The 144,179-nt window shown below is 36.9% G+C and overlaps 1 protein-coding gene and 1 long non-coding RNA gene across 4 annotated transcripts; both read right to left on the minus strand.

Annotated features, from left to right (window-relative positions):
* Window positions 1-3,937: 3,937 nt before the first annotated feature.
* Window positions 3,938-50,966, minus strand: runx2b (RUNX family transcription factor 2b). 3 transcript variants are annotated; one of them, XM_007229717.3, is made up of 7 exons: window positions 50,099-50,964; window positions 30,008-30,264; window positions 27,537-27,693; window positions 25,051-25,155; window positions 11,787-11,960; window positions 10,765-10,926; window positions 3,938-7,064 (listed from the first exon to the last, which is right to left on the minus strand). In XM_007229717.3, exons 1-7 carry the CDS (start codon window positions 50,154-50,156, stop codon window positions 6,577-6,579), a joined length of 1,401 nt encoding a protein of 466 aa, XP_007229779.2. In that variant the 5' UTR covers window positions 50,157-50,964; the 3' UTR covers window positions 3,938-6,576. The 3 variants fall into 3 exon arrangements, with proteins under 3 accessions (XP_007229779.2, XP_022542358.2, XP_022542357.2); XM_022686637.2 differs by having other exon boundaries at window positions 3,938-7,090; window positions 10,737-10,926; window positions 50,099-50,171; XM_022686636.2 differs by lacking the exon at window positions 10,765-10,926 and having other exon boundaries at window positions 50,099-50,966.
* A 38,368-nt stretch (window positions 50,967-89,334) lies between these two features.
* Window positions 89,335-91,445, minus strand: LOC111197214 (uncharacterized). Its single transcript, XR_007440361.1, has 2 exons — window positions 91,279-91,445; window positions 89,335-89,784 (listed from the first exon to the last, which is right to left on the minus strand). It is a non-coding gene; the product is annotated as an uncharacterized LOC111197214 (long non-coding RNA).
* Between the last annotated feature and the right edge of the window lie 52,734 nt (window positions 91,446-144,179).

Below are 144,179 nucleotides of genomic sequence, written 5' to 3' on the forward strand. Positions count from 1 at the left end.
TTTACCAGCCTATAATCAATGAACATCTACATCTATCAAACAAGTGCTGTATGTAAATCTATACAGATTTCTTTTTTGGAAACTGTTTATTTGGGTGAGTAAATTGCTTCCATTTATTTACAGTAAGCTTAGCTTTCCAGATTTGCAGTAAGGCTGGGTGCAGCAGCATTAGCATGTAACCGCTAGTGCTAGTCATTCTTCATGCTAGTAAATGCCACCCAACAGCGCTACATTGAGGAACCCTGAGTGTTAGGGAGATATTAGCTAGCAGTTAGTCCCATGTAGCTTGTTTTAACACTGTAAACACACAGGCTACAGGCTGATAATACTCACCTCTGAACGGCAAAAGAGCTAGCGCTGCAGCTAATGCTAATACTGCTTCAGTCTTGGCGCTTGAGAAACTTTATAGAAACTTCTTTATAACAATGCACTTTAGCAAATTGTCTTTACTGCTCCTTACAACCTGACTGGTAAAATTCATACATAAGACGCACTGATGATTTTGGGGAAAATTACAGGATTTTTAGTGCACCTTATAATACGTACATTACAGCAACTATTTATTATTTAGTAATTATAAAACACATCAAGGAATTTCTCTGATCACAGGATAACCCGTTTCCTTTAAGAAAGCAACCACTGACATCAGTAACATCACAACCTTCATACTGTTTAATTTTCAAGGAAATAAAGACACTATATTTCTTAATATTTCTACTCTGCCATGATAAATTAAACATAATTAAAATATCTTTATACATTTAAAATGTATCTGTTAAACAGAACAAGGTCACCATGAACAATTCAAAAAGTTAACTAAAGTGCCAATTTTCACAGAATTTGTTCCAAGTCATTGTCCACCATGTCGCACAGCTTGCTATAACAAGGTGGTCACAAACATGCAAGTGAAAATAAAATGTAATTAAGCTGGAAAATATAATGTCTGTGTAGTCTGAAGTCTCATAAATATGATGAATAGTAAAAAAAAAAGATCTTAAATCTAAAAGACCCAGTATTTTGGTAATGACCCTGATAATGACCCTATTATATTCATCTTAAAATGATCCACATTGAAATCAAGTCAAATCCAAGCGCTACTAATAGCAGCTCTCCTGCTCTGCACTTTTAGCACTGCTGTTTTGCAAAGGCATCTGCAGTTTACTTTTCCAATATCATATAACTGTCTCTTGTTTCTCCACCCTAGCTCATTATCCTAATTGCTAGATGCGGACTGGAACGTGAGGAATGCAAAACCTAAGACCCGCTCCACTTTCCCTGCTCACTTCTTATTCAGGGAAATCCCTGGAATGTTCCCAGTTCGTCTCAGAAAGCACTCGAGCCGGAGCACTCTCTGATTATGCCTGTTATGTCTTGAAATAACGTAGAACAGCCCCGGTCTCTCAGGCCTGCTTTTCCAGTGAAAGCAGCACTGCAGAGACAAAGGCGCGGCTGTGGCCAGCAGCACAGCGCCAGATCAGACTCTCCAAAGCAAATGTTGATCCACATCACACTCCAAGCCCGTCTGTAACTACAGTAGTGCCCAGACCCTGCACAGGACCTCCGCTTTGATCCATAGCCAGCCAGCCCTTTCCAGCCAGTTTTGGTGATAAGCTAATGAAACTGTGCAGATTTCTAGGTGATCTGATTTCGGATGTGTGGACGCAGGCCTCTGTCTTCCCCCAGGCCAACGCTCTGCTTACTCTGGAGAGCCCAAGAGAACAGACAGAGAGAGAGGTGGCTGTTTAACAAATGAGTCAGTGTCAAACAGTATCAGATAAAACTTTCTGAATGATAACACCGGAACCCACAGGATATCATTTCTATTATAAATGCAGCTTTCATATCCAAATTAATTAGTAAAGAAATAAATAAGGAAAAATGTATGCAACTGGAAGGTGACAGGGCCCATGGCAGGATGCCTCCAGGTCTAGGGTTAAAAAAAAAAAACATTGTGCTAAAAATGCAAATCAGACACCCTGTTTAATTACAGAAGGTCTTCAGGAACATTTAACAGATTCTTATATGGTGGTAAACTGTTCTACTGTACAGCACAGATATGACCTGTATATCCTTATCAAAAGAAAACATGCTGCAAATTGACAACTGGAAGTAGATTAAATAATTGTAAATGAGTAACACTATGTTTAAAAGCAAAATGTAGCAGAATTTCAGAAAAAGGACACCTTTTTAACAAAGTCATTCATGTTTCGAGGTTGTGTTGCAGCCAGTTGCACAGGAAACATTTTACTGGTCAGGGCACAAATTGATAAAATGAAATACCAGCAAATTCTGGAAGCAAACATTCGGTGAGAGGTATAGATGGAAAGAGGGAGGCCTCTACAGCAGGATAATGATCCAAAAAACAGAGGATCAAGCTGAAGTTTTTCTGTGGCCCTCAGTCTGAACATCAAAATCTGTGAATGGATCTCATGAGCAGAGCATTACAGCAACAGAGATGAAGAATCTCACAGAGTAAAAATCCTCCACAAAAACAAACAAACAAACTGTCCCCTGATTAGTGTAAAAACAAAGAGTTATCTTTTTACATGATGCAGTTTCTGAGAAAAATGATGTCCACAAATGAGGACTTTAATTTTATATTTCGATAGAACACAATGAAGTTGCAATTAGTAATGATGTGCAAAACATTTATCTCGTGTCTCAACAATATGGCTCATTTGAAGTGCTGTTTCAACATGAAAAAATAACAAAGTAAAAAACATAAACATTTGCTGTATTTACCTATCATTTAAATTTCTGAACAGACTTTTAACTGTAACTGAAACTGTAATGTGTTATTTTTTTCTGCCTTCACTGGGTGACAGTATAATGACCTCATAAGAGGACACCAGGCCCTTGTAGAGCAAAATCTAGTGTTGTGGTCAACCCAAAATGTAATGTCCACATATGTGGACGCCAGGTCCTAGGAGGTTAAAGTGATATTATTTGAATCTATATAAAATGTAAATACATATTACAAATATAACATAACTCTTCATCTTTAACTTTAAGTCTCTTTGAAAGTATATCTTTAATGGCCATTTAAACCATCAAAACATGTAAAACTAACTTAATTCTGTGAAACAGGGAAATGTTACAGAGCAGCCATTGCATTAAGCCAGTGGTTCTTAAACTTTTTCTATCACCTGTCCCATATTGCCTATGTCTCAGCCAGCATAATTGACACCATGTCAACAGCAGCGGGGAGAATAAGTTGCACAGCTATTGTGTGTGTTTTTTTTGCACTGGGCTACTCTGTATGCAACTCTGTATGCTGCCATTTGCGCTTTACTATTAACTGACGCAGCTTTCACCATTCGCTTTTCCTGCTGATGATATTTTGAGTTTTCGTTGAAAAAAACTGGTGGTCTTATCAACGTGAGTTGGATGTGAGGACTGCCAGTGTCTGCAGAGTTTGTTATGTCTCATACTGTCTGCTTCCAGTTGTCTAAAACACAGAACACACATGGGTCGCTCCTCATCCCCCACCTCAGCTACAGTGAATCCAAAAGCTAGATATGCTTAACAATACTTTCTTTTTTTTTTTATTGACTTGGCAGTCTGTCTTTTGTTTGTTGGTGCGGAGTCGCCAACTTTTGTGGTAATTGTAACAAATTTGTCCATTTTGTAACCTTAACATTATACATACCTCTGTTCTCTGTTAGCGCGGAATCGCCCTGTTGTACTGGTTACATTGTTCCGCCAGCATTTTAAACATCCCAAGCTTATGCCTGCTGCCCTCTCACCCATTTCACTGGCAAAACAGACATGCATTAAAAAGACAGGCTTAAAAAATGTTTCTTCCGATTTCTTGCGACCCACCTGCAATACCCACACTTTGAGAAACACTGCAATAAGCAATAGTGTATCAACAAAGCCTTTTTTTGAGCCTGTGCATTAGTGCTGAAAGTGACAGTGACCCAAATAACCAAGAAACCTCATTGCAAAATGTCTTTTATTGCCCTTATAAAAGTAAACAATTACAACAATGTACAACCATACCAAATGCCAATTTCTTTCACTGTTGTCATGACGACTGTTCCCTTAAGCCATCGTTCAATAATGATATAAGAGAAAAGACCTCAGAGGTCAGAAACACGATAAATAAAACACATTTGTGCAAGTGAAGCAAAAGCATGCAAGCTCCAGAGAAAAAAAATGCTACAAAACGGCCCCCATCAATCTGCTTCTTTCACCAAAGAAGATAAAATAGTTTATAAATCAGGAAAATTAATAAGCACGAGCACGACGGGGGAATATTTACCTCATACATTAACAACCTACACTCACAACACTGTAAACATTTTGTAAACAAATGTAAAGCTTTGCTCACTAACAGTTCACTGGGTCCATACACTGATAATGTAATCATCATTATGTGTGAACTGATCTGAACCGAAAACAAGCCGCCAGAGATGATGGTAAAAAAGATAAATTGTGCATTTCGAAGCTACTGGAATAATCCTTTAAGACAGGAAGACTTTAACTCAAAATACATATTCATGTATAAGTGAAATTAGGCTGTAATTCCGGCGGACTTCCAGTATAGTTAATTTCATTAAGATGAGTGGTGTGATGATGGTGCATATGAACTGTAATAATGGCTAAGTGCTTGTCTTATCTGACTGTGGAAATGAATGCATTATCTATTTTTCTGAGAACAGTCTGTTCTAAAATGCTGGAAAATTGATTTGGTTTGCGTCATCCAAGGCCTCAAGTCATTGCAATTGATACACTTACACTCTGTATTCTAAATGCTCTCTCATCCTTTTATTTATTTATTTATTTATTTTTTGCATTTTCTGTAGTGTGTTATAAGGCACTGCGGTTAGGGAGGCAAATCAAAAGAGGATGATAACTCCTGCTGTCCTGACAGACAGTACCATTGAATGGGTTGAGTAACAACCCCTAATTAATGAAAAAAAGAAAATCATGCAGAAACCAAGTCTGGAACAACTCATACCACAGCCATACAAACTGTGTTAAATTTAACACAACTTTTAAACCTGTGAATAATTACTGACCAAAAGTATTAAAGGTGTACATGCCATTTTCTCTAGTACCATAGTCCCAACTAATAATGAAGAAGGCATGCAGTTCCTGTAAACTAGTGGATTCCTTTGGCGTTAGCATATTAGCTTGCCAGGTCTAGTCAACTGAAACCATTCAAATTCAAATCCTGAGTTTTTTAATTGTTTGGTTTTAAACCAATTACTGTATGGGTCAAACATTTCCATTACAAATGTTACTATCATAACTGAAAAAATAAACAAAAACAAATCCATAAAGAACATAACAACCATATGTGCAACCATAATGTCCAGGATTGTACCAAAACTAACAAACCAGCAGAAAAAGCTGTATTCCAAACACACATATGAAAAATCATGACATTATCTTTGGGAATTCTTTTAGCTGCCAATACACTGAGTAATACCATACCAAAGGCAAACGCAGCATTCTCTGTGCATTACTGTGTGTGGCATTCATTAGGTACATTCTAGGTTCCAGTACACTGATTCAGCCTTCAGGTGGGTGCACAGCAGACCCCCTGCAGAATCTTTGGTATTCCGGTTATAGCCCTTTGATCATCATCATTTTCTCATGAAGCATAGTTAACACTGACTGAAACATCTGAGCACACTGCATACACACAAAAAGAAGAAGAATATAATTCAGCAAACATTTTTTAAGGTTACATTTTTATGTAACCATCTCTTTGGTTTGAAGACAGACATTACAAGGCAACCAGAGCTTTAAGTACCGAGCAATGAAGCAATAATTCAGACTAGCTTGCCTACCTGCTACCTATGAACAGAGCTTCTCTATAATGAAGTGTACGTAGATGAAGAAAAAAAAAAACATATATCAGATTCTAGTTCTGCTAAACCACTAAGCTTAAGGCACAGAAAATCAAACTATCCTTAAATTACATATTCATTTCATCATCAACTTGAACATAGATGCATTACAAAAATATTCCCTCTATGAATCAAGTTCCAAATACATTAGTTAATTTATGGCTTTATAACTTACAACTCAATATTCTCTCTCCAAATATGCATAATTTAAATTACTTAAGTTAAAGAAAAGAAAACGTATCCTAGCAAACAAACTTTGTCATATTCAATTGAAACCCACTGCTTCTCAGTGCTTTATACTGTACGCAAAAACTCAATTCATGCTACGGCTAACAGCCTTGACTGAGAGCTAACAGAGCAGTCGAACCATATCTAGGTTAGTTGTTTAGCCGTGAATATGCTGACGGCTATTAGCTTTAGACTAACGGCCCTTATATTACAGTTATACAAAACAACTGTCCCGAGAGTTTGCTTTAAAATACTTTTTTTTTTAAACACTTGTTTCATAAATACGAAAAAAATCCAAAATTATTTGAACATTTAACTCTAAAAATAAACATAGCAAAAAGTGAATAGCTCAGCAAAGGTAGGACGGGAATCCTGGTAAGGTTTGTGCTTTAAAACCATGTCTTTGGTTTGGAGTTCTCCTGTGAGAGACGCACAGGATCCTTTAGCTCCTGCTCCCCACGTCGCACTAATACAGTTCAGTTCTCGGTCAGTAAGGCCGCCAAACGCCTTCGTCCATCCTCCCCCCTGCATTTAGCACAGTGGGGGAGTTGCTATGGCTGCCGTCATCCTCCACGCCTCCCCCACCATCCGCTTGGACGGGGAGACTGGGGTTGACCAAGGTGGTCCCTGTGGAGGCGCTAGTGCAGGTGGGGAGCATCCTGGATGGCGAGCGATCTCCTCCCGGGACCATAGAGAACTGGTAGGAGCCAGAGGAGGCGCCGTAGTAGAGATAAGGAGTGCTGCTGCTCTGGAAGGGTCCACTCTGGCTCTGAGTGGAGCCTGGGTAGGGTGGGGGCAGGTAGGTGTGGTAGTGGGCACTACCCAGGGACATGCCTGTGGTGACCGGGGTGGGCGTGTAGGTGAAAGTAGCCGGGTAGTGCATCCGCGGACTAGAGAAGCGGCTCTCAGTGAGGGAGGAGAAACCGGGGAACTGGCGCTCAAACTGCCCAGGGAAAGGGCTCAGGTCTGTAGAACCTGCAGGTAAACATAGGAGATGCAGTCTTAGTCAGATGCACTGTTATAGATCATTACATTCTTTATTTAAACTGTGTGCAAAGATAATACAAATACAGTAGCAAGAAAATAAGTGTAAGTGAACCTTCCTGAATTTCTGAATTTATTACTAATAAAATATGGTCTGATCATTATCACAATTACTTTGAAACAAAATCTAACTAAACGAATAAATCAAACAGTTCATGTATGTAATTGAGTAGATTGAGTAAACATCCAAAGTGTAGGCTAGAAAAAAGTAAGCAAAAGCTTGAAAAGTAGATTTCACTTCAGCAGATTTCACCTCCAGCAAATGTCCCCTGTAGACTTCATCAATATTTCAGGAATGCCTTGCCTCTACAGCCTTCCCAAAGTTGTTTACATCAAATATATGGTTCACATTAGTGTGTTGTATTGAGAATAACAGATTTATAAGTAACCATGCTTTTTATGTCCCAATTGTATAAGCAAAGCAGCAGTGAAACCTACACTTCCAATCTCAACTCCTCATTTAAAACACTTCATTAGCAGGGGTTTTGATCCTTTTTCTAGCCTGTACTTTGAATGTTTACTCAATGTGTTAAACAAAGACATTAACAGAACAGATACGCTGTGTGTAATTAACACTAACATTTAACAATCGGACCACATTTTGGTTAATAAAAAAATACAGGTGTTGCCAATGAGACTACTTACTTTTTCTTGCAACTGTACAATATTTCTTCCCAAAACAGTAGTTCATTAGTAAGTTAGCCTCTTGAATTTTGCACTTGAGCTTAGAGAATAATGTAGCTAAAAGGTATTTGAAGCTTATGATCAATTTAACATGTTATGATCAACATAATATGTAACAATCCATGTAATAACAGTGCAACCACTTGCGAAGTACAGACTGATACATATATTTTTTAAATTGTACAAGTTAAGTAATTCCACACATCAATGTCAGTTTTTACTTGTGTGTAATAGGGCAAGTGTAGTTAGTTGTATAGAAATATCAGTTTCTGATACAGCCCTTGTCTGGTATGTACTTAGGTTTGTTATCATTTTCAAATACTCACAGACTTATTCATAATTCACATTTTACTACACAGGAAATTTGGCAGTGTTAAATCAACACTATTAGTGTTAAATCAACACTATTAGTGTTAAATTAACACTGAGAGTGTAAAGTTTAACACTAATAAGTGTTGATTTAACACTAACAGTGTTGATTTAACACTGCCAAATTTCCTGTGTATGGGAAGATGGATAAAATATTGTACTAGGTCTAACTTACACTACACATGTAATTACATAACTACAAAACTGTAATCAGTCTGTAACAATGCATACTTCACTAGTAGCTACACTGTTATCACATAAATTGTGGACATAAAACTACACAGTTATTTGAGACACTTATTATAAAGTGGGACACGAATGTATTTTTGTTAAACTACTGGTTCAAAATTATTGTATTTTGTTTTGTTTATTTAATCCCATTCAGTAAAGTCTACTTCTTAGTATTCAAATAATGTTTGCTACAGCTTTAGCCGGAATCTCAGCATTGCACAACAAAAACGCGTAAACAGCGAGATTGGCTGAATTTGTTTAAAGCCTCTCTGATTCATTTTCTTTGACAAGCTCGTGTGTATGTGTATTCATGTGTATGCTTATGTGCCTCTCTTCATCTGGGTCCGCATCTCCAGGCTTATTTATATGCTTGTTTATATGTGTCTGCACATGTCTAAATTGGTCTGTGTATACTTAAGTATGCATATCACTTGTATAAATTGTGTGCGTATCCACGTTAACTTGGCTACAGAGCGCACCTAAAATGCAGTCGCGTTGCATAAGCGGTCACACATTTGGAAACACTTTTGAGGGGTGCGCTAAGCATCGCGGAGAGACAGACTCTGTGTCAGATGTGGGCTCCTGCTATCTCCCTGGTTCTGGGCCTGGGCTAGAACTTTGTCCATTCGGATCCCTGTCCTTCACGCGCTCTACCGTTCGCCTCAGAAATCATAAACCACTAATGGGCCATTCTTAACACCAGCGTTGTGCCAAAAAGTGAGCGAGAGGGGGGGGGGGGGGAAAGCACCCCCGCCCCCATTTCCCAGGCCAAGCACCCTTATCATAAATCACAAGGCGTCTTTCCTGTCACCATGTCTACGCTCAGGGGGACTGTGATTATGTGTGGGCGCGTTGCGTTGAGGCATGGATTGTCACTAGAGCCTCGAAGTTCTGAACGTTAAATGTAACCCACACACTCCCCCCTGCCCCTGACTCTCATTCTCTTTTATAATAAACTTCTTTGATTTCAATCCTCACAGAATAATGGTTCTCTAGCCCCAGGCAACAGAGAGAGGGTGTGCTCGGGAATAATAGGCAGAACTGCTAAAAGCATACCCCCCTCCTTCTCCTTCTTTTTACACACGCACACACACACACACACACGTACACACATGTACACATAAAGGCTATGTTTAGGCTGCATTTAAACAGTCGCTGATGTTAGACGCCACAATACTTGAGAAGAGACAGCTCTGGACTCAAAACCAGATGCTAGTTCTGTACATCCTAGTTGGCTCACCCTGCTTAAGAAGCAATAGGTTCACAGTTTGCCCAGTAAGGCAAATATACTTTTATTAAGTACTGTATTGTCAGCGTCAGTCAACTGCAGCATGTAATAACGTTTGACAACAATGTCTACATTAACAGGAGCATTTTTTTCTCTCCTGTTGTTTGCTTGGCTGGCAGCAGGATGTGTCAAACAACGCTGGCCTTATCTTAGATAATGGCTGTTATTAGCAGCAAAGGCTTTGAGTGTGCGGTGCTACACGCTACGGGCTGACATAACCAAACTAATCGAACCTGACAGGGCAGGTGGCAGGCGTCCAAAAGCTGCCAAGCAGCACTCGCACCAGGGAGCTGCTCATTTAATCACTTGCAGTCACTTTGCGCTCTCATGGAAGAAAGAGACCAGGAGCAGGAAGAAGAAGAAGAAAAAAAAAGTGCATGAAAAATAGTCACCTGGCACAAGCTCAAACAGGTGTTTGGAAGGAGAAACTCATCGGCCCACATTTAGGACTTTAAGCATGTGTGTTTGGGTAGGAGCAGGGCAAAAGAGGACAAATTAGCATATTAGCTCCCGCACCAACTAGACTTGGGTTCCCTGGCAGACTGTTTTGGAAGCATATCGCTATAAAGCCACTTTATTTGCCCGCCTCTGGCCTGTTATTATGTCTTAGTCTGTTATTAACCATATTCGGCACAAGATCAAAGGCTCCGGTTGAGGAAAAAGGAAACAATCTCTTTTTTTCTTCTAGTTCAGAAAAAAAGACCTTTCCATCCTTATGGAAGCTGTAGTTTTAGGAATATCTCGCTTTTCACATCAACAGCAGATTGAGCCAAATAAAACGTAGCTAATGTCAGATTACATTTGCCATCAATTAAGGCCTGAATGCTGAGCTGAAACGAAATGCTTTAACATGACAATGACCAACCATAAGATAAGAAAGTCATTTCAGAGTTTCAAACTACAGGAAACTGAATGAGCTACTGGCCTCAAAAAAGCAAAAGAAAAATCCCAGCTTAATGGCTAACAGTATGTGTTCCCCCCCGTGGTCCCCAAGCCAAGGTAATGTAGGGCGAGAGGGGAAGGGGCCGCACCTGCAGGGGGGCTGAGGCTGGAGGTTACCTGGGAGGCGGCGGGGCACATCGCTGATGGAAGGCAGGCCAGTGGCACGGCTGGAGGACAGAGGGGCGGTGGAGTGCACTGAGGGGGACGCCATGGGGCTCAGATACGATGGGTACGCTTGCTCATTAAACCATGGAGGGGAGGACTGCGACTGGCGGGGGTCTGACCAAGTGTGACCAAAAAAAAGAGAAGCAGGGTTATTTTTTTTTTGCAGACGAACACTTAAAATAACCTTTTTTTAAATATTCTATTATATCCCACTCTTATTCACTTTAAGTAACAAAACAAAACATTAAGATAAAGTGTAAAAGTTACTGAAAAAGTAAATGTCTATTGCTTTCATAAAAATAAAATACATAACACACACAACTAATGCCAAAGTCACTGTAGATGTTCTGGATTTCAAGTAATCATGAATATTCAACACAAGCAGCAGATGTGCAAAGGTAAAAAAATGTCAAAAACTATAAATATAAGAAATATAAGAATTTTGCATGAAAGCAGCTATTTACGGAACAGTCCAGTAACAATACCCAGGTCCAGGATATGTGATTTCGGAGCAGTAGTTAAGGACAAACGATATGCCTTCTTCTCTACAGATACAGAGCACTGCATACACTGTTTCCACTTCTCCGTCACCTCACAGTGTGACATTTCAGCTCCCAATATCCTCTGTGTGCTAGATTTCACCATTACATCTGAGTGAGTGACACCGGAGAGGCTAAAACTTTGATGTGGGAACATTGTTTCATTGACAGGATTTATCACTGAGTAACTACGATCAACTATTTAGTAACTCTGGATGTTATGAGGCTGAAATCTGGAGTTTAACTACTATAAATGGCAACAAATATATATAAAGATAGATATTCACACGAGTTAGTCAAGAAATAGAGAGGGGTTAACTTAACTTGAAATACAAATCAAGACAGAATACAGAAAACTATACAGCGTCTGTACCACAAGAAGCCTGAAAAAATGAAGGTAAAGTGAATAGCTCTAAAGCTTCAACTTGCCCATACCTGAAATCTGGCTCTGGCCCTGAGGAGAGAAGGAGTTGGGGGTGTTGAGGGAAGGTCGTGGGGTTTGTGTTGGCACAGCGACCCTCATGGTGGTCTGCCGGAGACGCTCGATCTCGCTCAGGCGGTCGGAGAACAGGCCCGGCTTAGGAGAGTCGTCCAACTTCGGCCGGTGCCCTGAAATCACGACAAGACCTTATATGAGCCGCTGCTACCGGGACCACCGCAGGACTGTTTCATCATCACTAAGTTCACCACAAACAGCATCACATCGATCATCTAATGCACACAGCAACCGCTTAAAGATTTGAACTAATTACAACAGGCAGCAGAAGAGCGTCGTCTACACTCCTCCTAGATTGTAGATATTTCTGTGGTGTCTGCACAAGTAGATAAATTACTAGTTAGAGCTTTAGCTTTGTCTGAATTATTCATTGCACAAACACAGTAATTCCTCACTGTGGCAACAATGTGACAGAAATATGGTGTTTTGCTGTAGCACGAGGACCTTTTGGAACTTCAGATGACAGAACTGTAATTTATTAACAGTTCAATGAAACCGGTTCTCTGTGTTTAATATAATCTGCCATCTGTATTAATAGGTACAGCCCGAGCAAACTGCCATTGTGGACGGTGCCAGCGTCTCAGATGGCTACTGATGGATAAAAATGAGACAGGTGTTCCATTTCCGTCTGAATGAGCATTTCATTCAGTCGTTTGGCATGTTCAGCTTCACTTATTCAAATACAATGTTTGAGATTAATAAGCCATACACAGTCAAAAGAGCTTTCACAAAGTAGCTGCTCAATGTATTTGCTTCAGATCTTCCATATTCCTTACTCAGCACTTCTTTCTATTCCTTAACATTTATAAACTATACTGTACAAAGTTATAAAAGCTATGCTTTAAACAATTTATCTCACCAATTTTGACCTACATAAGAATTTAACTTTAGAGTTAATACTAATAAACATAGATACAGTAAGACTATTCACTTGTTTTTATAAAATATTGGTCAGAATAATTAGCAAGAACAAAGGTTCGGTTTGAGATTTTCTGTGAACACCAGCACTGATTATATAAACTGAGTTTTAAATGGTAACTGTAAACACTTGCCCTAATCAGAGACAAATTACACACGCATTCATCAAAGGTATATAGCTTATTTGCTAATTACAACTGTTACAAACTCAACAAATACACATTTACTAGGCACGGGTGCATTTTCTAAAAACATTTGCAACATTAAGCACTTTGAAATCGTATAATTAAGAACCCAGAACTATTTGTGATTAATTTACAACTTAAACTCCTTTGTAAGTTAAAGAATATTCTGATCCATTCGTAACTTTATAAGTACTTATTACTAATAAACACCACAATTAAACTGTGTAGTTATGTGTAGAATGTGACATTACAGCCTCTCACTACAAAGGAACTTTGTTCAGTTCAGAACATAAATACAGCTCTGTAAAAAAAAATTAGGCCACTTAAAAATGATGAGTTTCTTTGATTTTATCAAATTGAATATCTTATTTTTGTCTTTCTTTCTTCAAGCATTTTATTTAGACTGCTTGAAGCATGAATAGGCCTGTCACAATTATTTAATTGTCAACTTATCATACAATAAATGGTTTGATTATTGTGATATTGTCTATTGTGTTCATTTAAATGTTTATTCACATATATAACAGTAAACAGTATTTTAGCCAGTTATGCTAAATGACCAATGCTTCAACTGTGACTCCTCTCAAACAGTGTGGACTGCAGTCGGTGAAGAAAAAAATATGTATTTTCCAAACTATGATTATTTAAAATGTTGTATTTAAAAAAGTATAATTGCTCTGTTATGCTATAGTGTTATCATATTGACATTTAAATGGTTTAAAAATGACAATAATGTTGTTTATTACAATCATTTCTGAAAAAGAAATATTGTGACAGGTCTAAGCATTAATGATTAATTTTATGTAATGTTGTTAATGTTTTTATACCAGCATTTCTTATTTGATTATTAGTTTTATTAATAATGATTTGCTTAATGATTTTTTGTGGTGTTGTAATAAAATTAAATGTATATAAATTGCTGGTGGTAAATTGGACTGGCAGTGATTGCCAATGCATGACGCAGAGGTGGAGGTTCTGTGTAGCTTCAGATGCCGTGTGCCTTTATTTACTGTATTTATGGCCAATCTGATTTGAACTGCTTATATTAGATTTGGATCACCTCCTATGTTAACTTCACTGAGATAACATAACATATTTTCTTACAGGGAAATTTCAATAGGAACATCTGTGTGGGGAGGCGACAGAAACAGCTATGAGGCATGCAGGCAAGCTAGCATAAAAATCAAGCACCTCGTGTTGTCAAGTGAGCTGGAACTTTTACAGTGTAATCACAGACTCTCATCCTTCCTTCAGTGCCCCATCAGTGGGACCTGTGGGCACAATGGACCCTTACTGCCAAATGCTTTACAGGAGAGCCATAACAAGCCTTTTTAACCCTGTGCCTGCTCTAGCCATATCAAGAGGAAAGAGCAGGAGGCCCTAGGCAGAACTACCCCCACCTCCCTCACCCATTAAAACGGCCCTGTTTGTCTGTCTAGGCCCGCACCAGTTTCCCTGCGAAGGCAGTAAAGTAAATATCAAACAGGAGAGAGAGAGAAAAACTCCTGCTGAAGCTGGAACATGTCCAGTTGGCACAGAAAGGGCTGGCTAACACAGGATCTGGGCTAATCTAACAGCGCTCAGAGAACAAAGAGGCAACACGCAATCTAAAGAGAAAGAGGGAGAGATAGAGAGTGATAGAATTTCTTTCTAACACTACATGTACTGCAGAAAAAAGTAGACGGCAGATAGTAGATAGCAGATTAGATTAGATATTTTATGCAACACAGATCCACCACTGCACACCACTGCTTTTGTATCTGACTTAAAAAAAAAAAATTCTTATTGCAGCAGCGTCTGTTTGTGAAAGCAATTAAAGCCAGTAGGCCCAGCAATGTAAATGGACCTCAAACTCATAGAGTGCAAATCATGCTCTTATGCACAAGGCCAATTTGTATGTCTCACTGTAATTTTTTTCGCCACAAGCTGTGCCCAGGCACTGATACTAAAATAAATTGAAGTTTGGAAAAAAAAACATGGACAAAGATGTGCTTTGTGCTGACTTCTTTCCTGGAGCTTCATATAAAAAGCGTTGTTCTGTGCCGGGAGACGGAGCGGACCCTCATCAACAGTAAATTAGGAGCGCTGGATGTGTCGGCGAGCCGACGGCTCCTCGAGCAGCGAGCAGCGGAAGACTCCCTCAAGCACTGCACATGTTATTGCAGTTAGGGAGGGAAGGCAATATTTACATTTCACTAGGGGGTTCGAGACACGCAACATCACCCCAAACCCACAGAACTCTACCCTTTGGCCACAGAGCCAGACTGTGGTGGAAGTGAACTTGTCATTTAAGACAATACTGGCTGAAGACTGTTTAATACAAAGAGGTACATTTAAAGCTCTCCTATTATAAGAAAAACATTCTTGCAGTTTTATGCTTCATAAATTTCCAACAAAGGCAATTAGTTTCAACTACACATCCAATCTGTTGAGATGTGCTCTACTAAAGCTGTTTCATTAGAATTACATATGGGTGTGCAATATATATTGTTGATTGATATTATTTAAGACAGTATTTATTTTTGTAACTTGTTGTTTGCTCTGAGCCAACATGGACCATCTATTTATTTTCCATTTACAATTTTTTTTCCCCATTTTCTTCCCAATTTACTCAGCCAATTATCCAACCCACTCAGTAGGACTCCCCCTATCACTAGTGATGTTCTGACATCAGGAGGGGGAGGACTAGCACATGCCTCCTGCGATACATGTAGTCAGCCACTGCCTTTTTTCGAATTGCTGCTGATGTAGCATTGCCGAGTAGCCAGCGCGGCGGTACTTGGTTCTGATACAGCAGCACACAGACGCCTAGTGCGGCGGACATCACCCTTTGGAGTGATGTGGGGACAGAGTGCCATTTACTCACCCAGAGAGAGCAAAGCCAATCGTGCTCCCTCAGGGCTCCGGCAGCCAATGGTGCATTTACCATTTTTTGACAACAAATGATAAAAAAGTAAACTTAAAAAACACGTCAGAAAAATATTTTTATTTGTTAAATTAGTTAATTAGTCCTTATTCATTGACATACAGCGTAAAAACGATGACTGTTAAAAATTTTCTTTGTGCTCCTAAATGTGTGGTGGAACAGGGATTTCATCTTTACATTGCTGTAAAGATGACTCTGTAGACTAAGGATAATCTTTCAATTTTGCTTGTTTTAATGCTCCTAATCTCTATAGCCAACATCATCTAAATATTCTTTGAAAAAACTGTAGATATTGGAAAAAGAATGTAAGAAATATCATAATTGTGCATAACTGGCTTATAAAATGCAAGTGATAGAAGTTAAAGAAAAAAATACTGTCCAAAATTTAAATATAAAATGACATTGAGCTGTCTCCACTAAAACACATCTGAAACTTTACTCTATTACTCGTTTATTTGCTTCATATTCTGCTATGTAAAACTGTTGTATAAAAGAAACTGAGCTTTTTATAGCATTCCTGAAACATGATGCTATTTGGAATAACACACTCCCTCTCAATAGCTACTGCAAAACAGTTGCAAATTTAGAGAAAAAGGCCCCCCTCCCCCCCTGCACACCTTTAGACACCACGTGGAGGTTAGAGCAGCACTGTGTGATGTGCAGGGGAATTAACACAGGGAGTGAGTCTGAATGAGTAGAGTTCTTTAAAAGAGTCAGGAAACCAGATGATATCTCTGCTGGAGGGAAAGTCCCAAACATTCCCATCATCTTCCAGACAACAGGGTGAGATTTTTGATAGCCAACACTTCCCTGTCCAATCATGGAGCGGAAGCAGAGACACACTCATTCCAGATGCTGGACTGGCCCAATGGGACTTAGGCCAAATGTTACCAGTAGAGATATGTAATCTACAGCTGACACAGGCCTTATTTCAGGGTTTAGGCCACAGTCGGTCAAGGTATACACATCTCTATAACATCTCTAGTCATGTAGTCATATCTTCTGTGATAGCCACAGACCCTGAATAAGCAGACAAGCTGCTCCTAAAACAATGCAAGAAATGAAATAAGTAAGATATATTATCTGAGGTTGCCTTACTGCTCTCAAATCACCATGTGGGGCCCTTTTGACTAACTAGTATAAACAAACACGCTCTAACGGAGGAAGAGTGAAATTAGGGGAACAGCTGTGTGCTTCTGAAGAATGAATGGACAGATGACATGGAGTGATATGACTTGATAGCCTACCGCAAAAACAACCAAACCATGAACAAAGACAAAAAGAAATGGGAAAAAATAATAATTTTGCCTGGCTTAAGCAGGTTTTTTGGCTATTAGGCAATAGGGTGTTTTATTCCTGCATTCCTGATTCTCCTACAGTCAGGAAGTGAATTTTGTGCTTTAAGCCACAAGCTTTATACATACATTTCTGGAAAAGCTGAGAGATACAGAACCCTCATCTGAAGTGAAAGAAGTATGTATGGACATGTAGGTGATAGAGTAATATAACAAGACTTCACACAAATGTTACTTGGGTTCATAACATTTACATATTTTTACATAGTCAAGCTTTGTGAATCTTTTAGTTTAAGGTAAAGGTGTTACTTTACATGATCTTCAAGTGGTGATAAGATCCCCCCAGAAATTCCATACATACAAACATTCAAACATACATGACATTGTATGTTTTCACATACAAGTTTGTGACCAAATGCTGCTGGGTACAATCATTACCACCCACTGTGCTGTCCCCTGTGAGTGGTAATGCCTTCTGTGATGTATTTCCAGTACACTGTGGATTGAGGAGTGTTGAATGCATGCACAAACAGAAATTGGCTATATTGGCTTACTTAAACTCGTATAAATGAAAAAAAAAATGATTCGTATAGTCTTGCCATGAGCATGCTGGCCAGTCTTTTACCTCACTCACAAGACAACACCTCACAACTAATACAAATGTGGGTGTTACCAATCTGTTCCCTGAGGTAACACTTCATGAACAATTTACATATGGCTATTCCATGACTTTTGTAAGATTTTACCTTGAAATCAAGAGCAGGGAAGAACACAACACTCCTTATAAGTATACTATCTCCAATGTAACATATAAACCTTTGTACATTAGTAGGGGTATAACGGTACATGCTTTTTTTTACAAATTGCCTTGGTACGTGGGTCACGGTTCGGTTCACGCAAACGCACGCAGAATACATGGTACAAAGGCAGTCTATAGGAGACTTGTGAAACCAACAAACATAATGCGGAACTAATGTCTGCACTCGTCGCTGCGCTGAAACCGTGCCCTGCCATAGGAAATGAATGGTCGACTGTCGCTTTCTAGTGTGAACGCAGGGTTGGGTGCTTGTACTGTCGCTCTTTCTCTCTCGTGCATGCATGCCCTCTCTCTATCACTCTTTCTCTAGTATTATGCTTAGAAAAAAATATTTGTAGTTTAAGCAGTTAAAGTAATGCTCATTGTATGTTTGTTCCAACAGGATCTAAAAGATGGAGCCTCTCATGATGACAGCAGGAGAGATCCCTTTGTTTCAAGCATTTAATAAAATTTGCACGAGCCCCGTTACAACATTTCATCCCAAAAATAAATAAAACATGGTTATAATGAAGTTTCATTGTTATTATGACGTTAATAAAGGTAAGGTTATACAGAATACTCAGCCACTTTATTTTTTCCACCAACGGTACCGAAAATGTGATTTTTTTTTTGTACCATTACACCCCTATACATTAGTATTAAATGTACTCTTGAGAAATTCAATATTAATGCACCCTGAAAGCAAACTGAGCAAGAGAACTTCTGACCCACACCACAGCAAAAACAATAACTAGGAATGGTGAAGGGACATTTGAGGTAAAGTGAGTAAATGGCCCAACTGGAATAGAGACAGTGAACGAAGACATTTATCTTTTTCTTCATTGTGGAGCGAGCAGGGCTTTCATATGTGCTGCTGGATGCTTCTTTTGCCGTACGAGTGACAGAGCAAGCAGACGAGTGAAAAAGTGCAGAAAGGAGGGGAAAAGAGGGGAAAAAGACAGCATGGGTGACAGCCAGCCGCCTGAACTCAATGAAGTTTTAGGGGAAAACAAGAGAGAGGGAAAGAGACTCAGACTGTTGTGGAGAGCAGCCAGGTGTCTGTGTGGTCTTTGCATTTTAGCCTTTAGGAGGCAAGCCAGGCTGGGAAAGGCTATACACACACACACACACACACACACTCACACACGTGCAGAGACACACACACACAAAAACTACAAGGGCCCCAAGCCCTCTTCAAACCGCAGGCACACTCCTTCATCACCTCTACACCCGTATGAAAGCCGTGTGACTCCTAACAGCACTATCAGTATTTCCTGAGGTGAAAGGATGCAGCCCCGATTTACACACAGGGTATCCAGCATGCACACATGCGTGTATATTTGCATTTACACAATGTCAGGACATACAATCATGCTTCTGAGAAGACATTTCTGGACACTCTAAAGCATAATAACTATTTCACGTATGCTTAGTTTAACAAAAAAATAATAATAATTGATTGATTGCAAGTAAGGCGCCCTTTTGAAATGTACATAAATGTTTTTTTATATAAACTGAACCATATTAATATTTTTCTTTCATTTTAAATTTATATTTTATTTATTAATTCATTTTACATCAGTTTATTTGTTTTATATATTTGCCTTAACTGTGCTCAATATTTTATAATGCATAGACCAACAGAAATGCTCCAAAATGACTATAAATAACTATTTCTTCACGATGATCCTTTGAAATTTGAGATGCTATTTTTCTTCTTTTACAATATTTTCATTTCATCTAAAGAAGCGTATCATTTTTAAGATGAGTTTTTTAGGTGACAGCTGGCCAGTCTTTAACTTCACTGTGAGTGTTCCGTCCCCTGAGGTGACACTTCATGATCAATTTACATACTACTATCCCATGTCAGTTTATAAATGTAAGTTTAACAAATACAGAGTAGACTATGAGAGTCTTAAAACAATTTGCACAGCCACCCAACAATGCATTCATTAGACTGAATCTAACAAAGCATCACCGGTAGTTTTAATACTTATTAGACTGTATAAAGTGTAAAAGATCTGTCAGATTTACCTCACATTCACTCTTTACCTTGAAATCCAGGGCAGGGAAGAAGAGAAGACTTCTTTTAAGCATATTAACTTCAAACATACATAGCAATCCATGTACATTAGTATAAAATGTACTCTTATACTGTTAAAAGAAGTTGAAATTTTACAAACCATTACATGACTAGTAATTACCTTTATGTAATAAGAATCTTCTAAACACGTTAACACTAGTCTGAAGAAAGTCAGTTTGTTTCTCCTGTCTGTTTTTTTTTGGTGGTTTCTAAAAATGTAGAGATTTTTTTTTTTGTATAAAATGTACAAAAAACAACAAACTCGCGCACACACAGACATTCTGCTGGCACCTAATCCTGGAGCCCCAGCATGGCGGCCCTTTGCTGCCTGGCCCAGGCCTGTGCCTGCCTCTGTTTTTCTCCCTTCTCTTCTCTTGTTTGGATTGGTTTTATGTGCGCAGTTCCCATTGTAAATGCAGCCCTAAGTGAGGTCTAAGCTGAGTGAAACTGACACTTTTTTCATTTGCTGTAAGGTTAAATAATGTCTATGGGTCCTGTGTGGTCTACAGTGTGGAGGGTGTTGAACAAAGGCCAGATATATTCATTTTTACTGTCTCAGCAACAATTTTAGCCATTGTTATTGCTGTTAGCCAGTTATTCTTCCCATTCAACATGCTGATGTGTCGAAGTGTCAAAACAATGAGAGTAATATGCAGGATTGTGTTAAACTGTGAGTTAAACCTTTCAGAGCAGCACCTGGCCTCCCCTAATCCCCACACGCTGCAACACTGGACTTCTGTCATTTTTCATGTGGAGACACGTACAACACAGAGATCCTTCTAAACGTGTTACAAAGCATGACAGTCCGACATACGTTCCAATAATTACATGGGGCCTCCAGCGCAAGTGTGTTGGTTTAACCAGCCCCGCCCAATCTATTAGTTCAAATGACTTTTAATGAGTGCTATTAGGAGTTACAGCAAAGTCTGAGTTACCCCCGAATGACTGCACACACACAACGCCAATGAGTGTCGCTGGCCAAGAGGCAAAAGCCATAACCCTTCAGGCATTTTTCAGACTCCTGACAAGACTAAACAGCATGGATATAAATCACTTCACAAAACACAGCCAGACAAAAACACAATTATGCTATCATTGAGGGGAAAAAAAGGGCGGCTGGGGGGGAATTCAAGCTTTTCTTCAGTGTAACCCATATGCTAAATGCCCCAAAAGACATAAAAACTGACACACTGAATTTAGTTGACTCAAATAATCCTTACAATTGCAAGAAATTAATGAAAAAAATTTATTTATTATTTATATAAATTTATTTAAATGTTGCAACTTTGCTTGAAGCTGAACTGAAAATTCACTCTGTTCTCATTTTCTCATTTACCCAACTTATTTAATTTTACTCCAAATATTGGACACATGGAGTGCATTACTAATACTGTGATACATCTCTGGAAAAAATAAGAGACCACTTAAAAATTAAAGTTTCTTTGATTTTACCAAATTTTACATCTGGAATATAATCAAGAGGAAGATGGATGATCAAAAGCCACGACACCAAGCTGAACTGCTTAAATTTTTGCACCAGGAGTGGCATAAAGTTATCCAAAAGCAGTGTGTAAGACTGGTGGAGGAGAACATGCCAAGATGCATAAGTACTGTAATTAAAAACCAAGGTTATTCCACAAAATTTTGATTTATGAACTCTTAAAACTTTATGAATATGAACTTATTTTCTTTGCATTATTTGAGGTCTGAAAGCTCTGCATCTTTTTTGTTATTTTTGCCATTTTTCATTTTCTGAAAATAAATCTCTAAATGACAATATTTTTATTTGAAATTTGGGAGAAATGTTGTCTGTAGTTTATAGAATAAAACAACAATGTTCATTTTCCTGAGGAATATACTTATAAACAGCAACATTAGAGAAACTGATTTTTTTTCCAGAGCTATACGTTGAATCACTTCTGTTAAAAATCCTTGTATTTTTAATATCTGTTTGTTGTTTCCAGTATTGTGCAGCCCTACCTTAAACTCATTTTGTCCTTTAGTCAACATATACTGTACAAACTGAACTGTGTGGCAATACATTGTATCCATATAAAAATCCTGTAACTTTACAGGAAAAACCTTCTTCACTTTTAAGTGAACGCATAAAGATTTTATTGCAAGTAATATTGTAATTTGACAATGTAAAAAAACAACTCAAATTACATCAAAAAGTAAAAAGACAAAATGCAATCAAACCCCTGGCAAAGATATTCAAAGGCATAGAATAAAAAAGTAGTCAAAGTCTTTGACCAAAAGAATGGTGTCAGTGTGCATGGATGTGTTTATGACAGCAGGTTTTCGACACTCACACTGCCTTGCCCTTTCATTCACTCACACACGCTCACACACACACAAGCATACTGCACCGGCGGTCCTCACCCCTGAAGGGTTCATCTGGCACCCATCAGAGTCTATTAAACACATAAACACATTAATAACGCATAGACTGTGCTGAACTAATATCTGCCACATATTCAGCTTGGGTTGAGGCCCCTGTAGACAGACAAGGCCTAGAGAGAAGGCCTAAATGAACAGTGTCAGTATTAGGACATGGTGGCCTGTAACATAATGAGCAAACAATATTTTGACTGAAAATGAATCTTTTTGTAGAAAAACATGCACACGCTGTTTCTAAATCACACATAAATGCTCGAAAGCATAACAGATATAATTGGCAACAAGTGAATCATTAGAAGTGCTCTCTCAGGTGCTTGCTCTGTGCACTTTTTCGGACAGCACACTGTTAGCATTGTCTGGCCCGGTGAGCTGGGCCTCTTCCTTAATTGCCCTCTCATTAACACCAATTGGAGGTTTAATGATGCAGAATCCCAGTGTTAAGGAAGTGCTGAAATACGACATTATAACGAGGGCACATGTGCCTTCCAAACCCAGTGATCACCACCAGTGACCCGCTATAATACAACCTTCTCCTTTCTGACCACTTCTTCATCATCTATGCCTAATTAGTCCTAGTGACTTCATTTGATTAGAGCAACACAGCAGGGTTTGGACATCTGCTGCTTCTGAAAACAGTAGTATGTGGTCGCAACTGATGGCTGCTGAAAACCTGGCTCTTAGAAATGTGGCCATTCTCTGCCAGGAAAATACAATCCAGTGTAAGGGGTGTCTGAAGTGGCTATGAGTGTAAAAAGTTGAAAACTTGAGTTCTGAACGTATGTCAATGTCCTCTGAACTTCTCATCTGTTATCAGTCACAATAACATGGAAGTCGACGGCCTCTCAAAACTACACTTCAAGATGGGGCAGATGCATAGGAAGTCTTCAACATCAAAGAAAAGTTCCTCAATTGCTAGGGGCCTGTTTTAATACGATGAAGAATCAAGACCATACTGCCAGTGCGCCCAAATGCTTTCAAATACCAGTACCATATGTGTTCATTGAGAGTGCAGTAAGAGAGAGGCAAGGGGAGAGAAATGTTGCTTGCGATGTGATAGGGTTGATTCCTAAGCCAAGATGAGAGTATATATTTTTTTCGAGATAAAATAAAACAGCTGCTCTCCAGACCAGTCGGCACTGAGAGCTGCAGTCAAGTCCTTTTTCTCCCACTATATTTTATAAGGCCTGTTAAAACGAGCTGATGTTAGCACAATGGCACCCCAGTGGAGCCTCTGTGCAGTCTACTCCCACACCTACACTGACAACAACATTTTAAAGGTGAATTACACTGATTTTTCTACACTTCTGCATAACTAAATCCTTAAAATGTAAACAAAGTTGTTCAGTATGGACGAATGTAAAACGTGCCACTGCAGAAAATCTTGTAGAGTCAAAAATGTTCACAGTGGTGATAGAAACCAGATGTCCAACACAATTTTGCCTCCAAATGCTTCATTATGGAAAGTTAATATATAAAAAATGTGAATATTCTGCCTGATGCTCAAGACATTGTTTTACAACAGTTTTTTTTACAATAGTAAAGTTTGGGGCCAATATGTCCATGTCTCCATTTTTTATCTGCATGTTCTGGTCAGTGTGGGTTATACTGGATTATCCTGGGCCATCACAGGGTAATGAAAGATGTGTTAAAAAAATAATAATTTGCCTAAAGTACAATATCCGTGTAATGCCAGACATGGGCTAGAGGGCCATGCTTGCATTGACGGCTTCTGAGTGGCCTTATTGGCTTTGTTTACATCTTATTGATTTGAATCATGGACAAAATAAAAAAAGGACAAAATTATTTTTGCAAGGTCACAATGATGGAATGGTCAAATAACTCATGATGAATACTGTTAAAACTTAACTCTAATATTGTGCTTTATTTTGTCCAAATAAATGTGGAATAAGAATCTGTAAAGTAAAGCTGTTATTCTTTCTTCAGCACTCCACTAAAAACTCTTCCGTTAAGGGAGTTCTAACTGCCAGGCAATCATTTCCTGGTACTTGGAAAACAACAACAAACTTCAGCGCCTGATTGAATGAATTTCATAATAGAAATAGTTTATGCTAAGTTCAAGGGAAATTATCATAATAATTGTCAGTGTTAATGGACCGTTTGCTACAGGTGCAGTGTATAGAGATTAGGCTGAAAAATGTCTTGTGTATAAGTGTTCCGCTCAAAGACTTTAAGGACATTTCAGCATGTCCAGACTTCCATTTCTCCTTTCTCTCATTTCTATATTCCCTTTATATTAGTTTATTAGTAGTAGTTAGATAATACATTACTAGATATTAGAACTAAGTAATAAGCCTTCACATTAATGGGTTAATCTTTAGTCATTAAACTTTAAGTCATTAAACAGTATAGTGGGTAGTTATTTATAATACCTTTCAGCCAATGTTAAAGAATTCAATATCTGACAATCTAAACCACCAAGACACAGATGGTGTAGGACTGAAAAGGTATACAAATTTAACTTCCACAAGCATGTAATGAAGCAGAACCACAGTGCAAGAGGAAGGTGTGTGTGTGTGTGAGAGGACAGAACGCAGAGATGTGGTTAGAGGAAGCAGTGTGTAATATTGAGGGTCACTCACTCCTTGGCTCGCGCGGTCCGTCCACGGTCACCTTAATGGCTCTGTGGTAAGTGGCCACTTGCGGTGGATTTGTGAACACTGTAATCGTCAGGGTGAAGCTCTTTCCTGTGCAAACAAAAAACATTTATGAGCCTAGCTGCTGACAGGAAAAGCTACCATACATTTTGCATTGCTAAATTAGCCGCTACCAATGGAAGCAGCGATATAAAGCTGGATTTATGCTCAATTAAAACTCTATTTCTTCATTTGGGAGAACCCCAAGTCTAGACCTTCATACTTCTGATGAGGGAGGCTAGGGAAGAAGGGCAGCCTAACTATGGATTAAACAGCATTACAGAGTGGCTTTCACATCAGCAAGCTTGGCTCATCAGTCAACTTCCCTAAACAAGCACCCCAGACAAACTGTAGTCTTGTGGGGTTTCAGAAGGGAACGCAGAAGATTAACATGCTGGTCTAACGCTTCTTTCTCAGAAGTGGTATTTATTGGTTGGTTGAGGAGAGAGGAAGAAGTGGGTGGAATGCCATGGCAATGCTGAGACACATTTGGCACAGCACCTGCAATCATAACACCAGCTCTGAGCACAGTTACTGCACTGCAATCTCAGACATCTGTCTTCAGATGATGAAAAACACTGTGCCTCTACAGTTGTCAAATTTGAATTAGACAGTATTTTTTTATTTTCACTCTGGCTTAAAGGTCCTGTTTATTACTTAAATCCAATACACTTTTTGTAAAACTAAGTTTCCTCTTGGTTAACATTATTCAAGCCAATCAAAAACCATCGATCAGTACAAGGCGTCCGAGAGCTGATGTATCGGAACCAAGTCACTGCCCTTTTCTCCGAGTGCACTGTGATGCTACTCGGCAATGCTGCATCAGCAGCAGTTTAAAAAAGAGGCGGTGGCTGACTTCACATGTGTCGGAGGAGGCATGTGCTAGTCTTCACCATCCTGGTGTGTTGGGGCATTACTAGTGATAGGGGTAGTCCTAATGAGTGGGTTGGGTAAATGGCCATGTAAACTGGGGAGAAAATGGGGAAAAATTAAGAAAAACAGAGGCATGTGGGCTTGTACACAGTCCATGTGTAACCTACACAAACATGACCTTCATGGAAGAGTCATCAGACGCAAACCCTTCCTGCAGCCTTACCACATAATTTATGGACAGAAGATTTTAAAAGAACAGCTAAACAATCCTGATGCATAATAAAAAGTGCTTCAGTGAGACAGATAACCTGAAGCAAAAAAAGAAGGTCCTACATAATATACAATAACATGCCACGTGGGTGCGGTGACCTATGGGATTTGTGTGTGAGGCATCCTGCACTGAATCTGGATTAAATTAAAAAATTATGCATTGATAATTCTAGCCAGACACTGCCAGCCACGATAATTACCAAGTAATGAGCTCACCACTGTGGGTGGAAATGCCTTCTATTATATTTATAATATACTGCTAGCCCATGACTTTTAGCATGACTGTGTAATTGCAGTAAGAGTGTAGAGCTTTCCAGATTTGTCACTTTTTTTTTTTAATTGATATTTTCATCCTATAACAGAAATTACTATCTTAGCCGTCTAAAAAGATCAATTCATACTAAAGCCTCAGAAGTGAACAGATATCAGAAGTAGACTATTTGGCATTTATAACTTTAAGTAACTTTTTTACATTTTAAATAAAATAATTTTCTTACTATCAAGTCTAGTCCACTGAATCTAAATCACTATATCAGACTGTTGTCTGACAAAACTGTCTCAGCTTGATTGATTTTCATAGGTTATTCTCATTTTAATTCATACTGTGCATTCCTCACTTATTGATGCCCTTTTATTACATTAACGAGACGTAAATCACCAGTATGTGACAGACAGTGCTCTAGCATTCCTCTTGGCCCAGTAAGGAATGCACACAAACCTGCAACTTGTCATTGCCGCTGCTGTGATGTGGTTTTGCAGCAGGGTTGACTCGTAACTGATATGGTAAGTAAACTCACTAGCTTTATTATTCAGAGAATGTCATGTGTCCCCATGTGATAGCACGAGCCCTTTACACATCCTCCCCAGAGAAATGCTTAGATGCAGGATGTGTACTGGCACGGGACAGGTGTAGGCAGTCGCAAAGATATATAAATAGAAATTAAAAACTACAAAAGTACAGTGCACACTTATTCTGTAAACCCCTCTTATCTTGTGTCAACAAAGTATCCATCACATAATCTAATCTACTTACACATCCTCTTGTGTAAACATCAGTAAATACGCATTAAGTGGATCAGACCTGATAATTACCCACAGGAGACAACCTGGCTTTACCCTAGTAAACTCTGATGACAGCTCAATGATAGCTGTGCTGCTGCCAGCACAATGCTGCCAAGAGTCTGACAGTAAAAGACTTTCATGATTGTGAAAATTAATGATCTAAAAAGATTAAACTTAATGTTTGGAATGTTGCCAAATCATGAATGAATGGAAGAAGGTTTACTAACCTCTTCCACTACGGCCCACAAAGCGCAGGTCATTGAAGCGGGCTACCTGGTTCTTCATTACACCTGAGGCATTCCGCAGCTCAGCTGAGTAATTTTCATCATTTCCAGCCATCACTGTGACCACTGTACCATCAGGAACCTCTCCCAGAGCGACTACCTGCAGAGAGACAGCAATAAATGCAGTGATGAACACTTTCAAAGAAAAGTATGTCACAATGCATATTTTGACATGCAGACAAATCAGCTATAGAAGATTCTTAAAAACTACAAATACTTAATTTCATACATAGGAGGTTTTGCTGCATATCAACCAATTTAAACAGGATTTTTACACTCTACACTTTAATGAAATGTACATTTGGATGAGTGTTTAGATTGATGATATCCTTAATATGTTTATTAAAATATATTGTCATTACGACAAATAATTTATTCCAACACAATAAAATATGGATGTATTGACCAGTTCTACATTAGATCATGTAATCTAGTAGGACTCTGTATTTGCACTATGTATCACAATGTATTGCAATACTCATATATATGCAAGATCATCACCTGTGAATATATATGATGTCAATACTGTGAATATATAATGGGGGATTTAGTGACCAAGACCAAGTTTGGGGTTAAACACAACATTAAGTGAACCATTTGTGCCAGCAATATTTATGTTTAAACTAATAATTAAAAACAATAGAAAAAATGTATACAGTATTGCAAAACAAAATATCATACTTATTGATCCTTTAAAATATTGGTATTTTCTTACATCAATACATTATAAAAAATGTAAACTACTTGTGTTATCAGACCATGAATTATGGACATAAGGACTATGGTGTTGCACTGCTCTAGTGTGCAGAGACACCTGCACAAAAATGACGTTAATGTGACGGTCACCTTTCCAGTGTCCTTCCTTCAACTGTTTTTTTTATTTTTTTTATTTCTAATCAGGCCACATACTTTTTTTGGCTGCAGTGGACTTAATAACATTTCAACATATTCTGTAAACTAACATCACATCATCTGTTTTTTTAAAGCTCAAAATCCACAATGGATTACCTTAGCAAGGTACCCCAAACCAAGCAACATTTAAAATCTGTGAAAAGGCCTCATGAGCAAAAATGACCAAGAATATTTTTTTTACTGGAGGCCTTTTGGAAGAATATGTAAAAAAATCCCCCAAACTAGAAGGAAAAGAAGGAAACGCTTGGCTGGCAACAGAAACCTGTAAAACAAACAAGCTAACCAATAAACTAGTAATGCTTTTTATATAGTATACTTAATACTTTTATATAGTTTATATTTTTTCTTATGTGCAAATCAATGTAAAAAAAACAGGAGATTTTCATTATTTACTTTTTTATTTATAATGCTGGAATTTGTGTGCTTCAGCATATGAAAAGATTTGATTTAAATTTGATATAGATTTGATATAAATATATACATAATTATACATCAGTTACTTTTTATGTTATTTTTAAGTAAGATTACTTGCAGACATGCAGTGTACGTTAGGCTAGTCACGTGGAAGATATTTCAGATTTCTGTGCATGTTTAATAAAGATTTAACAGTGCATGCCCAACATTATTAATGTGGAAAATTAAATATGATCTAAATGTATGGCACATGTTACAGCAGAGTAAGTGATGAAATGTCCCATCTCTGATTTGCATTTGTGGTCCTATTTTAATAGCAAAAGCAATTTCTCAAACAGGATTAGAGAGATTAGATGTCACAGATCATGAGGAGAAACATGTGTAGAGCCTGCTTACAGGCTGCTCCTCCAGCACCAGATAGGATCTTTTAAATTCGACAAACAAAAATGCTGCTGTTTTGTGGTAAATAAAACCTCAAATGAAATTTAATAATTATGACTAAAAAAAATAAAAACATTCTCCATAAGAGAAGCTCACATTCACACAAAAAGAAAACACAAATATCTGTTGAATTAGGCGCCGTTTTTGCTTCTTCTCCAGGCGGAAATATTAAGTCATTATTATAAGTCATTAAAGTGCTACAGATTTAGAGAGTAATATGCGGTTATTAATATGCGGTTAATTAGCTAACGCTAGCTGTCTGAAGGTCAGATGACGGAGAGAGCTGCTGAAGGATTTTACCACAGAATTTAAACGCGTCCGAAATCAATCTCAGGTTAGCTGTAATAATATATAAACACTGTAACAAACCTAAAACAGCGTCTATAAAACAGTTAAGCTGATACATTTCTTCAAACAATATGATTTTATATAACTATTAACTAGCGTTATGTAACTTAGCCGTTAATTTTGCTGTAGTTTAAATCAATACGCTAAAGGTAGGTCAGATAGTGTGAGTCCTGTAGTTAAACTACCAGACCGACCGTTAAAAACACTAACCTACATTACTTTAAATGACACACGTTTAAGTCCGTTGCTCTTGGTGTAAATTATTAGTTAAATATTGTTTAAAACGCTGTAAATCTTACCTTAAAGGCGACGGGTAAGGTTTTGTTGCACCTCCAGTGGGAGGGCAGCACGGAGCAGAGGAAGTTGGGGCTGTCAGTGCGGACCAGCTCGGCCGGGTGGTCGGCGATGATCTCCGCCATGGAGCGGTTGTCCGCGGGACGGAGCCTCGGTCCCGACGCGTCCTGCTTCCCCGCGACCGGGGTCCCCTCGTTCATCTTCACCGGCACCGGCTGCAGACTGCTGGACGGGGGGCTGAACCTCCGGCTGGCGCTGGGATCTACGGGAATGCGCATCACAGCAGCCCAGAGTGAGCGGAAAGCAGGTAAGAGACCCGGGGGGGAAATCAGGTAAAGGACCAGGCTAAACCCTGCGCTGCTCTTCCGCGGCGCGGCCGAGGACCGACTGAGAACCGGGCTGTGTGGATAAAGCAGCGGTTCAGCTGCCGCCGCGCCAGTCAGACTCAGTCAGCCTCAAATGAGCTTCGGAAGTGCTGCGGGTGTCGAAACACACACTCACACACACACACACTTAGCTAACTCACTCACTCACCCTCTCTCGCTCACACTCACTTATACACACACTCTCTACACTTAAGACCACGAAGCCTCCACTCTTAACTAATGCTCTTTTTCGTGTATTAACAATACATATCCAAACACTTGTAAAGTTGCTTCTCACAGAATAAAAATGTTTCCTATTTTAAATAATATAAATAAATGTCTGATTTATATGTTTATTCAAATCAGACCTCTCCTTGAGTACAGAATATAATAAGCATATTATTTTAACAGTAGAAAGCTCCTGGTGGATCATGTAGTTAGCTAGGTAACTAGTTAGCCTGCAGTCCTGTTGCTAATGCTAGCTAGGTAAAGGGAGAACTTTGGTTAATGTGAAAAATGATAACAAGTACAAACTTTTGCGAATAGCCCACTTCACTCAAAGCTTTCAGAAATACAGCGTGTTTAGCCAATGCTAGTATTACAATGCTAGCAGTAGGGGCACAACATTGCCTACTCAATGAAATTACTATTTTCATACCAGTAACAAGCGCAAAGTGGAAATGCATACATTCAAGCTGTCAATATCTCTAGTTATGATATTCATGTATTTCATCAGAATTCATTTTGCAATCTGTTCCCACTCAGGACTTCAAGATGGCAGCGCCCGAATAACTAATTGAAGGTGCTGGGTAGATAAACAGTGTTTTTATACACTACCTGTGCACTTCAAGGTTCTCAATTCTCATTGGTGGAATTTTAAGGTCCCTTAAAATTCCACCAATGAGAGGTGTGGCTGGTTAATGGTGTAAAAATAGCTATTTCATTGCATGGGCAATGCTATGCCCCTATTTCTGTTATTGTAAGCACTGTTTTTCTGAATGCTGGAGGCGAACAGTTGGGATATTTGACAAACGTTCATACTTGTTACACTTGCCTTCTCTGTCCTCAGGTCAGGTTAAACAGGTAGCTCACTATAAGCTAGAAGTGGGCAACATGACATTTTTTATATTGCGATATTTTTCCTATCGTATCGATAACATAGTTTTTAAGAAAATTGGGGGACGACATTAGTGCTTAAGGAACACTGACCCAACTGTATGTTTTATTAAAAGTGTAATTAGTCCAGTGAAGGATATAACAGGAAAAATCACATTTTACGGATCTGTTGCATTCTGACTGAGATCAGGTGTATCAAGATAAATATTATATATCGTAAAACTGTTTTAAATGTTGCGATATAATATTTTTACCATATAGCCCAGGCCTTCTATAAACTCACTAGAAAGCAGGAGCCTGCGGTTGGTGAAATAATAATTATAATAAAAAAGCCTACAGAAGGCTTTGGAGAGTTTTTTTTGTTGCCTCCAGTGTGGTTAGGCTTTGAAGGCAGAAGTTTCTGTGCTTTGCTCTTTTTGTGGGTTAGTTAGCTAGCTACAGTTGCACTCCAGGCCCTCATCAACCTGATGGCACTTCAACACTTGGTGCCTGAAGTCACAGGAAGACTAATGCAGAAACGGCAAATATACAATGACAGTCTGACTCGAGGCTAATGTTAGAAGGCAGTGTCACATTTCTGTAAGGATATATCAAATATCCTGCCCCTAATTAGCTGTTGGGTTTATTAATTGCCCGTCCGACTGCTGAGAATGAGCATCACTCAAATTTGAGGTTGCACATACACGGATCAACTATGACATGAAACCACAAGTGTAATATTTTTCTTATCCACTTTGTGTGGTCAAAACAGTAGTAACCTCTTAAGGTGCCATGGACTCAACAAGACCTCTGAAGGTCAAAAATCATAATGCAAGACAGCACAGGACATTTACATTCTACATTTTAAGTAGTGTAAGTTTTGAGGGGGGCATCAATATCACAACAATAAGTCCATGACCTTGTCAGCAGTCAGTGTTGTGGAGTATTTTGTTTTGGATTAATGTACCACTGCAAAATGGGAACTACCTACAAGATTTGCTTTTTTAGAGACACTTTGACTCCGATATACAGCATATTACAGTTTGGCTCTTTCCAAAGGTGCTTAGTTCCAAGCATTTCTTGCTTCCAACACATCAAATTTAAAGGCTGACATTGCTTGCTGCCTGTTGATTAATATACCTGTTTGACAGGTGACACTGTAACAAAATTATTATATTATTATTAAATTATTAAAATTATTATATATCATGTCAGTGGTTTTAATGTTATGGCTGTTAATGTTATTGCTGCAGAGATTACACTTACCACATTTTTTATGCCTGATATATTTACAATATATCTACAAAGCATGATTTAACAAAAAGACAGTTTGGTTATGTTCTTGATATGGGTCCTCGCAAGTAACATTTCATTTATATAAAAAACACAGCACACAGAGAATATACAACAGGTAAGTGGCCTAAAAGCATACAATGTATGAAGTATAAATATAGTGAACACTTTGTAGGCTTGAAAGCTTCAGTCCAAACATTTCTCATAATATTGACTGAAAAAGTGTCTTGAATTTGTCTATCTGCAAGCTCAGTAAAGTTGCATATTCTAATGTGATATTTATGTCTTAATGCAAAAAAATTGCTTAAGTACATAAAATAAATTAAACTAATGATTGGCATTACCTTGTGCAGTTAAACCCAATTCATCACATTTATTTTATCTGCCCGATTTTTAAAGCAGTGTGTATTGTTTTAGCTTCAGGAGTAGACAAAATAAGCTTTATCAGATTGTGTTGAGTGCTTTTAAATTTCAAAAAAATTACTTTTAGAATGTATGAAAAAATAGTGGAAATATTATATGAATTTGTCCGTTTTACAGATGTAATGAGATGAGTTTGACAAAGTTTTAATATTGTAAAATGCTAGCGTTTAATTAGTTAACTTCTCATTTCTACTTCTTACTTTGCAGTTCATGTTAACAAATAATTAAACATTTTTTTCTGTATGGGCTCTATATAGACATATCAGCAAATCCAGACAGACAGTTTAGAACACTCAGTGGGAGTAAAACAGTAAAAGATGATACAGTGACAGGACAACAATAGTGAATTTGGCCTGCTTGATTTATCTCAATGATACTGTAGATGGCAATCTCTCTCCTCCTTAGAATGAAGTCCCCTCATGATCTATTTCACACACCTCAGCTGTTAATTAGACTGACTAGCCCAAATGCAATATGTACATTTAGCATTTAAATTAGGGTGCAAATTCACTTTAGAGCTCCTAACGGAGATTCTTAACATTTACTTAATTTCACATAGACCGTTAGAGAACGCACTGAGCATAATCCCTACAGCCGCAGCCGTCAGGTTAGATTTCCTCAGCAGAGAGCTGAAAGATGACATGGAATTCCAGCCTTTACAGGCACAGGATTTAGGAGGCCACAGTGACTACATTATATGTTTTAACCCCTTTGAACCCTGGTTTATAATCTGGTCGTGAAACATATTATTCAATAACTGTTATGGATTATTTGGTAACTGATGTGAAATTAATTTATTTGTTATGAGCTGTGAGAGTGAATAACTAAAGTATGGGTCATCACACAGAATTTTAAGGGAAATGTTTAAGGGAAATTTACTCTCTGACCCCCTAATCCAGAGCAGTTTGATAGATCAATATATATTTGTATAAATCTGTGTGGACAGATACAGTCTGTTTTATGGCAAAATAATCCCAAAGGAATCCCCAAAAAACAAACAAACTTTTTCAGATAATCCACATTACATATAATAAATAAAATATAATTCAGAAGAGTTGAGTAACTGGTGGTTTTAAATAGTGAATAAAATGTCTATATTTGCAATACAGATCTGCTTTCTATCACAACCACTGTAAAGTTAAAATAATCTCTAAGTATTTTATATAATGGGCAACAGAGAAAATACTTAATGACTCTGTTTACTTCTTAACAAATAATACTAATATATAAAATTCCTCTTTAGAGGACTTGTATTTTTTGTTCCTGTAACATAAGACTAACTCATTGTTTTCCACTAAATTAATGAATAATAAGCATATTATAGTCATAGCAATTCACAGGTTACTGTATAATCCATTTTTAACTAGGAACAGTCGGTCTGTATTGATGAAAGATCCTTACATGTACTGTGTGGTGTGTGTGTGTCTGTCTGTCTTAGGATGTGGGAGGGATAGAAAAAGTCTCGCACACACATATGGCACATCGTTATGATGGAGGGGGAAAAAGAGGCCTATTGAATTACGCCGTCTCTCTTTCTGCCCAGAACATCAAAAATCTGGACCAGTTTGGCCAACATTTAAAAGATGAACTTTAAATTTATGGCGAGATAAATCAGTACACGTGTAATTAAAGTCGTAATGGTATTAAACATATCCATGCTAAAATTGCACTGCATATTATTCAAACAGTCTGGGGGCTCAGGTTTGCCTGCTTATTGCTTTCTCCATCATTTAGTCGTTTGGGGGCAAGAAGAGCAGTCGAATGCCTAGTGGAAAAAGTTGTAGTTTAATGTGGCTGCTTCTAGAATGGTGCAGCTAGCCATCACTCACCGGAATGCTTACTTGCTGCTGAATGTGATTTATCTTTATAAATGTGCTAGTATCGTGACAATCAAAAAAAGCAATGGTGCAAATAAAAGTTAATAGCAGGAACAGAGAGGCTGTCAACATGGCCAAACAGAGCTGTGTGTTAAGTCATACACAAAGAGATATCAAAGAGAATTTGTCACATCTGAATCCACTTTTCTGTACAGTATGGGCGCCATCTGCCAGCAATATCGGTGCGGGGTGTACGCACTTAATTTCAATCATTCACTGTGCCTCGAGACCAGGGGCTCTGCCCACTCCTTTTGGGCTGGCCGTTTGATGTTCTAATGAGCCGCGAGCAGCCCACACAGCTGGCTGGCTAGGATGTGCCACAGAGGCGAGGGGTTGAAGCTGTTGAGCATGAGCAAAGGACACAGGCTTACTGTTCACTGTTCATCACTTGTTTTTTTTTTTTTTGGAGGGGGAGTTTTAAACCCTCACATCTGAGTGAATCTGCCTCAAAAACGGAAACATAAATGGATGATGTGATATGCTTAGTTTGCACGTATAGAGTACAAGAGGCTGGATCCCATTCCGACATGGGAATCTGATGTTGGCGTGATAAAACTCGAGCTGCAGATGACAGTATGATCTAGTGTGGCCAGCTCATCAAACAGGCATGGTCTGAGTGAAACTCATAGTCATCACAGTAGGTTCAGACACAGCCACACTCCCCCCCCCCTCCCCAACAGTGATCCACACCTTATTATAAGCGATGACACGAGACAAAGAAGCCATTGTTGACTGGTAATATAAACAAAAGGAGACACTGAGCTCCAGGGCTGTAATGATATCCAAATGACTCCAATTGAGATTCATAAAGCCTTGGGATTATGTAACGTGCTACATGAGTGTTTTTCTGTGTGTTTCCCTTTTTTTTCTCTCTCTCTCTCGTCCTGCGTTCTTTCGTCGGTCTGGAGGAAAAATACAGCCACTTAAGTCCGTGGATCAAGGCTCCATTTCACAGTGGTGCATTTTTTGAGACACTTAATTATGGCTTTATGTGTGGAGCATTTTGATGGGGCCACAGAACCTTCCAGTTTCAAACAGTTACTTTCCATCCTTGGCAGGCAAAAGAACATAGGGGAAGAGAGAGAGAGAAAGAAAGAGAAATGACATATACCCAGAAATCATATTTCTTACCTCATCAGGAAGACCTCCTCAACTCTTCTCAATCCTGAGATTTAATCTAAGCCCATAATTACTATTTGTTGCTGAATGGTTGGTGACATCATTCAAGGAGACAGCAATGCGGCCTAAAAGCCCAACTTGCCAAGATATGAACGAGTAAGGCAAAAGATCCGTCTACCCAAAAAATTACAACAAGAATGGCAGGGATGGCATTAGGGCACAGAAACGAGGCAGGGCAGGAGGGGGTAAACTCTGAGACGGGTGCGCTCTGTGTGCCTTCCTCTGGCTGTTTTGGATGAGAGTGGCGTGCGGCATGGCAGCCTCGTCTGGAAATCAGAGTGGAGATGGAGGCTTGCTGTGGTGGGCGGGTAAAGGGGGGCGGTGTGGGATGGTGGCGGGGGGATTTGGCTACAAAGGCAATTTCCTTTTTGCTCTTATTGGCATGACTGTCTGCCGCCTCCAGCCTTCGTGGAGGTCCTTAATTGAGATCACTTGTACTTAAAAATAGGAACAGAAAAGGAACTTATGTGGCTTGGGAAGGGGAAAAGAAATAAAGGGCGTTGATATGTGACGAAGGCTGCCATTAAACACCCATAACGACGGACTCCAGCATTAAAGGCTCGCTCTGCTCTCCGTCTGCTGCCGAGCTCACCAGGGTTTCAGATGTTTAGCGCCACCCTCACACGCTCGGAGCCAGTGTCCCTGTAGCTGTGGTAAATGAGTGATTGAAGGTCTTGAATCATTAGTTACTCATTAATGTCTGTGGAAGCTTGCACTGTCAGAACCTGTCATAGATTGTTAAAAACATTCTGGTATTGTTGTGAATGAGCACATTGAGATATTCTGTAAAAGCCTATTGTTTAAAAGCCTCACCTACATAGTACACTCACTCATACAGGGAAGCTGGACTGTTTAGACTTGAATGAATTATACTAGGACATGTCCAATACTGTTAGGATATAATATATAATGAGGATATTCTGATATTTTTTTAGGACAGGATGGACTGTTGTACGGAATGTTTAAATTTAATGTTTTTATATGTGAATTACCATAGATGAGACACTGTTCTTTGCTCAGTGGACAAATAAGAGAGATGCTTTAATGGAACAACTTCAATATATAATTTTATCTATTTATTTGTCAATAATAAAAGAAAAAAATGTAAAAGCTTTCTTTGTTTTTTTGTACAGTGGACTACACAGTGGCCTATTAGGTAGTGTGTGCTGTATAGCTGCAGTGGCAAAGGGTTGTAGGTTTAGTTATCAGTTCAGTCACTTTCCCCGATTAGTGTGGTTCTGGGCCTACAGCAACTCTGACCAGGAAGATTTGGATAAGAAGATGAATGGATGGATGTTTTTCACAATGTATTTGACTTGCGTTGGACGTGTACACTTTGCTGAGATGTACACCATTTGAAAAGTAATTTTTTTCTTGAGTAGGTGTACATTTCTTCGAAAAACTTCAGTTAGTCTAGATCACTGACATTAAAATTTCTTAATAATTCAATTCATTTCTGTTTAGGGCACCGAATGACAACTAAATAACTTTTTTTAATAAATATTTTGTGAAATTTGTTAACTGATTACCAGTATTAAATACCCCCATTATTAAATATAAAAAAAATCTAAAGAGGTACTACCAAAGGAAAAGTATGAATGAGAAATGGACAGCAGGCCCTCCTGAATGAAGACTGGGTGTCACTTTTTCACGAGAGTGTGTTTATTTTGGCCCAGAACAAGGCCCAAATTCCACCTAACACTTTCCCCTTCCTCTGTGGATTGCACCGGGCTACTTCCTCTCCGAAACTGCCTGGTTGGTTGAAAAATATTTATAGTACATGTGCAAGACATGCAGTTCTCATGTATCCACCGCCGTTCAGCTTTCAGGAGGAGAGGGGGAGATTTCACCTTGTCCCGGAGTAGATTGGGGATGATTTATTGGTGGTATAATGTGCCCCAAGTGATGGATCGAGGAACTGGACGACAACCCAAGCAGGCAGGTATCCAGAGCGTGACTCGCAGGGGAGTTATCGCCTATCACTGCTGACTTTACACAGCTCCTGTTCACTGCGCTTTACATTCTAGTGTTTGGCTTGAGGACAGCTCAGGCCCAGGTGCTTAAAAGTAAAAGAGAATGAATGAAAGAGGGAAACAGAGGAATATTACAGCAGTCGCAGTCACACTTGCCGGGCCGGAGCCAGAGCCTGAGCAAGACATGCAGAGCATCGCTCTTCCTGCACATAAACCCCAGACAGAGGGAAAGTATAATATAGCCATATAGCCATATGTGCACAGCAGTAGATTAAAAGAATTATTCCAGGATGTCAGAAGTCTGTGGAAGCAGGTGATTAGCTTGGCCACTGTTTTGACATTTCTAAGCGATAAAAATAAAGTTGCCAGTGTTTAGTAGAAATTTAATCATTCTCGTGGGGAAGAGGCCTGTCCAGTCTTCTATTCTTTTCATACCACGTCTAGGCTAGACTTAGTCATCATTACCAAAGTTTGGGGAAAAACAGTAATACAAGCCTAAAAGCTGTGGACAGTTTTCCCTTTAGTGCACACTGGTGAGAGTAAGCCCAATAGGGTAAGTCGGACAGGATGGAGGAAACGATGGTGAGCAAATGCTTCTTGAAGTACGTCGATACTGCCAAAGACATCATTTTAGGGTTTGGGAGCATGTCCTTTTTGATTTGACTCCAGCTTCCTAAAAAGGTATCCTCGCTCATGCCCATATAACATATGCCGCACTTAATCACACTCAAAATATATGTGGTCCTGAATGCGTAACGTAAAATAACTAATAGTACAGAATTTCAGTATTGAAATTATTTTATTTTTTGCTGAGGAGATAAGGATATTTTGCTATTCATAATTGATTTTATCTTATGGCTAGCCAAATAATAATAATAAAAAAATGCAAGTCATATTCTGATATAACTAATAATAATCCTTTTTGCTGACCTGTTATATCATTATAACTGTTACCTAATAAATATATTAATCTGGCTCAGCTCAGACCATTGTATTACCATTGGATGAAGAATGGTTATGTATATACTTCCCATCAAAAGGTCAGGCAGACCACATTGAGTCAGGGTCAGGGTGGTCAAAAGAAAATACATACAAATAATAATAATAATGATAATAATAATAATAATAATAATAATAATAATAATAATAATAAACTACAATAAAAGAACACTATATAATCTCAGTTTCAGTTTACAGTATCACTGTACAGTATGACTAGATTGCTTCATATTGAATAAACAGACATTTATGTTGCATCTCACTGTTACTGTTATTTAGCTATTAAGCCTTGTTTTTAGTAAAGGCAAATGGAAACTTTTAAAAACACATTTATAAATGTATTAAAATAATAAGAAATATAAAGACCCAGGCTTAATTTAACTGAAACTGAATTTCCACATCATTTAGACACATTATAATTTGTGCAATTTTTTGATTAATAGATTTTTTTTTTAGAGAAGAATAAAATCAGTGTTTTTTTTACAGTGACATCCATTAGAAGTTGTAGTCTTGTCCTGTAAAGTCATGTATGTTGACTTAAACTGATTAGAATACCTCCACTATTTTATAAATCAATCGTATTTCTGATTGAATGCCACATGAACATTCATGTTCCTGATTAGCAGTGCTAGCAGTCTCTGTTAGCAATGTAAATATGTGGTTTGCTGTTCTGTGTGTTGTACATGTTACAATATATTTAAATCTCAAACCCAGCAGTGAGTAGCACATGCATGGCACGTACCCCTTTGTGGGAAGCTAAATGTCTTACATTACATTCGGTGGACCCCCTATTTTACAGGGTACCCACCTAAAGCTCTCTCATCATGCACAGTGTAAAAACAGTTTTAGTAAAATAGCGCGTTTGTGCCACATTTTGAAATTGTAAATGATATCTAATTTAAACTGTTGAACTGAACTCAAAAGAATTTCGCTGCATGAGCGAGAGGTTGAACGAGTTCCCAAATCCCATCGGGAGAATTTATTTTATTGGTAATCGCTGAACTGGGAGAATGATATGCCTGCGGTTTGTGTGTGACATACTGGTGCAATCTAGACAATCCAGAGAGTTTCAGAATTGAGTGAAATGACTCTTTGGCATTTTGACTGTGGGGATCTCATATGTCACGAGCTGACTGCATTGGACTCCACCTTAATACTGCTCTTAAGCACTAAACACTGGGAAGGTTAAACAACAATGGCACGCCCAGCGTGTGTAAATACTTAATTTTTTAAATTATATACATAATGTGAAGTTCTGCACTGTTTTTCTCTTTCTTCTGTTTTCTTCTTCTCTTTCTTTATCTTCATGTTTTTTTAATCATTGCCACATAAGCTGAATCCATAAATCATAATTTAATTACACGATGAAAATAAATTACATTTTAATTATGCTAGTTAAGTTAAAAACATTCCTTTAAAGTTAATTGTAACAGTAGTGTAGTTTCATTATCAGAATTATGTTTTAATGGATCCTTCCCCTCGGGTGATTGGTTTTATTAAAATGCCACAATTACACATCTAATGAATTTTAACCACAATAAAACAAAACAAAAAATACATTGCGTACTGTCTGCTGCTGTCTGCCATTAGTCACCTTGTGCAAAGTGTTTTTAAAGTTTGTCTGGGTTGAGGGTACTGGTGTAGGTGTAGTGAGCTACTTTAGTGCAGGAAATCTCAGCTCCACAGATTCTATAGAACCCAACCAGAGTGAGGCAGTAGTAAGTTACTGTTACTTAAGAAAATATTATTTTTAAGTGTTCTTCTAGTTTTTCTCCCTCTCATTTTAGCCATAAATGTTTAATTTTAATTATTTTTCTCTGTTTATGGTCATTTAGTTTTTATTTGTTTTTTATTTAATTTTATTTGTCCTGCTTTGCTACTGGCTACACTTGTTTCCCTCTTTTGATGTTTATCCATTTTTATTAGAACACAAAAATCACAACAAGAATATGGTCCAATAAATCCCCTTGCACTAATGCTTGTAGATGTTTGAAGTTACATTAGTTCTTTTTTAAAGTAAAGTTCATAGAATCACTTTAGTTTCCAAAAAGAAGCATATTCGCAAAAGAGAAATTTGATAGTTATATGTAGTTCATTACATAGTCTTTACATACATAGTTTATATAAGTGCTTCTTCCATGGTATTGTTTGAATAACTCTTAGAATTTTGTAGTACCTTTATTTTTAAGAGTTCAGTTCTTCTATGTAACTCAGTACTGAAGTAGATATTTGATGTAATGCTTTTTTACTTTAACTCAATTTGTTGGATACTTTTGTGTTTATTCAGTTCCTTATTTCACTAAATGCACAATATTTTTGTAAATGCATGCTCTATGGCCAGGTGTAACACAATGCTCGTATCCCTTTTTGAATGAAAACACAGATAATTTTGTAATTCGATACATATAATGTACATTTAATGGGTCCATTAGGCTGTATTTATTTATGCTTGTATGATTTAGAGCAGTGGAAAAAAGTATTTGTGATGAACATGCAAGCTAAGACAAATGTATTTAAATGTATTTATTAATTTATTGGAGATCCCCAGAGATATGTGCTGTAAAATTATTTGTTTTAATGTTATTAATGTTGAAATGAAATTTTATTTCAGTCAATAGTAAAATCCTTCATATTTACATCAGGTTAAAAAATATATGTATATATTTTATCATAAAGCTCAGTAGGTGGTGTTTAGGCCATGTTACTGAAAAAAAATAGTCATTGCTGTCTATATCTGTATACTTTACTGAAATATTCTTTCCAAGGTTTTGCCTGATATGATTTACTGGGATTCATAGGTTAGTCAGCTCATGATCTACAGATTAGGAAATATCCAGGAAAGTAGACAGGAGAGTCTTTAGTTTTAGTAAATTATTCAGACACATTATAACATATGCAGATGAGCAAACTGTTTATACCATTAGACTTATGCTAAATCAGGCAGAGTGAAGGCCAAAGAGAGCAAACTCCAGTAGAGGGCCGGCTCACACTCAGTTTAACTTGACTACGATTTCAGAGGCCTGTGTGGAAAGTGGCATATAGCTGTGGCTGATCTAAGACAACAATCATCATTTAATTTTTTTTTTTTTTAGGATTTTTGAAGAACAGCATCACAGTTTTCCTGCATAATCTCAAAATGAAATGTTCTGTGTTGTTATGTCATTTGTTCTAGATATTTAGAACAAGTTGTAGCTGTCATTTCATAATGCATCCCACTGTTTTACTGTTTTGAACTACAAACAAAATAAAACATGTTCTATTTAGGGGTGTAAGAAAATATTGAAGTATCACAATATTTTGTTTTGCAATGTTGTACAAATTTGCAATTATAAGTTGTAAAGATTGGAGTCAGACAGTGGGTGATTTAGTGTTGTGTTTAAACACTGTCAGATAGCATAGATAGCAGTGTTGTACTCTGTCTTTATATCCTACTGTTCTGATTGCGTAGAAAACTAGTTTTTACAAATAACACTAAATAGTGAAAAATAATCCTGTGATTTCCTAAAAGCACAGTATACTGTATTTCCTACTCACAGCATTGCAATATATTGAATTGTAAGTCCTGTATCATGGCCTGGTTCTTCTTTTTTGCTACTTCTAATGGAGATCCTTGTGCTGTTACAGAGCGCACAGTTGTTTGTGAACACTCAATGAATTAAGAGGGAAAACACAAAGCCTGAGAATGTTGTTGTGTTTTAAGTCACAGTTTAAGTCACATGTGCTTTGAAGTGCATTTTCTCATGCAGAGTGCCTGCGGTTTCTGAAAATGTAAAACGACTTGAAAAAATATATAAATTGAAAAAGCAGACACCCCATTTCTCCAAAGCACGAGAGAATAACAAACAGGCCCCGGATGCCACCAACAAAATGACAGATGTACAGCACATACTGAGCTGCAGATTATACAGCCTTTGTTGTCCAGAGCGATTGCTCTACAGCTATTTATTAGAACTGTAAAGAATCCTAACACTAATGCACGCACCACAGCGTTCACAGTGTTACTCTCAGTCAGCTTTTGATCAGATTTTGATTGGAGTTGACGCATTGACTACTGTCAGGGGTTCACATTTACACAAGCTTGAAAAACTGAGTAAGATTGTCAAGTATTGTTCATAAACATAATTATCCAATAAGCATTCCAGAGATTTATTCAATGCCTTGTTTGTGTCTAAAAGCCAAAAATGACAATGCATTTATGATGATTTGCTATTAACTGAACCATCTTATTTTGTGGAAAGAAAAGCATTTTTTTTATTTTGCTGGATCATATTTAACATAAAAAAGGCAAATCTGAACCCAATTTATTAAATAAATGGAATATAAACGTAATAGTTTACTGCTGATTTTGTAGTTACATTGTAATCATGTAATAGCAAACTTATACTTCAAAAAAAAATAAAATAAAATCTTCTAAGGCCAAATGTGATTGTTCACATCCTATAGAATAAAATGGAAATTTCCTCTTGGACACTCAGTCAGGTAAAGCTGAATTACGCAGTAAAACGAAGCTCTCTGCTCTGTCTCTTCCAGCTTGCTCCAGGGCATTTCAAAGGCATCAAAAATACCGGCTGCTACTTCAAAGCCAATTATGAACGCAGTAATACCGTACGCGCCCACTCGCACCTTTGTGTCTGCCGCATATTTGATTTCAGTGTTTGTAAGTGTGTGTGGGCAAGTGTGTGCAGTGTGTCGGTGCACTACAAAGGCTATTGTGTCCGAGGTGGGATGCATCGCAGGTGCTGAGTGATTCAGAGTCATTTGCAGCACAACTAGCAGCTCCCTAGACAGAGGGCTACTAATTTCTTGCTTTAACCCTTTGAGGCACAGTGGTCAATAGAAGAAACCACAAAGATTTGTTCTCACTTTCTCACTTTGCTGTTTTGTTAAAGAGGAGACCTCTACACATTTAATGAAAATTTTGAATGTTTTTTTGGGGACTGTTAAAAATATAGAACACAAGAAGTTATTTAGAAACTGTAGTTTTTCTGTTGGGCCTAGACCCGCTAACACTGATGTTTTGGCCAGACCAGTTGGCATTTTATGTGCTTTTTAAGCACATAAACAACCTGTATGAAACCCAAGCAAGGGAATTTGTTATAGTTTTCCCATGAGGCAAAAGTAAATTAGTAGTAATGATTGCTTATATCATCATATAATTGACTTAATAACTTGTAAGCTGTTTAGTAATTTCAAGTAAATGCATGTGGTTCCTAAAATTGCATGACATTTAATACAAAGAATAATGGCACAGCCCAACTTATTTGTTGTCTAAAAGCATGTCTAAAATTGTCTAAAGTTTTCTGTTGTTGGTAAAACTCTATTGAAGGAAAGCATTTATAAGCCTACACACATTGTAAAAAGGTATTTGTAAAAAAATATATATTTCATGTGGTGAATACTGTATACTGTATAATGTATGCAATTAATTTAGTTAAGTTTTATTACTACCTGATTGAAAGTTTATATTTGAGTTGAAGAAACCCAATTCAGCTGGTTATATTTTTTGGGGTTTAATGGTTAAATGACAGTTAAGGTCCTTTATGACAACTGACATAAACCTACTTTATGTAAAATAAGTAATGAAGGCTTATTCCAAAAAACGTGTTTTTACACACTACCACTGGCATTTGCTAAAATAAACCTGTATAAATGACTATTTAACCTTACAAACACTGTCTGTAGTCTTAGTATAAGTGTTGATAACAGATAAAAGTATTAAGTCTTACAGACCCTATAATCAAACTTGTTGGAGATTGCCAGACAGATTAACCTGGGAGGTTAGATACAGTAGCCTCACAGCTCCAGTACAAAACTAAATAGAATGGTAAGGGTAAACCAATGTAAAAATTGATTGTTAACTGAACTTACAGTCACTTAAAGTCATATCTTTATCAGCCAATTTGCTAGATTAAGCCTGAATAGAATTGTTCATAGTGAAACTCTATTTTTAATCCATGTCCAAAATACAAAGGGGTGGTTTCTCACACAGGAATTTTATGAAAAAATTATCTCAGTATTCTTTAAATATATGAGCGATTTTTAATTCTCAAATGTCTAACTGCTGAGATTCACGCTGACAGCTTCTATATGTAAAGATGTAAATTTTTTTTGAAAATCACATTAAAATACTGATTTGATTAATCAAATTAATTACACATCACTACACATCATTTTGAACAGGGATGTGTTATGGCATCAATTTGGTTATACACACAATATCACAATACAGATTATGATTCAATATATTACAATTGCGATACTGTAGTCAAGGCAATGTACTGTGACTGTTTAAATAAAATTTTAGGAAAACTTGTATAGTATAAATGATACATATATATAAAAGTCTGAATATTGTTTTATGCAATTATAATAGCAGGATTCATAGACAGAATACCAATACTGATATCTAGTTGGTGAGGTTTAAATACTACAATAAACAATCTATTATACTAGATCTATATAATCTATATTTAAATAGAGATTTATAGTCTACGACTATCGAAAATATAGTCTACGACTTGGCTTAATCTCTCTTATAGAAACTCACCTACAGGGAATTTAAGATTACTCCTAATCCAGTTTGACAAAGTTTTAAGGAACATTTGGACACCATGCTCATCTTAACTAGGCAAAGACTGAAACTTACTAAGAAAGTACATTCTGTACATTTGATTTCCACTGATCTCTAGAATAGGAGCGGGAAATGAGGGGGCGTGAAGGGCCTCCGCCGCCCCCGCTGCAGCAGATGGGTGCTGTTTGATCCACAGGTGGGTCTCTTGTGACACAACGCCGCTGCACCTCTGAGGCGCAAGCTGATCCTGCTCTTTCTCCTCGTGCTCCTGCTCCAGTTACAGCGCCAAGCTGACGTGGGCGGACGCGGCCGGACACACTGTCCAACAGCCACGGGGCTGATGTTCAGGTGTGCAACTGATCCCTCACATTTAACACTTTTTACCCTCGTGGGGCTGCGCTGGCAGGTAACTTGACCGAATTAGGAGATGGCCCTCGTGGAGCTGTGAAACTAAGTCCGGCCTTTTTTCTGGAGGGTCATTTCCGCCTACATCTCGCTGTGCTACACACGCTGCATATGCTGTGACAGTGACAAAGGAGATCGGTTTCCTGTACAGTGTGACTAAGTGCGCTGATTAAATTTTCACTTCCTTTTGTCATGTTCCCGTTATTGGTGTCTGTCTTTCAAAGATCAAAGGCTACTTGTAATACTGTACATCTTAATGTGGACAGGATTACTGGATTTAGGCAACAGTCTGACAGTAGGGAAGGTTCTTTATATCACCTTGTAAGAAAAATATCTAAGTATTCTTCAAATATATAAGCAATTTTTTTCTTCTACTGAATTTCACACTATTCCATTTTGGAAATTGCATTAAAACAGTAATTTGATTAATCAAATTGATTGGATTAACCCCCCAGCCCTAGTCTTGGACTACACAGCATTTTAAATAGGAATGTGTATTGGTAATACAATAAAAAAAAAAGTCTGCATCACATGGTGGATTACCGTTAGCACGTTTCCATTGCAATGGCTTAAGATCAATTTTTTTTACAGATATTTCCAGAGAACAAAGTGGATACTGTGATTCATCTGATAAAGAACCATTATCGAGTGATATTGTAGATGAGTGTGAATAAAGACCTAATAAACCTTCCCTTAACATAAAGATTATTTAGTAATATATATACTCCTCACACTCACACACTTACAAAAATGTCTTTTTTTAGGGAACCAAATGTGGTCCTTCTGTGGCATCACTCAAAGAACCTATACTGTAGCACTTTTACTAGTGTAAGAGCGCGTGTTCATTTTAATCAAGTCCGCAGATTGCATAGTTAAGACACTGTGTACCTACAAGCTACAAGCTAAAAGCCCCTCAGACACGCTTCCATAATTACAGTACATTGATAGTAAAGTGACACATTCCAGGTACCATTCCAGCTGTCATTTTCCATAAATTCCTGTCTGAAATGATGTTTGCTTACCAGCTACAATTAAATAGTGCTAAATAAGCGTTCCTTTGAGGATGATATTTTTAGATGCCTCTCTCCTCTCAGGAGCCACCGCTGAGGACTTGGAGATTTTCCCCTCACTTAAATTACCTATTGATGAGAGGGCTTCCCTGCTCTGGTTCTGCCGTGGAAAAAGGATGTCTGGCTTGCTTTTAAGACGTCTCCGAAACGAAAGCTCTGTGGTCAGATCTGAGGAGCCCCTGCATGCAACAGAAGCTGCCTTTTTAATGCCCGGCTTAGGTTCCCTCAATTACTGCGTATGGATATTCTGGACTGGGCCTGCATCTTTAGTCATCAGCTTCATTAAGCCATCCTCTCTACTTTCACAAACCCAAATGTAGGTGTTCTTTTTTTCTCTCTTTTTTGCTGCAGTTTCGCTAAATGATAATTGCTACCATGGGATCATTGGCAATACCAGGGCTTGATTCCGATAGGCAGCAAGTAAATAAGTAACAGAACGTGCCCCAGAGATTCTTGCCACACATGCTGATGATTATTCCACACCCATCTGCAACGTTACAGAATAATGTTTTCTAGCTAATTAAATCCAAATCTTTTTAATACTGGAGCCTGAAAGAATTTAAACATGCTTGTGTTGGATCTGTGTATGCAGACAAAAAAGGCTACTGTGGATGCAAGGATTTTCAAAAAATTCAAAAGCTGCTTTTGATGAAAAAAAAAAGACAAAGAAGTTTGATCAGAAATTGGGGTGCATTGAATTTAAGCTTTTAAGAATATCAGAAGAGTTTTTTTTATTATTTTTAAATTAGCTCTGTAATAATTCAAAAAACTTTGCATCATAATTTCTGTATTGATGTATTTATATTTTTATTTATTTATATTTCACATTTTTAAAAATGTCAGCCTACCTTTACATTGGAAAGATATCACATGATGAATGGACTTATAGAAATGTCCCAAAAATTAATGAAATACATTTTTTGTAGCTTACTTTTATAAATGTCTGTGTGTTTTTTCAATAATCCTCATGTATTCTGACTATAATTCTGATGATAATGACTATTCCAGTGGTCTATGTTGAATTCTTCTCACTATAAATATCTGGAATTCCATCTATACATATCATAGATATTAGTTGGGTCTTTCACAGCATGTACTGAGCAATGAACCATAATAATCATGCCTAAACAATTAGCCTGCAGTTTGCAGGGTTTAAATTCATACCAAATGGACATTTGCTTCTGCTGCTGCAAATGTGGTGTGGTGGACTTGCCTTTGATTAGCAGCGATCAGAAGCTGCACATTTGCAAACATCTGTAGCAGCCATAAACGGAGCATGTTATCGTAGAGCAGGTGCTAAGCTTCCCGCCAGGTCGTTCTCATCCCTCTGTGCTCTCACCCCAGAGACGGCGGAGAGGGTCAGAGGTTAACATGGTAATAGGGGGTGCTGATTGCTACAAGTGCCTCTCTACGGCTGTGGCCTCGAGAAGGGGAAGTGTGCAGCACGCGCGGCGCAGGCAGCACAGCTGTGTTTGGAGACTAGACGCCCTGACTTATTCAAAACGGCCCTGAAACATTTCTCTTGGAGGGGATACGCCAAGCCATAGATCAAGCAGAGCAAACAGGCTTTCGGGCTTTTTCCCTCAGGCTTGACATGGGAAAGTCGTATTTCTTCACACAAAATAAAGATTTCAGTTGTGTTTGTCGATTTTGCACTTTAAGTGCGTAATAGTTTTTATATTTAATATTTTCACATTGAGGCATCAGCTTTTTCTTTTATATGGTCTCTTCAGTTAAATGTAAGATTTATGTCTGACTTCTAACTGTTATTTAATTGATTGTGTTTTTTTAATGCTCCAGTTATTTGATCACACTTTCTTGTCTTTGGAACATGTAGTAAATCTGTCCATTTCACAAAACAGATGTGGCTAGAATGAGACAGAAATAAGTTTTAGAAATAAGCTGTGACAGATGTCGTTTTATACTAAATAATAGATTGAAGTTGTTGATTTAAAACAAAGATCAACACAAATGAAGAGGCATCATCTTCTCTTTTGTATATTCTTTTACTCTTATGTCAGACTTCTAACTGATATTTAATTGATTGTGCTTTTTATGCTCCAGTTATTTGATCACACACAAAAGAAAAAAAGAAATCTTTAAGTTTGTTCAAACATTTTACAACACAGATGCAACTAGAATGGGTCAGAAGTAAGTTTAAGAAATAAACTGACCTGACCTTCTTGCTGTGAGAGACGTAGTCTCATAGTAGGTGATCAAATACAAAGATCAGCACGAGTGATAAGACATCATCGGATGTCTCTGTCGCTCTGAAAGCTTTTGAGATGTTAGAAAGATTCTCCTAATGTGAAGACATCACACATCACATTCTTCCGAGATTCTTCCAGAGTTCTTCTTGACCAGCCTGTGTGATGGAGCTCCACACAGCTTTGCCCCCGGACAGGCCACTCAGCTGCGGACATGCTGAAGCACACCCACTAATCCAGCAGGCCGTGTCCAAAGTTTCCATATTTGCTTTCATAATCTGCTCAGTTTTCCTGCCTTGTTTCTCCCCGCCTGCCCGTAAATGTGTGCAGCAAGCTGCGGGAATGTTTACACTTGACGGAAATCTCTTTTGAGCACTCCTTACCCCTCCACCCCCCCTCCACTTCTCGACATCGCTCCACAAGCTCTGCCTTAAGTTGTACAACCATTTGAAAACAGCCATTTGAAAATGTTTGCAAAGCTATATGCAACATAAACGCTCAAAGAGCAAGACGACTAGAAGATTTACCTTATACACTGTATGGTGCTACACAGGCCATGTGCCATTTCATATACCCGCTGAACTCTGACCTCACAACAAGAACCCAAAATGAAAAAAAAGGAAAAAAGGAAGAACTTACCCCAGAAGAAGTTTTGCTGGCAAGGTGTCACCGAGCTGAAGAGGCTGTTGGATGCCATTGCCACCACTAACGGTCACTCCGCGGACAAATTTTGTTTCTCTATGGTTTCGATGACCTTTGATGTGTCCTCAACTTAGGGAGCGCGCATCATGCCAGGAGAAAATGCGGGAGGAGAAAAAAAAAGAAAAACATCCACAAGAATTGTGCTTTCGTATCAACTATTTTCATGACCACAAGTAATGACCAGGTCTGGCTACAGCAAAAAAAAAAAAAAAAAATGTCACCCTCACTGGGAGAGGATGGAGCCAAGCTTGCTGCATTTGAAGAGTGCGGTTGAAGCGTACTTACTGCTGGCTGCTGAGGTCCTTAAGCCCGAGGCTGACCCGGGACAATTAACCATTTATGCGCCGCCTGGAGCACCCCGTGCGAAAAGCCTTAAGCTGAACTTCTGTGGTTCTGTGGTTGCTCGGGAGGTGAGTGGAGCCTTCACACAAAACCCAAAAAGGCACAAGCTTTAAAAATGTCTTTTTTTTTCTTCCCTTCAAAATGCTGTCACAGGAGAGGCTGGGTCACATGCTCGTGACATCACGGGAGCAACACTAGCACCAGAGTTGAGTGGGCCAGCTTAGTGCTGCTGTGGCTTTCTTGCTCTCTCTCTCTCTCTTCTTCTCCCTCCCTTCCTGCTCTCTCCCTCTCTGTTTTTCTTCTTGTGGAGACGCGTGGTTCGGCAGCTCTTCCTGGCACTCTGGGGGAAGCTGTGCAGAGGGAGGGGCCTGATGGAGGGGACTGATGGAGCCTCTTCAGCTCCCTTGAGTCATAGGCGCTTCAGAGGGGGGCGAGAGTGCTCTCCAGTTTCCCCGCCGCATGTGGTACGACTGCTCGGGATGCTGTTGCTGCTGCTCCTGCCCACACGCTTTCCTCCACCTACTCCGTCTTTCCGCCTTCCTCCCTGTGCGCTTGTTTCCAGTGCTGCTGGGTGGCATGTCGAAGCCTGTCACTGCCATCACGTCTGAGGTGGGCTGAGGACAGCACTCAGAGCTTTGAGCTGTAGTTTCCTGATCCTGGCTTTGGAGACCCTTACTGTGCCCATGTTAGGGTTTTCGGATTTCTACACTTTTAACAAATAGAAATGCCAGTTCTTTGAAGCGATGCACTAAAGATTTACTGTCCTTAAGAGGCTTTAAGTGGAGAATAATTTTGAACAGTGTTCATAGATGAGATGCAAAGTGTTAAAACGTCTTTAAAATGTTTAAAGAACCTGCACATAATGTACTCTAGCTTTTAGTTCGTAACAATCTGTTTAGAAATATCTCCAATTGAATCCAGTTAATCTAGTTATGGTCTAACATGTACAAACTCTTAAGTTCTGCATAGGTTCTTTAGTGAAGACAACACTATTTTATTTCATATATTTTACCAGGCAAATCATTAAGAACATCGTCTTATTTACAATAGCAGCCTGGCAATACAACACACATACAACACACAAATTAACACTATATAGGAAGAGAGAGAGAGAGAGAAACATGTACTAATTACTGCAGTTACAACATTCATTGAGAACATTTGTAAAAGTATTTTTAAAAGCGTACTTGGTTATAAAAGCTTTTTAAATATTTGTTGTAATGAGTTTCAATCTCTGGCAGCCACAGATTGAAACGAAGATAAACCAAATACTGTGTTTGTTTTAGGGATTTTTAGTGTGGTGAGTTGGTCATTGCAGGTGTTATAAGCAGAGGATGACAATTGTAGCAGGTTGCACAGGTAAGGAGGGTTTTTAAAAATGAGCATTTACCAATGAGGCCAATTCACTATATACACAATACTATATACAACCGTAAAAACACAAAGAAACCATTTGAAACTAAAACAGTTATTTGGCTGGTTCTTCTCTATAAAGAAAAAGGTAACAAAGAACCAGTGTGTCTAAGAACTCTTATTGTATATATACACTTTCTAAAACTAAAGCTTCCAAAAAGAGCTCTTAAAGTGATTTCTTGAATAAACGTTCATGATGGGATTGTACTGCATAAAGTCCCCTTTTAAAGAGGTTAAAAAAAAAAAACCTTGGAAAGACTATAAATATAATGTGAGGATTCTATGCCAATACAATATTTTCCTAGAAACCACTAAGAAATCTTTGTTATTATAAAGAGTGTTTTGAAAGCGTAGGTCCACATACAGCCCCTTACAGTTTCAGCAAAGTTACAGTCAAGCTGTTTTATAATAAGACACTATTCCAATGTAATAACGCAATTAGATAGTTAATAATATTGTAGTGACACAAGTATATTTGATTTTTACTCTGATCTTTTTTCTGTTTATTTTGTATAATGTTGAAAAATGATAAATTAAGTTTAAAATATAAAGGATCAATTTAGTTCTCCAAAGACAAGACTCTAGAGGCGAAAATGAATGTAAGGGAATGGGGAAAAACAAGTGATGAATATAAAGTGACAAATAAGTAAGTGTGGGTCATACTGACAGTTAATTTGTTTGCAGTCCTGCCCTGAGATAGTATGTCTGAAACGTGTGCATTGCTCATGCAGAAGTATAGTAGATTTGCACCCCATTCTTGACATAAATAGGTGGCGTTCTGTGTGAGAATCCTGTCTGAATCGAGAGCATTTCTTATGTTTAAGATGCAACTGTAGCATAGACGAGGGGTGGGTATCATCACTAATTTCCCAGTTCAATTCGAATCCGATTCACAAGGTCCATATTCGATTCAAAATCGATTAATTTAGGTAAATTTCAGTTACAATAAAAAATGAAGTTTAAATATTAAATGTTGTTGTTATACAAGGAACACCTAAAATTGCATTATTAAAATTTTACTGTTTATATTATGTAGACATGACCCAACAGTTCCATTCTTCTTTTAATATCATTTAACGTAGCTTAGATAACTGCTACACCGTGTTTGAAATGGCAATATGGCTTCAGAACATTAATGATGCTTCGGAAGCCATCGTTTTCAACAACGTTGTATGAACGTATATACTGAAATTTTAGTTACGTGAAACAAAAACATATCATGCTTCATTAATAGATTTATTTATTTGCGAATAAAAGTGTAAAATGTACCCATACCCTGTAGTTCAGATGTAATAATATAATAAGCAAAAAGACAATAAAACTTTATTAAATTCAAAGGAAAAAACAGCTGGTCTGACCGGAGTTCAGCTCCCCATAATAAGAACCTCTTCCTCGGCCAGTAATCACACTCATCCCTGGGGACAAAATAATCTGAATTAGTAACAGCGCTTCATAGAGAACACGATCATAATTCCACTATTTACCCATTAAACAACTCTTACAGGTTAATCTACAGTTTTTCCGTCTCACAGTTAAACTCCCCGCAGTACGACTCCTGTGCTCCAGCTCACCCCAGCCAGAGGGAGGTGCTCGTGAGCATGGTCTTGCAAGATAAAATGTGAGACGTTAAAATTGTATGCATATACGAGGAAAATGGGTTAATTATGAAGATTGATTAAAATCGAAGAATAGATTTTTTAAACACACCTCTAGTATAGACTCTGCTTTATTCATTTTCAAGTGAAAAATCATTTATATAATCAGAATAATGTTCCGAATAATGCTTTCATTAACACCTGTGATGACTGTGAGTAAAAGGCTCATTAGCTGATGAGGTGGATCAGGTGGGTTAGAGCAGGGGGAACACTTGAATGTGCAGGGGAGGGGAGAGACTAGACAGATAGACTTTCTGTCTGTATGTTCAGTCTGCTACATACTGCAACTACAGCAGGAGGAACAGAACTGTTAGCATTTCTCTTTGCTACACTCTTCTCTTTTGCTTATCCATACAGGCCTAAACAAACAAAACAATGGAGGTTGTGGTAAAGTGTGTGCAGTGTGTAAATGGTTAATTGAGACGTCAGTCTCTCTGCTCTCTGACTGACTCTCACAAAAGTAGGAGATGCCTGATTCTAATAGGTGGCAGTAAATCATGCCTACCTGTGTGTGGGTGTGTGTGTGAGTGTGTGTGTGTGCATGTGTTTGGGGGGTGGGGGTGGAATCAGGTGAGGAAAGAAGGCAGGAGCTATTTAAACTGCACTCATGTTACTCAGCTATTAATCTAAAGATTTATTAGTCTGAACTTCAAGTATGACTTGATTCAGTTCTGATTTTTCAGGAACAATTCAGCAAATTATAAAACATCAAATTAGTATTTAGGTTTGATTCTCACTTATTAATTATTAGGCTAATGTGATTCAAATAAGTTATTTACACTTTAGTGAGATTTAAAGAATGCTAACAGTTCGCCACACTGATAGATGTTTATGCTTAAATACAGAAAGAGAATTTTACTTTGACTAGGACTGTCACTAATAATTTCAATATTATTCAGTATATCATATAATATATCAACATGCCCTCATCTATCTATCTTAATAAACACTGTTAAAGGGTTAAGTATAATGTCTCAGCTGATTAATAATTGATCCTAGTTCAGACATTGTTAAAAGTAGCTACATTTTAATGCTTAAGAATTTGGAAAATCAGAACAAAGAACTGAGACATATTTAATTAGTTAAATGGATTTGTTTGATGATTAATAAAGTCTTGATAATAGAGCCAATTAATAAGTAGTTGAGACATTCTCTCATAAGTACAGTTAATTATTGTTCACTAACTGTAAAGTATTTTAATTATTGAAATTACAGCCCAATTCCAATGGCTAACCATTCAGAATAATTACATTAAAAGTGAATTTCTCTTTAAAATAGTGTCATTATTATGTGGTTATCATTATGTCAGGGGCATAAAATGATCTGTAAATGGCAATAATAGCATTCATTGTGATTATTTCTAAAAAAAAAACTACATATAGTTACAGGATTAACTTAATTAAGTTAATTAGTCAATCCTGTTAGTTTTATTACAGCCTAATTGACTTTTATATTACAAATTCAGTGTAGCTCATTTGCCAGCTTTAGATCAATGCTACTGTAATTCATCCAGTAGCTGTGAAATGTTAGTTACATCAGTCAGCATAGTGCATAGTGCAAGCTTAAGGGGTTAATACTCAGAGTGAGCTCTGCCACCTGCCACACGTCTGAAGAACCGCTATCCACCCGGGTGACTCATGGGTTTCATAGACCACATTAAATGCTGGCTGGGCCATGGCTCAGTGCTCTGTGATCACCGATTACAGGTATTTGTTTTAACGTATAAAGTATGCAGGAATAAAAGCAGTATCTCACCTGCGGAATGTATGAAATGTGTATTCGTTTTTTTTCTTCCCTCTTGGTGGCCTTGCTTAACACACTGTTTTGCTTTGTAAAGAAGTGCAAAAATTATACTTAATCATTATGATATTGAATTGTTTTAAATTCATCAGAGGGGTCTGTTTTACATTTATTCGCAATTTATTATGGTTCCCTAAATTGTAAACAATAAACAACCAGTAGTACTTTGTTTTAGAGTATTTTATTATTTTAAGAAAACAGCTGATTTTAATGTTATTTGTATATTTTGTAGAACAATGACTGCTGCTCTCATTGCTTGTCTTAGTAGAGAGGATGGGATAGGCATACAGCTTTAAATGGAAGATAAGAAAAACAATTGCTGATGCTAAGACAAAAGCTGTGTCTGAAACCATCTCATATTTACTTTATAGTGAACTTTGCAATTTGTTAAAAAAAATAGAGCAATATATCACCTCAGTTGTAAGCATGATAAATTGATAAATGAGCAAATAATTGCAGATCTAGCATTTGTATTGTGCTACATTTATTTTAAACAATAAAACATTTACCCTCTGCAGATTTGTAACGTAATTCATCCGTCAAAGCCACATGGCATTTGATTCTCTTATACCCCTCGGTTTGAAGTGTGCCTCTGAAAAATCTCTGTATGAAAGGCTAACAAGCCCTGTCCCATCCTCCTGTCCCTCCAACCTAACAAGAATCAGGAGGTAGGGGTAAGTGGTAGCAGAGCCTTGGGGTGAAATGGGTTTGGGCCTAAATGTTCTGCACTCTCTTCTGTTCTTTGAAGTTTGGGGACAGTGTAGCAATCTGTGATGGTCTGTGCAGCCCACAATAGAGCAAATCCCGAAGCTAAGTGCTAACAGAGTTAGCTACATAGTTCATTCTCAGTTTATGGATGAATATGCTCAGAACTGGTGGTACACTTTTAATGAGCAGGTCTTGACGTAGGGAGTCAAATGTAAACCATTTGCACACCAGACACACCATGCCAAACAACCCTCTAAACATTTAAAACCATTGTTTTTAAAAGAGGTGCACACACAACATGTTTTTTTTCATGATTACATTAAAATAAAACAAACTGTTTAGGTTTTATTTCACAGTTTGAGGATTAATAGGTGTATGTGCACTAGTACTGAAAAATTATTTTCATGATATGTCTCCTTAGAGTGATCATGTCCTTTCATCTGAATACGAGATCATGAGATCTTGTTGATTATTTTGATCTCTTTCTTCAAACACACAGGTTGAGTGAGGATGTCTGTTGGCTTCCTTATCTTCAGCAGTCATTACTGTCTGCAGTAAATTATATCAGTAATCAGTAACATGAAGATCTGTAATTAACATCAAGACGAGTCTTGTGAGCCCTGGAGAGAAAAAATCATTAGGAACCCCCGTGTGTGTGCATGTGTGTGTTTTGAAAACCTGCGCTACACCCACATCATAAACATTTCATATGAATTTGAATATTTGGTTTGTTATGATCACTTTGAAGGTTCCTATGAGCCTGTGATTCTATGGGAGGGATGAATACTCCAGGTTAAAAGCAGAAGCAGGAGCATGGGCTTAGTGCCAAGTCAACCATTTTTGATTTGCATCGTTTTGTTTCTCTTTTGCAGCTTCCATTCTTTTTGGGTCTGATTCTATATGGTTTGCAAAGAAAAAATTTATTAAGAATATATGTATTATTCTCCCTGTATTCCTGTTCCAGCCAATGAAAAACACCAAAACACCCCACAGCGTGATGCTGCCACCACCATGCTTCACTGTTGGAATGGTGTTGGCTAGATAATGAGCGATGCTTAATCCCAATATGAAATTGTAATAAAAGTATTCTACCAAAATACATTGTAAATGAATATATTCTAAATATACAGTACCAGTCAACCGTTTGGACACACCTTCTCATTCAATGTTTTAATTTGTGTTCCTTATTGTAGATTAATATTAAAGACATAGAAACAATTAAGGGAAGCATATTGAGTTACATATTAAACAAAAATTGTTTCTCCTCCACAAGTCTCTGACCTGAACCTGATCAACTAAGATGGTAATTTGAGACGAGCTGGAGCTTCACAGCGTAAAGAAAAAGCAGCAACTATTGTTCAGCACCTCCAGAAACTCCTTCAAGACGCTGAGAAAACTATTCCAGGTGACTCTCCCTCATAAACACACTGAGAATAAAATACCCAGACTGTGCAGATCTGTCCTCAAATATAAATGTGCTACTTAGAAGAATGTAAAGTATAAAAGTATAGTTTGTTTAACACTATATGTTTTCAAAATAATTCCTCATGTTCTTGTTTAGCTTTAATGTCTTCAGTATTACATTTATAATGTAAAAAAAATCATAAAAGAAAGAAAACAAAAATGAATGAGGAGTGTCTAAACTTTTGTCTGGTACTGTATCTATGTGGATAATGTTGCAAATAAAGTTTTTTACATGAAGTTCTAACAATATAAAGAGCTTAAATCTTAATTAGTATTATGTGTATATAAGTTCCAGAATTCTGAAGGTTGTTCTTCATCTTAGCATCTTATTTTTATGTGTTGCATATCCTATGAATAAATATATACCTTCAGCATTAAGTCCAGCTTGGCATAGAATTAAGGCGGACGTGGAGAGACGAACAGGCAGGTACAGTGATTTATTTTAACAGGCTACATCTGTAAAACGCCAGGCAAGTTTACACTGTGGCGGCCTCTGAATTAACATGCTTTCATAGGAAACAAACACCACTTGTAATCAGTTTCTGTTGGCCGACTGCACACTAACTGCAACGACAAACAGCCGAGCTGAAGGCGGGGGATACGGAGTGTTTTAAGGAGAGTAGAACTTGCAGAAAAGTGTGTGGAGTTCACCTCTGCGGAGTCCAAGGCATATCCAGGGCAGGCGAAACTCAAGATGTGAGGTAATATTTCCACAAGGATGTTTATATTCGACGTGAATTGTTCGGTATGGTCTGTAAGGTATAATTTGAATGAAAGTAGATATTTTTCTTTTGCTGTCCAATGGTGAGTCTACATCTTCCAGTGACCTCGAGGGCCTTTCTTGTGGTGTCTGCTCGACTGTTTTTGGAGTTGCAGCTTGGAAGGAAAATAAAATCGCCCTCAGAATAGGCTGAGGGGGGAAATGTTTAATATCGAGTGGCACGCTTTCAAGCACAACACACATTAAAAATAACTCGCAGTAGAAATTAAATCAAAATTTTTAAAGACAGAACATCGAGGCATATTGCAATGACATTATTTTGCTTAAGAAGATATTTTAGTTTGGTGGCCAACCACTGCAAACTCTCCTTTCTGCCATTTTAATCAAGGATCCCATCCAGGGTAAACACAAGTCTACCTACACAGCAGTTCAAAACACCAGAGCCCCTCGGGAACTGAGCGATGATTTCCAAGGTTTTCCCATCACAGCTTTAATTAGTTGCTTGAGAGCAAAGGGTCATATACTGCATGAACAAGTGTTTGCTCAGCATACAATCCTTTACCGTGCGGTCATTTTTTTCACTGGAGGACTGTGGTTCTTCATACATTTATTTCTTCACGGTTTTATGTCTGCTTCATGCCCACCCTTAAGAGTGAGTGGCACTGTTTCTTGCAATTGATTTTTTTGCCTTGTCTTGAATGTTTGGTACTAGAAAGAACCTTTACCTTATGTTGAGGTTCTTAATACTCTGGCAAAACTCTTTCTAAAAAGACAAATCTTGATTTATGACAGTGATTCTCAAGCCTGTTTTCTGGAACCCAGTGATCTGCTCCAGTTTAAAATCAAATGTGAACTACACTGCTTCCCAAATGGCATCATACAGAAAACAGAGGGCATTTCAGTCCACTATCTCAGATTTCTCACAATGAATAACTAAATAACAGACAGAGCTGGCAGAGCACAAATCTTTTCAAACTGGGTAGAAATCCGTATAAACATGCATTGTGACTTTTGACTGAACATCAACAAAGCAGTGAATAACTAACTATTCAAAGAGGAGCACACAAACTTAACTTGTCCTCGCTATCAGTAGAGCCTATAGTCACTCATAACTACCTCATCTTCTTCAGCATTTAGTCCTAACATCACATTCTCTAGAAAAATGTTTTTAGTGAGTAAAAGAGAAAAGCTGAAATACAGGACACGCCACTAGAGTAAGGGCAGTATTTCCCATTTCTTCTGCTTGACTTAATGTAAGGAGCAGCACTTCCATGATTGCCATCAGTGATTTTTTGGTCATATGCAGAACTGAAGGAAGACACATCATCACCAGACCAAACTTTATTTATTACTATTTGAAACAAACAAACAAACAAAACAAAAAACAAACAGATCATGCTGAGCTTTACACTGCTGGTATATAGCGTTTAGGGACTATGTATCTTGCCTCTGATTACTTTTAGTTTACCTAATTAGCTTCCATTCTTAGCATTAAGTTAAAAACCTTCCCTGAGGTGGATATCTAAGCAAAGACTAAAGGACAAAAAAGAGTTTGGGTTCCAAAGTAAAAATAAATGTTTTGCATTAAATTAAATGCCTTCAATTGTGTTGAATTGTAAGATGTAGAAACATATGTCCACTGGATGTCCAGAAGATGCAGGTCTTTACTGGCCAGTTAAATGTGGGCTACTGTGTTTTCTATCTGTGAATGTGAAATGGTGTGTATCAGTTGAATGGAAGTACAGTAAATAGAAGTGCATTTTTGCACCATATTCATTTAAAGAAGAAAAAAATCTGATCTTAGTGAAGTTTATATGAAAATTGTGTGTGATTAAAAAACTGTGTGCAAGCATGCATCACACAATCCGACCAAATAATCTGGAGATGGAACTATGTGGCAGAAAAAAAAGAATAATATAAATTGGATAACAATATAACTGTGCATTACTTTGCAATGTGCATTCAGGATTACAAAAGATGTAACAGGCATGAATGATTGTATTTTTTTGGGCTTGTGTCACTGGCTGCAATTTTACAATAATGACACTCACACAACACTGTCTGTCAAAATAAAGCGCTCAGATGTAGGTCTGCACAGATTGTATGCTGACTATACTATAATTAGCAGCTCATTCGGACGTGTTTAAAAAGATCAATCTTTGTGTTTAACTGAGAAAAGACCTAATATTCCATCAAGACACGATGCACGAGACCACATACAGCTCAACAAGTGATGGAGTGAGTGAGGAAGTTCAGGTGATGTCATGGCCGTGCAATCACGAGACTTAAGCACCACTGAGAACTTGTGGGACCGTGTTGTAAAATGTGTGGGAAAGAAAAATCCAACCACAATAGGTCTGTGGACAGCAGTGAAGAATGTGTGGGAAGCAATTCATTTAGACCATTTTAGATCATTGTTATGAAAAAGATGTTATAAAGTGGTGTGAGGCAGCCATGACAGTCAAAGGAGGACCTACGCAATACTGATTTCTAGTCAGGTTTATTCTGTTTTTTGTCAGTGATCAGTATTTGAGAAGTTCTTTTTATTTGCCATTACAGAATCAGAATCAGTAGCTGAGCATGCTAGAAGCTCATTAAAAGCACTTAAAATAAAAAAAACATATATTGTAAAAAAAAATAAAATGTAAAAAGATCTAAATTACTATTTGTATTAAGTTGAATGGGCAAAAACTTTAACAAATGTCTGTGCAACAGTACATTTCAAGTTATGATGTTATAAGTTGAACATTTTAGGCAACCCTGGTACCAAGTTTCAAGATAAAAATGTTTTAAGTGTACTTCAGCCAGGTCCACAGGTAAACAAACACCCTCAGTCTGACCATATTCACACAATATTCCTATTGAATGACAGCATTTGAAAGAAAGGACAAACAAAAGTGTGTGAATTACTCAAGAGCTGAATTTTTAAGAAGCTGTGATCTACGCTGCAGAGAGAACAATCGGACAAACAAAAAGGGCTCTGTCTATTTAAAATGTCTTTTGGCAGGGCTTGTATGACAGTTAATTGGCACCCTCACATGATGTTACAAGGGGAGCAAGATGACTCCCATTTCAAGTCGCCGTAATACAATGATACCCATAATGCTACGGGGATGAAAACAGTAAGTTCTGACTCTATTTAAAAGAGCCTATTGCTCTGCTGCAGTGCGTAACTTTAGAAAGATGGATGAGGGTATGGATCTTATATTGCTTGGATTCGTCCCAGGAATGTCAGAAAACACCAAAGTTCAGCTATTGCATTTCTTAAATAACTTCCAGTAATATAAGTGAAGAGTTCAGCCTGTAGTCTGCTGTTTATGTAATGTACTTCAGTTATGGAACATGTGTGGAAATAAACATTCTAACTGACTTGGCATCACGGTGGCCCAAACAATGGAGCAAAGCTGCTGAGTGAAAGCTTATTGGAAAACACGGCCACTGTATTACTGACTGAGACTCTCTCACACTGCTAAATGCAGAGCTTTTTGTCAGAACTGTTTGGCAGATTGTATGATTGACTTATGATGATTGTATGATTAGTCATTACAATATAAGTGATATAAGTGTTAATAATGACAGTTAACACAGCTATTTATTATTACTACTATTAGTAAAAAAAAGTACAAATAAATTGTTGTATTATATAAATTCAGGGCTCTCAACTTTTGAAGTTTGGTGGGAGTGAGATTGGGGGGGTGCGCGCACAGTTCTTCTTCAGTTGTTAAAAGGGTGGGGGGTTGGTCTTGTTCACCGTCTTGTGTTTCAGAACTTTCGAATCGGACAGTTCTTCGCGCACACTGACACTTTGGCTGAAACTCCACCCTCTTTGACTAGGTCTGCCTAACAACAGAGCGATCTATATTCTGATTGGCTCAACGAGAGTACATTATAATATACAGCCGATGGATTGGCAAGCGTGAGAAATACCATGTGTGGCGTGTGAGCGTGTGAACTCGCTGAGGTGCGTGTGTCACATGCTCAAAGCGTGAGACTTGAGAACACTGATAAATTTGTTGTTATGAAATATAACATTTTGAAGCTCCTCCTCCTTTCATTCTAACCAATGATTATGATTATTTTTTAATGATAATAACAAAAAACTATTCTTTTTCATGTTCTGCGCACTTACAACGAGAAAATGTTTATATATTTTATCCAGGAGATTTACTGATGATTACTGGTATCTATGTTTTTATAGAATTTCAGGTCTCATAAATCATTGACTGTCAATGATTGGCAATAAACTTTTAATCAAAAACTGGGATATAAACTACTCATCACAACACAAGTGCCAGAAAAGTGCCACGTCAGTCTTCTACAAATTATACCTCAACTTCTACACTTTATTATAAGTGTTCTATGCTACCTTGAAGCTAATTAATTATTTTGAAGTTAATTTATTTAAATTGACCATGTTTCAGTAGCTTCAAGCAGAACCTTAAAAACCTGAATATGAACCCCTTAAAGAACATTTCTAAAGGAGTGAGGAACTATGAAACAGGAGTTTCTGGGTGTCTTTGGCCTGTATCTAGTCTACACTAGAACTATTACAGAGTAGCTCTGTGTGATTCGTGGAGGTATGAGAGAGTTTCAGGGGTTGTTGTCTGATGCAGACACTGCTTATGAGGCACTACAAAACTATGCATCTTCTGTGAATTAGCAAAGAGCAATTAAGGAGAAGGAATGTATTTGTACTCCAGGGATAGACGATTTCACAAGGCAGAGACAGAGAGATTTGCAGAAAGACTGGCGTGATGTGCTCAGACTTGCACAATGTTCTGCCCTGCAGTGATCTATGACAGAAACTTGGAAATAGTGTCAGGTAATATTAAAGTATTGTATACTTACCATTTATTATCAAATATGTCTTATCATCTAAAAAGCGTGTGAACAACAGCTCATTATCAGTGTCATTTCTGTGTGTGTGTGTGTGTGTGTGGGAATGCACTTGATAAGCTTGTGGCTGAACGCAATCCAGTCCTCATAGCAATGTTTCCAACATCAAGTGTAAAGATGAGAGGCAGTTACTATACCATCAAATTTCTATTTATTTATTTATTTCTGTTCAACAAACAAATAAATTATAAAAGATGAAAGGGGATCTAAAATGGTTATTTAACTGTTAATAAAGTATAATTGCTTTTCTTGCTTGCAGTTTTTTCTGTCCCCATTTGTTACAGATTGGTGGTTCCATATGACCAAAAGGCTAAACTTTTAAGCAATTAAAACAAACTATAATATTTGATTTGATTTATTCCAAAAAACTTTTATAGGGGAAAAATGCATTTTGTTGAGTTAATAGTCTCGTTATTCATTTCCAAGCATTTTCCACAGGAAAACTGAGTATTAATTGTACTGCTCATCAAACATGTGAAATCAGAAAACATTACGTACCTCATATCTCAAACTGAATCAGACCAAACCACTGTTTGGTGATGTGTGATGAATAGAACATTGAAAAGAATCAACCTGGACCGACCACCTGTTTTTCTTTTGCCTGAACTTAATCTTAACTTCTTTTTTAAAAACCTTCTTTCTTTTTACTGCGTATGTAGAATTTGCTGTGTATGTAGTTTCTTATGTAGATATAAGTGTAACACTCACCAAGAACTTTATTCCGAACACTGTATTAGTTCTGGTTAGGGCCTTGTCTGCTAGCATGTCTGTGCCTCAACAAAAATACTCAGGCCAGGCTATGTTTTTCTTTCCTTTGTGTGTTTTTTTTTTTAACTTTCCAGTTTTGGTGACTCTGTTTCCACTGCTGCCTCAGCTTTCTGTTCTTGGCTGACAGTTTACTTTAATTTTGTAGAATGGTTATTTGAGTTACTATATCATTTTTGTCAGCTCAGAGCAATCTCTGCTGAGCTATTTTATCAGTGAATCATTTAGAATGCATAACTGTATTAACTATATTTTGTGTAAAAATCCCAGAAGAAATTATTATATTCTAAAAATATCAGCAATCATTAAAAAAATCAAATTTTTCTCTATTCTGATGGTTGATGTATCTGCATGCTTGTATGCATATATTTTAGTGTTTTACTGTTCACATTGTTACTGTCAGAGGTCGTTAATAAATTGATGACACAAAATCTGCATGGCTGAATTTATTGAGTTGCACATTTAATCTATTTACTTTATTTCAATAGACTGATTTTCCAATAGACTACTACTACCACTGTGACTACTACTACTACTACTACTAATAATAATAATAATAATAATAATAATAATGAATAAGCCATTATCTAGACAAAATGGTTTTAGTAATGCAGTGTAAAAATTACAGACTTGTTACGCTATAAAACTCTCTTTGTGCCTCAGGACAGCCAGACGTTATGATTACAGGTTTAAGTTTCAGCTGTAAAGGCATCTCCTCCTCTATGTTCTGCTAATAGTGTAAATACCTTCCTGAGACAGCTAGCTGGTATGTGCTTATGTGATGTCTGAGCCTGGAAGAATGAAGAATACTCGATGAGCACACTGTTGCTTGTCATATTAGATTGAATTAGGACTAAAACTCCACACGTATTTATGTTAAAGTGCTCTGTGCAGAAAAAAAGCCAGCACTGTCACTGTGATTCATGGTTAACCCCAGAAGCATTGTGCAAGAGACATAGCAAACATTGTGCCAAATATCTGAGTCGCCACTAAGAGGGATGTTTTTTCCTCCAGAGCGCAGCTTAGATGTTGTTTTGATATCTACTTTTCTTCATTGAAGAACTAGTGTGGTGTCAGAATTGTCGTACCTTTAAATCTCTCTCCTCATTTCTTTTTTTTAATACAAGGAGGACTTAAAATAATCCATCTAACACACAATTAGCACGAGACTAAGGCTCTGGGCTGTGATTTCCTCAAATGTCTTTGCACATTACCACCTTTAAATGATGGCAGGCTTGAACTTAGGGCGCCAGAGTCCATTCCTCACAATGAATAAGAGCCTGCACGTTGTGGAAGGCTAAATATGTTCCTCTTAATAGTTAGCTTTAGGTCCAGCTACAAACCAGCTCTGCACTTTAGGGACACAGATGCTGAATTTGTGGTGATCGGTGGCTTGTGAATGCCTCCTTTTCACTCATTTTTGCCTGTAGTGGTGATTTTGGCCTGGGCCCAGAACTGTGCCTTCAGTATGTATTACTTAAATATTTACCCTGCTGCTATATTGAGATGGGAATAGGGGAGGATGATTTAATGGGCACACCAAAGAGGCTGGCTGGTGCCAACAATCCACCGTTCTGGTGGTCTGTTCAATCCAGTTCAGACACTTACGGACTGTTTTATCACCCGGAGAGGTCGTGATTCAACAGTAACCATGACACCCGGTCAGCTAGTGTTGGACTTGGGGTAAGGAAGGCGGCCTGCCGAGAGCGGTGTTTGCTGTTGGACTAACCCCTGAAGATAATCACGCATGACTGGATGAATGGATTTTGGATTAGCCAGTGCTGAAATTCATAGGGACTTTAATTAGTCTGGATGGCATTACGATTTATTTTATAAACATTATAAACACCAACTTCTGCAAAAAAACGACTTGATGGATAGGGATAAGTCGGGGTGACCTTTTTTCTGCCTTTGATTTATTACGATGCCCATTTGGTCGAAGGCAAAGAGCCTTGGGTTCGGGACCAAAACACATATTTGCCATACTATTTATTGACTGTTCCTTAAACGACTGACCCAGAGCAAATGACCATATGGCAGACATAAAACACCTTGGAAGTGTTTCTTTCCTCCTCAAATGTTTTCATTTAGACCAGACCTAATTCGAACTACAAATAGGTGTATTTTTCCTGATTTTGACATTTCAAAAGACATGTTGGCTCAAGTTTGTGTTTTAATGTAGGCATGCAAGTACTAAACTGTACTAAAAATATGTGTATGAGGGAATTTTCCATGTTAGCTTTACCCTTAACTCTGTGTCAGAGTAAGGGGAAATTAGAGGGCTGAAGAAGCAGACAGTACTCTGCACAATCTTAGTTTGCCCCTTTAAGTTTAATAGGGTGAGTCCCTGCCTTCAGTAAACAAAGCATTTGATTTTATATGTAAGTGTGTAGACAATGTAAAATATATTATTATTATTGTTATTATTATTATTATAAATGATTATTACATGCTCTTTTACCATATATTGGATACTGACATTAACCAACAGTATTTGTTAAATTTATGTACAATCTTGTAATAATACCCTATCGCCACAGTCCACATGCTTCTCTACCTTTCAGTAATGGTTCTGTATCGCTCAGGCGCAAATTATATATAAATGCTTGTGTAATGCTGGTTTAAAACATTTAACGATGTGCATGTTTTATTACACAGAGTGCATAGTTGGCCATATAAAACTAAATCTTGTGTAGTGCTTTATGATCACCTTAGAGTTTCACTATATATATTTTTTTACTTTTCCAAAAACAAATATATTGTGATATGTGTGAAAAGTGTCTTAAAATATTATTATACTATGCATTTTATTTAGCATCACAAACCCTTATATATTTGTGTAATATCTTAACCATTTTCCAACCAAACCTATGTTCTGCTAACTGCGATTCAGTTGTTTCTAAGTAGCATATCACCAACTTTATACATTTTTAATTATTCTCACATTTGAATGTATTCATGTTCATTTGTATTTATTGAATAGGTTTTTACATGTAAACTACTGGCTGACATACCTTCTTACAAACTTATTCATTTATTGACTAACTTAATGTTAGTACAGAAGAATAAATCCACATTTTGACATATGACATTATGGCCACTGTGAGCAAGAGAGCAGCACATGATAGCACTCTAAAACCTGAGCACCACTTCCTCTCACATCAGTTTGCACTCGTGTCATTGTTAGTGTTATTGGGTGGCGCTTTAGCTGGAAAACGGTCCAGTTGGGAACCGATATTCTTGGATTGCTTGCTTTGGAAGTGTTAGAGCAAACGTTGGAGGGTTCCGGACTCCAGATACAGTGTCCATTTCAAAGGAACCTCTGTTATTACTAACCTTTCAAAGAAATGTATTATTTCATTCCCTTTAATATTTTCCCTACTTTTATGATCACGCTTGTGTGTGTGGTCAATAAGGCCGAGCTCACGTACCTCTGCTCTGATTCTCCTGCTAGAACATTGAAATGATCTACGATGTCTGGGTGGTCGGGTGAGTGGCATTTGACATTTACAATGGCTTATATTCATGGCAATTTATTACATCATGTTTTCCTCTTTTGGTAGTTTCTCTTGTAGTGGACATGCTAGCATCAGTGGTTTTAATGTTTTTAGTACATGTCTTGCACTTCATCATTCAGTAATGCTGAAGTGTGGTTAGGCGGTGAGGGAATAATAGCTCTTATACATAAAGGCTGATACTGACATTGCTTCATCAGCAATCTATTTGCCTTGTGCTCTGTTAAATTAATAGCCCCTGCGTGTTATAAGCTTATTTGCGTATGGTATTGTGAAAAAGAACTGTACTGTACTGTACTTATATGCGTTCCTCACAAATATCTATACTATTTACAAAAAAGTAGATTTTACATTTAACTAATTAATTTATTGAAACTGCAAAAATGGTACAGTTTATGGAAATTCAGCAAAGAAATAAATGCACACAATGTGTGAAATATATTAAATAAATATTATATATGTATTTTTAACTTTTTATTCTCTCTTTAATGGAGAATTACATCTACATGTGAAGTATTATTGTTTCAATATGTAGGAAATGAACTACTGGCAGCAAAATCTGCAAGCGTTTCTTGTCAGATTTTAATTGTTTGTCTTGCAAACTGTGCAGTAGAAGAAAACAGCTTCTGAGCAGAATGCACAGATTGAGAGAAGACAAATCAAAACTCCCAATTATCATTATTATGGTCTGTACAGTCCAGAAGCTTCTCAGATGTTAAATACTGTACATGCTGCTGAGAGCATAATGGACTAGTGCAGCTCACTCATTATTAACTGTAATTGCAGAGGAATAGGGCATAATAAGACATTCGCTGTGGACTTGAGTGGAACTAATAACATTTAAGTGAATTAGCCGAGCAAATTGTGTGAGCTTAGCTTTAAATCAAATCACAGACCGGCCAGTAGGCGGGCCGGCCAATATACGTTTCCTCAAAGCAATCAATGACCATGAACGAGAAAGTTGAAAAGTTAAAAGAAGTGAAGAAAAATACTTGAAAACAGAGATAAAGAGATAAAGATGTACTAAGAAACCTTTCATATCAGCTTCTATCCAGCTTTCATCCAGCTATGCCATCTAACAGGAAGGAGAGCATACAGCAAATCTATTGTCTTGGAAATACTTTGGCACAAAGCTTTCAGGAAAAGTTTATAAGAACAGTCTGTGCTTCTTGTAACTCAACCACAACGGATGTTCCTGCAGCTCCAGGGACTCTGAGTCCTTCAAAAAAGACATTTCTGTGGATTAAAACTAAATACGGCTGCAATTTTAGATCTTTTTTATTTAACAGAATCACCATACTTGTATTTGTTAAACTGTGTATGTAGTAGTACTAGTTCTAGTAGTACTAGTACTAGTACTACTTATTTGGATTATATTCTTTCCACAATACCCAAACAAATTTGGTTAGGGAATTAAGGAATTAGGCCAAAGGGTGTACAGATTAACCCTACCACCATATTGTATTGATCAGTTGACAGGAAGCAGCCAATTACAATGTGATTTGCAATGGTTGGGACCAAATAAAAAAAATACTCTAGAGAAATTGGAGATGTATTTTTTTATGTAATTACAGAAAAAAAGGTACAGCATTAGTACTAAACTACAGTATTAACTAACTAAACTGCAGTATTAGTTAAATGCTAACACTAGAGATATACCAAATATTTGGCAACCACAATTAGTAGGCCAAAATGGCAAAGATAAAGAACAAAAAACACTTTTAGGATTTTGAAAAAGTTAATAGGTTGAATAATTTATTATTAATAATAAACACTGTACTGGATTACAATTATAAAACAGAGCAGAGCAAAATAAGGCGTTAGAAGACTGTGCTTATAAAAGAAGTACAGTATTCAGCTATTGCCCAAAAGTTTTCTCTTTTTCTTTTTTTTGTTTGCTTTCAGTTTCTTACAAAGTTTTAATTTTGATACATCACAAGCTAACACATAATATAAGAAAGCAGTATTAGCATAAACCATTTTCCTCAATGTAATCATAACATTTTCTTTTGTTGTTGTTGTTGTTTTTGCAATGTATTGCTCTATCTGATGGTCTAGTTTTAATAGTCAATAGCCACGAGTGCTGAAATTATTCTAAATACTATCGTATTACATTTGCATGCTATACCAACCACAACTATCTTAACATGAATTGGCGATTCTTCATGTAATGACACTTGCCCCACCTAGACTTTCCATTTCACATATGGTTTAAGGGCTGTCATCCCCACTGGGCTGTTCGCTGATGAGAGCGAGCGCTATCTCTGAATTCTCAGTAAACCCATGGAGTCACTGGCTAATGTGAATAATCAGGTCCAGACCGTGAGCCATGTGTCTCTGGGTCTTATCACAGACCTCCCAGTCCCGGACAGGGGATTAACTTCCCAATCATCCTCTCTCCTCACCCTTCCCTGATTTATGGTGGTGTATTTGATGATACGGTACTCACTCATGAGCCATTATTCAAGTACAGGGCAGATGTTATAATTAATTTTGGCATGAGCATAATATAGCTTTAGTCCATGGAACTTTTGTAACCACAGAAAGCTGTGTAGTTGGTACCCCATAGTTCAGTGACTAATTCTGCATTTTATGAGTGTTCTTGGCCTGGATGTACAGTTCTAGGACAAGGAAATACTGTTTTACTTGAGTAGGATCTTTACAGTATGTGTGGGTTCTTTAAACTTAAAAAAACATGCCCACCTCTCATTTACAAAGTGGTTCTTTCAAGTCTCATCCATCGAAAAAGCTCTGTATGGAAGTGCTTCGTCTGTGGCATAGCTCCAAAGAACCCTTTTTTGGCACCTTTAGAAGTATAATGAGCAACCGTCCATTAAAGACTCTTTCATGAAGTGAAGGAAGAGCTGAGTAATCTTGCTCTAGCATGCAACATGCGCTATGTGTCATCATTTAGATGCTCCAGCAGATCTTTACAGTAAAGAGACGCAGTAAATCTGCGAGGATGTCAAGTCCCACCTTGCAGATGGCCACTGCTGGTTTGAAACTGTTCCTTTAATTGGCAACAGACAGTGGCGCCAGATCAGAAATTTAGATCATCTAGTAAATGAATGACTAGTGGGACTGTGATATGTGGATCATTTGAATGCGGGGACATGAGGCCTCCATTCTCTGGAAGTCATTTCAGTCTTATTACTTAAATCCTCCTTTACCTCTTTTGTTTTTGCCAGCAGTGGGAATTGCCAGAATCGGTGCTTGTGTTAAGTGAACTTCAGAGGTACTGAATTTCATTGCACATTCTGAAGCCCTCAGGGCCTCTTATGGGCATGACTTATTCTGCTTCATGTTTAGCATTGTTAATGCAACATCTGTCTGTGTGTTGGAATCTACAAATGTCAGCTAATGGTATCTCTAAAGCATTGTTTATGGCTAAATAAGCATGTCAACACTGACAAATACTGCATTATTGAATTTCCCCAGAGTATATACTGTATTAATATGAAGTGAGAAAAAGAGAAAATTTGACAGCTACATTACAAGCACTCACAATCACTGGTCCTAGCTTTTTTTAAATGCACACTCTTGTGCACTGTTGCCATCTCAGGCTGCCATCTCAGCAGCTTGCCTTAAAGGCACAAATGCTATGCCAGGGCTAGCTTCATCCCCAGACCTCTCCCTAAGTGAAAATGCGTGGGATGCTATACAACAAGCTATTAACAATCCCCCACCCCCACCAGCACTGCAAAATCCATATTGTACACATCAGTCTAAATGAATAGTACCGCAATCTGAGTGTATTAATACTCTTTGTACCAAGTTTTCTATTCAGTCCTTCATTAAAGTAAATCAGCCTATAATGAAATGGAAGGAGTCCGCACAGTTACTAGAGTTCACAAAGAATCAGCAGCCAAATCATTCAGTCTTCTGCGTTCTTTTAACTAACCTACTGATAACTTCACACTGACAAACATCATGATAAGCATGATCTTACACCTTGCGCAAGGCACATTGCGATACCCATTGTTATAATACACCCTACCAACAGTCTATATTTACGCCTTCCACCTGCCTAAAACACACAATGTGTACTTTTCCCATCGCTTGGATAGCAAAGACACAATAACATGCTCTAAATCAAGCTGCACGGTTAACGGCTCCCCTATAGATCTCTAAAATAGAGCCCCTTCTTAAGTCTTTCTTAGTTAATTAAGTCTGAATCATTTAGCTGGAACTCAGCTCTCCTTAAATTCAGCTTCTCCCTTTGTTTACTGTTACTGCATCTAAGAAGCCTGGCATTTCAGCTATGGAGATTTCATTGAAGAGGGAGGATATTGTTTCCTGGTAAATTCCTAGTCATATTTAAAGTATGCGTTTGATGACTACATATATAACAGAGTGACACCTTGGCAAACTAACAGCACTAAAAGGATAAGGGCAAAGCCAAAGCCTACAAATCCCTGTCAGAAAATGAGACACCTCATCAAATAGTGATTCATGTAGATGAAACAGAGATAAAAGAGCAGCGTTGCTTCTGGTCTGGATGGTAAATGAATGACTATGTTTTTCAGTGTATTTCAGTTTAGAACACATAGTTAAACTGACAGCTGACAATCATATGAAATTAAAATCAGCAAAAAAAAAATGCTCTATATTAGTAGTGCATGTTCAGAGCACATGGATGTTTGAGTGGATGTTCAACCAAAGACGCAGGTCCTCTTCTATGGAACGTGATGCATATGAGCAATATAGTTCCTCAGTATGGTGTTTGATTAGCAAATTAAATTACTTGAGACTGCGTTCAATTTAAACACGATTCAATGAAAAATCATTTATTATGAAATGACCAGAAATTCTACCACACAAAAGCAGAAGACTCTAACTCTTGAAAGAAATTATTTAGATAGAGAAACTCTCATCTTTTAGTGTTCATTCATGTATATTTAAAACAAAAAATTAGGTCAAGCAAGGCTTATAAGCGTATGCTTACTATTTGGCCATGTGTTTGTGTAGATAACCTGCTGCATAGTGAACATAACTGTTCACCAGTGTTGGGCACGTTACTTTGAAAAAGTAATTAGTTATAGTTACTCGTTACTTCTCCAAAAAAGTAACTGAGTTACTAACGGAGTTACTCCACTATAAAAGTAACTAGTTACCAGTAAAAGTAACTATCGCATTACTTTTATTATTCGGCAGTCAAAAAAAAGGAAATCAGTTATGTATTCACTATTAATATTAAAAAAATAACAAACGAAAATAAACCCAAAATGTTGACAAAAATATAATCTAACGAATTAAAAAAAAAAAAAAAACTAAATTCTCCACACAACCAAAGAAAATACTAAAACTTGTAATACCGAAAAAAAACGGAAAAACGCATCTGGGGATGAAATTAAACAAACCAAGCCACACTCAAAGGAAATATGTATATATAAACAAAACAAAATAATGGACAAAAACAACAATTTAATGACCGTTAAAATGGTATTAATATAACAGCTTCACCAAAAGAGAATAGAGCTTAGATCAGGCCCAAAAAATCCAACCCGACCCAGCCGGAGCCCGTGCACGTTCTGCCCAAGCCCGACCCAACCCGAACCATAAACTGGCTGTTTTCGGGCTGATTGAATGAGCGAAATATGATCAGAATTATGTTAATTAACACCGTAACATAGCATATTTAATTATAGCATTATTTAATTAAAATGATTTTTAAGAACAGCTACACACAGTGCTGCAAGTCAAACGCGGAGGCGTTCAAGTGCACCCAGAGCTACGTGATTACATTTTTCATTTTATTATAGTTTAATTCAGTAAGTTTTAATTAGTTTTTAGGGTGGGCTTGCTAGTTTTTATTAGTTTTCACACATCTCATCAGAGAGATCAATCTAATAAACGTGAGAGAGAGAGAGAGACAGAGAAAGAGAGAGATTTGCTTGTTCTGGTATAAGCTACTCACAGATAAATGTTCTCACACACTGTATCTCCTGTTTCTCTTTCATCTGCCTGGCGCTCATATTGTAATCCCATACATAATTCTGCAGTTTCAGTGTTTTCTGTCGTATTTTGCGGCTAGCGCGAGCGCTTTACACAAGAACTAACGCCACGGACCACGAGGTGCCGCACGCTCGGCAACACCGCCCGCTGTACAACTCCGCTGTACAACAGCGCTTATGAATAAATTAAACACGAAAATTCAGTAATTTTAGTTCGTTTTAGTTAGTTTTATAAACACAAAATACAGTTACGTTTTTTCCTTTTAATTACCGTTTTTATTAGATTCAGTTAACACAAATGTTTTTTCACTTTCAGTTTTCGCTATTTCGTTCGCTTTAGTGAACAATAATAATTGGTTACTTAGCAACATTGTGATTATCACACCACAGCTTTATATAAAATAAAAATAGGAGCCCGATTTCGGGTCGGTCCTCGGGTCAGGTCGGGTTCGGGCAGAGAATCTAAGCTCTAAAATAGAAAGCAGCAGCACCACAAAAACCGGAGCAGCTAAAAAGAGCTTAACGTCCTTAAATCGGAACTTGGCCTGTCCACGGCTATCACTGAATTGATTAGAGCACGCAAATCGTCACAATTGTGCCTCACTTCACCACGCCAAACCACGTAAACCTACAGGCACAGTGGCCAGAAGCTCACCGGAAAGAGGAGGGAGAGAAATCGTGCAAATAATTTTTTTGCGGGTTTTTGTGTGATGGTGAATGTCATTTACACAAAACACCATACTTCCTGTTGAAATAGGAATACATTCGCCCAGGCAAATTTACAGGGTGTTCTAAACTTTAAGTGGTGGTTTGAAGACCAACTTTGTTACAGATACACGTCTGGTTTTGCTCTCGGTTACACACTTCTGATAATTTCACCCAAAATATGCAGCTCAAAGCACTCCCACAGAAAGGGACATTAACAGCATTAAGTCATGGCCTACTGAGGTCTGCCTGTGTCCTGTTTAAGAGAGGAACAGTCCAATGGCAATATTAATTGAATTTGCTCCCTCTCTCTTTAATTGAAGCCAGATCTCTATGCTTCATTTGTGTGCCTTCAGAGTACAAAACCGAGACAAAACAGCACGCTGAGTTACATGACTATATGACCTTCCCTACTTAAAAATAGCGAGAGAAAAAGAGAGAGATCGAAGAGGGCAGTTAAACCAAATGTAAAAAACAGAAAGCTCGACTTGAAAATGCTGTTTACACACATTTTACGCATTGCAAACTGTGACCATATCCTGTTATTGAAGGAATCGTGTCTTTACTGCATTGTGATGGACGAAGCGAAGCACAACATGCTGTCCCGCTGGTCTTGTTTGGATATTGGGCAGCATGTTTAGTCATACATTGGGGCGAAGAAAATTTAAGTGCTACCTGATGTTAGTGGTATTACATGTGGACACAGTGGGTTTTTTAGGCGTGCCTTAGAATGGGCGCATAATAATTTTGCCATTTACTGCGGTATTCTGCTGGTGCATTGCCGCTGTTATATTAGTTTGGAATGTACCATTCTATTTTAGTGAAGGCCTGCTTACTGCTGGTTTGGACTGCTTATCACATCACTGTATAGCAGAGCTGTCACGACTGTTGCTTGCCAAGTTTTGGAATTCAGAATGACTGCTAAAGGCTTTCTGTATTTTTATATTTCTTTGATTCTGTCTAATTTCATCTGTGATCCAATAGTTTACCCAGCAGTTCCCATTTTCCAATAGATTGCACTTTTCTCCCACAAAATAGGTCTTTACTCGCCAGTGCCAGAGGAGAAAAGCGTGTTGTGCAAGTCTGGTATCTGTTTAAAATGATAATTGACATGAGCATAATATTCTGAAGCATAGCAAAATAAGCTATATCTATGTAGCTGGAGCCTACTAGTGGTACGAACCAAATATCAAGTTCACATCCAGGCCTGAGCAGAGCAGCGATTGATGTTTATTTTTCTGAACAGGGTACATCTATAGAATTTCAGCATTAACTGACAGTCTCCAAAATATTTATGGAAATGGCACCAAGACAGTCCAAACATCAAAAAGCATCTATCATTATTAATTCAAGCCTGTGTTTCTACACTTCATGTGCTGGGACATGTCAGTAGTGCCAGATTCTACCACATCAATAGACAAGGACGTGAATATGCTGCAACATTCACATCATTTAGACTAAATCAGGCATATCTGTGACTTTGCTTTAGAAAAATGTGGTGTTTTAGACCTTGATCTAGGTTATATTTCTTATAATTCTGTTATATTGCTTTTCTCCAATGTTAAAGGGTTGATTTCATGGACTTGTAATCTTGGGCTATATTTTTTGTGCAGTGGAGAATCTAAATTCAGAATGCTGTGTAGTCCAGGATAAAATCAAAATTTCTGTCTGGTAAACTGACCCTATAGGTTCAAGAGTAGACATCTGCACATCCAATATTTCATTCAAAATAAGATGTTTTTTGTCCTTTATACTTTCAGATATGTCATCCATAGTTCAACCATTGCATGTATAAAGTACTAAAGTACAAACCCAGTCTTGAGTAAAAAAAACACTCATCAAAAAAGCCACTTGAAGAGAAGTTAAAGAGTTCTTTAAGCACCACACTTAAATGGAAGTACTAAAGAATTCAATATGTTTTATACTTCAGTATTGTGAGTAGATTTGTTTTAAAAAATTTTCTACTGGAAGTAAAAGTACAGTACTGTGTTATGTAGTTTTTTTTTTTTTTACAGAAAACAGTGGAAAGCAGAGTGAAAGGCAGAACGGGAGCTGTGAGGTGTTCTTATAAGGTTAGCTTGATTTATTGATTAACTCAGTGATAAGGAGCTTCATAATACCCGCTGACAGTGCAGAAAATCTACCACTCTGGCTTTAGTGATAATGTGGGTCTGAAATAATTCCTATTATTTTTTCCTATAATTTTTATAATTATAACAAGTATTTTACTCTGATACATAAAATGTATCAGAGTAAAAATATTTAACTTATCTAGAATATATTATGAAGTAAAAGTGGGAGTAGGAGAAAAAATAATACTCCAGTAGAGACAGATACAGAATTTTAGTACTTAAGTACAGCAGTGAAGTAGTTCTACTTTGTTACTATACATCTCTGATGGCAGCATACAGATTTACATTTAATATTTAAAAAAAAAAAAAACATTTTAACAGTTTTTCCTAACAAGGAATGTATTTCATAAACATGATAGATAGATAGATAGATAGATAGATAGATAGATAGATAGATAGATAGATAGATAGATAGATAGATAGATAGATAGATAGATAGATAGATAGATAGATAGATACTTTATTGATCCCGAAGGAAATTTATGTGTCTGACATGCCAATTTTCTGCTCTCTGTCTGTATTAACAGGCCAAATCATCTTATTCATTCATGTGCATTTAGGTTGGCCACAGGATGGGGTTACTCACTGAAAATGGGTGGGAAAAAGACAGGGTTGTTTTACCTACAGTAGTTGTAGGTTCAGCAATGTGCTGTTTAGCTATTTGCACCTTTTAAATAGAAGTTAAACCACTAAAACTTAATGTGCAGGAATGTGCAAGGTGAGCCTCAAAAAACTCCTAAGATAATTCACTCGAAACTTTATCATCTAAACATGCGTGTTTTGAGCCTTATTTAGCTGGAACACGTTCTGTGCTGTGGTGTTACGCTAGCAGTTAGCCTGCTAGCGGTTAGTTTATTAGCAGTTAGCCTGTTAGCTGACATTAACTACCACTTTTATTATCAGTACTCAGGTTAGTTAGCTAGTCAAAAACAGCTGTATACTCTGTGTATCTGTATGTGTATTGGAGTCTAGCTTAGGAAGTGATCTACAGAACCAAACAACATGAAAAAAGCACCAATTTCTGCACTGTGTTTGTCCAGTTGCTCTATCCTCCTCGTCTAAATATTTGCAACAAGTGGAGTTACAGGCAGAATTGAGTGTGAACTGTGGAGTACAGAATGTTAGCTATCATGCTATTATAAAGTTTCCTGATTAGCTGTGCTAAACAATTTTAATTGTCAGACTGTCAGAGTGGGTGCAGGAAGGACGAGGAGGCAGATGTAAGTGCAAGCAGCGAGGAAATGTATTAACAAAAATAAACACAAAATAAAAATAGAATATAACAAAAGAAAACCAAGACAGAGAAAAAAGTGAAAACAAGGAACACTGATACTCAACTCAACTCAATTCAGGGGCTGCATCCTTCAAAGGATGCGGTCTACAAAGGTGTGTCCTTCGAAAGATGGGTAGGTTGCAGCAGCTCTACTGAAATGGGACAGTCTACCCTACGGAGTATTTGCTGTTTCCTGTTTGAGATTCTACCCACCACAACCAAAGTCAGAGCTGAAAATGAGCCAGAGATTTTGATTCTAGTTTTGCTTCAGACCACAAAATACCAAATTAATTAAGTCCAGGTTAATTAACTGTGCAGTTACTTAAATATTTTAAATGTGAATGGGTGGAACTGAACATAAACAAATAAAAGGGCGTTTGAAATGAAGTTGGAAAAAAAGAGAATAATTAGAAAAAAGTATTGTTTAGTTTATATATATGTATATATATATAGAGTATTATGTAGTTTATAGATATATAAATACTATATATATACTAAACAATACTTATAAATAAACTAAATAATACATTAAAACAAACACACATATATATAATTTATATTATTTAGTTTATGTAAATAAATATATAAGTATTTATATATCTATAAACTATAAACATATAACAACATATACATGATACTACATATATGTATATATATATAAACTAAATGATATAAATGATGTAATATTTATATGTATATCTATAAACTACATAATACTACATATACTACATAATACAGCCAACTCCTCTGCTGACTCCGCCCTTTTCGTGCTGAAATAAGCCGGCACGCAATGAATCTTGGGATAGTGTGGGCTGCGAAAGAATTCTGGGGCTAGGGGGTGGAGCTAGAAATGAACACAGGTGACAACAGTTAAGGTAAAGACATGGATTAACACTGGGGTTGAGCTAGAAAATGAATACAGAGGGAGCATGTGGGAGAACACAGGCATGAGGAACAGGTAAACAAACACAGAGAAACATGAGCACAGATGGGAAACAGGACAAGGACGTGACACAGACTGACGCTTTAGTATTTACTGTTTGACTGACTTAAATGTAAATGAAAAATAACCCAGAATTTGATGGTATTGTAGCCACCTAAACATAGGACTTGCTCAGTTTACGCAAATCCTTCCCCCGATAATAAAGTAAACTGCGGTAATGTTTTGAAACAGTAAAATGTGATTGACTCTGCCCAAAGTGCTTCAGTAACATCAGTTACTGGTGATGGATGTTTTGTTCTTGATCAGAAACCCAAATTAGTTTTGAAGAATTCAGTTCCACAGTGGAGCAGTCTAATTATGCTTGTGCTCCTTATTGTCCAATTACATATTGGTATTTCTTTTAAAAGGAGATTAAAAAAGTGGTGTCATCTGTACACCTTTAAAAAAGCAGTGATCAGTTATTAGAAGCAGTGCCTGGATCCTTTTGGCCATGTATTAAATGTTTTTAGATTAGATTAAATGAACTTTTTGTTTTTGAGGGAAATTTGCTTTGGATACAGACAGGGATGTCACGTATTAAATTAGTGTTTTCAGATTGTTCACCAATTTATTGGTTTATGGAACAAGATTACAAAGTGGCAACAGTCTCTGAGTTTTAAACAGAAATTTTATTCCAGATTTTTTTTTTGGTCTTTAGCCACCAGTATCTCTGTGATACAGTATAATGCGGAAGAAGAGCTGTGATTGTTTTTTTAGCCATTCTGGCAGTACAGTGTGTGCTGATGATTTTTTTGCCTTATGTTCTTTTCTGTCAACTTAGTGGAAACATTACTTCAACCATCCGAATAGGGTCATATCATTTTATGGTTGCTCTCGTTCCTTCTTTACTGATTTAATTGCAACCAAATCTGTTTTACAGAATGGAATTAATTTAAATTCGTATCATGTAGGCTTTTTAAAAATCTGTCATCTCGAATATGTAAACGTTTAAGACGCTGCAGTCTGTGCGTGGCTATGAGTAATATGCCTTCAATAAACTAGAGTGTCAAGTATGCCTGATTTATTTGAAGTGGAGGGGAAGAGTTTAATATGAGACACATGTTTCTAATAGATAGCTGACGTTTGAACCGATAAATCGCTGGAGGATGTAAAATGGCTGTAAAGCAGGCAGCCAGTGATTTGCAAGTAATGCAGGGCAGACAAAAATGTTTTATATGAATTACATCCATATTTTCCTATTGGTTTCCATTTAGATTTTGGTTTAGATTCTATTTTAGTCTTTAGTGGTAGTTTTTTGCTGTTTTGTAAGAATCAAGAGAAAGCTCTGTTTGAGTGAGTCCTAAATAAATGCCATGTATGGATTTCACTGGTGCTGTGTAAAAAACTGGAATCCTGCCCACTTATACTTTTTTTTTTTTTTTTTTTACATTTTTGCACAGTGTGTCCCAGTTGTGTACTAATTACTAATACTAAGTAGTTTTTGAGCATGTAGTGTATGAAACATAGATGAAAGTGTGAAAGTTAAGTTTTCTCCTATTTCCACAATATACACTTAGAACCGGTCAGTGATGCAGCAGTTAATTGCAATTCAGTGCAGCAGGCAGCTGGAGAATCGTCATCTTTTGACATATTAGCAACTTATACAAAATGTAATTCATTATTCTCATAATATATAAAGGAGAAAGTTGAGGAAAATAAATAAATAAATGCTGGATAATATTTTATACTTCCTGTTAGTACAAAATGGGCAATTGCCAAACCTGCACTATTAATATTATTACATTGTTTACACCTTATAGTATTAGTGTGTAGTATACATTTGGAAGTGTGACCAGTTATTTCCTATGAAAGCATGTGATTTGTAGCCCTGATTAGGAGTCAAGCAACATGGCAACCGAGTGACAAGCAATAAATTGTGCTAAGCTTCTGAACTTTATGCAAATGAATTATGAAACAGTGAAAGCACAAAATAAACGAATTGGCCCAAAAAATCTTTGGACCAATTGCAGACTTAGGGGTCCAAGATACCCAGGTTCTGCTCCCTTATTTCTATGCAGAACATTGTATTTCTGAATAAGAGAGGCACATATACAGATACAATTAGGAGAATAATTAAAAACATGGATGAAAGTAGCAGATAGCTCAATAGATTAGCCAGCTTGAGCAACCATGAACACACCCACAATACACAAACTTTTGGGGGTCAGCAAAAAGTGTCAGCATTTGTGAAAGTACAGGTCTTCCCAATGATCTTAACCCCTTTAAAAACTCACTGACTACTCCATTGACATAGGCTCCAAGCCTTGGAGCCATTTTGGATGACCAGTAATCATTCTCAAACCATGTTGTAAGTCTGACTTTATCACAAAGATTTCTCCTTTATTACTTCTGGAGAATTCAACTGCTTTTTACTAGGGAAGCCATCCAGGTGCTTATTCATTGTAAGACTTGACTACTGCAAGTCCCTACTGTCTAGTCTTCCTTTGTGAGCCATGTAATTGATTCAGAATGCAGCAGCACGACTCATCTTTAATCTTCTTCAGTTGAGCCATATAACACCTTTGCTGTATTTCCTCCACTTGTTTCCTGTAGCCACTCGGAGCAGATTCAAAACCCTGATGCTGGCCTAAAAAGACAAGAATGGACTAGCCTTAGTATACTTGATGGCAGTGGTCAAAGCCAGATCCAAACCAAGAGCTCTTTGAGCTTCCAGTACAGCTTGGCTTGACCCACCATTTGTCTCGCCACTGAGGTGTACGAACAACTGCTTGTGGTCTTCAAATGCCAACTAAAGACCCACTTTTTCAAAGAGTTCCTAAATTAGCACTTATATTTGAGATACACACATTGGCTTTCATCTAGCAGCATCTAATTAAATGTATTTTTTGACTCAACAAATTTTTTTTAAGTTTCTCGGGATTCCTTCCTTGCAGTCATAATGTCCTGTTTTAATGACGTTGTAATGAGTTTAATAATAGTACAGAAATAATTGCGTCATATTCTAAACTGCATTAGAGCATAGAACTCAGCCTATAAGGTCAAAAATGTATAATCGTGATTATTGATGATCATCCCTAAGTATATATTCTATTTACTTTGATACACAGATAACATCAAGGTAAATATGATAAGCATGTTACTTATCTCTTACCAATCCTCAGTCCCAATAACAGTTAGCAAATGTACCTTAGTAACAGTGTCATTTGTATACGTGCAACAATATCTAAGCTGTTGTGTGTATGTGAAACCCCCGAATGAGTAAGAACTTTCTCGAGTTTTCCACAGCCTCTGTTTAGTCACCCTTTTCCATGTTTATCTTAATATGCACATCTAAGGTCTCTCTCGGGTCTTGAAAGTCAAATATTGTTTTGTTTCCCTCTGTATGATGGTTTGGAACGATCCAGGATTAAGAGCTTTCAGAGTGGAAAGGAAAGCAGGCGGTGAAGCCTAAAAACTTACTGGTCTCATAACAACCCAGGAAAAATCTAGTGTACTACAGAGTGAACGGTCTGCAGGGATGTCTTGTGGAAATAAAACATGCTTAATTGCTACATGTAGGCCTATAGGTGCTGAAATTGGACACTGTTCAAAAGCCTAGTTCTTTTCTATGATAGATGATTTGGATTTGCAAGCATGTTGTTTTTTTTGTGGATTGTGGAGCAAGACTTTCTGGCTTCAGATGCTACAAGCAACTGGCCTTAAACTGGCACTCTACTCCTGAGATGTAGTGGTGGGTTTTGGTATGGGATCTGATCTAAAATAATTATTATATCCAAATTCTGATACCACAGATGTTGTTATATAGTTGCCAAAATGTGCTCAAGTACAAATACTGTGGCTTCCAATACTAATCAGTCAAGTAAAAGGAGTGCCCCAAAATTTTCTTGAGTAACAGTAAGAGAGTACTCATGTAAATTTAAAGGGAAAATGGAAACATGAAGAATGCGCATTTCTTCATCATGCATTGTTGTTTTCGTAAGGGGGGGGGTTCATTTTAAATCCATATTAATTCTTTTGACTTTCAAGGGATCAATGTAATACCAGACCCAATAATAGTTAGGATAACTACACTTGTCCTTGATGTTTAACAGATGCAAAAGTATGTCTGCCTAAATCGAGCATTTGCACAAAATAGTCATTTTTCAACATTGTTGTCATATTTAAAGCAACATTATGTCGTTTTTTTTTTTTTTTACCTTAAAATAAGAACTTTAACATTATATGTTAATGCTCCACTGACCTCCTACTCCAGGCCCGGCACACTTCTATCTGCACTTCATAACTTTGGTTGAGCAGTAAGGAAAGAACTCACGAGAACAGGCTTACTCTGCACAACTCTGCATGACTCATATTTGTGTAAAATCCTCTAATATTACTCTATCACTTCAGCACACACAATTCTTTTAATTTTAGAGATGGTTCTGTATCTCTCAACTTATCCAGAAATGCATGTGTAATGCATGTCCTTTAGGAACAATATATAAATTACACATCCTTACTGTAAGGGGAGACTAGCAGTAAGAAATGTCAATTCTTCCATTAAATTACTACATTAAATTATTAACGTTTAAAAACATTGGTTTAAAAATCTACTGCCTGACTAATATACTGTAAGTTTAATAGTTTTATCTCCATTTACTTCAATTAAATAAGGACTTTCTTGACTGCCCCATGTTTTTTTTTTTTTTTTGGAAAGAATAGCAAGTGGTCTGACTCTTGCAGTCTTGTTGGGGGATGGAGCCTTAGAACAACACTGCCCCATGTGGACCTATTAGATCCCTTTTTACAAAAGATAGTTTGGACTAGATTATTTAAGTAGTTTTTAATTGTTTTAAGACCAGTAAAAGCTAACTGTGTAAAACTGGACAGAAAAGGTCATTGGAACAACAAAATGCAATGTGTATTAAATTCAGGTAATTAAACAAATCATCAAATAATTAAACAAAAAGAGGAGCTATGTGTCTTTTTATTGCAAATATGTAAGTAAGGTAATATGGACAAATTCTTTTATGAACAAATTATAAATACAGATGTCAAAATATCTTTTTCTGTGCTTATTTATCAAACCATGCATGTAGCACTGTGCTCTTTTTATGAGGATTTTACAAAATACTGAGTTATGCATTATTTAAAAAAATCAAACATCCAAATGTCAAAAACGATATATTTTAATAAATTAGAACATATGCAGGAATTAATTCCTAAAAAGGAAACATCAGAATTTAAAGCATTTGTACTTCAGTATCATTCCTGTTTTAAACGACAGAACTGTGGCTTTGCAATGGCGTGTTTTTAACATGTTGTGAGATGAAAGTACAATCTGTGATGACAAAATATGGGAAACTAGCTAAGAAAAGACACATTTAGGTCCCTCTGTGGTGGTTACTTTGCATCCCGTCTGATTCATGTGTATATTCACTATAAATTTTGTGTTTCCTTTCAAGAATGGTAGTTAAATGTCACCCTCTAAGAAACCACACATTTCGTGACATTTTGTTGTTGTTTTTTTGTCCCTTTTCCCATAGATGCTTAATTAGTCTCTTCGTGTGTCCTCATATGTGGTTTCCTACATCTTTGTTCTGTCATCAGTAAGCGATTCATCACCTGCTAACTGAGAGGAAAATGCATCTTCACAAACAGTTATAATAGCCTGATTTCTATTTAAGGCATAGACTTCTCACTCGGAGGAATCACGCAAAATTACAGTTCCCTTCAATTTACAGACTATAAAAAATGTGGAATTTGCAGTGTTTTCCACTGTGTTTTTGTCCAGTTCTCAGAGACCCCCAGCAGTCAAACATTCCTGAACTAAAAACGGTGAATATGTGGTGCAGTTGTACTCACAGATGGGTTACAGAAAAAAGACTGCTTGGGGATCCAGGGGGGCTGGACTGGTAATAACACTTCAGGCTGTGTTTTTCACTCATTTCTCTGAATAGGGAGTTCTACCCTAACCAGAAGAACACTACACTGGAGACAAACACGTTTATTTAGAAGCTGAATCTAAATCTACAGTTGTTTGTATTGTAGATGTAAAGTTTACCATTTGCTTTTGCTTGCAAAAATGTGGAAACTCTACCTACTGTGCTGATTTTAATCAGAACTTGCTGCAAATTAATAAATAATATTTACTACTTATAATAATTATTACCACTACTACCACTACTTCTACTACTTTTGAAATAAATAATATATTAACTGTAGGGAATACAAATATTTGCCCACTCTAAACCCCCTTTAGCAGAGTTAACATTCACATAAGCTGGAAATCTTTCTGTTCTTGTTTTGGGAATTCACTCATTCTTCTCTGCAGAAGGCATTTACTTCTACTATATTATCTATTTTTTTTTTATGTTTATACTGTTTTATACTGTGCTTTTAAAAAGAAAACTCAATCAACTTCCATTTCTTATTGATATCTTACACAGTGAACAGCTGTCTGTAATCTCCCCTGCTTTTTAGACAATGAGTAGCTGTTTTTCTAATTGTCTTCTGCTATTAAAAGTTGTATTAATGTATTAATATTTAAGTCATCATCAGCTAAACATTCTTGATGACAATTTTTTCCTTACTATTTGATTAAGCTTTTAAAAACAGAAACCTGTTCAAGGCTGCAAATTATTATAAATTTATATTTTTTTATATTGTTTTAATTTTTATGTTATCTAATCAGCTCACATGACTGTTCTACAACCGAGGGACGAACACAGAGCACATTGCTATTTAACTTACTATCTTCACACTCAGCATAACAAAGCTGCTGCCTGGGCAAGTTTAAACTGATCTTTGTATACTTCTGAAGTGATCCCAGCCCTTTAATGTCTGAGTGTGTGTTTATGCTATTGCAGTCTGTCAAATTAGCCTATGGGCTTTGTCAGCATTCCTGATGTGTGATGCATTATCATCCCACATCAGTACATAGCTCTATATTCAAATCATGCAATGACTACCACTGTCTACCAGTGTATAAAGAGTGGATTGAGTAAATGTGCAGCTATCATCAATAGAAAATGGTAATTGTTTGTCTGTAACTAGTTTATGGTTACTATAAGACCATTACAGCACTTAGCTAATTCCCATATTACTAAAAATGTGCTCCTGTCTGTATTCCTCTTAGTCTTGAAAGATTACCATTGTCCATATAAATTGGGGTCCATATAAGTGGATCAATATTATAATACCATGTCTGAAAACTATATAAAATGTATAAAATGTTGTTTTTAGGTAAAGGTTAATGTTCCTGTATGTTTGTAATAATGTGCTTATTCACTTTGAATCTTGAACACACGTATTGTTAGACAGTTTGTATAAAATTTAAACTACTGTGTCTTAACATTTTATAATAACTTTCATTAATATACAATTAACCGACTATTAATTGTTGTGAACACATCATTAGTTCATCAGAATTTGAATATCAACACATTTTTACATGACACTTCATGTAGGTATTCATATTTAGAAATGTTAATAACTAGTTAATAAGAAATTAAACCTAAATAATGTATATTAATTACTGTTCATGTTGCCAATGTGTGCAGTTTTATTTACAAATATATTAACAACAGCTATTAAGCATTAGTTATTGGCATTTTAATTAACAATATAATGAAGTGTTACCATAGACACAAAAGCTATGTTATACTGATATTGACCCAAGTATGTGTGGTACTGCTTTATTAACTTTCCTCAATTGAGCTAGAACTATATTTCAACAATTAAAGCTGATGTCTGTAAGTTTTGGGATTTAGGTTCCTCTCTGTTGAGAATGGGTAATTGCACAGAGCGTGTGCAGAAGAATCATTTTAAACTCGGTTGGTGTGATCTGGGCTCCTTTCAGAGCAGATGAATCCGATTCCAGGTTATGTTCAGTCAGAGATAGAGAGAATGCTCAGTCATTATCTTCACTCCTTTGTTTCTTTGTACATGTGATGTTAATGCGTAAAGACACGTCACGTGGCCAGAAGAATTCAAGGGAAAAGCAACACCCCAATGTTATAAATATATTAGGCTTAGCAGGGATGGTAGTTCCAGCACACTGGTACCATTAAACACAATATTTTGTCCCTTCTTCACTCAGAAATGCTTCTGCTTTCAGTTTAGAAACAAAATAATGACTGCCACTGAGCTACAAGGTTAGCAAGGAAATGGAAGGCATGCATTGCTCAACTGAATGTTTAAGGCTAATTTGTTTTCCTTACTAAAGCAAGATAACAAGATAAAAAAAAGTACAATTATGTAAATATATATAAAAAAATGAGAAACAGATGAACAAAATGCAAACCCAGTCTTTACAGATGTTCCACTATAGATTCTTCAGTCAGGTTTAAATATTGTAACTACAGGTGGGCTGAAAGTGTGGGAATATACATGTGCTATAGGCAAAAGACAGATCTTTACATAAGCTAGACACAACAGTGTGGTTTCAGCTAAATATTTAAAAGACAGTGCAGCTGCTCTCATCTGTTTTCTTACAAAGATGTGGTAGGATCAAATGCAATGATGCCCTTTGGCTAGCACAGCAACCACAATAACACGACAGCATTCATCAAGCTTTTTCTTCTTGTAACCTCACAGCATTGTAAATTGCAGATAATACAGATCAATTAAACACTTAACCTTCTCCTATCCAGAGGCTAAAACAGGAGGTGGAACCGTTTTTTTGAGTTTTTGAGTCTGAGACAAAATAAATAAGACAGGTTCAACATTTACAAAGCTAATTCAATTCTTTCCATATAAACATGACATTCACAGTATATTTTTGACATTATAAAATGGTAAATTATCCATGAATTAATGTTATGATGTTTGTAAAATGCTTGCCTTTCTACACAAATAATATAATATAATATAATATAATTTAATATAATATAATATTATATAATATCATATCATATAATATCATATCATATAATATAGTCTTCATTGTCTTTAAATAGCATTATTAATAAAATGTATTATATTAACATACATATAATGCAATATAACTTTAATAAGCTTACAGCATTACAGAATTTATTAAAATATTATATATCTTTTTTTTTCAATAATATAACAAGGCCAGTTCTTTAAAAATATTATTTACAAATGAAAAGTTAGAACAAAAATTGAAATCACCACAAAATTCAATAAAAAATTGTCCCTCTGGCATCTGACCAACCTGGAAGACTTTAATCTGTAGCATTTGTATTACATGTAGACACAAATATTTTAGAGCAGATAATACAGTGACAATACAAGTAAGGAGCTTATATTAAAACTAATTAACACATAATACATAAACTGATTATTATGGAAGTAAAACAGTGTCACCAGACTTTGAAATTTAAAAGCACTGAATTATTTTACATTGAATTATTGCATGTGATTTTTTTTGCCTCTGAATTAAACACTTTAATTTTTCAGTATATCATTTTTACTTATTTTATTTTAATGTAAAAAAATTCAAAAGCAAAAATTCAAGTTTAAAAAATTCAATTAAAATAAATTCAGGTTGCTCAAATTCAACCTGTCAAATTCGACTGCTAAAATACAACGTTCAAAATTCGCTGTCAACATCCGGGACACACAGGATGAGCAATCGATTCAGTCTTCAATCGAGCCAACAACCAGCCAATCACATCACGCTCCGAAGATCACGTGACAGGTAGCGCCTCACGGCTCAGAGCCGCTCAACGCGAGTCACAGCCCCCTCCGCTGCTGCTCTCGAGTAGGTGAGTGTAAAACAGCTGAAAACAGGGCATTTACCTCACCACTGTGGCCATGTAATATCACTTAAACGGTGTAGAAATCACAACTTTAACCACGGTTTGCTCTGTGGTTTGTAAACATATTAAATTAAGATAGATATCCAGATATACCTTGTTAAACTAACTAAATAAATAAAGCTCCTCTGTTCATTTCAGAAAGAGCTTCAAACACGAACACTAGATCAATTATTTATAAATACAGCCAGACTGTGTGGAAGATAATTACTACTGTAGAATCTGAGATAGTAACTTAGTTAGCTAAATTATAGCTACCTATCTTGCTAGTTAGCTGTGGGACTGTGTGATTATAGACAAGATACTACCTAGTTAGCGGTTTGTTTAGCAATACCTTATTTACACTTTGCTGCAAAGTATGTTGCTTAGTGTACTGGCCACTGTCTAAATAAATATATTGAGCTATATTACACTTACTGTACCCCTCTCAGGCTGGTCCTCTCATTAAATAAAGGAGATTTATTAGAATTGCTTTTTGTCTCTTTACTCATTTAACAGAGATAATTTAAGATATGACCATTATTTATTTGATGATATTAATTTTAATGTTTATATTTAATATATATTTTATACATTTGTTAACAATTCAACTCAGGCTTTTACTGAGGATATCAACAGTAAATAATAGTCCTAAAATGCTTGTGTAATTAAAATACAGCATGATTAGTCCTGTTTACTAGTGCATCTCAAAAGTGAAAAATATATATTTGTGTTTAATATCGTTCAGTAAACGGTCACCTTATGTTTAAAGCGACACACTTTTTTTATTTTAAGTTTAAACTACATATTCTAGTAAACTGGGTTAAGGTTAGGACAGTAATTCTGGTTTAATGAACTTTTAGCCAGGTACAAATGATTTGGAATATGTCACTTTACATGTAGTGTAATGTATAATTTCTGTTACATTATGATATTCTCATGATCTTCAGATTTTCTGAGATGCATTAGTAATTGGTTTGTGCCAAAACCAATGCAATAATAATTGCAAAAATGTTTTATATAAATATAAATTAAGTAAATACTGAATCCAAACAACACCAAGTTTAACACAGTCATATTTCTTGTCTTCATTTTCTTAAACAGGATATTTTCTCGCAGAAAAAGAAAGGATAATAAAGGTAGGTAATGTTCTTAAAATGTTTAATTATATTCATGTATCAAATGCAGTAATTTTTCAAGTTTCTTTTGTATTCCACAGGTTTCCTTTCTCCAAACTTTTAAAGAACAAATAAAGAAATCCAATTTCATGCAGTCTGTGCTGTGTTTATTTGATTTATTTACATGTGCCATGTTCTGTTTTTCTTTAGTTGTTTACATGTGTTCTGTATTTTTTTTGTATGTTTTAGGCAGCCTCCCTATATTCTGGCACATCATATCATGTTCATCTTGTTTGTATAAATAATAAAAGCTGTTGCAAATAATGTGGTTCCTATTCATAATCCAAATAATTCTGCATAAAATCTTCAAGTGGTGACTTCAGAATATGGACAGATCTTTGTATTCTTTGACTTCGTTCTTTTCGTGGTGAACTCTCCATAGCTGCAAGCTGAAACTTCTCAATCTTCTTTTCAACCTTAAATAAAAACATCAGATTCACTTTTAGCGACAGCATTTACAAAATGTGATAATTATTATTAACATAAAACAATTAATAAATATTACTAATAATACTCTCTCATGGGTTGCAATATTTGATTCTCATTTATTAACATGACCTAAATATAAATAAAAATGTATAAAAGACATCACTAATAAATATTGCACTGATTACAAATTAGATAATGCCCACACATACATCTAGACCAGGGATGGGCAACTTCCATGATGGAGAGGGCCACATTTTTTTCAGCATGACCATTGGAGGGCCACATGACCTCGCACTTCAAGTAATTGAATATGAAAAACGCTACAAATGATTTTCAATAAGAACAAATTTTATATGAATTTATATCTGTATGTTTACAGCACCAACATTTATCAACAACTATTTTCTGCATATTAATGCATTTTAATACGGCAAAAGACAAACCGTTTGCTTAAAAAAAGTGCAAAAAGGAAGTCCTTCATATCAAAGAACAAAACGTTTGCTTAAAAAACTGATTGCAAATACAGTAGTTCCTCTGTGTAAAATAAGTTCATTATAACAAGTCCTTCATAAGCAACAAGGACAAAACATTTGCTTATAAAAGTGCAAAAGGCATTTGAACTCATTTATAACAAAGAACAAAAAAGATTTAAAAACTGACTGCAAATAGCTCATTCAATAATAGCAGAAAACTAGACCACAGAGGCCCAACATTTATTGAAGCTAATGAGAGAGCTGTGGTTTGGCCTGCTGGCTCACAATGGACTGGATGTCAATGTCAATTTTCGTGGTTGTTTGGCAGAGTCAAAAGTAGAATTACGTTTTTTTTTTGTTTTTTTTTTTAATTATGAAATTATTTTTGATCTATTCGCGGGCCGCACTGAGTGATGACGAGGGCCGTGTGCGGCCCCCGGGCCGCCAGTTGCCCATCCCTGATCTAGACCTAGTTAACAGCCTGAGAGGTATATAGTAACTGTAATAAATCTCCTTTATTTAATGAGAGGACCAGCCTGAGAGGGGTACAGTAAGTGTAATATAGCTCAATATATTTATTTAGACAGTGGCCAGTACACTAAGCAACATACTTTGCAGCAAAGTGTAAATAAGGTATTGCTAAACAAAAAGCTAACTAGGTAGTATCTTGTCTATAATCACACAGTCCCACAGCTAACTAGCAAGATAGGTAGCTATAATTTAGCTAACTAAGTTACTATCTCAGATTCTACAGTAGTAATTATCTTTCACACAGTCTGGCTGTATTTATAAATAATTGATCTAGTGTTCGTGTTTGAAGCTCTTTCTGAAATGAACAGAGGAGCTTTATTTAGTTAGTTAGTTTAACAAGGTATATCTGGATATCTATCTTAATTTAATATGTTTACAAACCACAGAGCAAACCGTGGTTAAAGTGAGGATTTCTACACCGTTTAAGTGATATTACATGGCCACAGTGGTGAGGTAAATGCCCTGTTTTCAGCTCACCTTCTCGAGAGGAGCAGCGGAGGGGGCTGTGACTCGCGTTGAGCGGCTCTGAGCCCTGAGGCGCTACCTGTCACGTGATCTTCGGAGCGTGATGTGATTGGCTGGTTGTTGGCTCGATTGAAGACTGAATCGATTGCTCATCCTGTGTGTCCCGGATGTTGACAGCGAATTTTGAGCGTTATATTTTAGCAGTCGAATTTGACAGGTCGAATTTGAGCAACCTGAATTTATTTTAATTGAATTTTTTAAACTTGAATTTTTGCTTTTGAATTTTTTTACATTAAAATAAAATAAGTAAAAATGATATACTGAAAAATTAAAGTGTTTAATTCAGAGGCAAAAAAAATCACATGCAATAATTCAATGTAAAATAATTCAGTGCTACAAATTCAAGTGCTTTTAAATTTCAAAGTCTGGTGACACTGTTTTACTTCCACAGATTATAATATTGCTCCGTAATAGTATCTTGTAGTTGGGTGTTTTAGCAAATGCTGTTACACAGGTGATGTTTAGTCTACCTTAGATCCAGGTCCTACTTTTAATAGTTTTAGCACTGAGTTGTGAGTGTAGTCTTCCACACTTTCACAGTTTAATCTAAAACATGGTATATATTAGCTGTTTCCTGTGCTTGATGAAAGAATTATTGATTAAACTAGACTGTAATTGGCTAAGAGGTCTGTGAACCATTATTTTGTAAATACATTCTATGAGTTTATAGTAACACTAAATAAGAATGTAGTGAGTTTAGTCATGATATATTACATTACCACTTAATGATTCCATTTAATTACCTACCTTTGTGACAAATGAGGGCTTCAAAATTACGTAAATTTTGCTTTCTTATATATTTATAGCAATGTTTGTATGCATACATTTACAAATCCTATCAGTGCTACATTATGCTAAATAACCTTAGTTATTAATTATGCCAAATTATATCAGGGCTAAATTATCATATAGCAGATGCATGAGTATGATTCATTAACCAATAATGGGAAAATATACTGAAAAAGAAGTCAATAAAGTTGCTGTTAAAATAACTACTGTATAATTATGTATTATTATTTTATTAAATAATACTGTGAAAGTTCCCCCACCTACAAAGAAAGAAACGAAGAAAGAAAATAAAATTGTAGGGAAATTTTTACAAATAATTGTTATTCACAAATTCACGATATACAAGATTCCTGGAATAATGGTGGGAGAGTATGGAAATATTATTGGGCATCACTGAGAAAATTCATCACTCCTCCCACTTCTTGGGTTTATTAGTGTAGGGCAGAGGCCAGTCGTAGTCTTAAGGACTGGAGCATGACTGTGCTCATGCTACTTAAGCAGAGACCACACCAATAACAGGCCGAATTATGCAATAAATTCTCTCCAGATGTGCACAGCTCCACCCCCACAGTTGATAGTGTGCACAGCATCTGCAGTAGCTTTTGTGATCAAACCCTACGCACACACCCCCGAACACACGAACACACAGACACACACACACACACACACACACACAAGAACACACACCCAGGTGGTGGTTCTGTGGATGGTCTGAGTGTTTGCATTTTTCCAAGAGATTGCTTCCATACTCGTGTAGGTCTGAAAGCTCTCCTTCCTCCCACCCGGCTGAACACACATCGTATTAGCAAATAGTGTTTATTTAACCTCTTAATAGATGCACTGTGTAGGAAGCTTTCTGGAGGCCCGTTTCAAAACAACGTCTTTGTCTCTTCACAGCTGACACCTTGATTAATGTGTATTAACACTGCAGTGAGTTCTTGATGAAGATCATAGCCTCAGTTTAAAACACACTCAGTGTGGGTATTTTCAGTATGTGCTTGACAGCTCCTGTTAGGGAACATGTGTGTTACAAATAACTATTTTAATTAATGTTCAGTTTTTTCACTTTAGGGGAGGGAAACTTTATTTGATGTAAAATGTTTTATTGATTTTTAGGTAACTAGTTTATATGTGAATAAACATGCTTTGCTAGAGACATATTTTACAAATGTTACATGTAATCGGAAATATAGCTCAACACTTACCCTGTTTTTAAACCATAAAAAGTAATAATTAAATACTTTTTAATTTATACTTAAATTTACAAATCTAATTAAACAAAAATGTATTTATGCCAACTCTCACAACTAGCCTCTGGTTTTCATTTGCAATAAGTTTATGTAGGATGGTTACATACAAAATATTTATTCTTCTTTAAAAATGTAACAATGTTTTAATTCAGCATAACATTTTAAGTTGTAATAGGTGAGTTATAATACTAAACTTATTTTGTAATAACATTTAAATATTACCCAATATTTAGGATATATATATATATATATATCATTGTAGAAAAAGGTTGCATTATATGTCTGGATATAGATTGGTGCAGCTGCTGTAGCTGACTAGTCCATTTAGAATATACAGTTTATATGTCATAATTAATATAGAATATGTTTTGAAGGGTGAAGCTAATTTGGCCACTCTTTATTTCAGTAATCCAACTCGCCTTTTTTTGAGAGGAAAATTGTAAGATTGTTTCCCCCAAAAAGTGAAACCAGTATGAGTGTGTGTGTGTGTGTGTGTGTGTGTGTGTGTGTGTGTATACAGTGGCGTGAAAAAGTATTTGAGTAAATATAAAAAGCACTGGTTGGGCCACCCTTGACGGCACTAACTGCAATCAAGCTATATTGTTACCTGGCAACAAATCTTTCACATCTCTGTGGGGGATTTTGGACCACTTTTCTTTAAAGAATTGTTTTTATTCAGCCACATTGGAGCGTTTTTGAGCATGAACTCCCTGTTTAAGATCACGCCACAGAATCTTGTTTGTGTGTTTTGGATCATTGTCTTGCTGCAGAACCCAAGTACACCTGAGCTTGAGGTCACAAACAGATGACCTGATATTCTCCTTAAGGATTGTCTGGTAAACAGCAGGATTCCTAGTTCAATCTATTACAGCAAGTTGTCCAGCAGCCCCAGACCTTTATACTATCACCACCATGTTTTACATTTAGTATTATGTTCTTTTTCTAAAATTAAATCATAGGTTTACGGGACAGATGTAACGGGACACAAAACTTCCAAAAAAGTTTTACTTTTGTCACGTCAGTCCAAAAAATATTTGCCTAAATCTTGGGGATAATCGATATGTTTTTTGTAAAATGTAAAATGAGCCCAAGTGTTTTTGTTGGTCAGCTGTGTTTTTTGCCTTGGAACTCTCCCATGGATACAATTTTCACCCAGTCTCTTTCTTATTATTGACTCATCAACACTGACCTTAACTGAGGCAAGTAAGACATGTAGTACTTTTTTAAATGTTGTTCTGGGTTCTTTTGATACCGTCTAGATGAGTTGTCCATGCCCTCTTGTAATCGTTTTGATTGTCTGGCCACTCCTGGGTAGCCTTTTTTCAGACTGATAGATGATCAATGATTTTTTTTCTGATCTGTTTTTGAACTTCTTGTTCAAAATAATGTGTTGCTATTTGAGATGTTTTAGCTGATTCATGTTGTCAGGGCAAGTTTTATTTAAGTGATTTCTTGATTCTACAGGTCTGGCAGTAATCAGGCATGGTTGTGTTTAGTAGTGAATTTGAACTCTTGAGCTTTCCGAAAATGTATTAATCACAATTAATTAATGGGGGGTCACACTTTTTTACACATTAATAGATTGTTTTGGATTATTTTTTTTGCTTAATAAATGAAATCATCATTTAAAAATAACTTTTTTTATATATACCCAGGTTATATTTGACCAATGTTAAAGTTTGTTTGATAATCTGAAAAATGTTAGTATGAAAAAATGCAAAATCTGTAGGGGGCAAATACTTTTTCACACCACTGTGTATATATGTTTAATGTGGCCCACTACCCCAAATATGTTTGCAACCCCTAAGCAGTGAAACACAGATGTAAAAAGACAACACCCCATCAAAAGGAAGTTAGTTTGGCTGCTTCTTTAGAGCCAGGTGTAAAATTTGGCTGCACTCAGACTCGCAGGAGGTCGCTTTTCATCACCTACCTTCTTTATCAAACCCATGGGTCTCTTTTGTGCTTTCTTGTACTGATGCATCTTGGGGGGTCAGCACTGTAAATTACAGCAGGAGATGCAGAAGGCTCCCTTGAGTCTTTGCACGTAACTGATGCATCTAAAAGTCTGCATTAAACCATGCACTGCAGTTTGATTGCATGTAGTTAAGCTGTAAAATGCCTTTGAGAAATGTAGGGTTTTTTTTCCTGTTGAATTTTCCACTCAGTTATTCATTCTCCCTTATGGTACATTTGACTACAAAGTTAAATCTTTTCATTGCAGGGGGAGGATAGCCAAGAAATGTATTTGACCCTGTGGAGATTATGCTCAGTAAGCTTTGCTTAGAGAAGTTCAGATTGTGTCCTGCACTGTAATCATACAAATGTACAAATGGTGAAATATACTCAAGGAGAGCAGTTACAGCACATTAACTAAAACGAATATATACAGTACTGTGCAAAAGTTTTAGGCACCAATAAGAGTGTTTTTACCCGAAAACCAAACCACACACGATTTGAACAGATGCAAATAAACATACATACAGTAAAATGTAACAAGGAAGTCTCATTTTAACTGAGAATGTTATATCCTGTGAGCCAAGCTGAAGAACAAAGTGTAGTTCCAGATTTCTCCTGGATGCTCCTCAGCCAGCATGTGTGCATGTTCAGTTCCATCAGCAGCTCACCTGATTTACCACATTTACCAATTTACCAAACCAGGTGTTGATATGATGAGAATTAGAAATAACTCTATTAAACCCAGATGAGGAGAAATTCGATATTTTAGGGAAAACAGTGCTGTAAAGCTCTGTTTTTTGTAAAATTGCAGTTATTGTAATGTTAGTGTTTTACTAAGCCAATAAATACTTAATTCACAGATAAGACACTTTTTATTTAATGAAACTCCCACATTTGCACAATACTGTACACACACACACACACACACACACACACACACATATATATATGTAAGACACTGTTTTTATTGCTAAATGTAAGCTTAGGTAAGATTAAAAAGCATGGCCTATGAGTTATAATATTTATTTTAAGAACTCAAACTCAAAATATCAAACGAATTTTATATATTAGTTTTGCCATCTACCATGAATGAGCAGAGGAAGGAGGTGTTGCTGTTTGTATTTTTGTTTGGATGTTTGAGAAGAAATCTTTTAAAAGTCTGCAGACAGTCCCCCGTGGCATACTGGGTGGCCTCATGCCCTGCCAAAAATGCCCCCAGAATGTTTGCATTATAAGATTTATTTATTTGTGTTCTGGATGAATATGTATAATGGAAAGAGCGATCCTCGGCTGCACATCCTACTGAACAGCGGCTCGTTCATCCTCCAAGACTGCGGTTGGTCTTCTCAGACACCGCCGGGCACACTCTGACCGAGCAGCACTCAATTTAGTGGGCCAACATATAACCAACAGACCAAGTACATAATCACTCTTTTTTTAGCACGTTTCACCAAAAGCACAGGTAATTATTGCATTATTGTGGAGAAGCAGAGGTTATGTAGAGAAACGCAGACAGTGTACACATGCTAATTAACTAATTAATCTAAATAGGTGAAGAATTATGAATATAACTGTGACAATCTGTCTTTAATTAGTACATAATGAACCATACAATGTAAATAAAATAGAAAAAATATAAATAATTAACTAAATAACAAATTAATTAACTTATTATTCCTTAATGGTTGGGTTCTATGAAATATTCGTAACTGGTGTAGAACCTTTACATGTCTTTACATGTATTTTTTTTATCACATATACAATCTCATTACTAATATGCTTCTTTATAGGGATTGGGGAATTTTTGGCTAATTTTGATATCCAAAAATTGTTTACATGTGTGTTGGTTCAGATACAAAAACAGTTTTAAACTGTAGACATATAAAAAAAAAAAAAAAGCTGGGAAAATTTGTATTTATTTCCTTTGGCTTAAAAATGCACAAAAAATAAAAATAAATGCGCAAATTTAGATACAGTACTGCAGTGTCAAAACATTATGCTCTTGATTCTAAATTTATAATTAAATATAGTGTTATACCGTTAGTGTTATAAAGAATACATTTATAGATTCCTTAATGTTTTTAATGTTTGAATGCATAGTTTTCTAAATAATCTTAACATTATTTTAGGATGTTTATCGCAGTAAAACATCTCATTTACAAAGATGCTTATTTACAGTATGCGCTGATTAGGTTTGGTTAGGGTTAAAAGTAAAATTTTAAGTGATATGTTAGTGTTAGGGTTAGTATAAAGTTAAATTAAAATTCTGTTAAAGACCAGAGATAGGACAGAGTTAGTCCATGGTTATGGTTGGGATTAGGTTAAGTGTTTGAGTTTTGGATCCAATGTTAGAGTTGATGATAATTAAAGACATTCTGCACAATAAATGTAATATATTATGTCTACTTCAAGTAAGATATATACAATATGTATTAACAATTAATAGTTTAACATTACATAACTTAAAGATGCTCCTCTCAATTGGTTTAGATGCTTCACTACTGCTACTGCTTCTTTATGTTTTGATATGTTGTTGATGTATTGCTGATGCTGAGGTGTTACCAAAAGTGTTACCACTTCATTTCTCAACAGAACTACAGGGCATGATTTATAGTCCTACATTTCTGCAGGACTGCTTGTAAAGGTATACGTTACTGGTAATATAATGAAGTGTGTGGATTTACCCCAGGATCTCCTCTCCTCTTTCTATTCGGCCTGTCTGCACTATTTCTCCACTCATCTGGTAGACATTACCTGCTCATATGCTCCAGACTGCACAGGTTGACATCCAGGGTTAAACAAATCCAACCTGTGTCCAGAGCGGATCAGCCGAACACAGCCGTGTTCCTACTGGCTACTGTGCACATACTGTATCCTTTGTTCACTTTTATATGTTAGGCTTGGGAAGTGGAGAATGGATTTTATTTGTTCCTCACAGAGATACCCATAAAAATGTCTTTGAGAAATTGTTAGTACAGAAACTACTAAGTGAAATGGTTACTGAGAAAGCTGTCAGTTCAGTACATGCACATTTAATCAGAATATTAGAACTACACTCTGTTCTTTTGCACGTTTAACGCACAGATTCATATATGAGCACATTTTCTTTAGAGTCAGTTCTGGTCTGCATGGCACGTTTGAGATTTCTTTTATATCTCTCCTCTTTATGATTTCTCACTTCATCACATGGCAATTGGAAGTGACAGCACAATTATCATATCACACAAAATTGATCTTCATCCATGTGGGTCAGATCCAGCTTTGGAAGGGCGGGAGAGAAGAAGAAATGAAGGGAAAAAACATCCTCTTTGGAGAGTTGGCGATGGTTCAGTCGCCCTGTGAGTCAGTGAGACACGTATGGTTAAGGGGAGGGAGCCGTTTGGAGATTGCGTTGCGGGTGTTCCCTTGATGTACCCTGACAGGAACCAGATTGGAAGCGGAGCGGCGGCGTCTGTGCGCTTTGCTTTTTATTCGTCTGGCTCCGGCGGCTTTTTCCTGGCCCTGTAGGACCAGCTCTGAGAGTCTAAGGCCACTTATGTAGCTCGGTAGTTTTGCCGAGAATAACAAATGCTGAGAGGGGGAAAAAAAATTCGATATAAATGGAGAAATATGGGACAATCATGCTATTGTTCAGACATGCAAGACAGGAAATAGAGCAAAGTCTATTGTAAGACTCTTTCATGGCATTTTGAGAAGACTTTGTGGTCTGCGTTGGACAAGGTCATCAGTTCAAACAGATAAGAACAGAAAGCAGCGGCTCCGAACATCATGAAATCATTAAATAGATATATCTATTTCAACAGTTAACCCATGTGATATATCGCACTCATTAAATGTGTAATTAACTCTGTCACCACCCAGCATATTTTGCTTTTTAAAAAATCTTTGATTAGTATTTAATCATGATTTATATACACTAATCATCAAAATAATAGCCATACTTAGAAGGAAGTGTCGGATTGCAGTGATATTCAGAAGGAAGATGAAGGTTACCAGGAAAATTAAACGAGTAAATATTTAGACTGATATGAGTGATATTTATTGGGCAACACATACAGATGTAGTGTGTAATGCATGTTTAATTTGTCACAGCTAGGAACCTCAACATATAATACAGTACCAGTCAGTAAAGTGCAGACACACCTTCAATTCTGTGATTTTTCTTTAAATATATATATATATATATATATATATATATATATATATATATATATATATATATATATATATATATACATTTATTTATTTATATATTTATTTATTTATTTATTTATTTATTTATTTTTCTTTGTAGATTAATACTAAGGTCATCCAATTTATTTAGTAAACAGAATTTCTTAAAAACTTAAATAAATACTTGAATTTCTTTCCCTCTTAATGTCTCTTTGAGATCATCAGTTGTAAAGTTGGTAAGAGTAGAGTTGGTGTACAGTGAATAGTCCTTTTTGATTGATGTTCTTATCCATAGTATGGTCAGAACTATTTAGCTAAATAAAAAAAGAATACTTTAAGAAATGAAGATCAGTCAATCCAATCTTTGACAGTGCAGTTGCAAAGACGATCAAAAATGTTGTGATGAAACTGGCTCTCATCACACAGGATAAGTTCATCGCCAGCCTCAAAACCCACAAGTTTACAGCACCTTAGAAAAGAGCACCTAAATGTTTTATAGAATATTTTGGTTTGTTTTACACTTTTAAGCTGGATGACTTCAGTATTTATTTACAATGTAGGGAAAAAAAAAATATATATATATATATATATATATATATATATATATATATATATATATATATATATATATATAAAGAAAAATCACAGAATTTAAGGTGTTAACAAGGTATACTTAACTTTGTCCTATCACTTATTCTGTCCCCTTAAAGATAATTTGTGGTTTGGCACTTTCTAAACTTTTATCTAATTCGTACTGTAGAAAGATGATGCAGGCTGTTGTAGGCGGGGGCCGGGTGCTGATCTGTGCTGCAGTGGAAGCTCCTCACACACACACACACACACACTTACACAGTCTTACACATCTGCATTACCACCTCCACCACTGACTGGTTTATGTGGTGGGGAACAGGGCTTGTTCTGTGCCTAATCAGCTCTGTTTCACACACTGTTGTCAGTCAGTTTCCCCAGCTCAGCTGCAGAAAGAAAAATGTGGCGGTCGTGGGTGGTTTAGCAGGGGCAGCCGGCCGACAGAGTGCGCATTTCATAAGAAAGCAGCCACTTAATTCCGAACCATTCGTCAGATTAGCTGATTTACATGAGGACAGCTATCATTTTGTGCAGACGCTGACATTGATTAATGAGGTGTTTCACTTAATAGGCAATAAAAACAAATGAGCGGTCTTGAGCCAGAGGATGTTCTTCATTGAGCTCCTGGTTTGTGTCTTTACAGGGGCTCGTAGAGATTGCTTCCATATGATTGTTTCATTTATTTGGGAGAAATCGAGTCAAGGCTCAGGGCACAGATTCATATGCAACCTCATTACGGGCCTCATGCAATTTTAAACATATAATAGAAATACATTTAATGAAATGTAACAGAAGATTAAATGTGCATACTTTCGCGATAAGCTTCCTATGCATACAGTAAATCTGTCAGTGCGTCCTTATTTTCTGTTTTCAGGTAGGGTTAAATTATTTTTAAATCAAATTAGTACAGCCATAAACGACCATCAGTAATGATTCATTTCTTTTTGAGATCTGGTGAAAAAATAATGATTACAGAATAGAGGCTTGAACGACATCAGTATTTTAACTGGTGTTTTTTTCCACAAGGAATGAAAATATTAGCTCAGAAAGTCGTTATTAAGGGTGGTAATGTTATTTCTAACTGGCTTGAATCACTCATAGTCTCTCTCTCCCTGAGAGCTAATAAGTTCTATCGAGCAGCACAAACAGTGCATGAAAAGTTTTCTCCACTGATTTAACGCAACACTACCAGAGAACAAGCGCTCTAATATTCTACTTCAGTGTGGTCAAGGAGTGCCGCTCTGAAAATGATGGTTTCTTCCATTCTCAGTGAGTTTCAGAGAATGACTGCTTTTGATATAATCCCTCAAAGCACCTGTTCTCAATAAAAAAAACAATAAGATATAACTGATAATCAGTGTACACTCTCAATGTTATGGGACGTTTATTGGGTTGAATCCATTATAGGAAATCTTTAAAAGGTTAACAAAAAGGTTTTGGGACCCTTGCAAAAAGTTTTTTTTTTTCTTGATTAGCCAATCAGACCTGAGATAAGTCAGTAATTGTGATGAGAAATCAAATTTTTATAGATTTATGAATTGTCTAACTACTCAAATGATTTACTTACTAACTTACACAGTTAATTTTCTAGGGTTAAATCAGCACTGTAAATTCTACACCACATAAAAAGAGAAATAGAAATAAGTCGGATGAGTTTTTGGACTGATAAAGAAAAAAATAGAAATTCTTTGTATTTGGAGACAAACGAGTAGGAGATGTGGATTCCAGAACTTAAATGAAATCAAAAATCAAGATTTCAAACCATCTATTTGGTCATTTTGTCTATGATTTATTTATGATTATTTTCAGTAAGTAAAGCCTACTGTGAATTTGGGCTTTCATAGAAGGGCCTGTCAGACTTTGTTTCTCTTCATATATATAAACCCTTCACTTATTTTCATATATACAGGCTTTAGTGAGATCATACTAGTGTGCGTTTTCTCTTTTTCAATGATGAACACACAAATAACTTTACTGCTTGATGTTCAGACTTAAAACAGCTTAATAATTCCCTACAGAATTCCTGATTTTATTTAAAGCTAATCAATAAAGAAAATATACATTTTAACCTATTTTAATGAATATGCTGTTCTGGTTCTACTACAAACATGTTAACTATACTACTATTAAAACTACTAACAGTCTACAGCATGACTACACTGCATAGAATCATTTTAAGAAGTGTTTTAAAGAATATAATAATAATATTTAATTTAGAGGCAGACATTAAAATTACCAGCACTCTGCAGATCAGGGGTTAGAAATGCAAATATTAATGCATATAGATTTTGAATGGGATGTTTTAAAACGTCCTCTAGGTATAATGTGTAGATGTCTTTATTGCTGTCCAATTAAAAACAAGTATCTCCAAAACAGCAACTTTACAGGAGAGAGAAAAAACCTTTTAAACTTTCAATAAAAGTCAATGTAAAAAGAGTTCATTTTTAGTTTATTTCAGGTCATTTTGAAGTCCATTCATCAAGAAATGTTGGCACAGTGTAAGGGACAGTTTGTGTGTTCAAATTATGTAGTAAACTAAAATTTGACAAAAATTGAGATACTTGTTTTTCATTGGACAGCAACGCATTATACTTTTGTCCATATAGTATTTTATACTGAAATAATTTAGAATATAGAGCTTGCTTTTATACAAGTAGGGTGTGTGGCTCCAAGAGACTCTCATAAATTATCAGCTAAAGTTAAATTTAGCTGCACAGTAACGTCCCTAAATGATGCCAGCATCTGTAATGAGTTCAGTCAGGGCATGACAATTACGAGTGCCACATTTAATCAGCACCATACACTGTTAAAAATAAACGCTCCTAAATGTTTCTTGGCATGAGCGAATAATTCTAGGAAAATGTTTAATTGCTGTAGAACCTTGACATTCTGCAGAGGTTCTGTAAAATTGTGTGTAAAAAAAAGAGTACACAAGCTTAATAAATAGTTCCTCTGATGTTTTAGAAGAAAAGAAGTTCTATAGCATCATTCAAAAACACTCTTAATGACACCTTCATTTTCAAAGTGAATCACCACAATTACTGTGATTCATAGAGATGCTTAGAAGGAATAACCTTTACCAAAAAGAAAGACTTATCAATGCTGCAATCCAGAAAGATGAGAAGAAGGTAGCATGTGGAAAATCAGCAAGAACCAGGAGCTCTTGAAGTCGTTGATGTCACTGGGGCATTTCATCACTAACCACCAGAGGATGAATAATGGTAGCTATGGTTATGGCAGTGTTTAGAGAACTGTTCTCTCTAGAGAACGGTCTACGGTCTTGTTCTCAGGAGCCTTTGTGTCTGTACCTCCACCCCTCACCCCCCACACCCCACCCCAACTTATAAGTAGGCTACTTCATGCAGTCTCACTCCAACCAGCGTTTGCATGCTACTAAAATTAGATTTCTGGGAGCAGAATGAATTCCTCAGAGAATAAACTGCTCTTGACCTGATTACATTGAGTCATTCCAATTTTGTACATTAAGGGAAAAAACAGTGGCAAGGGCAAGAAGTCTAGAAATTTACTGTATTGAGCACACAGGCCTATAGAATAACAAACACTCACAGAATAGTCACTAATAGGGACTTACTGCAGCTCTCAGAAACAGGAGATGATCTATTTATCACATTTACCAGATACTAGCTATGTTTAGGGTTGAAATTAAACCTAATACAAATGATAATCTGAATCACCACTTTGTGTCTTTAATATCACAGAATCAGATGTTGATTTTATTGCTAAGTTTGCACCTGATAAATCTTCTATAGATTTTCTACATCTTCTTAGATCAAACACACACACTCACACGTACATTAGTATTATAGTACATTATAATGTTATAGATAAAAGTGTCAAACTTTTCACCTAATCGTGACACATAGGCCTACTCAGAACCAGACAGTTTTGAGTGTGGTTATTCCACAATGCTTTTTAAAACAGAAGCATATTTTTAAATATTTCTGGTTGATAAACTATTCCCAGTCCAGATGTTTAAAAACTCTAGCAGCACTGCTGAGTCTGACCAACACACACTAAGACTGCAGTCCTGAGAATGACCCACCACACAAATAACTCTGGCTCTGTGGGGTCCTGACCATTGAAGAAGAGGGTGAATGGAGGATAATAAAGTATGCAGAATAACAGAAAGACTAAAGTCAATAATTATAGAACTACAGGCTGCTCCTTTGTATATTAAGCTAAAATATGTGCTGTAATACATGGGGGGTTTTATAGGATTGTGTATCTATCCACACATTACATTGGAATATTACACATTTTGAGCATCAGCTGTTTAATGCAGTCCTGGTAGCTTACTAGCCTGACTATATTACTAATATTTTAAATTTCCACTTAGGATGCGTGGGAACCCTGTTTTGTCCATAGTATACACGTTTGGTTTCTAGAAAAAACTTCACTGATAAGTTTAAATTTCATTTCAAAAACAACATTTAGATAAATCCATTTCCACTTGTGTTCACACTGACAGGTGACAGAGCAAAAGGGGAACATTCATTTTCAATGGGAGGGCACAATTTGTAGCTGCAACATGGTGACAATCCACAAGCAACAAATGAAATTAAGATTTTCTCAACTTTATGCAAAGTAATTTTAATGAGGTGAAGTGACATTGTACACTGATTGGCCAAACAATTTCTTTGGACCAATCACAGACACAGGTTGCTAGGCCCAGTATCTGAATGGCATCATGTTTATAACAGAGTTTGCATAAAAAAAAATCATACTCAGACCTGTTTCTTTGTGTTCCTTTTCCAGCTATCAAGAGTGACTGAAGGTATTCTGGTGTTTATGGGGGATCATTTTGTGTAATTATAGCCTTGTTTATAAATGAGTCACAAAAGGCTGAACAGAAATCCCATCACAATCCCTCTGGTCGCTCCCTAAATCTCAACATCCCCCTATGATAAATATACTCCTGAATATACATACTGCTGCTCGGTTGAATTAGACACCAACTCATTCAGAGATCCTTTGGTCTGAACATGAACAAGGCATAAATCGTAAGGTTGTAAGAAACACCAGACAGAAGTATTTCCTTAAAGGCAGGATCTGGAAGTTTGAGTGGGAGTTTTAACAGCCTGAGCAGGCTTTGTCCAGGTGGAAACACACACACACATATATCCACAGATGGGCCTCACATGTGCCTACCCAGCTTCCAACAAATCAATCTACTGAAACTTCCTCTCTGCTTACCTGTGCAGACTCAGCAGTAGGAAGGCTGGGAACATATGGCTGTTCAGCTGTCCTGCCAGCCTTGAATATACTCTGTATTAATACACTTTAAAAGAAATATGATTACAAAGTTGTACAAATATGTATATGATTCCCACAGTAAGCGCAAAATACCTCACATCCACACAAGTGCTTCCCACACACTAACCAACTGAAATAGCTTTGATACAATATATTTAATTCATATGTAAAGTATATACAAATTTGAATCAAGTAAATTCAGTTCAAAATTGTGATTTTACAAAGAAACGGAAAAGGGGGAATGATAGCTTCATTCAAGTATTATGGCAAAATAGTCAGGTAGAGTAAAATTGTGTTTAGAAAACCTGAGAGCCAGACAAACCCACCAACTCTTATTTACCAACCTGTGCTGACCACAAACCAATTTGGACAGCCACTACCACTATATAGAGTTATCCATTTTACACAAGGAACATGCACGCTCCAATGAGCCTCAGCAGCTGACTTGAACTTAGATCGGGCCCAAAAACATCAGTAACCTATCCAAGCTCGTGCACTTTCTGTCCGAGCCCAAGCCTGATTAAACCCTGATTAAACCCCTTTTAACTAAAATTCTCTGCACTGTTCAAAGAATTCAGAGGTGTGCAACGATTGGTCGACATGCAGAGCTTCTAATTTTATGCTCACATTGTAATTTGTTACTTTGCATTATTGTGATTATCACACCATAGCTTTGTATAAAATAAAAAAATAGCATAAAAAATTTAGGCCTACATCACAGACCCAATTCAGTAGCATGACCCAACAGGGCTTGAGGAAAGTGGTGGGAAATATTGGCCGGACCCAGCTCAAGTTCAGGTTGTGCATCAGGTTGGGTTAGGGCACAGAATCTAAACTCTAGGGCTGACCCAGTTGCACAGCCCACCACCGCTCATGAGAGCAGTAAACCTACCCTGTAAACACACTTGATTTTTACCCTGACGTGAGCCACAATGTCACAGTATTATGGGGCAGTAATGGCACACAGGTTAGAGTGGTTAAGCTTTTTGGCACCAGGTTTGACCTGCTGCCACTGTTGAGCCCTGAGCTGAGCTGTATGAGTGTGTATGACTGAGGCCAAATTCCATCTGTGTACAACACAGGTATGATTAATATGATCATCTTGTCTTGTATTTCAAGGATACTTACAGATAATAAAATATACAATCTGGAGCATAGAAAACATGCTGTTCCATGAAAACACTATCATCAGTGTTATATTGAAGCACACTTGGATGACTGACACATTGCCAATTTTCAATTTTTTATCTTTGACAGCCTTAATTTGACCAGATTAGAATCTCTCTGTACATAAACGAACAGCTGACTCACCGTCCCACTGCCGGATGGAGCAATTAGAGCCCACTGACAAGGATCTAAGACGTGTCAGACTGCCCTAGATAAATAAACGTAGATACAGCCCTCAGTAGTTCTTAGATTAAACAAAAGCCCCAATCACTAATGTGATTTTTTGATCTTCAGTGTCTCTGCTTTCATGGTCTATTTTACTTATTAAAGAAACAGAACACTAACTAGGTATTTTACTGCTTCTACTATTGGTTTTGCTATTTACCTGAATATATTAGACCCATGTGGATGTATAAAGTCTTTAACATTAATTTATAAGTTGTCTGACCAAAGGAGAATGGGTCCCTCTTACATATTAGCCTTAATATTATGTATATATATATGTGATAGTATGTGAGCCTTAGTTGATCCAAAGGTTTCTTCCTCCTGCAGCTCTAAGAGAGATTTTCTTGCCTCTGTAGGTCACTGAAAGTTCTGTTTTGTATTTTCAATGATTTGTCTGATTTTCTGCCCTGCAATGTCATTTCTGTAAAGCTGCTTTTGTGATATCAGTCGTAAAAAAAAAAACGCTATATAAATAAAGTTTACTTTATTTGAATTGAATCTCCTGAAATACCAAGTTGGTCTTCTGCTTTACTTTTCTTAAATGTGTTCCAATTGGTTAAACTCCTCTGAAAATGTAAAACCACAGGCCAGATTATCTTTTCAATTAAAGGGTGTGATGCCCTTTATCAAGAACCATATTACATGTACTAAAGCTTTTTTGTTCTACTTCATGACAATAAAAACCGAACTTTACATCATTATTTACATCGCTTCATTACTAATGCCTTTAATTTACTATATAAGTTTTCACTTTAGTTAAACATTACACTTGTATCTAAACACTTTATTTGTAGGATATAATAATTTTAATTTCAGAACTCGTGCATTACAGTGACTAGCACAGTTATGAACCAATACCTAATTAATTATGAGCCCCTCAGGCCAGTATGTTTGCCTGATTAAGAACACATTAGATTATTATGGGATTAATAGGAGAGGTTGATTCTGTAAAACATAAATTTAAATTCATGTGGAAATGAATCTACACACAATTATATTACACTCACTAAGTAGTCTGTTATAAACCTAACTAAGCACCTTTTTAATGATGCAGTTGTATGCAGTTAATGTTCACATCATTTATCAGTATGGAGGCAAAATGTATCTCAGTGATTTTGAGAGTGACATGGCTCTTGGTGTCAGACTGGCTGGTTTAAGTATTTAATGGATTTTATTTTTGGCACAACAGTCTGTAGTGTTTACTGAAAATTTTGTAAAAGAGAGCAAAAACAGATTTTTTGTTGTTCTGTTAAAATCAACTAGTCATTGTTTAAATGTTGGAGCCATTTTAATGTTCTAAATTTGAAATGCATTATATATTTAGAATTCTTAAATAGGCATCTGACCTATGCACTTAATAAAATGATGATGATGCTTTGTAAGTGTATTATAAATAGAGAAAATGTCTCAAATCTGAGTAGAAAATACCTTGTGTAAATATCAATAAGTATTAAGATATAATTTTGCCATTACTAACTATATATACTGCATGTAATTAATATTTTATATATATATGATAATAAACACACAAATTCTTTGGATGTTGCAGTGAAAGTAGTTTTCTTTACCTGTAAATATACCATTTTGGAGATACAATGACTATACAAAAAAACAAAAACAAACAACTAACAATGCCAATTAGACCGGACTGGCGCTGGTGCTGAAAGTGCTCCTGTCTCTTCCATATATCTGCGATCTCTAGAATGCACCACACACTGACATCAATCCCGTTCCCGATCACATGACACTGCACACTCCAGGAAGCCAATCACCTGAATATTGACAACACCTGCTCTAAGCCTTATATTAAAAAGACTCACTCCAGTTCACTATTTGCTGAGAATCGGCCGATTTATCCTCATGTAAAGCCTTTATCCATTGCCTGTTTCAGCTCTCTCGTTTTTGACATTGTTTTGTATTTACTGACCCTGATTCTTGCCTGCCCTCTGATACTGCCTTTGCTGTGTATGTCCTCTGGACTGTATTTTATTTTTTGCTTTTGCTATTTACCATTTCTCTGATACTTTATCAATTAAAGTATATTTTGATTTGCATCTGCGCGTATCTGAGTGCTGCCTGAGCATGGCATGGGGCTGTGCATTGGAAAGAACATGATGATATAATTAGTTATTACTAGTAATTAGCAATACTGTAAGTAAGAAGATGACAAACTGTGATTTTTTTAATCTAATTTTAAGAAAATCCTTATAGTATAAAAACACTATAATATACAACCTTAGAAAAAAATAAGAAACCATTTAAAAATTATGAGTTTTTTATTTTAACAAAATTTTAAAAATCATGAGGAAGATAGATGATCACAAGCCATCAAACCAAGCAGAACTGCCTGAATTTTTGCACCAGCAGTGGCATAAAGTTATCCAAAAGCAGTGTGTAAGACTGGTGGAGAAGAACATGCCAGGATGCATAAAAACTGTGATAAAAAACAGGGTTATTCCACCAAATATTGATTTCTGAACTATTAAAACTTTATGAATATGAACTTGTTTTCTTTGCATTATTTGAGGTCTGAAAGCTCTGCATCTATTTTCTGCAAATAAATGCTCTAAATTACAATTTTTTTAATTGGAATTTGGGAGAAATGTTGCCCGTAGTTTATAGAATAAAACAACAATGTTCATTTTACTTAAAATATACCTATAAATACCAACATCAGAGATCTTTTTCCTGAGCTGTACTGTATTTCTAAAACCAATAATAACAAACTAAACTACAAAGTACAAACTACTGTTTGACACCAGTCTTTACATATAAACTAAAAAAATCAATACTGTGTTTTGGAAAATTAATACAGTATTGCAGAGCAAAATATCACAATACAATATAATAAAATTATATTTTCTTTCTCCCCTATTACACAACAATCCCTTCATATCAGTTACGCTAAAATCAGGCCCAGCTGCTTATTGCTGGTGACCTTTCTGGTGGCCATGCTGGCACTTCAGTTCCTCTTCTCCCAGTAAGGAGCTGAAATAAATTGGAGGGCTTTGAGCTGGATGAGTGATGAAATGTGAAGCAGCTCTCTCTCCTGCTCACCGCAAGCAGGCATGTGTGGGGCAGTCAGAGCAGCGCTGGCCTCTCTGATCTTCAGCACAGCCTGGATGAGCTCTGCCTGTCAGCGGCAAAACCTCTCTATCCTCCGGCATCCCATCAATCACTGCTGCAGGCCCTCTCAGATCTCCACACTAACCCCTCATTTGCTCGCTGGCTCTCTGCACATACTCACATGGGAACGTTTAGGAAGAGCGCATCCCTGTGCCCCTTTCTATTTGAGAAGGAGACTGCTACTTTCACTAATGCACTTTCGCATTTCTACATGGCTCTATACTTTTAGTGAGCTTGTGAATATACATATATCAACAAATATAATTATACATGCTGATATTTAACTTAACATTTTTTATTGTTAAGTAATGCATATTTTGCATACAAGCATAATGATTAATTAATTTGGTAAGTATTATGAAATTTACTATATTAATACTCCAGCCACATAAGCTAATGCTATAACAGGTCTTCAACATAAATTATGGAACTTTATTAATTCTAATTCTTAATTCTAACCTAATTCCAATTTCTAGGCTGCTGGAAAAGCAACCCTCTACATGCAGGGAAAGTAATGTAATGTTACAGATTTGTTGTAAATTGCATTAAAACACCAAAAGACATGGGACAGTCACATGTGGACATTATTGTGTCATATGGCTTTTGCCTTGTAACATGGAAGCAATAGAATGCTAGACTGTCCTCTGCACTGTATGTAGATGTATTTCTGAGTCACTGCTCTGTTTAAACAGAACATTTTAGCCATACCGTCACTGGTCACAATCATTATGACCCACTGCACTGTCCACTGTGGGTGATAATGTCTTCTGCGATGTATTCCCAGTAAAGATATGACACTGAGGAATGTTAAAAGCCCACAAAAGGTCATTAATTAAATATCTCATTCATTCTACTATCAGGACTCCCTTAAACGCCAATAATTGCCTTGTCATGAGCATGCTGCCCTCAGTTTAACCTCCCTTTCAAGATAACTTCAGAACCATAACTTTTACAGATGTGGGTTTTCCCATGCTGTCCCTTGGGTTAACACTTCATAATTAGTTTCCATACTGCTATCCCATGACTTTTGGCATGCCAGTGTTTCCTACAGTTTGTTTTACTTAGTTGTTAAAAAAATAGCATTGCCGGTCTGAGGGGTTAACAGCTCGTGTTTAGAGGGTTAAAAAGGTTATATTATATTAGCTAACAGAATTATAGCTCAACGATTTTTAGTTTATAGTTTAGCCAAACTATGTGGAACTACTTTCCACATTTAAGAATAACAGACGTCAAAGCTTTAACAATACACATTAAACTAGAACAGTGCTTTTCTTGAAGGTTTAAATGGTTCCAAGTTCCAGGTAGTTGCTAGACTGTTGCTACGTGGGCGCTAGAGGGAACGTGTTTTTTGGTTGGTATGGTGTACTAGGGAGTTCCTGTGTGTTTAAATGTCTTTTTAAAAACAGCCTAAAAAAAATCTCTTTACCTGTGCTTTCCAAACAGTTTAACCTCCTGTTCTGTTGCACACTTTATTGTTTTATATATATATATATATATATATTTTTTTTTTTTTTTGTATTCCTATTTCTATTTTTTGTACTAGATTGTGTTTGCACTGGTGGGAGTTGCTTTTAATCTCATTGTACGCGTATAGTGACAATAAAGGCTTTCAAAATATTTTTTTAAACTCTTAAAATTGCTCTGTGAAATCATATAAAAAAATATATATATAAAAAAATCATACAATCAAAAAAAGTGAAGAAAATATATTAACCGAATCCAACACTGTAGTCTGTAGAAAGTGAAATGTATGAAAATACCCTTAAAAATAAAGTCTGGAATGTTAACTTTAACCACACCCAAAAATTCTGTATTGATACAGCCCTAAAATTATGTTAATGCAACACCTTAATATAAATATGTGCGACATATTTCTTATATTTCTCATTATGATAATGCAACCTATTTCCAGACGTTACATATATTAGGTGGTCTTACGTAGTGAAATGATCTTGTTACACTGCCATGTATACAGTATAATAAGTAAATATGCAGTAAATCCTGTGATATAATGTTTAAATGCATTACATGGACATATAGTACCAGTCAAAAGTTTGGACACATCTTTTATTCACCGTGTTTTTTTTTTTTTTTTTATATCTATTTCTATTTATATCTATCTTTTTTTACATTTGAAATGTAATATTGAAGCCTATATTAAAGGTATACAGGAACACATGCAAAATTATTTTGCCAAAAAAAAAAGTACTAAAAGATTCTACTTTAGATTATACTAAGCACCACATTTAGCTTTGAGGGCAGATCTGCACACTCTTGGTATTTAAATATCAGTGTCTTCATGAGGGAGAGTCACCTGTAATAAATTTTGAAGGAGTTGCTGGAGGTGGTGAATAATAGTTGCTGCTTTTCCTTTGCAATGTGAAGCTCCAGCTCATCCCTAATGTGCTGCCTACAGTGGCGATTTGATTTAATGCGCTTCGGGAAATGGGAAATGAGTTAACTGCCTGTCAAATTATACACGGAGTATAAGGAGGACAGAACACCTAATCACCTCAAATCACCATCTCAGTTAATCAGGTTTAGATCAGGAGATTGCGGAGGGAAAAAAACATTTTTATTTAATACATAATTCCATATGTGTCCCTTAAGTTTTTCATGTAATTAATATTAATCTACAATGTAGAAAATAACTTTATTTAATAAAAATGCGAAGTTGTGTCCAGTCTTTTGTCTGGTACTGTAAACACTTTAATATACTGAAAGTATAGTTCTAAAAACAACACAGTACATTTATAGTTTATTGTTTAAAGAAAAAACAAACCAAAGAACCACACAGTCTTGAAATCATAAATTCACAGCAATATTTACAGCAGTGGGCCACGGTGGGTTATTTCGTAAAAAGCTGGCAGTAGAGTAAACCGTTTTACAATTGCAGCACAATGGTGCGCATTGTTTGATTGCATCCCAGCTCTCTGAAATGCTCAACTAAACATCTCAGTCCTGGATCAGTGGAAACGAGAGCTGTAATCAAGGGCTGAGCACGGGGAAAACGCTGAGTCAACTCAGTCATCTAAACGTCATACGTTCACATCAGAGGGAGAGGCAGCGAGTCAGAGGGAGATTTGTTGCTCTGCAGCATGGACTATTATAAGCAGACCAATGCTGACCTCATAAACTACAGGCCTGTTTACTGGAAGTGTGGCTCAGTCTAGACAATAAAAGGCCTGTGAGAGGGAGCTGCTGGCCTCGGCTCCCTGCGCTGACCCTCAGCGCCCACACACGCACTGACTAACAGCCAGAGGTCACTGTGTTACTGTTTCCACACAGAAGGTGACGGAGCTGGACATGACCGGCGCTGATGCATTCGCTGCCATGTGACCGGTTCAGATACGCTGCTCACACAGTGAGACACAGATCACCAGTGATAAAAGATGATGAAAGTGAGATCAGTTCTCTATTTTGAGGTTGTTGTGAAGTGTAAAGAGTGATGACAAAGCCCTATTTTGCTTTTCATGTTTACGGGGCAAATAAATGGCAGACGCCTTCATAAATGTACAGTCATGCAAGGGTTCTGTGTCTGCTGTCAGCAGGGGCTCTGATTACAATGCGTGTGTGTGTGTGTGTGTGTGTGTGCGTGTGTATCTCTGAGTGAAACATATGAGTATGTATGAGCAAGTCCAGCATATCTACAGATGAGTTACGTGAGCATGTTTTTATTAGCGCTGTGCTTTTGTGTTTTTCCTGTTGCAGTGCACAGAAGCTTGTGGTGTGGGGGCTGAAAAAAGCCTCCCACATCAAACACGGCCATTCTTCCCCGATGCCACGGGACGGAGGACCCCTCCCCCACACTCAGGGTGTAATGACAGAGCCATCAATCCGTATTTATAATCTCAAAGCGGCCCGGTTTTAAAGTGGTCCCTCCCAAAGTATTGGAATTGTTTGGAGCAATTTGTGGTTTCTACGTTTTCTTCTAAAAGAACCATGCCCTGATGTGCAGAGTTAAACTGCATGAATTTTTAGAGCGTTTTGGAAATGCAAACAACATCAAATCATTGCTTGAGGCTACGTTCAGATGTGAATGATTTATTAATTTGGTCTGAGTATGGAAACATTACCATATTAATAGTAGGAGTCACAGAAGGTAGTGCTTTAATAGGTCTCCAATATGGAATCTGCAGCTTCATATTTCACATAATTTTATTTTCTCTATGCAGGATAAGTAATGCAATATTACACTATATATCACAATATTTCACCAACATGCCATAAGACAGGAATTAGTATTGTGTCTCATGACCTTTGTCATGTCCCATGGAAGCTAAAGAACACTACACTGACCTGTGGAATATGTGTGTTGGTAAGGTCCTCTTGCACTGAATGTGGATGGGATTTCTGCCAAAAGTGCTTGTTTGTTTAAATTGACAGTTCTAGCCAGATACTGCCAGTCACAATCATTACCGCCCTCTGCCCCCACTGCACTTAATAATCTGACACCCACTTTCAGGCCTCACTCCAACTCTTATAGTTCACCTCATCCTCCCATGAGCAGGCTCTCTCACAAGATAACACCTCACAACTTATACAGGTGTCTGCATTCCTAAGCTGTCCCCTGAGGAGTTTTAATCAGTTATTGCTGTTGCTGATAACGCAATCCTAGCAGTGTTATACAATAATGCTTTTTACCAATTAGCAGTGCTATCATATCATTAAAGAAGCTACAGGCAGGCTTCTGTGTACACATTTCAAAGGTTGCTAGAGCAACAGATTCTGGTCTTACCGATAGTCGTGCTGACATACAAAAACAAACAAGAAAATCACTGTTTCTGAGAACAACTTCCCCTCTCTGATTCTCATAAACGGTTACACTTCAGATGCAATTCTCCTCTGCTGAACTCTTTCAGAAAAAAAAAAACATCTCCCCTTGGTTTAAATGTGCTTCTGCTCAGTACGTTCTATTCCAGTCAACACACAGGAGTGGAACATATGCATGTAATTGTAATTAACCTTAAGTATTATTTTGGAAGGTTTATACTTAGCTCAAATAATATCATCGACAAAAACATGTTTTACTCCTTATGTTTTCAATCAGCCCTACAAATATATCTGCCTTTCAGTCTGCTCCTCAGGACAGAGCTTATTTATATAAAGTTGGGTCCATTAGTGATTGGACGGTGACAGACATGTAAATGTTTGCATCTGCACACCAACTTAATGGATTTGAAATTAAGGAGTTATGGAACTAAAGTGTGCAGAATTCCAGCTTTAATTCTCATGATTTTAAAAAGAATATTAAATGATTAGTTAAGGAATTATTTTAGATAATCCAAATCCTTGACCGTCATTGTCTGCAATTCATGGACATCACCAACCTGTCACTCCACCTAGCACCACTCCTCAGGCTCTGCAGCGTTTGGTGTTGTTCTAGCTACTGATCATAGTCTCTCCCGTCCTGTTTCGCTTCACCTGGTGCACCTGTGCCTCATCATCCATTCCCCTTATATGCTCCTCATTTGCATTTCTGGTCTGTTCTATGTTTTGTGAATTTGGATTCTGTATTTTTATTTTAAGTCTGGCCTTGACTTTGATACGCTGTTTGTCTGTGTTTTAGACCTTGGACTGTTTCGCCATGTGTTTTATTTCAATAAAATGTCTGCAACTGCATCCAGCTAGCTCACATTGCATGACACAAATGCTGAGTTTCCTGCCGTGAGATGCCTCACTGAGCTTTTATTGCAGCTGCTAGTTTGTGGGTCTTTTCCTCAGTTTTGTCTTCAGTATATGAAAAGCATTTGGGTTCATGTCAGGTGATCTAGGAACATTCAATAAATTTGTTTTTAGAAAACCTTGAGATACTTCTGTAAAATTCAGACTGATTTACAGTTTTTTTAAGGCTCTAAATTACTCATGGTCATTTGTCACCATTTAACAGTACCTATCAATATAAAAAAACATGTACAGTGGTATGAAAAACTTTGGACACCCCTATCATTTTCAAGATTTTTCTTTATAAATCATTGGTTGCAATTTAAGGTAAACATACCATATAGCAGACGAACTGAAGTTCATAGAATTAACAGAAAGTGTGCAACAACTCTTTAAACAAAATTAGGCAGATGCATACATTTGGACACCCTTGTCATTTTATTGATTTGAATACCTTTATCACTAATTATTGAAACAAAATTTGTTTGGTAAGCATACTGACCCTTGACCTACATACAAAGGTGAATCCAATCATGAGAAAGGGTTATGGTGACAATTGCAAGTTCTTCTCCTCTATGCATCTTCTCTGAAAAGTGGCAACAAAGGAGCCTCAAAACACAACTCTCAAATTACCTGAAAACAAAGATTGTTTAACATCATGGTAAAGAGGAAGGATACAAAAAGCTATCTCAGAGATTTCACCTGTCATTTTCACTGTGAGAAACATAGTGAGGAAATGGAAGATCACATGCACAGTTCTAATTAGAAAATCTCAGATAAGCAGAGGAAAAGGATGGTGAGAACCGTCATATTCAACCCACAGACCAGCAACCCAAAGACTTACAATATTATCTTGCTGCAGATGGCGCCACTGTGCATCGTTCGACTATTCAGCACACTTTGCACGAGGAGAGGATGTGTGGGAAAGTAACGCAGAAGAAGCCTTTTCTGAGCACACGCCACAAACAGAGTCACTTGAGGTATGCTAAAGCACATTTGAACAAGCCAGCTTCATTTTGGAATTAGATGCTGTGGACTGATGAAAGTAAAAATAAGATATTTGGAGGGCGATATGCATGGCAGGAAAAAAAACGCAGCCTTCCAGGTCAAATACTTGCTCCCCACAGTAAAATTTGCTGTTATTTCTGCAAAAGGAGGATCTACTAAATATTAATGTAATTTTTCAGTTGAGAGCCGACATTTATACACAATTTAGTTTAAAGAATTATTGCATACTTTCTGTAAATCCTATAAACTTCATTCTACTTCTCAAATATTACTGTGTTTATCTGCTATCTGATATATTAAACTGAAATTGCTGAACAATCAATGATTTACAAAGAAAAAAACATGAAAATTATCAGGGGTGCCCAAACTTTTTCATACCACTGTATCTGAAAATCTAATGAGTTGTATAAAAATCTCGAATTGAAATACTGATATGTTAAATAGAGTTTTGGTATTTCCATTTGCTAATGTGTCTTTCTTGCTTTGTCTTGCTTTTGCCTCTAAGGAGCTCTTTTTGTTGTTTATATTGAACAGACAGATCAGGAGCTTTCAAATGAATTTCTCAGAACAATCTCTTTGGAAAGCTGAATCATAGGAGCCCAGTGGAAACTAATGGACGTTTCTGAATGAGAAAACTGTCTGTACAGGAAGGAAAAGGTTCTTTATACACTGCACTATTACTTCCTGTTTAACATCCTCGGATTATAAACGAATAAAAGCAGACTGAGCGAGATCTAAACACTGACTTCTTATTTATGTTTCTTGCCCTGCCCTGTACTGTAGGAAGCTGACCTCTGCCAGAATCTCTGTAGATATTTACCTAGTGTGCTCAGGAGGATGTTATCAACATGCCGGTGATAAAGGATAAATGACGTCTCAGGAGGTTTGGCTTGCAAATACCTCACATATGTGCAGCAGGGCTTAAAAATACAGCACTTTGAATACTGCTCCCTCACATATCGGTGCTTCATAAATCACTCACACACACACAGAGGCACACACGCAGCCGCTGCCGCTGTCTTGGCATGTAATCAGACAGTCCTCTGGTGACTACTCCTACCTGTCACTCTGGAGTAGCCGGTAGGCCGTGAGCTAATTAATGAAGCAATCGAATTTCTCCCCCTTATAACGAACACACAGTCTCTGTATCTTTGCCTTTCTGGGCTTATTTTTCTTGGTCCTTCCACGGAAGTGCTCCAGTGTATGTTCAGATATTTTTAGCTAATGGATTTGTAAAAACGCAAGAGAACGAATTAAAACTCAAATAAGCGCCACGGCGCTCGGACAGCCCCTGGAATGTTTATCCATAAGATTTGGAGTTTGATGTGTTTTCACAGGAAGCCCGATAAATTTATCAGCTTCACTTTTGTTAACATTACTGAAGTCCCTTCGCTCCATCATATAGGAGCCCGCAGACGATGTGTGGAGTGTGTGGAGGCTTTTCAGGAAAGTCTTTTTCCCCGTGAAACACGGAAATGTAAAATTTAATACTAATACTAATCACCGAACATATCCAAGTGAATGTGCTCTAATTAGATTTTGACCTGCGGTGTGCATTACTGTATATACTGTGGACTGATTCTTTAATGAAGCTGCCAACAGGAGAGCTTCACTGCGAGCCAACTGTAAAGGTTATTAGCAGTGAAATTTAATGTTGATGGACGGCTTTAACTTTCCTACCTGTTCTTACAATTGTATGCCATTCCACAAAATCACTCTTAGCCATAATAGCGTCTGTAAATCCTGTGTGAGTTCAAACTGATTTCGTACAATTTGTCCATGTGGATTTTTTTTCCTCGAGAAATTCTCTATAATTTTTCATCTCCATCACAAATGCATTTTTACCTTAAACTATCTGCTTCTGAATTGTTTTAATGCCCCACTGATTTTGTTCAAGAAAGAATAGGCTCTCTATCATAGCTACTCTGAGCTTAGCATGCTGCTAACTGCACTTTGTAAGTCTGTGCACTTTGTGAAATAGGCAGGAAAATGTTTATATTCATAATCATCATATTCATATTCAGTCGTATTTGTGTAAAACTGTTGTTAATTTTACTACCATTCAAGTCGACATTTCTTTTTATTTCAAATGCTGGTTTTGTTTCTCTCAAATCTTGATTTTCTGCTGTACTAAATTGCTGTCAATTAAATTTTTGGACAGTAGAGGGAGCCCTGCAGCCAAAAATATCACTTCTCACATAACGCTGCTTTTAGCTGTATGTTTTTTTTTCTAGAATTCAGAGCCAGTAAACAGTCATACCTTAAAGATGCTGCTCTTAATGTATTCGGTTGTTTTGAGGCAGGTGTAACTAAAATGCTTTGTCACTCCGATTTAAATAGGAACGACTGAACCCCCTGCACAATATTTAGGGCAGCAGTTAAAACAAACAGACAGGAACGGCGTGCAGGGAGGCCTAAATAAAACCCAGGTAGCGCAAGCTTTCACCCACAGGCTAATCCTGCTAAGACCTGTCAACTTAAAGCGAAAGAACATGAGCATTTGTTTACGTGCTGCGTGTGAGGCAGCACTAGAGAGCACCTGGGGTGGCACACTTAAAGTCTTTATTTATAGATTTGACTGTAAAACCCTAATCATTTTCGAAACACTGCTGGCTGGGGGGTTTAAAGGAAGATTCTTGTTTGTGAATTATGGCCTGTATTGGGAACACAGGTTTGATGAACTGTCCTGATAATCAGTGCAAACCCTGGGTTCAAATCATCATAATTATTTGTGTATCGTTTAGTGATAACTGTGTTGTAACATGCAGCTCAAGAATTTCTAATTCGCTGAGTGTGGAGTGCCAACATGCAATTAAATTCTGCACTGTCGAGCGGTATGTGGGAAACCTACAGGATACATAGAGTAGATTTACAGAACTAAGTAGCTGGTAATATTGTTCACAATGTAGCAGATTTTTTAATATAATGCTTTAAAATATATTGTTGTCTGTTGACATAGTATCAACACAGATTTTAGTGATCAATTTCAATTTTCAATTTCAGTGATTTCCCCTTTTTTATGTAGTTTTCTGTTTATGCGGCATTCATATGTAGACAGAAGCGTAGTGTTGAAATGTGTGTTTAGACATACTATTTATCACATGAAGAAACATAAATCCTAAATCCTAACCGGATTTCTGCTTACCAAAAAAAAAAAAAAAAAGAGGATCAGGACGTATATGTTCAATGCATTAATTTATTTTCTGTGATTTTAGCTGGTTTGCTGAATAAAGCGGAAAAATCAAAATTTTGCTAAGCAGGTTTTGATGGCAGTTTACTTCATCAGTTTGTAGATTTGGCAATTTAAAGCCTCTCTCAATCAATTGAACCATTTAATTAGCTGTTCTCTCTGTGTTTTTCACTCTCTTGCTAGTGTCAAAGGAGCAAATAATGTGTTAAGTAACAATTTTTCCTTCAAATAACAGATTCAAAACATTGTGATGCTCCAATGACTGTAATATATTGATTGGCATCTCTGTCATTGCTATTCATAGTTTGAACACACAAACTGTGTCAAAACTTTTTAATGAATGTACCAAAAAAAAACCTCTAAAATTATGTGAAATAACCACTTTTTATATTGATTTCCATTAAAAGTTGAGAAGGTTTTATCAGTTGCTGTTTTGGAGATACATGTTTTTCATTTGACAAAGACGCTATGCAACTGCAGGAGACCTTTCACAAGAACTGTGTAACATTGTGTAATCTGAGTGAAATCTTGCTACGTTTCTTTCACATTATATGCAGGTGTATGTATTAATGTTTTCATATGTACTTAGATGTGGCTTAACCCTTTCAGACCTGAATTATTTTTCAGTGATGTAAAAATATATGAATACTGTTTTTTTCTGTAATTAACTCTAAAAGAAGATTCATATACTAATGTAAATCTACATAAAAAATAAATCACATTAGCTTAAACATTTTTTGTAATGTCAACGGCATTGGAAATGTTTAACATTTTTATTATATATTTGATATTAACTTTTTATGTAACAAACCATTGCTAAACAGTAAAATACCCATTATAAAAAAGTGATACCTAACTCACATTAAATAATAAAATTAGCCTTTGCTGTGCTTCATTGGCTCCTGGCTGTTTTTTCCAGTGGGTGGGGCTAAAATCCTGTTTCATTGGATTGCAAACTTTTTTACTGGCTGGATTTTTTTTGGTCTATTTTGATGGACAACGGGTCTCGATTGGTGCTATGAGCTACAAAAAATACATGATGTCCATTTTAAATGTATGCAGGGTCTGAGCGGGTTAAAGTGTATTTTGAATTTACAACACTGGTGTAAAAGTGAATTACACTGCCCGACTGTAGTGGGAGCCAAGGAGCTAGAAATACCAATTCTGTCTAATAGAGTCTAGGCTCTGCTCCACTGTTTTTTAATTAAAATGGGTTTGACGTTGTTGTATAGTTATTTCTGATTATTTTAATATCTGGACATAGTCCTACATAGTATAATATTTAAATAAAGCACATGTAGATAAGAACTTTCCCCAAAAAAGGTCATAGCCCCATTTTGACAATACAACCAACACTGCCCCCAGAAGGACCACACCAACAAATTACACAATACAGACATTAACAACAAATCCCATTGCTTCTGTTTTATACTGTCCCTTTAATATATGTCTTATACAAATTAAGAGAAAACCTTGAATCAAGGTTGGTATAATTCTCAGATTCTATTATTCTATGTAGTGTTGGCCTCATCAGGCTACGAGGCCTGTCGGCTATGTAGATCTCTGGTGTGTGTGTGTGTGTGTATATCTATGGTGCGAAGATAATCACACATCCAACCAGAAGTAGCTGGGGGGATCAACTGTTGTTTAATGTGACCTAGCTGCCCCAGGCAGGCCTGGAATGAGGCTTATGCTTGCGGTTCACATATAAAACAAAGGCTTTGTCATCTTCTTAGGCAGAAATGAGGGAAACTGGCTTCATTTCCAGTGACCTCCCACCAAAACCGTCTCCTTCCTGCAAGTCAGGCCGAGCGGAGCCGCGGCGCACACGCGCACGCGCCAGCGACTCGAGGGTTTGTAGCATCAACTGTGAATGACGGCCTCTCGTCAGCTAACACCCTTGCCGGCGCCACAAGCGCACGCCAAACCCTGTCGGAAAAAAAAGAAAAGGAAGAAAAAATTCACTGCTCTCTGGAGGGTCCTCGCTTTGCCTGTTCGCTCTTTTTCTGTCTATCTTGGGCTCGGGAAGAGAGGTCTGTGTTTTTAGGAAAATTCCTCTGGCTCGACCCTGAAGGCCTTAGCGTCTCTTCCACATGATCATTAGAAGCAGAACCCCCGTCTTGTGTTTGTCCTACGCAAACAGTTCACTTGCCACTTCATCCATCTCGCTTAGACTACCACGCTGCCCTGAAACAGCTTTCTTTTTCTTTTTCCCCCTTTCTTTCCGCTCTTTTTCCGACACAATCACATGGGCTAGCCGTCCTCGTGGACGCGGACATGCCTGCTGCACCTCTCCGGAGCTGACTGCCTCCGCTGCTTCAAATATTTACCACGGGACGTCTTGAGTATTTGTAAACCGCCCTCGTGTGTGTATGCGCCGTGGAGCTGCCTCCAGTCTGTATGTATAGACATCCGTGCTTCTCACATAATTCATCTCTAACTGACATCAAAGAAAGTGGCTCCGTCTGTAATGGAGGCTGGGGAGATTCTCTAGCATGTTTGGGCGATGGCGCCATCTTCTGGTTGTCCATGTTGATATATAGACCCAATGGTAATTTTCAGACAGCTCACTGGCCTCTGACAGTATTCTACTCTCACAGTATTCTTTTAAGCATTCATACCCCAACCTGTTCTGGCTCATCAGGTGCTCGGGAGAGGAACATTTTGAGCAGTGCATGACATTGGCTCGCTCTGAGACATGGAACATACCCGAACAGCAGCAGAAAGACCCAAGACTTTGGTCCTGGAGAGTGGTGTCCGGGACAGTTTGGTGATTTTGCTGCTCAAACACACCTACTAAAGCTAGTCATTAACTGAGTTGAATCAGGTGTGTTTGAGCAGGGGAACTGCCAAAGTATGCTGGATTTTGGCCCTCCAGTCCTGAAGCAGGACACTCCTGCCTTAGACAATCTGTGAATAACGCAGTTTTATGATAAACAGCATGAGCTCTAAAAGAGTGAAAAGGTTAAAATGTGTATGCATGATTATATGGGTAATCAAGTTATTGTATAATTATTTTGCTCAGTTCTTGAGTAATTAGGGTTGAAAAGACATATGTGTTTAATTAAACTATTCAGTAAAGACACACAACACAGAACTGCTGCTGGTATATTCCGATTCCGCAGAATCGATGCCATTTCTTTTCCCAGGAAAGTACATACAAAGTCCATAAAAGTCCACACAAAATAACTTTAAAATACATTTTATTATTAAGCATAATGTCTTGCACATTAGCCTATTGCAAAAGCAAGGTATGTAACTATACACTTTATCATGAAATATAATTATTAAAATCCTTCAGAGATCTTATTTGTTTATTTTTAAAATACAAGTTTGGGGAAATCCCTAGAATGTGCTCATTTCCCCATGCTATTAGCACAGTTGCCAGTTTTTGCTAATTCTATGCTAAAAACTCAGTCCTGATACTTTCAGTCCTGTTACTCATAACATAAAGAGTAACAGAAGTGAGTGCCAGTAAAAGGAGTTCCAATAATAGTAATGAGTGCCAGTAACAGGACTGAGTGCCAGTAACATGAGTGAGTTCCAGTAACAGGTGTAAGTGCCAGTAACAGGAGTGAGCACCAGTAATAGGAGTGAGTGTCAGTAAAATTAGGCAGTTCCAGTAACAGGAGTGAGTATTTTCCTCTGATTTATTTATTTATTTATTAATGTGAATATTAGTAAACCACTTTTTCCAATTCTGTTTAATTCATCATTAGTTTAATAAATTGCCTGATGATAAATTTCAGGTTTGGGTCTTCTTGAAAAGATAAATATAGCTTTGAATCTTTTAGAAAAATACAATGTTCATACAAATATATATAGTGTTTTTGTCATAAATGTTCAATTATTTGAACATGCAAAAATAAACACTTTCTTGAGAGAAAATGAAAGGAATTAGTGGACTTTTAAACATGCTTTTTAAATGTCACATGAGTTTTGGTAACAGGACTGAAAAAAAATGTAAAGTAAAGCTGCCTGAGTTTGACAAGTACATGTTTTAAATAGTTAAATATATGTGTTATTAGATTTAGAGTTGAAAAAAGAAAAAAAATCATTAAGAAGAGTAACAACAAGCAAATGGCAGCCATTCTGTGGAATGGCCCTGCTACTGTCATTCCTTTTCAGTGACTAAAACCGGTACAGACCCTCCCATTCACAGTAGCGCTTCTTCAACTAAAAGAGGCCAAAGAGTAATGTTTTTTTCAGTCTAAACTGATTTCACATATTGGAAATTAAAAATGGTTTATAATTATGTTGGACTCTGCTTCAGAGTTCTATTCTATTGGCAATACTTCTCCACTGGGAAGTTGTGTGGTTGAATTTGCATATATGTGTCAGCAGTGGCTCCAGCTTATAGTAGTTGAATGCATTCACTAGAGCATTCATTGGGCATAGAGTATGCTGTGATACCACATAAAAAAATATCTTATTCCATATATTTTTAAGAATGTATCCCTTGTGATTCTAACCAAAATTTACAATGAATATTTTTATCATAAACTCAAGTAGGAATCTATTAACCTCCTAGGACCTAGCGTCCACATGTGCGGACATCACCTTTTGGGTTGTCTAGGCCACAAATTTTGCTCTACAAGGGCCTGCTGTCCACTTATAAGGCCATTATACTTTTTTACTTTTGTTATGTTTCCATATTGAAGCAGCACTTCAATAATAAAGCCATATTGCTCAAAGAGGCACAATTGTTGTTTTTACTTTTTTTGCACATGCTGCTATGTTCAGGCACAAAATAATTGTTTTGTACATCATTACTAATTGTGGTTTCATTGTGTTGTATCATAATATAAAAGATCATTCTTTGTTTTTAAAGTAATCAGGTGCCAATTAGCCCAAATAGCTAAGATAAATAAAAAATGCATGCCATGCAAAAGTTTGGGTTAAAGTTAAAGGAACTAAAATGACAGACACCAATGTTTTTTTGTTTTTTTTTAAGTTTGAGAAGACCCTGAGTGTTCCCTGAAGATATAAGATATAAGGTTCTGCAATTAAGCTTCTTAATAAAATATAAAATACAAAATGTTTATTTTATAAATCATCAAATAACAGTACAATTAAGTAATCAGTAAACATTGGTATCATCACATGAGAAACGTAACCAGGTTTTTAATTTGTAAAAAGTTGTATACACTTTGAAAGATGTGGTTAAAGGGTAAAATGTTTGGTCACCAGTGTGGAGGAGGGCTAATTTTCCAGACTGAGGCAGTAAGTGAGCATGTAATTTAGGGCTCAGTTGACTCAGCATCCACACCACCACCATGGTTTCACCACTGTGTTTGACCTTGAAGCCTCAGTCCTTCAGCCTCCACAAGTCTTAAAATGATCTTAAAATACCTGGACATGTGGATGCGGTAAATTGAACCCCAACGTGATGAACGTCGACTTATTTAACACAGTTTGAGTTGAGAACCGTGCTTGCAGGCTTCATATGATGACAGATCCTTTATGTTGCTCTTTAGTGCATGAAATACGCCAAATCGGTGTGAGAAAGTTCCGCCCAACATATGTAGCATTTGGATTTCATAAATCATTTACCTTGTGCCATCGTGTCTTGGCAGAGAAGAGGAACCGACAGCTTTTAGCTTTCTTGTTATTGCCAGCACAAGAGAGCTCAGTTCTCTCTCAGCTGTGGCACATTTGGAAGCCTTGGAAGAGCAGCAGCAAGAAAAAAAGGGAGGGGTTGCTTTAAATCAGTTCCACTCTCCTGTAAATTACAACCCTGCATTTTTAATTTCCTTTCCACATACAATGTTATTCATTGGCGTCCAAGCCAAACACGACGCCGCACTCATTGCAGCTCGCGAGAACAAACCGTCCTCTTTGGTGCAGTCTTGAGCTGTCAAAAACATGATTAAATGCACACATTCCTTATGTTGAGATGAAGAGTGTAGGGGTAGAAGAACAACAGTATAACAAAAAGCATTGTGGACATCAGGAGGACTGGGGCCTTTAGTACAAATTCTCAATGGGATTTTTATATATTTTTTCTGATTTAATGTCATTTAATACATTTATTTAACAGCAGTAATCACCGGCCCAAAGATACTTTAAAAAAGCCCATCAGTCTTGGATCTTTGCACTCGTACTCATAAGCTGTCATACGCTGCTTCTGGGAGTGCAGTGTACACATTGTGGTATTTTACGCTGATGATTCAGTGGTTGTATAGATGTACCGGAGCCAAGTCATTCATTATAGGTCTGTAGATATCATCAAAGTCTTGAAATAACATTAGGAACCTGTCATAAAAACAAGGATTTTGTATCTTATTCCTGCATCTTAATTCCATCTGAAAACCAAAACCTCATTTTTTAAGTAATACACCAGTGGAGGTTTCTCATAGATAAGCTGTAATATGAATTTATAGCCTAAATCAATAGTATTTGCAGCTTTGCAATGCTTAAACTAGAAAAAAGTAAATGTGCTTTAAAATATGTGAAACTAACTAAACATTTCTACTCTTCATAAAAAAAATAAAAACACTGAAATGGACAGAACAAAAAAAAAGTTCCCAAGTATGAAAAGAAAATAAATCAACAATTTAAACAGACCTGTGGAAAATCTGATATTTCAATGTCAACACAGCCCTCCTTCCATCCATACTATTGTCTTTAAATAACTGTAAACTATACCACTGTATAAAAATGAGTTAAAAATCCAATTAAACCTGAGAGCCAGATTCATATTATTCCATGTTGATGTATATCTTTCATAATAACCATTAGCTTCCTCTACGTGTTTATATAAAGTGGGTTTACCTTTGGACTCATTCCATATTTCAGGTCTGCATGCAGACAATAGGCTCTTACATTTCCAAATTCAAATAAACCTGCTTTAAGTGTCTAGTTTTAAACAATTCAGCTCCCAGATATATCATATTTAACATTTAAAAATCAGTTGTCCTAGACAAAGACAAATCATAGTTAATGGTAGTTTAAGTTTACATAGATGTCAGTCTGGTTCGATATTTTAATAAAAACAATAACTGGGAAATTCTACTCATTGACAAAAATATATGTTTTTTGTGATGATCTTGATGAATATTGAAGTTGTGCTTTTTCTCCTAAAACTGGCAAAAAGCACAATCAGATATACAGCTCTGGAAACAATATAGAGACCTCTTCAGTTTCTGAATCAGTTTCTCTGATTTTGCTATTTATAGCTATATGTTTAAGTAAAATAAACATTGTTGTTTTATTCTATAAACTACAGACAACATTTCTCCCAAATTCCGAATAAAAATATTGTTGATTTTATTTGCAGAAAATGAGAAATGGGTAAAATATCATAAAAGATGCAGAGCTTTCAGACCTCAAATAATGCAAAGAAAACAAGTTCATATTCATAAAGTTTTAAGAGTTCAGAAATCAATATTTGGTGGAATAACCCTGGATTTTAATCACAGTTTTCATGCATATTGGCATGTTCTCCTCCACCAGTCTTCCACACTGCTTTGGATAATTTTATGTCACTCCTGGTGTATAAATTCAAGCAGTTCAGCTTGGTTTGATGGCTTGTGATCACCCATCTTCCTTTTGATTATATTACAGAGGTTTTCAATTTGGTTATATCAAAGAAACTTATAATTTTTAAGTGGCCTCTTATTTTATTCCCAGAGCTGTGTGCAAAGTTTAAATTCTCCAAAATAGTAAAGAACTACAGTGACTCAATACAATCAAATTCCTAAATTAAAAAATATGTAAATGAGTTACCTTATATTAATTACACACAATTAATTAAGTCTCCTAAAATTAAGTTATCTATCTAGTAGCACTATATAATAGTGTTGCACTCTGTTTTCCTATCAATGTTTTATTTAAAGAAATGTGAAGTCATTTACACAATATTGTAGGTTATGGAATGGAAAGTTGACTCGAGATTTTCTATATTTGCACAGACTAAAAAATATCTTTAAAAATTCCTCTTTTTCTCCATGACAATGACTAGGTAAAGGGAAGGCTCTTGTGGACTTAAACTCTGATTGAAACACATGACTAAGAGGTTCTGTTTAATTCACAGAGTGAGCTGTCTGCTTAGATCTTCTCTGTAGGTAGACATGGCACAGCTTCATACTGGATCATCGCATATGCTATTCATTCCACAGTAAAGCAAAGCAATACAGTGTGTAGTACTGAGATACTATATGAATGATGTTTAGGAACTGACCAAAACACTGTTTAGAAATAAATCAACAGAGAAAGGAAGTTTTCCTTTTCAAACATTATCAAACCTTCTTAGGTCCTATTTCTCCTTTAAACCCTACCCCTTGTTTTCAATTGTCACCCTTCCCCTTAAGGAAATACCTTCCTTAACCCTCGCTGCATCGCTGCCTCACCCAACATCTTGAACCTCTGCTGGACTTTGGTTCAACTTAGTGCACTGTATCTCTTTAAAATATTTTTTTTTTTGGGGGGGAGGGGGGGGGATGGGGTAATGCAATTAAGTATTAGACCAACAAGCATTAAAATAGTAGTATGTCTCAATAGCTAGCTACCTAAAAACCATAATTACATCTGCCTCCGTATCTGCTGCTGCACCATTTAAAGTGAAACAGGACTTTAAGTAGCTAGCTACCAAGACATACTACTATTTTAATGCTTGCTAAGAAGCAAGGAACCATAATAAATTGCAACTATGTTACCAAGATAATGCACTGGTTATCATCATTTTTAACAAAAATGTGTGTTTTATGGGTCGCTTACATAACCATCTTGCCAGTAATTTTTCATAACCTAATGTGACTCGTAAAAATTTCTATGTGAAGGAAAAATAATGTAACAAAATAGCAAGACATCAAATTAGGAGAATGTGAAACACAAATTTGTCAGCAAATGTACAATTAGAAGTTAAATCAACATGATTTCTTACATATTATGTTGAAATGAAAACAAATCTCTGAACATCTGAAAACATCTGAAAAAAAGACATTTAACCCCTTAATTTAATTGACATTACAAGCTAACTGTAATAACTGTCAACCAAAACAGAGAGACAATGCAACATGGCAAAACGGTGAGCACAAACAGAGGAAGTAACAAACGTTTATACATTTTATACAGTTATTAATGAAAAACAAGTGAGACTAATCAGTACTCAGCTGATAAGGAATGGGTAAATAGCTCATGATTGGTGGACTATGGACTGTTGACCATCAGTTTTTTAGGGATTCTAGGAAGTGGGTAGTGCCGGGATTCTATGGTGGGGAACCTGGTAGTGTGACACTGGTAAAAAAAAATGATATGGCAAAAAAGTGGTAGGTAGTCATTGTTTCTCTGTAATTTAACACATATGATAAAAGGTAATAATAAAAGAACATTCAATAGTCAATTCTCAAGTGAAAATTTGCTTCATATTTTAGCTTCATTTCTTTTCTGAAAACTTTAATTTACAGAAATTCACCTACAAACATAAATTAAATAATTATAGTGTAAAAAGAATATGCTGTGTTTACTTGAGGTTCATTATTTTTATTTTTTTTTCCATTCTAGCAACTTCCTCCTGATGTGCTTCATCCACCCAGCTTCTGTCTAGATTCACTGCAGGGCTTCAGCTCTGTAGTGCTGCTGTCATTTGTCCAAACCTTGGCCTTCAGTATTGCTGTTGCTGAAAATGACCCGAGACATGACATCACACTTCTTCAGGCTCCCTCTCTTCAGAGATGAAGTGATCATGTGATCCATGTCTGAGTATGCAGTCATGTTTTGGTACATTTACGTGGAACACCATATTAAAGCTGTGAATGGGCTTGGCGGTGCTGACTCTTTTGATTCAACTCGAGAAGCTCTTAGACTGAACAGGAGAGCCGCAGCACGCTGAGAGTACAGCCAGATGTTTTGATTCAGGCTTACATTTTGTTTTGGTTTCACATTTCAGCACCACCGAACTGGTACACGGGTTTGGCAGCCGCAGAACAGCTGAATTCAGCAGCTTCTGCAGCCTGTTTTCAGGGCAGCTCGCTAATGAGATCCATGACCCAGAATTCACCTAAAGCAATAAATGGATTCTCAGTTTCATCTGCTTTTTTTTTTTACAACACACTAAGCAGAGGGTCACCAATTTACATACATTACTCAAGATATGATTACCTAATGCTTTTCTTTTGGTGAAGCATTCTGATGCGTTGCCATGAACAGCATTATTATAATCACATTAATTTGGTTCAATTAGGTGAGGGATCCAAAGCAAGCTTCTCCTGAGCTTAGAGAAGAAAAAAATAATAAGCGAGAGACCATATCCTGCTTAAATATCAAGGATATTACAGTGCGAGGCTGTTGTTCCAGGCTTTAAAATCATGTTTTGGCTCCTTCACAACCATCACAATTTAGTCAGGTATGCACCATTGCATTCATAAACAATCTGCCTTTCCTCAGAAGACAGACATGTGACGCCAGACAGACGCACTTACTACAGCATTCATGAAAGCGAGAACCCTTAATTATCCACTGGCTCGAGGGTCGCTCAAAGTCTTAATGACTCGAAATGACAACAGTGGAATTAAAGTCTTCTCCCGCCACTTCCGTCTCTCATCAATGACCAGCAAGTCCAAGCACTTGATCGGTTTTCCAGAAGGATGCGAGGCTCGTTCAACTGTGGCTGATATTTGAAAATGAGTGCCATTTTTTATTATGAACTTTTAAACCTTGGTAACATTCAGCACAATGCCAAGCCTTTTCCCTGTAGTGCTATTGCAGAGTGCCTCTGTACAGTGAAAGGGGTTAAGATGGTTAAAATGGTTCCCCATCACAAGAGATGCATATTTCAGAATAATGGGTATTTTGCTCCATTAGTTGGCTTTGCATAAGCAGAAATCTGCAGTCCACAGAAATTACAGCCACAAAAGTTTCTACAGCCTCCAAGTTTCTGCCAGTTTATACTCTTTGAGTATATGTTTATGTTTCCAAATAATGGGTTCCTAATGAAGGAATTTAAAGCAACAATGTGTACCGTGTCTCAATTTATTATAATATGTAGATATAAAAAATATGCACACCCTCTGCTAGTTAATGAATTGCACACTTACTCTCTCTCACAGTCAAACTATGAAAATATTATATTTTTGAGTTTCTTTGCTCACAGCCATCCTGCCAGTGATTATTCATCATAACCCAGTTTCTCTGTTCTCTGAACTGATATCAGACTTTAGGATTAGTTGGTGTTTGTGATCCAGAACTAATCACCCAACATCAGTTTATTCACCTCTAATATATGGTGAATAAATATGTATGTAATTTAACTAGGGGTGTGCAAATTACATGTTGTTGGTCTGGTGGAAAGGATTCCCAAATGAGCAGGAAGGAGCAGGTGTTCAAATACTTTTGAGCATATTGTACACACACATCTATTTTACTAGTGCCCCCTTGTGGAAGGCATCAAAATGTAAGTGAGTGAGTGGGTGCGTAAGTGAGTAGGTAAGGGAGTGAGTAAGGGTGTAAGTGAATGAAGGAGTGAATGAGTGAGTGAGTAAGGGGTAAGTGAATGAGTGAGTAAGTAGGTACATGACTGAGTGTGTGAGTCAGTGGGTGGGTGGGTGAGAGAGTTAGTAAATGAGTATATGGGTGAGTGAGCGAGGGACGGGGTGAGTGAGTGGGTGAGGAAGCAAGTGTGCAAGGGAGGGGGTAAGTGAGTGGGTAAGTGAGTGAATAGGTAGGTAAGTAAATGAGTGGGTAAGTGAGTGAATAGATGAGTAAAGGTGTTAGTAGGTGGATGAGGGAGGGAGGGAGTAAGTAGGTAATCAATCAAGTGTGTAAGTGAGTGAATGAGTGGGTGGATGAGTAAGTGGGTAAGTGAGTGATTGGGTAGGTAAGTGAATAAATGGGTGGGTGAGCGAGTGTGTAAGTAATAGAGTGTGTAAGTGAGTGAATGAGTTGGTGGGTGGGTGAGTGAGTGGCTTAGTAAGTAAGTATGAGAGTAGGTGATTGGGTGATTGGTTTGAGTGAGTAGCCTAAGTGTGAGTGAGTTACAAACCTAGTTACATGAGGTTCTTTTCACATCTAACAACAAGATTTTATGTCTACATTTTTGAGTCTTTCTTAATCAAAAACAGTGACTGTCTTGGTGGTCCAGCACTTCTGGACAGTATTTCTGATTGATTTTAAAAAGAATGATCTATTGATCATTTTTCAGAGCACTTCAAAAGCCACGTTAGCAGCGTGTTTGCTCTATGCTGTCAGTAATGCTAAGAGAAGCAGAGAGACATTGCGGTATGGCCAGACTCTGATCCAAAATATTTGTACCGTACTGACAGGTTGCTGGAGATTTCATACAGTAAGTATATGTTATCTGATCAACTGCTCCAGACACTGGAATGAGTGTGAGGGGAGGAAGTCACTGTTTGGCTTAAAAGAATTTTAGAACTCAAAGACAAACAGGAAATGGAATTACTTTAATTTGGTGTCAAAAACCGTGGCCAATATAATAGCAATTCCTGCTGGTTACAGGTGCCTATAACGATAGCCAAAACAGCTTAAATCGTTCAATTCCAATTTGCACCACTTCAGTATGTGGTATTGAAATTCGATATGTATCCGATTTGCGACAATGTGACTAAATGCAACAATGTTAAACAGCGAGATCGGAATTAATGCAACTTTTACGACAAAGCGAAGGAAAACAAGACTGAGCGTAGTGAAAAATTACCATGAGGAAAATGTAGAGCAGCAGTGATTTAAGGACTTCTGTGGCAGAAAAAACAAGGTAACAGATAATAAAGGTTACTTTTAATATTTGGACTAATATTTCTGTTTCAATAATATTAGAAGACTCGCATCACAGCCATGCAATGTTCCTAATGAACTGGCCATGCACAGCAGCAGATGGCGTCAAAGAATAAAAAAAAATCCGACTTTTGAATAAGTTAAATTTTTACATAATAAATGACAAAGTTAGTAATTTCGCCTTTTGGCCACCTCTGAACAAATACTGGAAATTTAGCTGACTTTAAATATCGATCCACCTTTATTTTCACTCCAGAAATCTGTTTATTTAGGTGAGTAATTCACAGAGTTATTTACAATAAGCTTTTTTTTCAGTAAGATTTTTACTAAGACTGAGTGAAGCATTAGCATTATTAGCGGCTAACTGTTAGCGCTAGCCATGGTAGGCAGCTAATGCCGCCTGACAGTGCTACACTGAGGAACCCGGTAAGACAGAGCGATACTAGTAAGCGGTTTGTCCCACGTAGCTTGTTTTAACATGATAAACGTGCAGACTACAGTCTAATATACTTTCCTCTGAACAACAAAAGAGCTAGCACTTAGCACGGTTAGCGGGTAATGCTAATGCTTCTCCAGCAGTGCTAGCCGGGGTTAGCAGGAAGCTACAGGACAATAATACTTACCTCTGAACGGTAAAAGAGCTAGTGCTTAGTGTGGTTAGTGGCTAATGCTAATACTGCTTCAGTGAACTCCTTTATAACGCTGCAGAATTAGCTAAGAATTTAGACATAAGATGCACCAGATTGTTATGCACACTGTCGATAGTGTTGCCAACTCCTCAGTAAGGAAAGTAGCTATTGGCTCTCCTAAATCTCGCTAGAAGTCGCTAAATGACGTAATCGCCCAATTTGCATAATACATGTTTTTGAAGCTGTAAAGGATTAACAGTGTGAGAGAGAAAAAAGTGAGTAAAAAAACACCTTAAATATGTAAATTATACAAATGAACTCCAACAAATAAACAACTTCTGTTGCTTTTTAAATAGGCTCAGAATAACTTTATTTTTGTGTAAATTACATAAATCCGTTTTTTGCTGTGTTGTTAAACGTTATTATAAGAGCAGCAGTTAGCCTTGATTCTATGTTTTTTGTTTTAGTTTATTTAAAAAAATGTAGTTTTCTTAAGTTTTCAAACCTATTGTAGATAAATTGTTGAATAACTTTTTACAAAGAGGCTGACACTGTGGAGGAGGTGAGTGACAGGCTAAGTAATACATGAGGTGAATGAGTGACTGAGACTAACTGTGTAAGTTAAATGCAGTGAGGTTTTTTTTCCTGTCACGCTGAAGACACTTTTATATTTATACTTCTGCTCTGTAAATACGGGGCGGGGTCAGTCAGCAGCGGCTTTGGGTATGCGCAGTTCATTTACAGTGTGTTTGTGTTTAAAGACAGTAACTGAAGAGCACATGTGTTCATCTCAGAGTCGCCAAAAGTCTCCAGTAATACCACAAAAGCTCGCTAGATTTTTCGCTAGTCGCTTTTTTACAAAAAAAGTAGCTGGAGGGTCTGAAAAGTCGCTAAATATAGCGACAAAGTCGCTAAGTTGGCAACACTGACTGTCGATTCTTGGGAAAATTAGAGGATTTTAAGTGTGCCTTATAGTGTGAATAATCTGATATATATAGATTAATATGTAGAGTAGATTACATTATTTGGGGTGGGAGGGGGGCTTAAAGTGGAAAGAGCCTGGTTATCCAGTGTGGGCTAACAGCTGCTTTGTGAAGAGCAGTATTATTCAGTTAGTGGGGTTTAAACTCTTTATTCTTTTATATGCATGTGTTTTATACATTCCTCAAACTCTCTGTCCAAGCCTCCAGTCAGAGACTTTGCTCCAGGTCTGACTGCTTGCTGAGGAGTGAGTATGGTCTGCAGCTGTGCTCCATCTCCTGAACAGTGATTGAACTCTAGTGGTTGAAGGAGGAACTGCAGCTCCCTGTGGCCAGTGAGTCACACAGCACTGCTTTAAACCTTACCTCCCGAATATGAACTGCTCAGCTCTCAATATATTACAGGCGAATTATAGAAATAGCCTGTTTTTGCCGAAAATCAGGCAATACTGAGTTTTTAGTGTTTATGTAGGCAGCTCAGACAGTTATACTTAAATTGTATTAGAAGAGTGGCAAAATAACACATTACCAATATATTTAGAACATGTAAAACAGTATGCAAGTTTAATAATGTATTAAAAAATAGTTTTATAACATAACTTGCATACAGAACAGTTTTATTTTATATTAACTTAATCACAGGAAATCACAGATTATAGCTTAGATCAGGCACAAAACATTTGTTCGGACAGAGAACTAAACTAAACTCTATAACAGATAATGTTTTTCTCATACAAAAATTACAGCCAGTTATATGTCCACTGCCTCATTTTGTTGTTCATAGAACACTGGATTCATTTAAATAAATATATTTGTTACATAGCATTGAAAAGTTAAGAAATTTATGCAATTTTAGTAATGTATTACATTGTTTTAATTAGTAGTTTTAAAATAACATGACAGATCTGTTTTAATTAAGATTAATCACAGGAAATCACACATTAGAGCTCAATTTAAACCCCACAATTTCTTTAGTCAGTAGAGTTTTTTGAATGAGCGGATTCTGTTCAGAATGATGTTAATGAACAGTGTAACACAGAAAAAGCATATACCTATTATTTAAATAAAACTTTGTTATGAATGGAACTCCAGGGTGTAATGTAAAGAAGTAAAAGAGCTCTGCTTAATCATAACAGTTGGACATCAACTGGGACTTGGTCAAAGAACTAAACTAAACTCTCAGATAACATACAAAAATTACAGCCAGTTATATTTCCACTGCCTCATTTTGTTGTTCATAGAACACTGAGTTCATTTAAAGTCAAATTTGTTACATAGCATTGAAAAGAAAAATAGAAAAATGAAGAACGAGGGTTGATGAAATATTTGAGCATTCTGTTACTAAGACAGATGACACATGCAGTTTAGGAAATGAACAAATATATGTTTGTTTTAATCCACTTGGACCTCAACTCTAAACAATCACATGTCATTTTATGAGTGAAATAACAGTCATAACTAAATAAAACCAGAGCTCTGCTGCAGGGCAACACACATCGCCTCGAGTTGAAGGCCTTTGTTATGATTTCTTCAATACACCCCACAATTAAGGAAACATATTGTATTACGAGGGCACAGTATGGATTGTGTCAGCTTATCCAAACCCGTTACTACTTGAGCCAAGCCACCCAACTCTTCAGGTTTTCTCAGGACCACCCAAAACTGAGGGGGGAAAAAACAACAAGGACCTAGCCCACAGCCTTAACACAATTGCAGCCTCCCTCCAAAGACCTCGACAAAAGAGCATGCCCCCCTGGTTCTGTCCAACTGGCCCGCGGAGCGTCAGAAGATGTGCCATTGGAAAAAAGCGCTAAAATACACAGTGCTTCATGTTTCCATGACCGTGCAGTTTTGCAGCAGAGCTGGTAGAGGACTGTGCGGTTGTCTGCTTCAGCCACTAGCAGGCAGATTTTATCAGTGCACATACCCACACGAGTAAATGTACACACACAGGCATGCTAGTACAACCTATTTGAATCCTGATCCTGTCGTTGGTTACTCTGTGCTATTTCCGGTCCAAAGAGCAGGCAGTGCCAAACATATCCTAAGCTGTCATCTCTTCATCATCTGTATAGAAGGGAAATACTGCACAAGGGCCTATCATTCAAGAGGAAAAAATGTGTAAAAACACCGCTGCTGTCATTTTTATGCATATTTTCCAACTCCAAGCTGTACAGCATCTGTAAACAGAATAAAGCTCTGATTCTGGTCTTCTTTCTGTTACCTCTATAAGAGTGTAGGGAAGTGATGTTCAGCTGAGGATGTTCATTAACTAATTGTTAATATTTGTCACTCACCTGTGTTTTTTTGTTGGTTATACTACAGTTTACCATTGTTGCGTGAGTTCATGTCGTGCATTTTCTGCTGCGATAAAGTTGAACTGTAAAATTGAACACGTGAGGCGTGGTTATGGGTGTTAAAACTGCTCCGCAGCGACTGCTCTGCCGCTGGAGAAACAACTGAACCAAATGGGGGTCAGTATACAGCGATGCAGCTGCCGCGTCTTTCAGAGGACTGCATCACACTTGAAACTGATATTGATATTACAGATATTGGAGCAGGTGTAATGGGTTGGAGTGCTACAGATAGGTGGCACTCCAGCCCAGAGAGTTGTAGAACCCAGTGGCAGAACAGTAGATCTCAAAGCAGGTAAACTCAAGAAAAAAGGGAAATAATGATAATAATAATAATAATTAATTATATATAATCATTAATATACATAAATATATATTAATAGGATATATAATATTATAATAATAAAATTATATGTATATATATGTATGTATGTATATATAGATATAAATATATATATATATATATATATATATATATATGTCCTTATTAAACCCCGCTCCACGCGGGGATCGAACCCAGGCTGTCGCGGTCGCAGCCCAGTGCTCTAACCGCTGCACCAGCGAGCGGATTGGGACGCGGCCGCTTTATTCGCCCTTAGAGCCTCCGCCGAAAGGGGCGGAGCAACGAAAACGGGCGGAGGACGAAAACGGGTGCAAAACAAAGCCACGCCTAGCGTGAGTGAAATAGTGGGGGAGAATGTAAACAAGACTCGCCGCGGAAGCTAACGGCTACCTCTTATGGAGCGAGGTAAAAACAAAAGAGCTTCCAAACTAAACAAAGAAGTGAATTGGGGTGCTTTTGGATTAAACGCTGATCCACCAGAGAGAAGAGGAACAGCGAGGGGAGAGGAAAGGTGAGCACACCGCGCGCCTCGCAGCGGCTACCACACACACACAAACACAGACACACAGACCCGAGAGAAAGGGGGGTTAGCCGCGGAGCACACCGCACAACACGACTACACCACACTCGAGATATAAAGGGACAGAGGAAGCTACTTATGCGGGAGGAGTATGCCAGCGGTGCTGGATCATACTCTCTCCAAAGGGATAGCAGGAAGAGAAGGGGAAAAAGAGCAGAGGCTCGGTCTAGAAACCGGCATAGATTCGCTCCCACGAGCTTCAAAGATCCAGCCCCGAGGACCTGAATCTCAGGGTTTATATAGGGGCAAACCCAGGTGGAGTGGATCAGGTCTGATTAGGGGCTCAAGACCTCCCCCTGGCGGCCGAAGAAGCACTCGGCCGGCCCCTAGCCATTACAGCAGGATCACAGAACCATTAAATATTTTGTTGCAAATAGTCAACAGGATCGTAAGAAATGCGTTGAGAAAAAAAAGATTGACATTTTTAGATGAATTAAACATGATTTAAGAAGATTTAATAAGAATCAAACGTGAACTGACCTGGAACCCATTATCAGAGCTCAGAGACTTGGCCAAGGTAAGGAAGAACTGAAACCCATGTACCACTGAACAAAGCATATAAGTTAAAACATCAAAATTTTAATGTACTGCTGTGGGCTGGTGTTACTAAAAATTAACCCGTTGAATCAGTTGGCCACTGATTATTTATTATTTTTTTATGTGAGAAATGTTTATTTGTAACTGTTAAATTGTTCATTATTCTTACAGATAAAAATAAGTGAGGTGGACATTTTTGTTCCATTTAGTTGCGTAATAAATCTGCATACATATATTTGGCCAATAATTATGCACACATAGATATTCTCCTAGGACAAAGACAAAAATTCACCATTAGTTTATTAAATATTTAGGATTGAGGTTTATTGGAATGACAAAAAGTAAGTTCAATAATGTGTAGTTCAATAATTAATCATTTGTGTATATTGACAGTCTGGCAAAACACTGGTTCTGTTCTGGTTATCAGTAATATTAGTAAAAGCAACAACAATAGAAAATATTAATGCAAATGACGATGATGATGATGATGATTATGATCATAGCTCAGACATGATGTTTAGAAACTTCAGTTTAAAATCATTAACGTATCATTTGTACTTTTTTTTTGTCAGCTTAAATATGAATAAATAAGGGTCCATCTGCTACTGTGGCCAATAAAACAATGTGAATAGACGTGTTATGTGTTCTGTGGAGTTCTGTAAAACATTAAATAATTAATGTTGTTTGAGGCAGTTTAATTCATGTTTGAAGAGAAAAGCGAGCATGAATAAAACATGCAGTATAAGCTTGCAATGTAAAAACCTTCTTGTGTATTTCTTGTAATATTGATGGGTTTAAAGTCTACTCATTTTCTTTTTGATGTTTCCTTCTAATTAAAACATCCATCATGAAAGAGCTTACCACACAAGTGGCCATTAACTATGTGGAAATGGGAGCACTCTGCTTCCAGTGCTGTGAAGAATCTGTTTAATGAGGGCAAAAGAGCACTAAATTTGTGCGTCATTCTGTAGTCTGATTTACGCCCATATTTGGAACTGCGAATTTAAATTCGATTTTCTCCTGTACGTCACTGGATTCTCTGATTTATGTGGTAATTAAAGAGTCAAATGAACTAAAAATAACTGCAACAAATTACTAAGTTTAGGTTTGATCACAAAAACATAACCGCTATCCCCTGTGAAATGGCTAAATTCTATCTATCATACCTGTCTCACTGTTTGTGACTAGTAAATGTAATAAACAAAAGTGTAAGAGACAGTAATACCTCTACCTCACACTTATACAAAAATTAATAGACATGTACTTAGTTAAAATATGTATGCTAATTATGGCTTAACAATGTCCCTCCTTTGTGGTACTTGACACAAAATAAGCAGGCTTGAGTCCATAATAGATAATAGCCTTTTATTAGAGAACAGTTTAGTAAATTTTCAATATGTAATATTAGCCAGGAAACAAAGCATACCTTCATTTATATCTTAGTAACAGCACCATTGACAAGGTCTCGAAGAAAGGTCTCGATAAAGGTATTTTCAAGCAAATCAAGCAGCAAAAGGGCAGGCGCAAAACTGGAGGGCAGGCCTGGGTCAGGTGATTTATGAAAAGCATACAGCAAGCCCACATCATCAGAAAGAAGGTGTATGGTTACAGGGTTTGTTTGAGAGCAAGAGGAGGAAGTGAAATGTCCAAAATCAGTGATGCAGAATAAGCAGGGGCATTGGATAAGATAGGAAAGTGTAGAGAAGAGGAGAATAAACTGGCATGAGTTATGGGCATTGAATGCAGATTGCATAAAGTTTATATTGGAAGCTTTTTATGATGTTTCTCCAACGTCACAAAACCTTGGACAGTGCAGGCATGTAAGGTAAGTCTGTCTCAGGGGCACTACACATAGGGACGTAATCAGGTACTTTGATCTCTTGCAGGTGCACTTGTTAGAAATTAATAACATGCCTATGGTTAGTTTCAGTAGGGTAATTAGGTGAGTCAGTGGATGACAGCATAATAGAAAAACACCATAGTGTTTGAAAACTGTTGGTAAATGGGTTAGTAGGTGTAGGTTTTAAACTACAGGTCCTAGAGTGCATTGAAGTCACAACCTTGAGGCAGTATAGTATATTTTATAGAGCTAACTATTCTATTTAAAGATGAAGTAGATGGAGCATATGAAAAGAAAAGGCTGAAGTATGCAAACTTGGTGTCTGAGGTAAGAAAGCGTAGGTGGCAAGTATATATTAGACCGTTAGGGGTAGGTGCTAGGGGTTTTGCAGCAAAGTCCGTCACAAGATTGCTAGATGAATTCAGATTTAGAGGTCGTGTGCTGAGTACAGTTGTGAAGGAGTTGTGAAAGGTAGCCGTAAGAACCAGTCAATGGTTGTGGTTCAGAAAGGCTGAGGTTAGGTGGGGAAGGGAATGAGTTTGAAGGTGCTTCAACAGCAAGCTTGGAGGTGGGTGGGTCTGGGATGCCAGACTTTACTGTTGAGACTTCTGGAGGTGTCGTGGGCTTGCTTTGGTAAACATTGGCGAATAAAGGTGCCTACCTGATGATCCCTGTGTAGAGCTTTATGTGGGGTGGGTGTTAAGAATATGGATTAATGCCATCAAGCTATCGGCACTCAGAGGGAGCAAAATTGGCCCTGCTCTCTCCGGGTGGGTAGATGGCGCTCTCTCCCCAAATCACTCCTAGGGTGATGCCTGCAGCACAGGGCGTCTGTGAGCTGATGTACCGGAACCGAGCCGCTGTGCTTTCCTCCGAGTGCGCTGTGATGCTGCTCAGCAATGCTGCATCAGCAGCAGCTCAAAAAGAAGTGCTGGCTGACTTCACATCTATCAGAGGAAGCATGTGTTAGTCTTCACCGTCCTGGTGTGTTGGGGCATCACTAGTGATAGGGGGAGTCCTAATGAGTGGGTTGGGTAATTGGCCATGGAAATTAGGGAGAAAATGGGAAAAATTCTTACAGTATGGTAAGCAGTCACATACTGTTCTCTGTAGGTCTAAAAGTTGGAAGTTGAGGCATTGAACCATGAACATAGTGTTATACTAGTGTTAATATTTTTTGTGGTTGTGGTTGTTAGTTGGTTTAATGATAGAAATAATACATCCTGGCTGAGCCCTGTGCATAACACCAGTTAGGTACAGGATTTATCATCTTCCTGTATTATGTAACTTAAGCTTTTTGTACAAATTCACATTCAAATTCACTTTCAAGTATAAAATTTCCAATAAAAAAACTTCAATGAAGAATTTAATTTAATATATTCAAACTTTTTTATAAAATTACACCAATTATAGAATTTTACCTTTTTATAAAATTACCCTGTTAGCCTTATTAGGAATGCACCTTGTTTAGAATTATCTGTTAGCTACATAACTACACCTTTTACAAAATTATAAAAAAAAACTTTACATAATTAAACTCGATATCAAATGATTTTTTTGAACCCACTTTTGGTTTTATGTTAACCATATACTTCAGCATTTGATGCATTATTCTACAAATCCTATTATTCATTGTAATAGGAAAATACCACCTTAAATTATATATGTGGGTCCACACTCAAAAACATGAAGTAAGGAAAGAGATAGGGGGAAACTAAACGATGTAGGCCTAAGTGGATGCTGGGGAACAGTGAGAGACAAAATTTAAAGACCAGTTCGCTCTGAGCAGTAGTAATAGTGTCAGAATGTAGTGAAGAACGTAGTGCAAAGAAAAGCCCCTCCCAGGCAGCAAATGGTGAAGCTGAGTGGGTGGTCATACTAATGCTTTTTTAGATACAGAGTAACCACCTTGCTGTTGTGGTGCAAGTGGCGTTGATTATATCACTTGTGTTTTTCTTTAATAATTGTTTTAGGCTTGAAGATGCCTTACAGGTTGGTTTATGTGCTCAAAAATATAATCAAATAATCATGACATAAAACGTAATAAAATGGTCAAAACATTAATGTTAGCAGGACCAGACCTATCTTAGCAGGAAAACTACAATTCTTACATCACTTCCTGTCAGGGCTCTACTGGGAGCAACTACAATCAAAGCCACTCAGACAAACAACACCTAGCTCCCCAGATCTTACCACAAATCCATTCTAGAACACAAGTAACAATTAAACAAATCATCATACATATCTAGTGCAAAATTTGGACATGAAATGGCAGAACCTCCACCCGAATAGTGTATGTAGTATGTAGATAATTCCTCATTAATCATTCTTTGATTGTTTATTGAAATGCTTAGTTGTTTATAAGTAGGAAATATGTGTCATTTAGTATTTTTTTTTAATGTAGAGATTTTATCTTTAAACAATATTGCAAAGTGCGTTTATGTATTTTTCTGTCCTGCTAAGGGTGGCATGCCATGTTTCACTTAGGGCCCTAGCCAAAGTTTCACAGGGGCCCCTTCAAACAGCAACACTCTTTATTTAATAAATCTGACAGTACAATTTTTCATTCTGATTTTGTGTGTGTGTGTCATAAAAGGCCTGCACTATAAATATGGAAAATACAATAAAATAAGAATACCACACTGCACAGATAGCACAGTAGTTTACAACAGTACACCTTGATCATTTAGAGTTCACTTGTCCTGAATTCTTTGCATCTGAATATTATTATATTAGCATTGCTTATGTCTGATTAAACTGCTAAGAATGTGAACTAATGTTAAATTTTATTCTAACAGAACTTCAAGTATCTCTTCTCCAAGACTAGCAGTATTTTGTTATTTATTATTCTCTCCTCACCACTGTCTTGCATTTTTAATATTTCTTTTTTCATTCAAAGAAGAAAAACTGCTGTTGGTTTTTCATGAACACCACATGCAATGGGAGTGAGTGTCAACAAGGGCCCCTTTAGTGAGATCAGCTTTCTCCTAATGTCTTTGTAAACTTGCACATTTTTTTACTGCTGTAGTTGGCATAAGGTACCAAGCAGATGCTTGCTTTGCCCTTTGTGCTTTGCTTTCCCTCCACCAATTAGTTTATGCAATGCAAGTTTTATATAATATTAATACTTGTGTAGAAATATGTATTGCATAAGACATACCTAATATTAGTAATCCACTAATCCTTGTTTCTGCCCTGTCACTCATTTAGGTGATTGCCCTCAAAAGGCTTCCTTTAATTAAAACACAATGAATCATCTGTTTTCTCATCACAGACAGGCAGAAGCACTAATCTATTCTTCTACACTGGCACACTACACCTCCCCTATCTTCATTATCCTTATTACTCATATTTCATACACCAAAGACTAAAGGCAGACCTGGATCTGTGCCTTCATCCATGGAACTGTATGGTGTCTCTCTCCATGGGCACTTCCATTTATCTATTTAACACCTGTTAATCTGCTCTGCTTTAGAAAGAGCTCATCAGTCACTAATGTAGATCTAAATGAAGAACAAAGCTCTCACCACAGTGACCACAGTGTCTAACATGTGCTGTACGGCTTCTCTCCTAATTCATCAAAAATGCTTACAATTTAAAAGTCCTGTTGAACAAAGGCACTGCATACCTTAAGCACATTTATATTATAGTAACTGTATGGAAAATTACACAAAATGAGAATGGATCTGAACAAAGCTCTATTTTAACATGGTCAATGTCATTTCAAAACCACATAGCTCCTATTTTTAAAAAGCTATTAGACATTCATTACATGGAGACACAAGATTTCAAGATGAATAGATAAACTCTTCAAAATGAACTCAACATCTTACTTTATCAACATTGCTTTAATCTGGAAAATTTTAAATGTTATATTTTATAGTAACTGACCCCTTTCTGACACCTTGCCTTCTTAATTTCAAATTCGTGACGTAACATTTCAGACTAAACTAACAAGTAGAAAGATACAATATATGGTTATATCTATGAAACATCTTCTGATGTTTTCTTGCATCAGAATAGTTCATTTAAAATAATCCTATTTTTACCCTATGATACACTACATGATAGCAAATGAGCTTATGAACACTAGATGGCACTGTATAGGTGTACTGAATTTCTTTAAGAACACTGCTAAGGAAAACTGTGTTATATAAAATAAGCAGTCTTGTCAATTTTCAAATAATATAAATTAAATATTTTGCTATACCATACTGTACCCAGTCATTTTAGAAAAACATAAGTTTAAAAAAGGTAATCTTTCTGTAAAATATGCACGTTTTTTTCCACTGTAAAAAAAAAAGCCTAAGATGAAAAACTTGGTTGCCCATTCAGGCTAAAAAGTTAAGAAACTGAACTAGGTGTTCTTGTATTTATATATTTATTCTCATTGTCATAATTGTTATTTTTATTGACAGGTCATTCTGCCACACCAATTACATCACAAT

Source organism: Astyanax mexicanus, chromosome 1 (assembly GCF_023375975.1).
Source record: "Astyanax mexicanus isolate ESR-SI-001 chromosome 1, AstMex3_surface, whole genome shotgun sequence".
NCBI classification, from domain to species: Eukaryota; Metazoa; Chordata; class Actinopteri; order Characiformes; family Acestrorhamphidae; genus Astyanax; species Astyanax mexicanus.

What these genes read in the sequence shown, in the direction of transcription:
- runx2b (XM_022686637.2), bottom strand. Translation starts at nt 50,156, where the DNA reads ATGGCATCCAACAGCCTCTTCAGCTCGGTGACACCTTGCCAGCAAAAC. An exon ending in TGTGGGCCGTAGTGGAAGAG is followed by an intron (nt 25,156 to 27,536) that starts GTTAGTAAACCT and finishes TTGTTTGCACAG; the next exon opens with GAAAGAGCTTCACCCTGACG. An exon ending in GGGCCAGAGCCAGATTTCAG is followed by an intron (nt 10,927 to 11,786) that starts GTATGGGCAAGT and finishes ACACTTGGTCAG; the next exon opens with ACCCCCGCCAGTCGCAGTCC.